At 41.5% G+C, this 144,179-nt stretch overlaps 2 protein-coding genes and 1 long non-coding RNA gene across 6 annotated transcripts in view; 2 read left to right on the plus strand and 1 right to left on the minus strand.

Annotated features, from left to right (window-relative positions):
• Positions 1-3,477, plus strand: part of LGALSL (galectin like) — a 7,407-nt gene extending 3,930 nt beyond the window's left edge. Inside the window, exon 5 of the mRNA XM_019436631.2 lies at positions 328-3,477. Within this exon, the coding sequence (XP_019292176.1) occupies positions 328-471 (144 nt within the window). The 3' untranslated portion in view covers positions 472-3,477. The remainder of the gene's footprint in view (positions 1-327) is intronic.
• A 44,814-nt stretch (positions 3,478-48,291) lies between these two features.
• LOC109259407 (uncharacterized) lies at positions 48,292-49,632 on the minus strand. Its single transcript, XR_008417869.1, has 2 exons — positions 49,274-49,632; positions 48,292-48,778 (listed from the first exon to the last, which is right to left on the minus strand). It is a non-coding gene; the product is annotated as an uncharacterized LOC109259407 (long non-coding RNA).
• A 155-nt stretch (positions 49,633-49,787) lies between these two features.
• Positions 49,788-116,616, plus strand: AFTPH (aftiphilin). 4 transcript variants are annotated; one of them, XM_019436747.2, is made up of 10 exons: positions 49,788-49,901; positions 76,248-78,205; positions 89,826-89,977; positions 92,313-92,439; positions 92,845-92,901; positions 96,612-96,734; positions 103,011-103,071; positions 104,601-104,684; positions 108,559-108,682; positions 115,468-116,616. In XM_019436747.2, the coding sequence occupies exons 2-10, from the start codon at positions 76,280-76,282 to the stop codon at positions 115,610-115,612; spliced, it is 2,799 nt and encodes a 932-aa protein (XP_019292292.2). In that variant the 5' UTR covers positions 49,788-49,901; positions 76,248-76,279; the 3' UTR covers positions 115,613-116,616. The 4 variants fall into 4 exon arrangements, 3 of the variants coding, with proteins under 3 accessions (XP_019292292.2, XP_019292454.2, XP_019292378.2); XM_019436833.2 differs by lacking the exon at positions 49,788-49,901 and adding an exon at positions 63,316-63,409; XM_019436909.2 differs by lacking the exon at positions 104,601-104,684.
• Positions 116,617-144,179: the final 27,563 nt, after the last annotated feature.

The following is a 144,179-nucleotide window of genomic DNA, read 5'->3' on the forward strand; positions in this document are numbered from 1 at the left end:
TTCGCAAAGTGTGTTCCTCATTCCAGCCATGCCCGCATCGTGTTGGAACTTGATGGAAATGCAGATTCTTAGATCTTACCCTCAACCTACTAAGTGGATAATTTGGGGGGTGGAGCCTAGCAATCTGTGTCGTAACAAGCCTTCTGTATGAGTCTAGTACACCCCGATGCTTGAGAACCACTGAAGATGGTGCCTTTCTCTAAAATTAAGTATTATTTATTTGTTTTCCCCAGCAGGGTTCAGTGAAATTGTGAATTGAGATAGATGATGATTTAAAAAAAAAAAAAAAAAAAAAGAAGAGATGGATGATGATTTTGTTTCTTCCAGGTGGAAATTCTTTGTGAGCACCCACGTTTCAGAGTGTTTGTGGATGGACACCAACTTTTTGATTTTTACCACCGCATTCAAACGTTATCTGCAATCGACACCATAAAGATAAACGGGGACCTCCAGATCACTAAGCTTGGCTGACACTGTTTAAACCACCTCCGTTTCAAATAGGATCAGGTGCCACGACTATCTGACTGTCGGTCTGGAAGAAGTGTCCTAGCAAGATCTGGAGACTTAAAAAGAAAACAAAAACAAAAAAGCAAGCTTCCCTGTCTCTTCTTTCTGTGCAGTTTAGACCCAAAATGGCAACTTCAGACTGTGGTTTGCCCTTAGGAAGCCGTCAGAACAAAGACACCGAGCCATTATTTCCAGAACCAAGTAATACATTTATGCTGGATTTTATTCAGACTAAACGGACATGGATTTATGATAATTTGTGATTTGGTAGCAAGTTATTCATCTTTTCAAAACAAGGTGATACTTAGAAACAAAAGTGCTAAAGACCTAAAACAACACCACCACCAACAAAGACGGTACACCGAAATCAACTCATTTCTGCACTGAAGTGGGATCGTGTAGCACAACCAACATTTTAGTCAGGGTATTTACATAGAATGTAGGTTGTTCGAGGTTTGGTTGGTTTTGTTTTTCTGGTTTCTTCTTTTTTTTTTTTTTTGTTTGTTTGTTTTTGCACAACATAATGTTAATTCAGATTTTGAAAGCTTTCTCGGAGTTATTTATTTATACTCAGTGTATGTATTAGGGAATGATTAATGTCTCAAAAACAAGTTATGAACTTTTGAATGTACAAATATCTTAGGTCCAAAGGGGAAAATTACTTATTACAATCATGAAAGAATTGTATCTTCCATACCCCTAAACTTAGGATCTCTTGATATAAATTGCTGTAAGTGCTTTTGGGAAAACTTGGCAACATTTCGATAAAACTGCTTTTCAAGTAATCGACGATTACATGAATTCTATTTACATGACTTTTTCTCCTTACTGTGAATTAGCACAGTATTGGCTTCCTTAAGACTAATTAACTACTTTTTCCTAGGTCTTTATAACAGCTCATTAAGTTGTTATTAAACTGATTGAAAACATATAACAGATGATTGCATAGACAATTTTTAAAATAACTGTTATATAAACTTTTAAAAGTATACTATGAAAATGATTCTGGAATGCAATGTAAAGCAGAAGCAAGTGGCCCCAAATAACTTACTTGGAAGTAATTTATATCAACTTAAGCTGTTAGCTCATTGTATTACTTTTATTATGTGACCCTCGCCAATGTCCCTAAGCAATGCCTTTGGAGCTTCAGAGGAGAGGATGCTTCCCGCTGTGTTGGCTGTGCTGAGACATTAGGATAAGAGGGGATCCGGATTAGGAAATGATCCAGTTAGTTTATCTGGAAGGTTAACTCCCAGAACTCCAGGTCTCTTGAGCCCAGCCAATAGTATGAATGCTTCCACTTAAGCTGGAAGAGTTTCCGTGCACTTGTGGAACTGATCCATCCGACAGCAGAGCGTCATCGGGAGGAGCCTGCAGTACTGTAAATGTCACCACGCGGCAAGGGATGGTCGGAGTCCTGGGCACTGGACGTCACAAAGTGCATTGGCCCTGGAGAGAAGGACCCCTGGCATTGCTTTGGTCAGGTAGTGGGGAGGACTGAGGGATGCTGGGGTGGGGGTGTATTTATATATAATTTAGGTTTTGTTTGTACAGCATACTGCATCATGTTATGACACGTCCTTGCCCTGCTTTGCTTTGGAGTATTTTTTACACAACATGCAGAGACACGGAAGTGGCCACGTCATTTTCACGTGTCGAGAATGTAGACAGTGTTTCAGTACCAAAGTCTTAAGAAAAAGCAACCTAAAATTGTGAATTTTTTATAGGTGATGTATTTGGGTTCTTCTCAACTTTGAAACTGTTTAGCACAGTTCCACTGTGTTATAGAAGAAGATACTTTATCCAACGAGACTGGCTGAGCATTGAAAAGCTTTATGTACCAGCTGACTTAATCAGCCATGTTCAGCCAAGAGGGCTGTTCTGTGGCTCCAGGTATTTTCAAGCCTGTGATTAACTTCTCGTGGCTTCTCAAGCCACTAGATTTTGAGGAGTGTTTGTACAGGCATTTAGAGGGCACCCTGAACTATATTTGTAGGGGTTTTGGTGGAAGACCCCCACGGGAGGTTTCCTTTGAGTGGCTGTCCATCCCCACGCACTGCATAATTCAGCAGAAACCAGAGGAGCTGGGTGTGTTGATTGGAAATGACACTGTTCTCTCTACCTATCGGCTAACTGCTTATCGGCCGAGCCCTTACGCAGCTTAGTGTGAAGATACACTGTTAACCCTTCCTTTCTCTGGGAGGCCAGTGGGAACCTCTTGGTTAAGCCTGTTGGAATTAATCTAAATGATGTGATGGTTTGATTCAGGTATAACGAAATTAGCAGGGGGGTTGTGTTAATCATTAGCTGGAAACTGGAAACAGTGTTCTTGCCTCTCATTGGCATGTGAGGTATAAGGTGGGAATTCAGGGTGGAAAGTGCAATTTAAAGCTTCACAGGAGAGCATTTGGGTATGTAAGGAGTTATTTCTGACCAGAGCCTAATTTTGCAATATGACCAAAACCAAGGAATATAAATAACAGTCAGGCTCTGGGGGAACGAAAGGCAGGCTTTAGACAATCTGTCCATTTCTGCATCAAAATTGAATTGAATGTGTATATCTACTTAAAAATTAATAGAAGTGACTTCTGCTTTTTGGGCTGTCCCAGAATTGTCTGAAAAATACTATTTTTTTAAAATTTGAAACCCCGTTTCAAATCTTGCCAACCTCAGTTCAAAACCCCTAAGAGATCACTCTTGGAATTGATGGTGACTTGTTAAAATGGCAAATCCTTTCATTTGTACTAAAAAAATATATATCCAAAAAGAGGGAGGGAGCCCTGTGGCCTTGAGAGAAACAGCCTTGGCATTTTCTGGCATTAATGTAGAAATAATGTTCTTATGATGACATATTTTCAAGGAAACACTTTCTTATTTACTGCGTGGTGTAAAATGTTGCTAAATGTGTTCTTACATTATTATGTCACTGCTAAAAGTTATTTGCACTATAATAAAGGAATTTTCTACAAAGCGGTTTCTGGTTTGTAACATGCTAAATTTGGCACCAGATATGATGTACTTAGTATAAACCAAACGGTATTAACAGTGTTCCCTCACTTTAATATATGCTCCAAGACCACTTGTTCACATGTTTCCCACTTTGATAAACTGATCAAGGGAAGGAAAGTGCCTCGGAGACCTAATGAGTTTATGTTGTGTGTACAATGGGTTTTCTTTTTAAGTATAATTTATATACAGTAAATTCACTTTGATGTACAATTCCACGGGTTCTAACGCATGCATAGATTCCTGTTAACCACCACCTCAACCGGGATACAGAATTGTTCCATCACCCCCCAAAATTCCCTTGTGCTATCCTTTTATAGTTAAATTTGCCCCTCACTCCTAACCCCTAATCAGGCAACCACTGTTCCCTGTCCCCTCTCTATAGTTTTGCCTTTTCCTGAGTGTCCTAGAAAGAAAATCATGCAGTACGTAATCTTTTGAGGTCGGTTTTTTCCCATTTGCGTAATGCATTTGAGATTCATGTGGTGTGTGTATCAATAGTTTTTATCGCTCAGTAGTGTTCTATTGTATAGATGTACCAATTTCTTTATCCATCTACCTGTTAAAGATGCAGTGGGTTCTTAATAAATCATTACATCTAATCTTAGCACAGTATATACACAAAAGCAAGACTGAATATCCATGTCTTCTCTTTCCTGTGGTTTGAATGATTAGGAAGGAAACTTGATTCCTTGGCTATTCTGCCTACAAATAAGACTATAGCTTATAGAAGTTTGCCGAGCTTCAGTTCAGGAGGTAAGCAGACATATTTACTCACATGCTGGTTCTAGGGTCCTACTTAATGCCTTAAATGTTTTTATTAATCCCTTTTTTCCATTTTTATTTTTCAAAGATGCAACGTTATGAGGCATGATTCTGTCACAGCTTTTGCAGTTAAGTATAGGCAGGGAGGCACCTATATGCGCACCTGTTAAGGTGGGGACAGTTTGCTGACACTATTGGACAGAGATGGGGGAACTTCCGTGCCCCACAGCCTTGCTAGAGAGATCCCTTTTGAAATATGACATTATACTTGCTTTGTGACAGCATTGTGGATTAGATGGTGTGGAAGACAGCTATAATTGGAGCCTCCAAGTGCCTCAAACACTGAAGGTCTTCACTCATGCAACAGGTATTTATTGAGCTGTGCCAGTTGCTGTTCTAGGCACTCAGACAATACATCAATGAGTAAGACTGACGAAGGTCTCTGGTGGGTTTAAACTTTAGTGTGCTTAAGAATCACCCAGAAAGCCCGCTTAAAGGCGCAAGCCCAGCCTCATTCCGGGAGATTGTTTCAAAAGATGTGGAGTTGGTCCCAAGAGTTTGTATTTTTGGGAAACATCCTGGATCCCAAATTAAGGAGCTCTACCTTGGTGAATTCCATACACATTCACCTAATCAAACTGTTGGATTCTATGGGGCTGTGATACTCTGATCTGTGCATATCTTCCTGTGAAAATTGCATTTCGACGCAGGGACATCCTTGCACTCCCCCAAAAAATCATGCAACTGTCATTACAGCTCTATAGCTGTGTGCCAACATCCCTGATTTAACCTCCTCCTCTCCTCATTCTATCCCTACCTCAAATATAAGACACTGAAGTAAAAGAAAGTGCCTTTCAACCAAGTTTTATAGAAATCTTCCTTATTTGGATTTACTTTGGACCTCAGGAGGACCTGACACCTGTTTTAAACAGTGGATGCTCTGAGAAAGACTGAGGTTCTGGGGGAAGCCTGCCTTCCTTATTGGTAACTATTTCAATCAGTTACTCATTGGAGAATTGTCAGGGTGGGACCCAATCGTTACTCTGAGACAAATAACACAGAGTGACGTATGACTTGTAAAGAGGTCAGAGGGCAAGTAGTAATGGCCCAAATGAGCTGTTCCTGGCATTTTGGAAATGAATTTAGAGTCTTCCTTTCACAAGAAAAGGCTGCAACACTGCGTGCATGCCTTGCTTACTAACCACTGTGTTAATTTCACAATAATTCTTCCCTAAAAAAAAAAAAAAAAAAAAAAAAGTCTCCTGCACAAGGCCAAGAACTGCCTTGCAAGACAAACACTAAATAATTAATTAAAATGGGTGTATACAGATGCCAAAACAATACTCAACCAAGACAGAAGGGGAAGAAATAGCCACTGACGCTTTCTCTTGCTTTGATACACCTTCCATCTCCCAGGGAAAGATGGTGACCAGGTGAACAAAGTCTTACAGAAGTAAGGAGACATCGTTCTTTGAAAGGGCAACAGACTGTCCCTAAATAATAGGCCCTGGGAAGCCCCAAGCCAGCCATGAGCCTTGGGGACGATATGAGGTTTGGGGGGCCTTCCAAGGTTTCATGAGTAAGAATGATAGCAAATGTTTGCTAATGACCCCAGCAACTCCCTCTCTGTCAGTCTTCTGTCATTAATTCTAAACCGAGAGATGAAAATAATCAAAGCTCACCTAAACAGCTGGTCTGGGAACAGGAGGGAGAAGCAGTGAGTCTGTGGTGAGAGGTGAGAATGGGGCACCCCTGCCTCAGGGATTCCTTGTGGAAGCTTAGGTAGGCACTTTATTTATTTACTTTTTTTGAAAGAGGGGGAAAAATGTTTTAATTGTTGAAATACATTAGTAAATTGAGTAATCTGCATTGCAGCACTAAGTGCTAGACGCAGTTACCATCACATTAAGAACTTTCCAAATATCACACTAACCATCAGTCACCAGTTCAAGTGGGCACTTTAAACTTCCTGCTTCACTTTGCCTCCTGTGAGAAACGGAAATCATGACACTGTATCATCATTGTATCATCATGTTTGGAGAGCCAGAGGTAATAGCAGTTGGGGCAAGAGTAAAACATTTGTCACGATTGATAAAGCCAGAGTGAAAATAATCATGATACCAACTCCTGTAGCAGTTCTCCACAAGGTTGTAAAACAGTAAGAAAAGCGCCAGTGTTTGAGGCTGTGTCTAATCCCTTGGAATACGCTTTTAATATTGTCTCATGGAAGTCTATTTTATTTAAAATCTAGCCAAAGTTAGCAGTGTGTTAGGCAATATTTAAAATGATGTTTGTAAAATACAATTAGAGATTTTTTATGCTGAATTATTACATTTGTTCCAATATGAGAAGCATGGGTTTCTCCTAATGCAGTAAAAATAATCTTTAGTTCAACATAAAATGATTTTTCATGTTACATTAAAAAGTGAATAAGGAAGACATGCACAAAAAAGATAAGGAACTACTGAAAACAGTTCTTTTAATGAGAATCTTCATGGAGTAGTGTGGTCTGTTACTCTAAGATGCTAATTCACCATTCATTTATCCTACATTTTAAAAAAATTTTTTTATGTTTATTTATTTTTGAGAGAGAGGGAGAGACAGAGTGTGAGCAGGGGAGGGGCAGAGAGAGAGGGAGACACAGAATCTGAAGCAGGCTCCAGGCTCTGAGCTGTCAGCACACAGCCCGATGCGGGGCTTGAACCCACAAACCATGAGATCATGACCTGAGCCGCAGTCAGGCACTCAACCGACTGAGCCACCCAGGTGCCCCATCCTACATTTTTTTTTAACTTTAGAGAGAGAGAGAGCACATGCACACAAGTGGGGAGGAGGGGCATAGGGGGAGAAAGAGAGAGAGAGAGAGAGAGAGAGAGAGAGAGAGAGAGAGAGAGAGAGAGAGAGAGAATCCCAAGCAGGCTCCATGCTCAGCTTGGAGCCCCATGACCCTGGAATCATGACCTGAGCTGAAATCAAGAGTTGGATGCTCAGCCAACTGAGCCACCCTGGCACCCTCATCCTACATTTTTTAAATCTTTAAATAAACAAAAAACCCACACATTATGGAGAAGTCCAGTGTCTTTATCTGAGGAGGTTGGAAAGAGACCTGTTCTCATAAGACTCTGATTAAAATCCAATATTGGGGTTACCTCACAGTTTGGGGTAGAAGGCAACTAACCTTCATTCTCTTTGCTTTTGTAAGCAGTGTAAATTCCTGACTTGGGATTCCCCCTGGCAATCCTCAGTAACTTTGAAATTACATAAATGCTTTTTAAAAATTCAGCTTGCTCAATTGAAAGGGCAAATACTTTTATACAGTTCACGCTCTTAAAGCATGTCTGTATAGTTATTCATGCCCATAGTTCTTCTCTCTCGTAATGGAATCACTCATAACTGGATGCTAATGTAGTGAAGCTGGAATTAAACGGAGCACTTTTATATGAAGGCTCCTTGTTGGACACCATGGGTTATAAAAAGAGATAAAGGACATATGTCATCTACCTGGAAGAGTTTATGATCTAACTGGAAAGACAGGTCATGGACATATAAAATACACATAAAGATACACGTCAACAAATAGAGCCAGTCTGAGTGGGCAGAACATTACATGCTCTAGGAGTTCCAGGGGACAGGGCTTGCTAGGGTGACCCAGGGGCAGCGTCTGGGTCCGGAAGACTTCAGCTGGGCTTCCAAGGGCCTGAATGCCCTTTGCACCTTCGTGCTACACCAACCCCCCCCCTCCCCCGTACATACCAACTTTGGGTTTGAGCTGAGGGGCCAGTGTTATGTCTCCAAAAGTTCAGTGATGTAGTTGAAATTCTGGCCTCCAGAAGCAAGTTCAAGGAGGAATTTGCTATTTTTAAATTACAAACCACATGGGTCTCTGGTAGAGAGAAGACCTTCCTTTCAGAAGCCTCCAGCAAAGAAAGGGCTACTTCATAGAATATCTATGGAGAAATCATATCATAGATGCATTTCAAGTACTCAACTTCAGCCCCACCATTTGGCACCAAAATACAAAACAAAGCAAAAAAAAAAAAAAAAAAACCACCTTGTATAGAAAGGAACCATTAAATACTCCGCCTGTCATCCCACTGGAAGAGCAAAGGGCCTGAGAGTGGGGATGTGACTCAGATGTGCCTTCTGTGATTGAGCTTCCTGGGCCTCACAGCTGAGCCCTCAAAGGTCCTCTAAGATCCCTGGGCCCACGTCTAAAGATACCATTGATCTTTCCTGTGCCTCGCTCCTAACCACCAACCAGATTCTCCTTCTGGTGCTCCACCAGAGGAACAAAGACCTTCTCCATCACTGAATGAAGAACTGCATTGTTGAATTTACTGAGAACTAGCCTCCAAAGTGACCCCTTCTTAAGGGATTTTTTCCAAGGGAAATTTTGTCCCTGAGCTTTCCATCCTGACTTTTGTACCTAACCACATGTGACAGATTTCCACCGTTTAGCCCAAGTAAACAGTTTTATTGTTTATACATGATAGCCAGCTTCTTGATAGCAGAATCCATTTTCTGAGCTCTGGTTCTAGATAGGGATGTCCAGTAAACTTTCTGGGGCATTGGAGAGATTCTGCAATCTGCATTGTCCAATACAGTAGCCACCATCTACACGTGGCTGTTCAGCACTTAGAATGTGGCTAGTGCCTACCATACTGGACAGCGCCCGTCTAGAACATCAGACTGTGCTGAGCTTATGCTCTGTCTAGACCCTCAGGGAATTTTGTAGGCGGCAGAACTTCCTGTTTGAACCTAAGCCGCACTTACCCACAAATTCAGGAAAGTCTAGGCACTTTCTGAAGGCATATTCATATGACAGACCAAGGTGCCTCTGGGGAAGAACACACTGCAGAGGAAGAGAGAGTCCACAAGGCAGTTTGTTCCAGGAAGGCAGGCAAGCTTCCAGAGAAAGTGATAACTTTGCAGTCACTTCTGTGTTGTCCCTCACGCCGTCCCAGGCCCAAGTCAGTGGAGCTATACTTGAATCCTAGAACAAGGGGCTGCAATAAACACCCCGCTTCCGTGTGAACCCCACCCCTCAGAGAGCTGAAGAGTGAGGTAGCAGCAGCACGGGCAACATGTAGTCGTGTACCCACCGACGTTTCCCATGCACCTCGTGCGTTCCAGGCATGGTGCTAGATGCTGGCAGCCGTGTGGGCAGCTGCCATGGCACCTGCCTGGGCCTGAGTCTTCAGCAGCCTCTGCACAGCTGTCAGCAGTACGACAGATGCCACCGAACAGCGTCAGGAGCATAGCTGTCCATCTCAGAATCGCAATGGTGGTCAGAAGCCTTTATTTATTTTTATGACTCACGCCATCGTGTTTACATGTTTGTCTAACCCATAAGTGGTTGGCCTCCTGTGAACAGTCTTGGGTTGACCTAAAGCCACGATTGGAGGAAGACCCAACACTTTTTCATATCCTCAAAAAGCCAACCTACTCCAGAAAGCGTTTGGGAACAAGAAATTTTATGGGTCATTTTGTGGGAAGACGAGTCTTTTATCACACACCACTCAAAAAAACAAGGGAATAAAAACCCTTAGTAGACATTTTTTTCTCCCCAAGTCCCTCTTTAACTTCTAGCCCTTTCCAACGCTCTCCGAGGCAGTTTCTGTATCTCCCCAATTGCCTGCCTTATGCAGAGAGCTATTTGGCCTGTACCAGCTCTCCAAAAGGGGCTTTTAAAAGGCAATTTTCTCCACAGGGGAGATTCAGGCCCCATGAAAACTGAGAATTCTCTATCATGCCATTTCCTAGTTTCTTTAACACTTTGCCTCATTTCCAAAACAACTCAAGGAAGCGAAGAGTGAGGACATCAAAACAGGTGGGGAGGAAAATGCCAGAACCTCCTGGTTCTTTCTGTCCTCAAGACTCAGGCTTAATGTCTCCTCTTCGACTTCCCTAATAATTGTAAAGAAGTTGCCTCTTGGGGCACTTGGGTGGCTCAGTTGGTTAAGCGACAGACTTCGGCTCAGGTCATGATCTCATGGTTCATGGGTTCGAGGCCCGCGTTGAGTTCTGTGCTGATAGCACAGAGCCTGGAGCCTGCTTTGGATTCTGTGTCTCCCTCCATCTGCCCCTCCCCCACTTGCACTCTGTCTCTTTCTCTCTCTCTCTCTCTCTCTCTCTCTCTCAAAAATAAACAAACATTAAAAAAAAAGTTAAAAATGGAACTACCCTATGATCCAATAATCACACTGCTGGGTATTTACCCACAAAATACAAAAACACTAGGGGCACCTGGGTGGCTCAGGCGGTTAAGTGTCTGACTTCAGCTCAGGTCATGATCTCAAAGTTTGTGAGTTCGAGCCCTGCGTTGGGCTCTGTGCTGATAGTTTGGAGCCTGGAGCCTGCTTCAGATTCTCTGTCTCCCTCTTTCTCTGCTCCCCCACTCACACTCTGTCTCTGTCTCAAAAATAAATAAGCATTAAAAAAATTTTTTTAATACAAAAACACTAATTCAAAGGGATACATGCATTCCTACGTTTACTGCAGCATTATTTACAATAAGTCAAACTATGGATGCAGCCTAAGTGTCCATCAACACACACACACGCATACACACACATAATGGAATCGTACTCAGCCATTAGAAAAAATGAAATCCTGCCCTTTGCAACAACATGGATGGAGCGAGAGAGTATAATGCTGAGTGAAATAAGCCAGTCAGAGAAAGACAAATACCATATGATTTCACTCCTGTGTAGAATTTAAGAAACAAAACAAATGAGCAAAGGAATGAGAGAAACAGAGAGAGAGACCAAGAAACAGACTGGTGGTTACCAGAGGTGAGCTGAGCGCGGCGATGGGTGAAATAGGTAAAGGGGATTAAGAGTACATTTATGATGAGCACTGAAAAATGTATAGAATTGTTGAGTCACTATGTTGTACATTTGACACTATTATAACACCGTATGTTAACTATACGGGAATTTTTTTTTTAATTTTTTTTTAACATTTATTTATTTTTGAGACAGAGAGAGACACAGCATGAACGGGGGAGGGGCAGAGAGAGAGGGAGACACAGAATTGGAAGCAAGCTCCAGGCTCCGAGCCATCAGCCCAGAGCCCGACGCGGGGCTCGAACTCGCGGACCGCGAGATCGTGACCTGAGCTGAAGTCGGACGCCTAACCGACTGAGCCACCCAGGCGCCCCTTTAAGTTAATAAAAAAAAAAAAAGAGGGGCACCTGGTGGCTCAGTCAGTTGAGTGCCCGACTCTTGGTTTTGACTCAAGTCATGATCTCACTGTTCGTGAGTTCAAGCCCCACATCAAGCTCTGCACTGACAGTGTGAAGCCTGCTTCAGATTCTCTGTCTCCCTCTCTCTCTGCCCCTCCCCTGCTCGTGCTCTCTAAATAAAAAAACAAACAAACTTTAAAAAAGAAATACTGTGCAAAGGAAAAGAGCATTAGGACAGACAGATTGGGGTTCAAATCTTGCTGCTTGCCAGCTCTGTGATCTCCCTGTATAAGTTTTGACAAATCTGAGCCTCAGTTTTTTCTTCTGTAATATGGGACTGCAAAAATCTTTGCAAGATTATTATAAGGATTAAGCAAAAGACTATCCCTGTGGCACTTAGAATAGTGCCTGGAATGTAACGAGAGCTCAACAAACAGTTTCTGTGAGAACTATGTCAGATGGGCGCCTGGGTGGCTCAATTGGTTAAGTGTCTGGCTTTGGCTCAGGTCATGATCTCACAGTCCATGAGTTCAAGCCCCACGTCCTGTGCTGACAACTCAGAGCCTGGACCCTGCTTCGGATTCTGTGTCTGCCTCTCTCTGCCCCTCCTCCACTCATTCTCTGTCTCTCTCAAAAATAAGCAACATTAAAAAAAAAAAAACAAAACAAAACTACACGAGAAATCAGACTCTCTCATCTGATACTTTATATTCTGGACCGACCTCAACTTAGCAATTCTGAGGCTACTGAGGCTACCTGAATAGCAGGGCTTGCTAGGTTCTCATATGGCAGAGGAGAGAAACAAGTCCAGAGAGCTTAAGTGACTTGTCCGTGGTGCGACTTTGCGCCTCACTGCTTTTTGGGATCCTGGGCAGGGCTTTCTGTGGAGACACAGTGAAAACCAGCTGAGGAAGGGTGATGAGTGACCTGAGATAGAATGGCTCCCTGGGGCCATTCTGGGGTGAGCTGGGGACCCGGTTGCTGTCTTGGTCGATTCTTCAGGGGAGGCTTATGTGCCTGACCCACCTCCCGGCGACAGTTTGAAGGGATTAATTAGCGTCTGGTAAAACAGCAGTGACAGGGCATCCTTATTCTGGTAAGCCACCCGAGTGCATCCAGCAGCTATAGCCAGATGGAAAACAACCACTTAGGCCTTAACGAGCTTGCTCGGCTGTAATTCTGGGGAGCCCTAAGAGCCTTACTAATTATCCCATCTTTTTGTTGTTGTTTGGGGTTTTTTGGCCTTGTTTTGTTTTTTTGTTATAGGTTTTTTTTTGTTTGTTTCTTGTTTAAAGTTTCCTCACTGGGAAGGTTCCTGCGTGGATTAGTTATCCACGCTTTCTGGGCAAATTTTTAGTCATTTGCAAATAATGTGAGGTCATGACACTGGGTTTGTATTTGCCTGGTCTCAAGCTCTCTTCAAGTCACCCAGATGGCTTCCATCTTCACCCCCAAAGGGCACATACTTCTTTTTTTAATCCATTCTAGAAAGCTGCCACAACTACCCAGGACTCTAGAGGAGAAAAGGATCATATTTTCTCGTTTCCACAAAAAGTAACTCCCTGGTTAAGCAATGAACAAAGCACCCAGCCCTTTTTAGGTCAGGAGGGTAGGATGTCATGCCCTGCACAGGCTTTTATGAAAAAAAAAACCAAAACACTCTGTCTGAGGCATCACCATGAAAGTGAACCGTGAAGTCAATCTGTGTTCACACTACAATACTTAAAAGGAACACCCTCCCCCACCCACAGCCTATGAGAGAGAAAACTCCTACTTATGCCCAAAGTTTGGTGCAAATGAAGTGTCTGGGCGCAATCCAGAGTACCACTTAGACAACCAAGTTCTGCATGGCTGATTGTTTGCAACGGGTGGTAGAAACCACAAAATCATGTTCCAGAATTCCACTCACCCACCTGATGCAGGCTGTGGTGTTCCCACCAGCAGAGTCACACTCCACAGATGAGGCCCCACCTCTAGAAGGCACCTGGGAAGAATTCAAAGAAAATATCTGGAAGCACAGATGTTGTCCTGCAGGACTGAGACTTGGAAGGCTAGGTCTAAAGTGAGAGAGGGGGACATCTGGGTGGCTCAGTTGGTTAAGCATCTGACTTCAGCTCAGATCACCATCTCATGGTTTGTGAGTTTGAGCCCCATGTCAGGCTCTCTGCTGTCAACGCAGAGCCCGGTTGGGATCCTCTGTCCCCATCTCTCTCTGCTCCTCCCCTGCTCATGCATTCTCTCTCTCTCTCTCTCAAAAATAAACATTAAATAAATAAAGTGAGAGAGGGAATTGACAGAAGGCATAGAACTCATTCTTGAGGTGATCCAATATTGCCAGTATCCAGATGAGAAAACGGAGGCTTAGGGAGATGAAGTCAACTGCTTAAAATTACAGTCTGGATGGCTCAGTCAGTTAAGCGTCCGACTTCGGCTCAGGTTAAATCTCATGGGTGTGGGTTCAAGCCCAATGTCGGGCTCTGTGCTCACAGTTCAGAGCCTGAAGCCTACTCTGGATTCTGCATCACCCCTCTCTCTCTGCCCCTCCCCTACTCGCACTCTGTCTTTCTCTCTGTCTCTCAAAAATGAATAAACGTTAAAAAAAAAAAATTCAAAGGCAGACGTGGAGATGAAACGCAGGTATCCTTCTGCCTAGGAGTCTTTGCAGGAGCAACGTCAGGAGCAGGAGGAGGCAGTGTGTAAAGCAGAGGTGAGACGGGAGACCCAGGGCTGCCGGAGAGGCACTGGAAGGCAAGGAGTTGTGTACTCCAAATACTTCACGTGCTTTCCAAGGATTATCCCGGCTTAGAGAGTAATGAAGGTGGCCCTCCAAGAAAATGAATTTTGCTTCAAGGGTAAGGAAAGCAGATACAGAAAGAGAGAAGGGCCTAGTCAGTTTAGTGAGATGCCCTACCAAAGAGAAGGGCTGAGATGAAGCACTGCCCGGTGAACTTGGGAAGCTGTATGAAAGTACAGTAGTCTCCTGGAGGCATTGTAGATGGTTCAGCTCTATAGAGATACTTCTAGCACAAAGTCTGTTGAAAGAGAACACAGATAAATTTATCATCTGTGGTACCTAAGAATGACATAGTTATCCAAAGACGGGTGCCAAGGGCCACCTTTGCCAGGCATGCCCACTGCCCACACTCCAAACAGGCACTGGTTTGTAGAGATGGCTCACTCTTGGGTCCTGGGATTCTCCACCTCGGGGAGGACTATTCACCCCTATGAAATGAGGGAGAGCAAGCGTTCCTGAGAGGATTTTCAACTGGGTCAGAAAATGGGGCAATGAATGCCAAGAGGACATAAGGTTGGTACAATAAGAAGGATGGCTAGACCTTAATAAGGGTATTGAAGCCCCACTCATACCCTGAAAGAGTCCTGAGTAGTCCATGTGCCTGAGGAGCAGTGCATGGCCCCCTGGTGGACAGGAGGCTGAATTGCAGTGCCCTCTGCACCTGCATGTGTCGCTGAGGCTGAGAACAGAGAGGGCACTGAATTCTGCAGTTCCACACACCTTCCACTGGGCTATCTGTGGTTCTGGGAGGTAGACGTTTATCCTCACAGCCAGACCCTCCAGGTTCTGGGCTTCTCTTTACTACCCACGCTCCCCAAAAGATGAGCTTTTCACTTCTCCTTCCAATAACTGACCCATAACTTCATGCAGGAACTGCAGGTGGCAGTGACCAAGTGTAAGGTGGGTCTTGAGGGAGAAGGTGTTAAGAATGGCCAGCTCTGTTGCTGGGTAACTTTCTCTCCCTCATGCTCCACCAGCCTCCCTATCTCCCTTCCCTTTAGGTAGTGTGCTGCAGTCATAAACAGTCCTGGAATTTTAGTGACTGAAAACAACAAAGGTTTATGTCTTGCCTGATGCTATGTATCTAACTCAGGTCCGTGGATGGCACTGGCATCCACATCACCCTCGCTCAAAGATCCAGGCTGACGGAGCCTCCAGTCACCCAGGCAGGAAGCACTTAATAAATGGGCCTCGTGTTTTCACTCTAGAGTCTGTTTCCCCACCCCCCCACCCCACCTCCCACCCCCACCGCCGGCCTCAGGATGGCTCTGTTGAAAATGATATAACCCGGGATGCACAGGATAAGAATATTCACCACAGGAGAGTGGAAAGGCCAAAACGTACAGGTTCAGGAAACTTATTCTCAATTTTAAAACTGCCAGTTATCAGCTGTGTGACCTAGAGCAATTCATATGTGCTATGAACGGTTTCTGTGGCCTTGATTTTGGTCACCGAGATGATTAAATTATCCACATGCGAATATGCTTTAAGATGTAGGTTTTACCATCGTGGATAATACATTTTGGTTCTCAAGTCACTGATGGTCCTCAGGCCATTGACAACGAGCCTCGTCATCTAGGGCTTTGGCGCAAGCAGGGCTCAGACCCATCTCCACTCCCAGATGTGAAGGAACCAGGAGCGGCCTTGTGTGGTCCTCAGACTCACACGGCACTTAGTAGATGTCACGTCCCGGCAGCCAGCCTTTCCTATGGCCCCTAGTCTCAAAAGGGCTCAGTTTCTGGTGAAAGCATTGTAAAAAGAAGTCTCTCTCCTCTTCTTTCAACACTTTATGAGCTTCAGAGTGTGTGAACACTGAGGCTCTTTTTTCTGCTCCTTTTTTGAACTGCAAAGAGCAGCTTATGGGCCAAGAGGCTGCTCCAGGTCAAATCCCCGCTGCTGATGGCAGCCCAGGTACATGCCTGCACACCACCTCCTAAAGACGCCCAAGCCAACTTTTCCTGTCAGGAGCCTCACCTGGACAAGAAGAACCAATAGGCTTTCTCAAAAAATTTTTTTTAATCTTTTTTATTTTTGAGAGAGGGAGAGCAAACGGGAGAGGAACAGACAGAGAGAGACACACAGAATCCGAAGCAGGCTTTAGGCTCTGAGCTGTCAGCACAGAGCCCCACACAGGGCTCGAAGTCACAAACCATGAGATCGTGACATGAGCCGAAGTCGGACGTTTGACCGACTGAGCCACCCAGGCGCACCTCCAACAGGCTTTCTAAAAACATTTGATAAAGCAAAAGAGAACATTTTGTAAAGATCAGACCTTTGAACATAGGCATTTTCAAACACACCCTGGAACAGACTTGTTGGCAGGCCATTTAGCAAAAAGCATCCAAGGTGCATCTGCCCTTTGAGCCAGAAATACCACATCTAGGAACTTACCCCAAGGAAACAGTCTAAGATATGCCTGAAGACTGAGATGCCAGGGGATTCGTTATAGCCTGTTTCATGTAGGGAAATATCTGAAAACAACCTAAAGAGTGTCTTCAGTAAATAAATGTGATCATAGGATGAAATCCTACACGGCCACTACAATGTCCCAAAATACCATAATGTGACAGGAAGAGAAACGAAAGGAAGGGAGGGAGGGAGGAAGAAGATAACACAGTATGTAGAATAAAATCCTATTTTTATAAAAATGCATGAAGGACACATTTCAAGAGGTAGTAGTGGGATTACGTGAGAATCTCATTTCTTCCTTATGCTGCTCAGTACTTCCCAGTTTTTCTGCAAGAAACAAGTTCGTTCAGTCTTTCAACAAATGTTTATTGAATAACTCAGTATCAAGGGCAGTGCTAAGTTGAAACTCACAGATAAGATCCCTGTCCGCCAGAATTTTTTGGTATAATGCTACTTGTGCAATTTAAAAAAAAATTATTATTATTGTTATCATTATCATTATTTTAGAGAGAGAGAGAGCCCAAGCAGGGAGAGAGGGAGAGAGAGAATCTTAAGCAGGCTCTACACTCAGCATGGAGCCCAACACAGGGCTTGATCCCACGATCCTGGGTACATGACCTGAGCCAAAATCAAGAGAAAATGCTCAACCAACAGCCACCCAGGTGCCCCTTAAATTATTTTTTAATCAGACTATTCAGAACTACAGTACTAATGGTAGAAATCATATTATTTAGTTATTTTTCAGGCTAGAGGCCAGGAAGTAAGTTATATCAAAGGCTGTCAAATAGTTCTAGTCTTCAAACCAGCTTAGGAGCGCTAAAAACCCATGGTTCTCCCGGCTCTTCCTTTCACACTCCACTCCTGCTTGCCATGGCAAGATCAGGCAAAATCTTTAGAAGGGTGGTAGGGAAAACCAGATCTGCTTTTAAGGAAGGCTATCCTTTTGCTAAATATCCAAAGACAGCTACTGATTTATGTGGGAAGCAGCCAGATACCTGTGGCAAGGAATAGAGCAGCTGCAGGGGAGCAAGGCTGGCTGTGGCAGAAGTCCTGCTCAAGGGTCTGGTTGGCTTTCAGAAATTCATTAACGTCTCCGTGCCACACTTTGTGGGGACAGTGGGCACAAGAACGTCTGCACCGCCTATGTCACTCCCTGCATGAAATGAGGGGGAAAACATTTATGGGGAGTCAGCTCAGCTCACACTGACCCTCTGAACAAACCGGTTTCTTGCAGAAAAACTGGGAAGTACTGAGCAGCATAAGAAATGAGATTCTCATGTAATCCCACTACTACCTCTTGAAATGTGTCCTTCATGCATTTTTATAAAAATAGGATTTTATTCTACATACCGTGTTATCTGGCCAGGATGGGCCTCAGCAGCATGTCTGTACCCTGTGGGCACCGCTAACTGGACCAGGAGTGGAAACCAGCCTCACGCAGTATCAATCAGACTTCCCTTCCTGGGATCTTAGAATGGGTACCAAGAACCCCAGGTTCAGTCTGGGCTGGTTTTTTGAGAGGGAGAAATAAAAACCTCAGCTTCTGAGTTTGGCCATCTTTGACAGAGGAAGCTGGGTTACAGAACAACACGCAGCTTGCTGAGAGGCAGAGTGGAGAGACGGTCCCGATGGATTTCCAGTTCCAGAACCCTGACCTGACCTGACCTGAGGCTGGCCTGAGGCCTATCTTCAAATCTGTGGAAATGCCCCTACAGTTTGATCATAAATTCCCCCAATTTTGATGAAACTAGCTTAAATGGTCTCTGTTTCTGGAAACTGATGGGTTCTAACCAATAACCTTGCTCACAAAGCTTCTGTGAGAATCAAATAGACTCATTTTATATGAAAGATTTGAAAACTCCTTTAGAGGGGCGCCTGGGTGGTTCAGTCAGTTAAGCATCATCAGACTTCAGCTCAGTTTGCAGGTTCACGAACCACCTTGGGCTCTATGCTGACAGCTCAGAGCCTGGAGCCTGCTTCAGATTCTGTGTCTCCTTCTCTCTCTGCCCCTCCCCCTGCTAACACTGTGTGTGTGTGTGTGTGTGTGTGTGTGTGTGTGTGTGTGTGTGTCTCTCTCAAAAATAAATAAACATAAGAAATTTTTTAAAAAACGAAAACTCCTTTAGAAAGGCATCCCCTGACTTTGCAAAGTTAAGGTGGGATCTCAGCCTCTGACTGGTTTTTTAATCTGAAAATTCAAACAATTATGCTGATTCCGACCCCACCCCCACCCCACATTCAAAAGTATATGTTGTATCCAATTCCTGGGCTTTCTGGGGGTCTGTGGCACAGAGTAACATGATCCTTAGATTCTGTATTGGTTACAATAAGTAACCTGGCTGCTGTAACAGACAAACCCCCCAGTTCTCAGCCAGCTTGCAAAATAAAAAGTTAATGGCTACTTCATGTCAAAGTCTGCTGGTGTTGGCAGGGAAGCTGTGCTCCACGCCGCCATCTGGGAACCCAAGTTCCATTAACTCCGGGCCTGCAATTTCTGGGGCCTCAGGGTCCTCTACCTGCTCCTGCTGTACCAGCCAGCAGGTAGAGGAAGAGCCAGTGAGAACACCAGAAACACCAGGCCAGAAAGGGGCATAACTTATCTCTGCCTATATTTTGCTATTCAGCGTTCGGTCCCACAGTCCCACCTGACTCTGAGGGAGGCCAGGAAAACACAAGCTAACACATGTCTGTACAAAAATGGGGCTCGGTGAATGCATATCTGTCCTTGACTCCATTTTCCAGCCCTATTTCCCCCACTTTTGTTTCTAGCTGTCTCTGGCCTGTCGTCATGTAACCATCATTGTTGGCAAACAATGAATGGCCTGTGGACCATATCCAATCCATGGCTGTTTTTGTAAATAAAGTGTTGTTGGAACACGGCCATACCTGTTTGTTTACTTACTGTCTCTGGCCACTTTCATGCTCTAATGGCAGAGTTGTATCGTTTTGACACAGAACCAGGTAGCTCACAAAGCCTAAATTATTTGCAACCTGGACCTTTACAGAAAAAATTTGACAACATGTGCATAAACGCATCGGCTTTCCAAATTCCAAGAGTGTGTTGATCTCTCTCAACTGCGCCGTTTCTTCTATTTCTTTCCCCTTGGGGATCAGCACGGTACACTGGGCAAACCACAGAATGGGACCACCTCTAGGGAAGAGCTCCAATGTGCTGGAGAAGGACTGGGATGCTTGTTCGCTTTCAGGGCTCATTGGGGTGTTGTGGTTGTCTTGTAACATGGGTGAAGTTTTTCGTGTTTTTTAGACTTAAGGAAATTCTTCCTGAATTTAATTCCTTTCTCGTATGCACCCTCCAAAAGAAGTTCTCCTGTCACCTGGAAGTTTTGTATATATTCTCAACTAATCGAACAAAAAGAAAACAATCTGAGTGCAATCAACTCAAGGACAAAAAATGGGTTACAGGAAGGGGCGCCTGGGTGGCTCAGTCGGTTGAGCATCTGACTTTGGCTCAGGTCATGGTCTCATGGCCCGTGAGTTGGAGCCCCGTACCCGGCTCTGTGCTGACAGCTCAGTGCCTGGAGCCTGCTTCAGATTCTGTGTCTCCCCCTCTCTCTCTGCCCCTCCCCAACTTGTGCTCTGTCTCTCTCTCAAAAATAAACATTTTTTAAAAATTAAAAAATAAAATAAAATGGGTTATAGGAAGGGCAAAAAGTGGGTAGAGATCACAGACTGCAACACCAATCTTCTAATCGTTCGAAAAAGACCAACTGTAGAATACGATGCATTGTGTAATTGCGCTGTCTTTGTAAACTCAGAGATTATATGTCACTGCAATCATTTTTAGTTAACAATGACTATATGTTGCTTCATTGTCCTTTATATATATATTTTATATAAATATATATAAAATATATATAAAATTTATTATATATATATAATATATATAAAATTTATATATATATATATATATAATGTTATTAAACTGTGCTGTATGATCAAGGCTTCCTGGATCCTTTATTAAATAAAGAGTTGGAGACTTCAAAAGAAGTTTCATCCTGCTCAAATGGATGGCCTCTTCTCGCCCGGGGTTCCTGTGATTCACAGCAGCACCATCCCACTCCCAGGGGCTCTGCCAAGCCCTTCTGCGGTGTTTCTAAGGACATAGGTTTGATTTCAAAAAGCACCGACACCTCCCTGCCTCTCCCAGCACTCAGAAAATAAGTTTCCAACCTCCTGGCTTGCTGGCTTTGGCCAGAGCCCAAGCCCCGTTCCCTTGTTTGCAGGAGTGCCGGAAGGGAGGCTGGGTCCTCTGGCGGAGGCACTGTCCTCTCATCCTCTGGAGTTGCTGGTGGGGAGGTGGTGTGGACCCTGCCCTCCCAAGCTGGGTGGGGTTAAGGCTGGAAGATTTAAAGATTTAATGGCCCCACCTGAAAGAGCTGCTATAGTCTGCAAAGTATCTAAGGACCTTTGGCTTTCTGCTTTCTAGGGCTTTTTCACTAATCTCCCCTTTTGTGGATCATCCAGGCCATCTCAATAGCCTGAAATCTGCCCCACCTCCTGCTGACATCTCCCCTTCCTTCGCCCCCTAGAGGGTCCTGCTAGAATGTAAGCTCCATGAACACAGGGCCCTTCATGGATGGATCCTAGAACAGCCCGGTACACATTAGGTGCTCAATAAATATTTGTTGAATGAATGGCTCTTAGATAGACATTTACTCATAGGACACTTGGGGTGACTCTGTGTCTACTTCCTAATGTTTCTTTAGATCTATGCTTTTTATTTTTTTAGACAAAAAAAGATTTTATTTAGGCCAACTTGATACACAGCAAAATGTGAGGTCTTTGGTGCACAATTTGGTGAGGTTTGAAAAATATATTCCCTATGCAACCAAAACTCCAATCGAGAATTGTAACATTTCCATCACCCCCGAAAAGAAATAATGCTCTTTATTAGCCAACAATTAGTCCTCACTTTACATATTCCCTGTTAGAGTTCTTATTTCACTCTACCCTTTATATAGGGACTCCTGTCTGCCTTTACCTACCAAAGTATAAGCTCAGTGAGGCTGGGGACACCATGACTTGTCGTGCCCTCTCCAGAGCCAAGCAAACAAATAAATGTGTTGAAGTGCACTCCTGGATAATCAGGAGATAAAACTCACATCAACAATGCACTGAGGTGCGTACGACCTATTTCTGGGTGCAATGCTGGGTGCAGAAGCACAGAGCGCAGATCCTGGCAGAGGAGGAGGAGAAGCTTCCTAAGGTGAAGAAAGAACAGAACAGGGTGCAAGAAGTGCCACCCAACGGGACACAGAAACCTCACAATTTTGCCTAAAGTTACATCTGCTATTCTTACAAGCAAAAGGATTCTCTTCCCAATCATTCAGTGAAAGATGAGCGTGGTTCATCTCCACACCAAAAGTTACACTGAAGGTTTGCGACTTAGTAGTGCTTTGCACCCGATACGTGATTTTTGAATAGAATTTATTGAATACCTGTCTTACTCTCATGATATAGCTGCACCTATATTGGCTGCCTGCCAATAACGAGGACCCTGCAGGAAATGGGCTAAGATCTGGAACGAGCCAATAATGGCATCACGGTGAAGAACACAAACACTGGAGCCAAGGTCATGGAATTCAAATTCCGGGACCACTACTAGGTTTGTAATTCTGTGCATGTTATTCAGCCTCTCTGTCCATCAGCGTCCTCATTTGTAGAGCAGGTGACAAGGAGAGCAAGCTTCTTGTGAGGATTAATGAGAACAACACACATAAAGAGCTTAGCACAGGCCTGGCATATACAGAGTGCTCAGGAAGGGTGCTCATTATTAACAATTCTCAGAGACCGTTCGAGCCTTCCAGAACAACCTCAGCTGCAGGAAGTAGGCAAAAAAGTAGCTAATCCATTCCAGGGCCAGCTACAGCATGGGGAGGATGTGAACTCAGCAGGTCAGAGTCCCAACAGAGAGGGAGCCTTGGAGAATCTGATAGGAGGGAGCAGAACAGCCCAAGGAGCAGGGAAACAAAGCTTGAATTCAGGGGCCGTAGGGATTGAGGACTAGGCACAGAGAAATCCTTAACAGGGAGGCTAGAAATTGAAAATGAGTGGCTTGTCCCAGGCAGAAATGGGAAGTCAGTTCAGCCTTCAAACCTCATATGTCCAATTCCTTCCTCCACTTTTTTAATTTGGCTACGAGTACACACCGGGTATGTGCTTAATATTGGCATGTGCACAAATACACCACACGTTCATCATGAAGAAACAGTTACAGCAATTAACACAGAATATTGAAAATACAAATGGAGGAAAAGGAATTCACGGCGCATTTCTGCGGTAGCAGCCTCTGCTGAACAGTGATTCCCGGCTCTATGAACTGGATATGCAACACAATTGCAAGTCTGTCAGTGAGAGCCACAGTCTGGAAACCCCAGCGGAGAGAGAGAGCTTCGCTGCATCTCTAGGTCAGAGCAATGCAAGGAGGTGGGAGGAGCTGGTTCCAAGTAATTTTTTCCTTTTCCCTGTCACTCTCCCAACATGACAATTATTAATTTTCCGTCTCTATAGTCCCTATTAGGAGCACCCCCTCCAGGGAAAAAGCAGTTGACTTTTCAAAAATGTAGTCCTTTAAAGGTTTAGACCTATGACTGTCCCCCTCTGTGGTGTTCTAAAAATGCTTCCCTTGGCAGTTCAGCCATGACTCATACAGCATAGAAAAGCATTTCAGAGGAATTATTTTTCTCTGCCTTTGAAACCAGGCTTATGGTCTAGTTGCTGTTGTGGGTTTCTCTTGCTCGGCTGCTGGGGCTTCCTGGTGCCGTCTCAGTGATGGAATCAGAGTTATGTCTGCAAACAGGACTGCTCCACTCTATCACCTGTCTCCATTTGGTGTGGAAGGAGAAGCCAAGGCTGAGGTTTCCCACTTCGTGGTGTGGAGACCTGGGACATCCTCTCCGGGCCCTGAAATTCCTGGTTCACCTTTCCTGCCAGGGTGGGCCTGTGTCCCCAGTAAACAAGGGCTGTCAGAGGCCCCTGTGGGAGCAGGTGGCACTGTGCCCTCCCTGGCATGCTCAGGATTTGATTTAACACAGAAACAATTTGACTTGGAGAGGGAAGATGGGATTCCCTCCCAGGGGAATGTGTTCACCTGGCAGCAAGGCTGATTAGAAATTTACCTGTTGGCACAGAAAGAAAAGGACAGATTCTGTGAAAGCTGTCCAATTAAACTGGTCAGCCCTCTCGGAGCGAAGGCCGGATGTTGGAGTCAGCCCCGAGCCCCATCAGCAGGAACAAGTGGACCTGTCACTGGATAAAAACAATTCCATACAGAGGCGCCTGGGTGGCTCAGTCGGTTAAGCGTCCGACTTCGGCTCAGGTCATGATCTCACTGTTCGTGAGTTCGAGCCCCGCATTGGGCTCTGTGCTGACAGTTCAGAGCCTGGAGCCTGCTTCAGCTTCTGTGCCTCCCTCTCTCTCTGCCCCTTCCCTGCTCATTCTCTGTCTCAAAAATAAATAAACATTAAAAAAAAAAATTCCATGCATGCCAGGAGGCAGCATGCTGCGTGGGGTGAACATGCGTTGCTCGTGTCCCAGCACTGCCGCTTACCCCCCTAAGTGATCTGGAGTAAGTCCTGTTGGGTCTCCAGTCTTCAATTCTCTCATCTGTAGAAGAGAACTAACAACAACAATAACAGGGTTTGGGGGGAATGACTAAATCAGATCAATCATGGAAAAGGCCTGAAGAGTGCTTGACACATAGTAGGCCCTCATTATTGCTAGTTTCTTAACATATTTATCTTCCCTGTTCCTCTCTCTTTCCTGCTGGCTCTTATAAAAGCGTGGAGAATGGGAAAATAAGAAGAGGCTTGAAGAAAAAAAGGATACTCCAGGCAGGGAGGAAGACAGAACTGGAAGGGAAAGTCTCAGAAGGAAAGCTTAGGGCATTCAGAAACTGGAACAATGATGGTATTTCGTAGGTTCATTTCCCTGCTCACATATTTATCACTCCTGGCAGATGATATCTTAGTTATCTTTGGGTTCCTGAAGCCTAGATCGATGCCAAACACACAGTAGGAGATCAACAAATCCAAACGGAGTGATAGACACAATGAGCCTCTCAAGAAGAGGGACAAACAGGCTGATTGGTTCATGGCCACACCTTCTGGGTTCACCGCCTCATTGGGCATGAAGGGTTTTTGTCAGGCGAAACTCTGATGCGTGTTTGTAAAAGTGCTTCTCAAATGAAACCACCAATTGCTCAAGTTAAAAGTCACAATTCCCTACAACTAAGAGGCCAGCCCATCAGTAACCAGTGTGGAGCCCAGTGTTAACGGGTGCGGTGCTCCTGGTTTGGAAGCGGACCAAAGAGACAGTGAGTAAACACGACGGTTGCCCGGATGCATAAACACAGAACCAGCGTCCCATCGCCTCATCCCTGAGACACTCCAGTCACAGCATCGGTGACACCCACAAGTGGTTACTTGTCAGCTCTTGTCAAGCGCAGCAACAAAGGCTAACTACCCCAAAATGCAGATATTAAGGACAAAAACACAGTAATAGTAGCTTTTATCAAAAAGCTAAATACTGTGTGTGTGTGTGTGTGTGTGTGTAGTATTTTTCTAAGGTGAGTATAAGACAAGGGTCTGTGTTAAAAAAGCAAACATTTGTCTATTTTTTTTTTTAGTTTATTTTGAGAGAGAGCATACATGTGCTCTTGTGCACATGGGGGAGGAGCAGGTAGAGAGAGCGACAGAGAATCCCAAGCAGGCTCTGCACTGACAGTGTGCAGATCCCGCTGGGCTCGATCCCACGAACCCATGAGATCACGCCCTGAGCTGAAATCAAGAGTCAGGCACTCAACTGACCGAGCCACCCAGGTGTCCCCATTTCCCTACTTGTGAGACCATATTCTTTTCTCCAACTAGAGGCTGGAGAGGGCTAGGAGGGAAATTTTGTTCGAAGTACCCACCCAACTGCATACAGAAAGGCCCTCTGGATGACAGTCTGCTTATGCTACATGGGTCTGACCAGGTGACACCTTATTTCTCACTAGTGCCAATCTTAGAAGTAGTACAAAGTGCTTTTGGAATCTAAGGAGAGTAGGGGAGGAAATGAGAAGCATGTCTGGCTGGGGTGCCATAAATAATGGAGTAAAAGATATTGATTACAATTTTTATTCCCCTTCATTAATGGGAACTTAACTTTAGGACACGGTAGGGCTTACAGGTTTGCAGTGGGTGGTCTCCTGTCCCACAACAGGAGTACAGTAAAAGTCTCTTACCCCCAATTCCTCTTCCCCATCTGTTTCTATTCATTCACTCATTCATTTGTTCATGCCCTGCCTGGTTCCTGAAAGCCATGCCACCTCATCCACTGTAGGCACTGGGGAGCGAACAATGGTCTTTAAACAAGGGCACTCCATCATCGAATATGGCTTTTAGATCATCTGGAATCCATGTCGAGAATGGAATTAGAGAAGACAAACGCTAGTAGCCATCCACATGAGTCCTTACTGGTGGCTGTGGAGGGGAGAGGATAGAGATTATTTAAGAGGTAGAATAATCAGGATTTCTTTGCTGGCTCAATGTGGATGGGTAGCAGAGAGAGAGAACTAGAGAGTTTCTTGTTTAGAGGACTTTGTGAATGACGACAGCACTAACGCAGCTTGACCACACAGGTGGAGGACCAGCTTTGGAGAAGGGGTGATGAAAAGCTCAAGGAACCGCTTTAGTGCAAAATGCCACAAAATGACGTCTCCCTTACTGGTATAGGAGACAGATAATGTTGTTAATGAGGGTCAGGCATTGTTCCAGTGGTCTGTTGTGGGTTGATCTCCAGCTGCCTCACTGGAGCTACTCTGTCCTACATCTGCAGGCTTGTCTTACATACTGATTGTGTCCCACGGAGTGATCACTATGGTCACCAGAGGAACTTTGAGGGAGTGTGGGAATGGAATGGTAGTACAAGCCTAGGGCTGCCCTCACAGACCCAGCCAGAAATCCTCTCCTACTGAGGGGGCCCCACGTGGTACCACAGGTAAGTGTTTGGAGACTGGACGGAAATCTGCCTGTAGTGCAAGAACGAGTACAGGAGGGTAGATAATGTGACTGTTGTGATTTTTCTCAAGCCCTCCCTTGAGTCTCCACCCAAATCTGACCTCCTAGCCTGAGGGATGGACAGGAGAGAGGAGTCTTTTCAAATTAGTCTAGTTTTCTCTCTTTTGCCCCAAACACCTTCTTTCCACCTCAGAACCTTGATTGCTCCTTCCATGTCCCCAGAATGCCTTCTGTTTCCACACTGGGCAAGTCTACTGGCCAGCAGCTTCCTGAGTGGGATTGTTATCTGTGCGAGCAGCCTACCTCTGGATTTGATAGGCTATTTGTTTGCAGTATGAACAGAATACTGTCGTTCAGCTTGGGAATTCTTTGTGGATTGCTTATTTATTCTCACCTGGTTTTAAATAAAGGTTTGAGGCATCTTGCAATATAATAGTTTTGTTGTTTTTTTTTTTTTTTTTTTTCCAAATAAGAACAGAAGGACTGGGGGGATACCTTGCATGGGGCTAAGAGCTTAGGGAGCAAATGTAGAGGCTCCCCCTGCTGGCTAGTTTTGCTCCTGCAGCCCTCTGCCTGAACGCGTTAGCCTTGGTGAAGTCCGGTGTCTCTCCTCACAGGGGAGAAGGAGTCGGCCAGCGACAGAAGACACTCTCGCTTTCACAAACAGCGGTTGGTGTCCCTGGTAGACGGACCATGTTTAAAACTCATCCCATCCCTTTCTGCCCTTCTCTTTCACTGGCTCTTGCACAAATATTCAGGGTCTTAATTTGTTCGTTTGTGGAACATTTATTAGGCCCTGACGCTGAGCCAGTGCTTTGTTAGCAGCCCTCTTTCTGTACTAAAACCCTAGCCAGCCCACGTTGAGAACACTCAGACTGAAGGGGGTCCCCAGCCAAGGGCATTTGTCTGGGACTTTTAGGAAATAGGAGTATTTTATCAACAGTTAACTTGGAGGTTATCCGGGTCCTTCCTGTAGGCTGAGGCAGAACCAGGCTGCCCCCTACAGGTGGGAGGGAAAGGCAAGCGTCCTCAAGGCTGAAACCCTGGGAGGATGGGGGAAGGGGGGGGGGGGGGTGCTGTGCCTCGCCCGGTTGATCTTCATCTCAGAGGGCTTCCTGCCCTGGGTGGCGGGGGGTCTAGAGCAGTGCTTCTCAACTTGTGACCCCCAGCCTAGCACCAGCAGCAGCATTTGGGACCTTGTTAGCAATGTAAATTCTGAGGCCCCACTCCAGTCTTACTGAAAGGCAACTCAGGGGGGCTGGGGCCAGCAGTCCGTCCAGGGGATTCTGATGAACTCTCAAATTCGAGGACCACTGGCATGGCCACCTCTAGGAGCCCTGCTTGGTAGCTTGGCTTCATGAGACTTGGCCCTGTCTGCCTCCAATCAGCCTCAGAACCACATTTCAGAGGTACCTACCACTATCCTTCCCTTAAGAAATAGGAACAGTGAGGTTGCAAGGACGTGTAGTTTGCCTGAGGCCATCGTGTACAGGGAATCTTCCCCCATGCCTCCCAAATTACAGGAGAGGAAAAGGGAGGCCAGTAAAAGTGACTATCCAGGGTTCCCCAGACCTAACTGCTCTGGTTTTCAGGGCTGCACACAGTACACAGCCTCTCACGGTGGCCTACCTCTCCCAGGCCTTGCTGGGTATCTGGGAGCCCTGGGCCCAAGCACAGGCTACGTGGGACCCCACCTTATCCACCTCTCCTCTCCTCTGGGGTGATGTTGCAGCCAGCTTTCTCCTCTCTGATCATACTGGTCCTGACTGCCGCTTGCTCCAAGACAAACACAAGGGCCCAGCTGTGAAAAAATCACACCAGGACTTGGTCTCGTTTTTATCAATCTCCAGCAGCTAAAACTACTTGTCGGTCATCATAGGAAGTCACTAGAAAGACAGTGTGGGGAAATAGGTTCTGCTTGCATAAATGGGTTAAAAAAAAAACTTCGGGCAGAAAGCCGCCGCCATGGGGCAAAAGCGCCCGAGGTTAAGTAGCGAGATATTGTAATAGGATCACAAGTAACTTGTTATATCACCTGCAGGAAATTACTTTCCATCTGATGCCAATATCACAAGCTCCACTTGCCCCTGCCCCCCCCCCGACACTTTGCTTACACACACAAGTTAATAATTACCGTCTGAGTGTTTTCTCCACGTTCACGTGTGTAAGATCTTGTTTTCTTCACGTTCACCACGTGGGTAATATCTTGTGAGCTCAATAAATACGCAGACGAGCGCCCTGTTCGCTTTCCTTGTCTCCTCCAGGATGTTAGTCTCTCTCGTATTTACTTCTGCTGTCTGCTCTCTTGCTGTCTAAGCGACACCTCCAGACTCCTAGTTTGCGGCAAGACAGGAAACGGCGTCTATATGGCATGGATGTCTTTTCAAATAAGTGCTAGGGTCTTTTTGGCAGGCTGGCATGAGGAGAATGCTTTGGCTCCCTCTCCCCAAAGATTAACAAGTGTTGATTTTCTAGAAGGGCAGTGGGGGGAGGAGAAAGAGAAAAGAATAGCATCTTTACTAGCATTAGTATCTTTGTTAGTATCATCAGAAGCATTAGATCATGGTTGTGCTTTTAAGACACAGCTCTTTCTCGGGGTGCCTAGATGGCTCAGTCGGTTGAGCGTCCAATTGTGGCTCAAGTCTCCATCTCCCGGTTTGCAAGTTTGAGCCCTGCATCGGGCTCTGTGCCAAAAGCACAGAGCCTGGAGCCTGCTTTCGATTCTGTCTCCCTCTCTTTCTGTTCTCCTGCTGGTGCTGTCTCTGTCTCTCAAAATAAGTCTTAAAAATTTTTTTGAAAGACTGCTTTCTCTCAAAGAGTGGAAAAAATCAGCCCCCTTTTCTAAGCACTGTCTGCATTGTGCTACACTCAGTCACAGCCGGCCTTTCTGTACCTCCACCTGTTACAGCCTTTGCAACAGGTCCCGTGTTCCTTTATGCAGAACACAGATAACGCTGCTGTCTCTTGCCCAGTGGGCAAGGCAGGGAGCAGAGGGGACTTTATACAAAAGGAAAACTATTTTTCACCGAGTGTGGAGGAGTCGTTTTCCTGGGAAAACAGGAGGCTCTAATCAAGTGTGCTGTAGCTTGAAGTCTCAGGGAAGCACTGGGGAAATCAGTAACAGGGACAGTCCTTTTTTCCCCACTTGCAGTCATCTTAGGAGGTGGGCTTTGCACAAAACCTTGTTCCATTCAGAGGCGTTTCAGCAGGTAGTGGTAGTCTGGTTGGACTTTGGGACTAGAATGAACAGAGGGAGAAGACCTTGCAGCTGGTGTGGGAGGGGGAACTCCAGGTATAAAAGCCTTGCTCATCTCGTTCTCTCCCCCCCCCCCCCCCACTCTCTCTCTCGCACACTTACCGCTGATTCGGTTTTGTTTTCTGGATAGCCCACCTCGTTCCAAGAAAATGGCCAATCCTTAGATTTAAACTCAAGAGCACTTCCTAAGTGGAAAGCTGATGTTTCCAGAAGAATGACTCATTCCCTGGCCTAAATGAAAGTTTAATCTCCTTGAGGATACTATATATTCTGGAAGTGGGCAGCGTTTGGGGAATGGATGGGAGGTTAGCTGGGGGGGGGGGGGGTGGTTAAGGATTGCGACCCACTCTCTCTGCTCTGTGTCCCAGGGATACAGCAGGGACGCTAGATCTAGGTCTGGGGAAATACCCAGTTCACACAGATAGCGTAGTGGTTAAAAGAAATCAGGTGGCCTGGGTTTGAACCCAAGTTTTGCCACTTGTAGGTTATGTGACCTGGGACCACTATTTTCCTTTGTGTCTGTCTTCTCACCTGTAAAAAGAAAAGTATTCCACAAGTATTTCTTGAACTATATGCTAGGTGCTGTTCCAGGGGTTTGAGCGACCAAAGTAAAAAAAAAAAAAAAAATCCTACTTTGCGGAGCTTATGTTCTAGTAGGGGAGGCAGACAGAAAACACCACTAGTATGTAAATCATACGTGTATGTTAGAAGAAGGTTCTATGGGAACAAAAGTACAAGGAAAAGGGAGGGGTAGCTGTGGGGTGAGGGAGGTGAGGCACAGGTGCAGGTAGTCACAATCAGCCTCATGGAAAGGTAATGGGGCAAAGACTGGGAGATAATGAGGGAGAACTGGGAGTATGGGAAAAGTATGTTCTAGACCGAAGAGTAGTTGCCTCCTATGAAATCATTTATGTAAATCCCTGGCACTTTAACATTCTATGAACATTATTTTCATGCCCAAATATGGTCTGGAACCTCCCAGACACAAAGGGTACCATGGTGGGCGGAGAAAATGAACATATTTGCAGTGTCCTGGGGGGGGGGGGACCCCTCCAAACGTTTTGTTCTGGCTAAGACTTCAGGACCTTCGTCCAACCCTGGGATGAGAGGAGGAATCCTTACTAATGACTAAAGCTGAATTCCCCACCAGCCCTGCCAAATGAGAACTCAGGGGGCAGACTCTATGATGACTGAAAGAAAACAAAGTAATAGCTTTATAACTGGAGTTGATAGATTCCTGCCCATCCTGGAGAAAAAAATGGAAGGAGGCAGGGAAGGGAAGAGTCAAAGTCCACGATAGAGTCCTAGGATGGAAGACCTAAAATCTCATTTTATTTGAAGTTTAGTAAATGAATAGGACTTTAAGGAGGCATGGGACAAAAGTAGGGGAGGCGAGAGTGGGTCCAAAAGAAGAAAATGCCAACAAGGATCATGTTGAAAGACCTATCTGGTGATTCCCAGAAGTGGTGTACAAGTGGCTCTGCCAGCAGGGTGGATAGATAGCCTGAGTCAGAGGGGCTGGTGTGACAGACGTGTGGCTCTGAGGAAGCAAATTCACCTCCGGTCAAAACTGCTTGGGCTCCATAGATTGAGGGCTTAATTGTGCTAGAATGCTGAAATCCTGGAAAAAGCTATAGTGCTTATCTAACGTAGGTAACCCGCTCCTTTTTTTTTTTTTTTTTTTTTTTTTTTTTTTAAATAAGTGAAGGAATGGAAACTCAAACACCAAACAACTTGCCCAAAGTCACATTCAACTTGTTAGGACTGTGATTCACAGTGACAGAAACCCAACTCAGACCAAACGAATAAGCAAAAGGGCACCGACTGGCTTCGCAAAACTGAAGACCAGGACTGGTCCACATCCCAGGTTCTAGACCAGTTTAGGAATAAACCCGAGATTTACAAGAGATGAGATGAAAAGTGGACTGTCACAGTATTCTGTGAAGACCAAGGCAGGCGTGGGGCTCCCCGGAACTTACAAGACTTTTCTCCAAACGCATTGTGGTCTATTTCCTGGAACCAAATTAACCACTACTCTGAAGGAAGCCGAGAACTGTTAGCAACTCGAAATGGCACATTTTTCCAGGACTGCTCAATGAGGCTCTAAAACTGAAGCTGCAAACTGGCCTTGAATCAAATCAAACGAGTGTGCTGGGTCTGACTCACACAGGTGGGGTGTTTGTTTTTAAATCATTTACTTAAATCTTGAGCACTGTTTCAGGCACTATTCCAGGCACTTGACTTACAAAACCTAACAAGACAATTTCTGCCCTCCTAGTTTGTCGTGGTAGGAAATGGGCAGGCCGATCAGGTTTAAGTTATTTAGAAGGTGATAAATAGCATTGGGGGAGGGGAAAAACAGGGAAAGGGGAGAGAGCACAGTTGGGGAGAGAGTGTTGCAGTTTTAAAGAGGGTGGTCAGGAAGGGCTTGGCTGAGAAGCAGAGAGAGGACCCTGTGTTGCAGGTGTCTAAGAGGAAGGGCATTCCAGGCAGAAGGGACCAGCAAGTGCCAAAACCTTGAGGCAGAGGCATTCCTATGATGTTTAGAAAATAGCAAGGATGTCTGGTTTTCGGTTTCAACTTCATTTTGTTTTGAATCCATGTGAGCTGCCAACATTAAAAAATGGGAGATTTCACATTAACACCCCAATTTCCAGCTTTTCTTGAAAAAAAAAAAAAAATCTTAAAACCCAACAATGCCAGCCCCAAATTATCTTGTGAAAGAACAAGCTAGATCTGAGCCTTGCTTTTCTCCTATAATGGGACAAGTGCCTCCAATCCAACATAGTTCTCCTCCCACTCATTGATAGCTACTTTCTTCATTTTAATTGCCTGCTAGTCAAGCTCCTGCAGGCATTTAGGCCTTGTAGTCAGCATATTAGACCAGGCTAAGCTATAGTCCTAAGTAAACCCTGACAGCTCAGTGGTTCAACTTAACAGATTTATTTCTTCACACAAAATCCAACAATGGTGGGGTAATTCTTGTAGGCTTCTGTCCTTCGTGCAGTGACTCCAGGATCCAGATTATTTCCATTTTATGGGTCCACCATTTCAACTTGGCTTCAGTCACCATGGACAGGAAAGAGTGTGGAAGGACTCACTTGCCCTTAAACACTTCACATTGGAAATACGCATCACCCCTCACTTTATTGGCTAGAACTAGTCGCATGGCCTTGCCTAACTGCGGGAAAGCTGGGAAGTATAGTCTTTAGAATCTAGGGAACGAGAAAGAACTGGATAGAAGTAAAAAGGATTGGTCTCTTCCCTACTCCTGTTTAGAAACTCTGCATATAGTCCCAGCCACAGCCACCTGGTTACATCTACATGTGAGGTCATTGAGAATTTTCCAGAGAGCTGAGTTAGCCAGATGGCTGATTTATCTAAGCAATCTTTGGCAAATTATACATGACACAGGTGAAATGCATGAGCTCTGGAATCACACAGCCTCTGTAAATTATGGCTCGATCATTTCTAACAGTGTGACTTTGGCCAAGTTTTTTAACCTCTCTAAACCTATTTCTCTTTAACTTGCAGGGTAGTAAGAGTACCTGCCAAATATGGTTAATGTGAAGATTAAAAGGTGCTACTCTTCAAAGCACCTTATATAGATGTTAAGTATCCAAGTCTTCAATAAATGCTACCTAGTATTGTGATTTTTAACTTTATATTCGAGACTGATAAGTTACAAAAGTAGTACAAAAAATTTCCAGTTTTTTCAAGTCCCAAATGTTATTATCACACTTCTCAGCCTCTACACGTGTGCGATTTCTTTCTGAACTGAGGGTAAATTACAAATAGGATACCCCTATACCTCTAAATATTTATTTTCTGAAAAGGCCATTTTCTTAAACGTAGTATAATTGCCAAAATCAAGAAATTGGCATTGAAACAATGTGATCTACAAACCTTATCCAGATTTTTCCAGGTGCCCTACTGATGTCCTCCTTCTGGTCCAGGGTTAGATTCTGAACCATATGTAGTGTTTCCTTGTCCTGTTTCTTTAATCCCTTTCAATTTGAAACTGTTCTTTCATGACCTTGATATATTTTAAAAATACGGGCTGCTGCTTTTGCACAATATTCCTCTGTTTGGGTTTGTCTGTTTCTTCATGATTAGATTGAGGTTATGCATTTTTGTCAGTAATATTCCAGAAACCATGTAGTAGCCTTTTCAGTGCTTCATGTTAAGCACATGATGCCTTTTTGTCCCATTAATGATGGTGTCCCCTCTGATCACTTGGATAAAACGGTATCTGCCAGGTTTTTCCTGCTGTATACTTACTAAATTTATCTTTTCAGTAAGCATTTTATTGGGAGATACTTTGAGATTGTATAAATATCCTGTTTCTCCTCCTCCTTTTTGCCCATTAATTTTAGCTTTTCTTGATGAATCTTGCTTAAAGCAATTATTACTGTGATGGTGGCCAAATGGTAACTTTCTAATGCCATCATTCCTACGTTTCCTCACTAGTTATTACATATCCATGCATCTTGAGCCTCTCAAAAGAATGGGCCCTCTGGTATGAGACTAGGAGAGCTGCCATTAAATTAAACCTCACGAACAGTGAAAGAATGCGGCAACAGCAATGGACTCGTGGAATGAGCACTATTGTTTCTATAGGAACTTATAATTTCCAACACGAATGAATGTGGCCACAGCCTTCCAAACTGGTGAATCAGGGCACGGGTGACCTGGTGCATGTTTGCCCATCTTTCAAATCATCCAAAATAAAACCACTTCCTAGGACCTAATATATTCTTGGTCACATCAAAGCAGGAGGGAGTTTCACCAGGCTTTCGGAGAGCATGGGAATGAGAGAGAAATCAAGGGTTGGACATATTGAGAGAAGAGGAATACATCTGAAGGAGAACCTTGTGGTGTGACTTTTACAGCTCCTGCAACAGATGAGCCAGTGAGAGAGAGACCAGAGAGGGAGGAATAACATGGTGTTATGGAAACCATGGCAAAAATCTGAAGAAAGACAAAGCAAGAAAGGATATCTTGCACTCCTGAGTATAGTCTTGATTTGGAGTAACTTGTGTGCTTTAGGTTAGAAAAACTTGGGTTGAACATTTTCAATATGCTGGACTCCATAAAGGGGAACCTCCCCCCCCCCCCCCCCCCGTGGACCCTGGGGTGTCTGTCCAACTCCTTTCCCTAAAAGAGAAGTCACACAGCCATTCCTCTGCCCAAGCAACGCTGTGCTCCAGTGCACAAGGATGTCCAGGGCCTGCAGTCCTGGCTCTGACAATAGAGCCCGGGGAGGCTACTCTGCCCCCTCCAGCTTGCTTCCACAAGAAAGGAACCAAGCCCAAGGTCCTGGCGTGTCTGACTCTGCTGTACCTCGTTAACGGCTGCTTGCGGAAAAAACTGCACTTCCCTTCTGGGATCTCCTTTACCTTCTTACTCTCCAGCCTCCACTGTCCCCTTTTCCTAAGCATAGCCCACGGTCAGGAGTATCAAGGATTACAGAAATCAGCAGCATGAGGTCATTGGATATGGTGTTTAAGCAGTGCATTGATGATTTGAGAGGCCAGTATTAATAAAGACTATGATAGTTACAGGGGTGCCTGAGTGGCTCAGTCGGTTAAGCATCCAACTTCGGCTCAGGTCATGATCTCACAGTTCGTCAGTTTGAGCCCCACGTCGGGCTCTGTGCTGACACCTCAGAGCCTGGAGCCTGCTTTGGATTCTGTCTCCTCCTCTCTGCCCTTCCCATGCTCATGCTCTGTCTTGCTCTGTCAATAATAAACGTTAAAAAAAAATTTTAAACTATGATAGTTCCAGATAAATGGACCATAGCCTACATTTTCCAGAAAGACAGGGAAGCATAGTTGTGGTACAGGTTTTTGCAGTCAAGACATCAGGGCATGCTTTCGAGAAGCTAGAGGAGAACAAGAACTTGAAGATACCAGAAAGGAGATAATGGGGATGGAAGTAGAGAATCACTAGTAAAAGAACCCCAGGAACTAATAGGATGTGGCTTCTCTAGAAATAGAATGAAGGGGAGAAAAGCAAAGGATGGATGATGATGCAGACAAAATTGAGGGAGTAGAGAGAAGAACTGAGGCCTTGACCTTCTCAGTGAATCAGGTGTAGAGGTCACCTGTGGGAATGGGGGAACATCCAAAGTTCTTTAAGAAGAGTGAAATGAATCTGGAACAGCTGCCTCAAAGACTTTAATAGGTTAGGAATAAAAAGGCTGCTCTGACAACAAAATGACTTCTGATTCTGAAAAATAAACATGCCTGGATAATGCATTGGGTACAGATTGATTTTCTCCAGAAAAGTCTTTACAGGTCTCTGCTGATTGTAGTGTTTGCTGGGTCATCTATCTGAATGTCTAAGTCTGATAGGAATCTTTGGCAGACTAATGGCTGGAATAACTATTAGCATGCACTTCTCAATACTTAGAGAAATGAAATTTTCCACTCACAGTAAGCTGTTAAAATCCTAATTATCCCCTCGGAGTCTGGCCCTCTTGATTTCAGAAACTAGCTCCTTTACAAAGGAAGGAAATCACACGCACACACAAGTACCCATTCATACACACCATGAATAAAATAAATCAATCTTCATTTCCTCATCCAGTAAGATACTCTGTCACTCCTTGACACATTGACTTTCTGGTAATCTCATCATTGATCATTCCAAACACAGTAAGCTTTCTACTCACTCCAGTTAACAGCAGCAGCTGGTTTTTGTTGGAAGATGCATTTATGTCAAATACGGAGAACATTTACTCCTCCTCTTACTGCCCCCCATACCACACAGTGGCCAATTATGAACGAAAGACCAGTTTCTTTCCTCCTGAGCTTTTGTGGAAACACTGAGAAAATCCTTTCCTGGGGAAATGAAGGCTGAAAGCCCTGGAAGGGAAGGAGACCGTTCTCCAGAGAGGGGTAGGAAAAGGTTGGTGGAGAAAAAGATGTAAGGGGCTAATGCCAGAAGCAAAGTACTAAGTGTTGTGACAGCACCTTCCTCCAAGCCCTAAAGGGGTTCTTTGTGGGTTCTAGCTGTGAGCAAAAGGCAGCTTGCCCCAAGTGGTGAGGAGAGTTGTCCTCATTTGGTCCTGAGAAGAAGAAAAAGCTGAGTGGTGCAGCCTCGGAAGCACCAGATCAAACAGAAGCCCCAAGAACAGCGTGGAGGTCTGAGGAGGTTTAGGAAGTAGAGCCATGCTTCAACCAAAAGGTGATCAACAGCTGGAAAGAGTAGGATTCTTCTGTGCAGTTATGCCTGCATAGAAAATTAAGAGTTAAAAAAAAGTAGCATTAAGACTCAAATATAGTCAACAAAATAGAAAACTGGCAGTATTTTGTTATTTGGGAGCTTGTGTTAGATTGCGGTTAGAGGTGTAGTTTAGCATATACAGATCATATATTACATATTGGTATAATAGTTACCTTGATCTTTGCAAAATATGCTTTATAAGAAATGACCATCTCCCCAAATAAGTGATGACTGAAAATGTTCTGTGGGCGGGGTGCAGGGGAGTAACTGTAAAGTCAAATGCTTTAGAAAAGTCAGGCTTGGGGCCAAGTTGTATTTACCTTTAGAAGTTATGCTAGAAAATGCTGCAACTGTGCATTATAAATCTACCAATAGTCAAGAAGAGAAGCAACCAACAGGGCTATGAGAATGGGGGACACCATGGGAACATAGTTATGGACAGGAAAAGTACAAATAATGTGAGGTTAGATGGATAGAATGGGGCTTCCCCTGGAGATAAAAGTAAACAAGTTGAAAAACCAGACAGTTGATATATTGTGTTCTTTCACACAGTTGGCTGTTCTTCCAGGTTGGCTATTCTTTAATTGTGCTGTGTTTATCTCCTAAGAACACTTGAGTGGTTGCAAAGCAAACTTCTGAGTTAAGATCTGAAGTCTCAACTCAAGTACAATCCATTAACAGCTTCCGATTGCTGTAACTCCTTGGTGCAGAATTTAAAACCCTCCACAAGTTGGTCTCAGCCTGCCTTCCCAAAATAAGGCATAGAAAAGACAGTTGTCAGAGCATTAGGTTGAGGAAAGATGAGTTAACACTGGGCTAACACCATGTTGGTAATTGATGGAATTCACTGGTCACCTAAAAAGGAATGGGATGCTGGGAAAAACATGACCTGGCTATCGGTCCAGGCATTGTCCCCTCTCCTCTGCTTACCCTTTCTACTTCCTCCACTCCACACCCCCATTTCCAAGGCATCCAGTTGCATTCTGGAGGTGACTTTGGACTTGCTGTAGTTACCGTCATACCCAAAACCAGTCTTGCAGCCCTTTGACATGCTCCAAACTTCTCTCCTTTCCTTCCACTTTATACCCCACTCCCCAGATTAAGAAATCATGACCTTATTTGTCACTGCAAAACATGGTAGAGAATTAGGTTTTTGTGGAATTTTAAATACATATTTGGCCACATCATGGAGTACTATGCAGCCATAAAAAATTGCTGTATGAACTAATGGGGAAATGTCCACAATGTTAAAAAAAAAAAAAAAAAAAAAATTCCCAAACTACATCCAGAGTAAGATGATTCCATCTTTGTAGAATAAATGAAACAAAACTAAATAGATGTCTTGAGATCCCAAGGGTATGACTGAGGAACAGCCAACAGGTGATCTGCTTGGCTAAGGCCCACAACTCTCGCCTTGCTGGGTTGGGTTGAATGTGCACACCCTGAGTACATCTAGTAGTGAAGGTGCTAGAAAACCAAAGCCAGTTCTGCAAGGAGGCTAGGAGGAGGCAGGTTTGGGAGAAGGATGGGCAGGAGAAAAGAGGGTGAGAGCACTCCCATAGAAGAACTACTTTGCAGATGTCCTGGCTGCTACTCTGTAAGTCCTGTGGGGTTGTGGTGTGATAGCTACTTTCCAGAGCCAATTGCTCAGATCCCAAAAATTTTTTAAAGCACATTATGGAAGCAACAAAACTCCTTGAGTTTTAGGTTTATAAGTTGTCAGAAGAACTTTTATTTTTAAACCACTGCAGAGGGAAGATAATGGAATTGGTATTTGCTGCCCCAAACACCAGAAATCACACTGTTCTTAAGGAAAAGTCAGAGAAAGGTGAGAAAGGAAAAGAAACACTTTGAATTTAATGGAATTTCATGTATATATCTCCATGTGACTAATACTAAGGTAATTTGTGACCCATCATTCCCTATAATTTACTACCTTCCATGACTGTATAAGCCTTTATCACAAGCCTTTCTGTCCATATAGATGTAATAGGTTTGTATTTGACATGGATAAGGCTCTGTGGAAAAACCATTTGACAGCAATGGTGATTTTATCCCTTTATAATCAACAGAGAAAGCTGTAGTTTGATGGATATCAGTGCACAAATCCATGCTAATTTGAGACCCTCCTCGTTACCCTAGTAACCAGCTAACAAAGGCTTTTTGTGTAGTTCATTAGGTCCTCATTTTAGCTTCCTCATCAGCCATGAACAGGGCATTTTCAACACAACATGGAATAAACAAAATATTTTAGATCCAAGTAACTTGTTTCCTAGATTCCATTGAATAAAACTGATTCTCCTAAGGGAAAATATACTTCTGGTTTTTTGTTTCAAATTAAATTTTAATGTTCATTTTAGAGACAGAGCACGAGTAGGGGAGGAGCAGAGAGGGAGGGAGAGAGAATCTGAAGCAGGCTCCAGGCTCCAAGCTGTCAGCACAGAGCCAGACTCGGGGCTGGAATTCAAGGATTGCGAGATCATGACCTGAGCTGAAGTCAGATGCTCAACTGACTGAGTCACCCAGATGTCCCTTGTTTCAAGCTTAAATACAGTCACGGGTGTTAACTAGACTTATTGTGATCATATCAAATCATTACACTGTATACCTGAAACTAATATGTGAATTGTGTGTCAATTATACCTCCATTAAAAGGAAATTCTTAGGGAAAATGCTTGGGATTTTGATTAGGATTATGTTGAATCTGTAGGTTAAATTGGAGGAAATTGCCACCTTAATGTCAAGTTTTCTACTACATGAACATTATATATTTCCATTCACTTAGGTCTTTGTTAAAGTTTCTCAGTGATTTATTATTGACAGAATAAGTGTCTTACAGATTTTTATCAAGTTTGATTCCCAAATATTTTGTTTTTGAATGCTATTGTAAGTGGTATTTTAAAGTTCATTTTTTCAATTGTTCATAGCATATACAAAGTTTATTTTTGTATACTAACCTTGTAATATGCAACGTCCTTAAGTTCACTTTTCAGTGTTAGTATTTTTTTTCCCACAGACTTCGAGTTTTCAGTGTAAGGATGCCTGGGTGGCTCGGTTGGTTAAGTATCCGACTTTGGCTCAGGTCATGATCTCATGGTTTGTAAGTTCGAGCCCCAGGTGGTCAAGCTCTGTGTTGATAGCTCTGATTCTGTGTCTCCCTTCTGCCCCTCCCCTGCTTGCAGTCTCTCATTCTGTGTCTCTTTCCTCAAAAATAGGTAAACATTAAAAAAAATTTAAAGTTTTCAATGTAAACAATCATGTCTTTAGTAAAGGGAGTCTTGAGAAATGCCCTACAGCTGGCAGCAGTGAGCTTCAACATTTTCCCAGGTTGGGTGTTACAAGATATGGATAATTTGGATTCTGTCAGCAGGAGCTGATCAGTGCTCCAGTATTCAGGATGGGCACGTTTCTGTAGAAGACTTAACAACACTCTGATGCATTCAAGACCTATGTGCTCATTCAGTAAACATTTGAGCATCATATGTGCATAATACTGATGGAAGGATAAAAGCACCATGGTAAGCTCATAAAAGCTCCCAAGGCTTGGGAAACACCAACACCATTTCCTTAGTGTATGTTACTTTACAGATTCTCTTTTATACCTGAGTACAATCCAAGATTCAACCCTGTTTCATCCCAGTCCAGGAAGTGCTTTGAAAACAAGGAGAAAGGTCTTGGGACACCTGGAACAGTGATGCATTTGAACCCATGCTCAGGAGTCCCCAGGAGTCCATCTTAAACTCCATACAGCTGATACAGTGGGAAGAGATCAGTACTATCTCCTAGTCAGTAGGGATACAACACTCATGGAATAACCACATCAGTGACAACTAACAGTTGCTGGTACTTTGTCCCAAGCCCTGTGTTCAGTACCTTATTTATAGCACCTTATTTAGACCTCCTATGGGTCCACGAGGCAGAAACTACTAATTTTTATTGAAGCATAAAACATACAGAAAAGTGCACAAAAGATGTAAAATCTTTGCATGTACCTGATACCAGGTTGCAAACTCCCGGGGGACAAGGAGTATCTTGCTCGTGTTTGTCTTCACAGCACCTGGGATAGAGGCTTAACACATTGTTACGAGGTTAAATCTAATAGCCAAAAGTGAATGTCCCTTGTCTTAATTGTTCTCAACTTCAGGTGCATGTCACTGTCACCTGTGGAACTTTCAAAGATACGGTTGCCCATGCCCCAAGCCTGGTGATCTTGATGCAGTGAGAAAATACTGATTCCATAGCTGGATTTGGGGCCATACAAATATTTTCATTAACCTTTAACCCTATGCTGTTCTCAAAGAGAAGTCATGAGAACTTTTGCCATGACTTCACTAAATGATATGGCTGAAAGCTTCATGATGTGTACCTGTCATTTCTTCTAAGATGATTTTTTTACACAACTCTTCAAATGCTTAAAGTACTCTAGGGAATATCACTGAAAGGATTCTTTTAACCTACACTTTCAACATTTTTACATCAAAAATGAATAAAAGGAATCATTGGAATAACGATGAAAATGTCTCTGGCAGTGCATTAAAGGGAAATAGTTACTAGGTTAAGAAGGAATCCATTAATATTATGGATATCGGTAGTATCCAAAGAATTTACAGTGGTATTTTATAAAAGCAATACTCTAAAATTTGCTCTATTTTTCTTGTCAGGAGAACCTTGTCAATGTTCTATTATGACAAGAATGTGAATGGTAAACACACACACACATACACACACACACACATACACACACACACACACACACACACACACACACACACAAACTTAGAAATAACTATGGATGTCCAGAGTTATAAACATACTAAATTTCAAACCATCAATTTCATTCGTTCAATTACTCATTCGTCCAACAAATGTTAGAAAAACACCATATTAGGCACTAGAGATAAAGTTTTTTTTCCTTTAGAGTTATGAGTTTAGTGGGGAGACCGTTTAGGAAATTGGAAGTTTCAGGGCACCTGGGGGTGGCTCAGTTAAGTGTCCGACTTCAGCTCAGGTCATGATCTCGAGGTCTGTGAGTTTGAGCCCCGCATCGGGCTCTGTGCTGACAGCTCAGAGCCTGGAGCCTGCTTTGGATTCTGGGTCTCCCTCTCTCTCTGCCCCTCCCCCACTCATGCTCTGTCTCTCAAAAATAGATGTTAAAATCTTTTTGAAAAGGAATTGGCAGTTAGCAAGGATGTGATAAGAGCAATACTTATAGATACACATGAGGCACTGCAGGGACTTAGCAGAAACAAATTTGAGGGGGCAGGGAGTACAGAGAAGATGTCAGTGAAGCTTTCCAGGAGGAGTAATTCTTATGGTTTGAATTTTAAGGAACAAATAGAAGCCAAACAGTTTAAGGCCGTATCAGAGTTCTCAGTCACCAGCAACAGAAATTGATATTGGCTGATAAAGTGAAAATTTATTAAAACGTTACATAGCTCACAGTCAGAAGCATCTCCCAAAATCCTGCCAGAGATCTGGTCCAGGGAGGATGCTGCTGGAACTGGTATTGTCAGTGCCACTGTCCCTGGACATTAAACAACAACCAGCCCCAACAGAGCTCAGTCTTGCTAGAACTGCTACCATCACCATCAGAAAAATTTCTCTGGTTCTTCTACTAATTACCTCCTCATTCAAAGTCTGGGGAGGGGCCTCTGTTCAGAAAAGCCTGGGTGGCATGTGTGGCACCTAGCAGCAAAGGAAGCGGAGAAAGTCTCCTCCTGTTTTTCATTGCCCACTCCAGAACTTAGTGGCTTAAAACATCAACGGCCGTTATTAGATCTGCAGATTGTGTGGAATGACTGGGATCAGCTGATCAGTTCTTGTGCTCTAAGCGCTACCTGCAGGGTCTAAAAATCATGGGAAGGCTGCTCCGCCTGGAATGTCCAAGATGGGTCACGTCCATGGCTGGCTGTTGGCTGAGAGCGCAGTCAGAGCAGGTCACTCCTACACGTAGGTTGGGCTTCCCTCAGCATGCTTCACTCAGGGAAGTTGTACATTTTACATGGGGTCTCTCTTCCCAGGAGGAGCACACCAAGCAGCAAAGTCAGAACCTTCAGATCTCTTAGTGCTCAGCCTGAAAAGTTACACACCCCCACTTCCACCCATGTTGTTGGTCAAATTAAGCCACAGGCTAGCACACACTGAAGACGAGAGAGAAACTCCATCTCAAAACTGCAGCATGGTAAGAATCTGCAGCTGTCTTTAACTCCCTACACTGACCCTCTCAGCCTTTATACTAGGCGGGAGGGGTTTGTCTCCCACTGAGACTCACAAGTTGGTGATTTTCCCATGCATGGGAGAGGGGTTCCAATACTGAGCTCTTAAAAAAACAAAACAAAACAAAAAAGCAATTATCCACTGTAAGAAGCAGGGAGAAGGACATTTCAAGCAGAAGAAAACAGTACTAGAAAGTCACAGAGGGCTTCAGCTACTACTGCCGCTTAAATAGTGCACTACTCTTGATAATATAATTCCCGCTGTTCTCTCTTGCTAACACTGCATTAGAACTCCTTGCTGAGCAGAGCCGTAATTCTACTGAATTTGTACATATTAGAGGATTTGAACTAATTACAATTGATTTGGAAGTTTCAGTCCTTGGTTTTTTTTCCCTTCCTTTCCACATCTTTAAAACCCTTCACAAGATCACTGTTTGTGCGATTTGCTCCAGAATCAGAAATGTGTATTTGACAATGATTGCCTAGGGAATGCAGTACCTTAGGAAAAATTAAAATCCAGACCTCCTCTTTTTGAGCGAGAGAGTGCACACATGCACGCAGGAGGGGCAGAGAGGTAGAATCCCAAGTAGGCTGGGAGCTGTCAGCACAGAGCCTGATGCAGGGCTCAAACTCAGGAACCCGAGAGATTATGACCTGAGCTGAAATCAAGAGTTGGACAGTTAATTGACTGAGCCACCCAGGCGCCCTGCATTTTTTAATAGTCTTTTGCTTCTCATCTGCTATTTTGAGTATTTCATAATAAGTTAAAAAAAAAAAACACACACACACACACTCACCACCTAGTTTCAACTTAATAATTTCTAGCATTTTGTCATACTTTATGTACATGAGTTTTTTCTGAACCATTTTTTTTTTTTTTTAAAAATTACACATCATTACATTTCGGGCATCTCCAGAGAGTAAGGATGTTCTCCTACATATCTGTAATTTCATCACTATATCTAAAAAAAAAAAAAAAAAAAAAAAAAAAAAGTTCCTCAAGAACATTTAATGCCAGGACACAGATTTTCTCAAGTATCCCAAAAAGGCTTTTATGAATGGTTTATTCAAATGGTTCTATTGAAAACCACAAATTGCATTTGGTTATTTCTCTTATGTCCCTTTTAACCTAGATTATCCCTTTTGAAGAGAAGTTATTTGTAGAATAATCCACATGAGGGATTGGTGCCATTGTTTCGTAGTAGCCCTGTTTAACTCGTTCCTCCAGTATTTCCTGTGAACTGGAAGGTAGTTTTAAAGGTTTAATAAGATTCAGATTAAATATATTTGGCAGGAATACTGTGTACTTCCATCTCCATACTTCTGTGATCCGTGAATTTCACACTGCATCACATCAGGGGGCTCACTGTGTCCAATTGCCTTTGTCTTTCGGTTTGGGGAGGGAGGAACAAAGATAATGTACACAGTTTGGGTGAGACAAAATAGCCTAAGGATTAAAAAAGGGCCAAAGGTGTGGAGAGAAGGGATAGCCAGCCCCCTGGGGATGCTGTCTACTTCTTAGCCCTCAGCTTTGGCTGACTTAATTACCTGAGAAGAGAGAGGCTCATCATGATGGCACTAATGAAGGCAGGCAAACATCCTGCATGGAGTCTGAGAACAAGTCCTCTACCTCACGGAAGAGTAAGGTCCTAAGCATAGCCCCTGTTCAAGTCTCTCTCGTCCTGTTCTGGGAGATGTCTGGCCTGATTTCCTCTTCACAAAAGCACCACAGCAACATTTACTTCATGGGGTCTACAGAGCTGTAAGAATTTAGGGTGCAGGGGCGCCTGGGTGGCTCTGTTGAGTGTCTGACTCTTGATTTAGGTTCAGGCCCCATCAGGCTCTGAGCTGACCGCTGCAAGCCTGTTTGGGATTCTCTTTCCCTCTCCGCCCCTCCCCCATGTATGCACATATGCATGCATGTATGCTCTCTCTCAAAATAAATGAATAAAACTTAAAACAAAAATGTAGGGTCTGGGGGCGCCTGGGTGGCTCAGTCGGTTAAGCGTCTGACTTCAGCTCAGGTCACGATCTCAGTCTGTGAGTTGGAGCCCCGCGTCGGGCTCTGGGCTGATGGTTCAGAGCCTGGAGCCTGCTTCCAATTCTGTGTCTCCCTCTCTCTCTGCCCCTCCCCCGTTCATGCTCTGTCTCTCTCGGTCTCAAAAATAAACGTTAAAAAAAAAATGTAGGGTCTGGCATACTTAATATAGACCCAGAAGCCAGGACACCTGACTTATTGTTCCTGTCAGCTCTAACATACCAGTAGAAGCCCAAAATGCCAGTAGGAAGTTCTCCAGAAAACCAGTGGGGCAGTGTGGCTCCTGGAGTGATTTTAAGTTTGGGGAAACAGTGGCAGACAACTGAGAGACCCTACAGAGGCTCTACAAGGACTGTGTGAGAATCAGGAGAGATAATATACTTAAAAATACTTCGGAAAGTTGTACAAATCTAAAATATTAGCATTAGTACAATACGTCAGGAACTCTCTAGGATGCTGTTCACAATTCATGGTTTTTTAAACAACTGGTTCTGGAAAAGCTGTTTTTAACCATGAAAAAATACAAAACATGTCAGAATTATGACCAATACCCATGTACCCTCTATTTAGAATTAATGTAAATGGATTGATCAAAACATCTAGTTGTACATCCTAAGTATAATTTCTATTTGTCATTTATCTCAAAGCTGGGAAAAGAAAAAATGTAAATGGCTTGTCACATTTGCTTCATATTTTCTTATATATAACACATTGCAATTACAGATAAGTCCACTTTAGTGTTTCCTGACCCATACTAGCCCCTAATGGAATTTTGCATATGTCATTCCAGTCCATATTTTTATACTTTAGGATATACATTTTTTATAATAAAGTATTGGTTTTTTTTTTTTTAATTTTTTTTTTTTTAACGTTTATTTATTTTTGAGACAGAGACAGAGCATGAACGGGGGAGGGGCAGAGAGAGAGGGAGACACAGAACCGGAAGCAGGCTCCAGGCTCTGAGCCATCAGCCCAGAGCCTGACGCGGGGCTCGAACTCACGGACCGCGAGATCGTGACCTGAGCCAAAGTCGGACGCTTAACCGACTGAGCCACCCAGGTGCCCCTAAAGTATTGGTTTTAAAAACTCACATTATAAAATTCATATTTTACCCATTCTTAAACTTCATTCACTTGTTTTTATAATCTAACCATATTGATACCTATAGCTCTAATTTAAGTGCTGAAAAGTAATATATGAATATATCACTATCCACTAAAAAGTATAACTTAGTCTTAAAGTGTTTAATGGATTATAAAATGAAATCCTAGGAAAATGTGTAGATGAAAAGAACCTTGGAAATCCATCTGGCACAAGGTGTCTTAAGCTGCAATTCATAGACCCTCTTCCATGAAGGAGCTCTAAGAAATCTGAAATTTGGGATGAGCATTTTCTGCAGAAAGCACCAAAGACTTGTCATAGCCTCAAAAAGACACACGTGCTACTTAAGAGTTAAGAACCTGTGGTCTAGTTTCACTCTCTCATTTGACAGATAAGACTGAAGTCCGGAGAGATTAAGTAATTTATATAAAATCATAATGATAATAGACCCTGTTCACAGACCCAGATCTATGTTATTGCTTTTCCAGAACATCACGTTGCTGGGGTTTTGTGTTTATTTCTTACACAATTATCAGCTAAGGTCCTTTCAACCACATTGCTGGGGTTTTGTGTTTGTTGATTTCTTATATAATTATACAGTTAAGGTCCTTTCAACTTTTAGTCCATAAAGTATAATTCAATCTTTTTTAATTATCATCCGTTGGTAAGGAGGGTAAAGTTGATACATTTCTGTATTAGTGGTGGCATTGTGAATTGGTATAGTCTTTTGGAAAACAATATAAGATGACAAAGGGCCAAAAGGCTATTAATCATTTTTATATTGAGGGGAAAAAATCCTAAAATTGGACAAAGCCACATGCACACAATGTTCATCAGAGTATTATTTGTAATAGTGGAAAATATCTACTAATAGGATAATGGACAATTCACTGTGTCCACTCCGTTGAATACTATGTAGATGATTAAAATTTAGTTTTTATAAAATGTGAAACGATAGAAGGAAATGCTTACAACATGATATTAAGTGGAAATGGGGATACAAAATTGATTTACATTATGATTACAACTTTGTAAAAAAAAAAAAAAAAACTGCACAGGAGGAAAAACTAGAAGACACACGATGGTCACTTGATGCAAAGTCTTAGGTAATTAATGGTCATAGTGTTTTTGTTTACTTTTTAAAAATTATCACTAGATTCAAATGCACTGAATTTTCTTCCAAATGCAATGCATTTTAATTGTTTCCTACAGATGCATCAACTTAAAAACATTCAGAATCAGACTGTCCTTTAGTACATTTTCACAGGCTTTGGAATACTGTCTTCAGAATCCTGTGTGAAACTACAAGTTGGTTGATTGCACTCACAAGTCAGCTGACCAAGTAGCTACTCAATTTCCATATTCAAAGTTGGACACTGATTTCTAAATTGTACTTAAGTGAACAGAACTGGCTTCTGCGTTTACCTGACAAAAATCATCACTTTGTAATCCTATGTTATGTATGGATCAGGGAGATATTTTTCCGAAGCAGGGTTTTCTTTTTAACGTTTTGATGTTTAAATTCATTTCAATTTAAACATTTTATTGGTGTAGGGTCTGCTTTAGGATTTTGTCATATGCTCTTATTCCAATATTCGTTTAGTAGAGCTATCAAACTAAAACGTGTTCATCTAAAATCAATTTACAATCTCTACACACACACACATTTTTCTTTCTTGGTCAATAAACATTTATAGTGACCTATACATATTTTTTTCAAGCTTGCACGCAAGCTACACCAGCAGGGGGCGAAATACAATAGGAATTTGACAAGCCATATAGATTTTTCTTTAGTGACTGAGCAATAACAAAAAAATCCAGTACCACCACAAAACAATTGGTACTCCAATTTAAAGTGATGCAGTCGCCGTATTTTTTACGGCAATTGAGCTGTAAAAAGACAAATGCGGGTCTATTTTAGCGCTTCAAGTTAATTTGTCTAGAATATTGCAGAGGCGGGATAAACCGTGATGAACTGCTTTTGTCCTTATCTTCCCGATTTGTATAATTTCTCCACTCAAGGGGGTGGACACTTCTCTCTGGCTGAGGGAGTGTTTTCCATCCTGTTTCTTTGCGTAGCTGCTGAGCTTTACTGTTTTTGGACTATTTTAAATTACTCAAATTACCGGTGCAGGTTTGGCAAAAGTGAGGAGAATGGGCACTCAGCAGGGCTCATGATTTGCAGGGTAGCTTCCCCGGGATCATCATCTAGAACGATAACAATAATCCTTGAAGCCACAGTGGTCGGTGTTCTAAGAGATATTTATGATAAGAGAGGAAAAGGTTATAAAAATGCAAATAATCAACTGCTCAACACTGATGATAGAAAAAGAATCCATTATGACCCCTGCTAGAGAAATGCATAAATTGATTTTATTTCTTTTGCTTCATTGGATATTCTCCCGCAGCAGGTATGAAAAATTACCACCGTCTCCATTTGTTAGCAAAATTCCCAATTTTTTTGTTATTGGTCTCAAAGCCGATTGATTTGTCAGTCTTCAGCGGGTGCTTTCCCTCTGTTTCCATCCTGTTAAGGTTGATTTTATATACAACAATCTCTTCTTTGTTATTAACTACCAGCTTCCTCTTGTCAGTTTAAATTAAAAAGAGGAAGGGACTTAGACTGAATGAAAAAGTCGTTTTCCGGAGCGAAAAGGGCAAGCTGATAAGGGCTCTCCTAATAGGCTTTCGGTAGAGAAGATAATGGTTCTGTATTGCACTTTTATTTAGAGAGCAAGAGACTTAACTCGGTCCTGACTGAACGTTATAGTTAACCGGCTGAGGAGCACCTGTCCCTCGGCGGGAGCGCTGTTTCCGAGGGAGGCGGAACGCAGGAGGACGTCTTTCCCCGCAACAGCTCGATGACTCGCAAGGAAGTAAAGGAAAAGGGCAGCTTGCCCTCACCCAAAATGGCGGCCGGCGCTTAGCGTGACCGCGCCTGCGCAGGGGTAAGCGTTCTGTGACACTAATTCCCCTGGAGTGTCCTCCCCCCCACCCCCCCCTTCCCCCTACCTCCCTGCACCCAACAGCGCCCGGCCCCGACCTAGCCACCTGCGCCCGGAAGTGACGTGTCGGCAGCAGCGGTTCCCCGCTGCATGATGGGAGAGTGTGTGGAGTGGGCGGGGGGTCTCGGCGGAGGAGGAGGTGGAGGCGGCGGCGGCGGCGGAAGAGGGCGGAGGGTAATGGGATGGGGGTCCCGCGACAGCGCTGAAACTCCGGGTGGGCGTCCATGGCGCTGCTTCGCTGACGGGGCTGTGAGCAGTCTGCCTTCCGCTCTCACTAGCTCCGTGTCGGACTAGCCGGTCCTTCCCCGGGGAGCCAGTTCCTCCCCGGGCCCCTGAGCCATGCCCATCGCGGCCGCCCCGAACGAGCCAGGTAAGCGCCACCGCTTCGCTTCTCCAGCCGTGCGGGGGGAACAGGGTGCGGGGACCTGGCCCAGCCCACCGGCCGGACCCTTGCCCGGGCCGGGAGCACCTGTCTGCCGCGGGGCCGGGAACTGCGGGTACGGGGACGGTGCCGGCTCTGCGGGCCTGCGGGCTCCGGACTTGGGCTTTGCCCTCTTCCGCGGCGGGTGCGGGGACGCCGGCGGCGGCGGCGGCGCCCAAAGCTCAAGGATCCCTCCCCGCCAACCCGGGCACCGGCCGGGGGAAGTGTGAGCTGTTCCCACCTCTCCGGCCGCTGCCGGGTCGCTCTGCGCCTCCGCTTCCACCTGCCCACAGCTCCGGCCGGCCGCTCCCTCTCTGGAGCTGTCGAGAAGTTTGGGGCTTTGCTGGGGCTTCCTCTTTTTCCCTCCCCCTTCCTCGTGACAGGTGTAAACACTGCCTGCTTCTCCCAGGCCCGAGGCCGGCTGCGACCGGAGTGTGGCTGCTTCCGAAGGTCTCTGAAGCAAGTGGATTTTGAATCCTCCAACTGGCAGAGGAAAGCCCCAAAGCCCATGAATCCTTTCCTGAAAGGATCTTTTTTGCTCCTTTCTTGCATTCCTCAAGAAATAATCTGCGTTTCCTCCCCAGATCGCGTTCGCAAAGTTAGACCATTATTCTTTAAACTCCCGATTTGGCAGGTGCAGTGTCTTGCTTGGGCAGAGGACAAGACTATAGGATGAACGGTAGTAGGGTCTTTTCTCCATTAGGAAGTTACTGAGAATGGCTAGATTTTTCTTACTGGTTAATGCGAGTTATAACTTTGTTTCTCACTGAATCTTCGGTTGAGGAAAGGACTCATACTTGTAAATATTTTAGTGGGGGTATGACAAGGGGGACAAATAAAAGCACTGGTTCCGTTTCAAAGTTCTCACTAGGAGAAAAGTAAAACTTTTGAACTTTAGTCTTTCCTCTTCACTAGCTTCCACGGAGTATTTCTCCCACTCCAAATTGGGTTTTTGATTTCGGGGTTTTTTTTTTTTTTCCTTTGGAGATAGGAGGGGGAGACGTTTCATCCTTAATGTTTACATTTAATTGTTACTCTCAGTGAACCTTTTAAACATTGAAATATATGCCAAACTAGGGGAAACAAATATGTCAACACTGTTCTGATGATATAATTTGCACAGTTTATCTACATTTTATATGCTTTGCCAGCTTAATGGTTGACTTTTGTAGTCATTTTTAACTTCGCAGAAGTATGTGTTTACGCCGAGTATTTGTGGTCTTGTAAATTTTGTGCATGAAGATGTTGCACATGGATTAAAAGATCTTGTATAAAACCTTTAGCCCAGTAAATGATACCTAGTAAATGCTCATTAGATCGAATTCCACTATATACTAATTAGATATATCTACACTTGATCAATTAATATATTTCACAACCTTTAGAAAGCTCTTGTAAGAAATTAACTAGAATTCACATAAGATGTGGGGCATTTTTTCTGTTTTCTGATTTTGACCTAGAGATTATTATAAAAATAACCCTATATCAAATGTGTCCATAACTGGATACAGTGTCCTTAATTGCATCGATAAATTTTGCAGAATCCAGCTGTCCTTATGAAAATTTTGTCATCTAGATAAATCCTATCATAAAGTATCATTTAAATTTTTAATTTATTTTACTTACAATTAAAAGTTCAGAAAGCAAGTGAAATTTGAGTACCAAATGTTTTATTTTTGTGTGAAATCTAAAGTGCTTCCATTAAGAGTCTAAATTCTTGGAATAGCATCTCATTGAGGAATTACCCCTTCTCTCCTGACCCTGTCCCCCAAAACTCATAAAAGGAGGCCATTAAGTAGGTGTTTTTAAACCGTCATAAATTACTTAGATGTTTATACTGTTAATGTTATCTACAATTAGTAAGTTAAAAAATAAGGACTTTTTTTCTTAGTGGTTAGGCTAGTGAACCTTTCCAGCCTGAGCTTCATAAGTATTTATAGTTTTTACACAATTCGTAAAAATATCTGGCATTACATGGGTGATAGATAGATAGATAGATATATATATATATATATATATCTATCAATTTGATAGTTTTTTTCACAGAGTGTGTGTATAATACAATCACAGGTCATTTTGCAACTTTATATAAATGCTAACTCTGATATACACTATTTGCTATGAGTGAGATACTTGTCTTAGTGATTTATATAGAATATATTAACTCATTTGATCCTCCTAACAACCCTACAAACTCAGGTGGTATTATCTCCATTTTTCAGAGAAGAAACAGGCACAAATGTTAAGCAGCTTACCTAAGGTCAGACAGCTGGTAACAGAGCCAGGATATGATAGTTTTACTTATCATACTCCTGTAGTTTTAATACAGTTTTTAAAATATGTAAAAGTATACAATATATTTTTTGGGAATCATGAGATATATGACAAAAGTATAAAAACATTCATCGGAATGATAAATACCAAATGAGAATTAGTTACCTCTGCAGAACAGAAGAGGGATAAAGGATCTAGGAAGGGCCTGTGGTTTTTCAACCGTAGCTTTACTGTCTTTTAAATAAATCTGAAGCAGATTTGGTAAAAGATTTAACACAGCTAGGTAGTGGGTACTTGATCATTCATTATATTTTTTTCTAAACTTTGTATGCTTGAAATCATAATAAAAGGTCAGGTTTTTCATTTTAAAAGTATCACTCTTTCAGCATTGTATATTTAAAACGAAGGTAGGGAATTAGGTTGAATGTTATTTTGTTTTGACTTCCTTTTAAAATATAAGGAAGTTCTAACTTGAAAATATTTAAGTCAAGAAATTGCTCCCCTCCTGAGTTTCTTCTGCAGTAACCTCCCTTGCCTGGGCTCTCCTCTTTTTCCTGCCAACCAGCTGCACAGCCCTGTATCACACTCCTAGTTTTATTGCTGACCTTACCCTGGGGTGGGGGCTCATAGGTCTGGATTAGACCCCTTCCCTAGGAAAAGGAAAAAGTCAGAAACTATACACTGGGGAGGAAGCAGAGGTGGGGAGCCACTGCTCATTAGTTCGGGAGAAATGAAAAAAGGAACATAGGTTTATACTCTTTCTTCTTCAACCACCACCATCCTTATTTCAAATAATACTTCAATAAACCTTGCAGAGATAAATTGCTAATAAATTGAAGTTCAGCTGTATGCTCAAAACTTATAAGCACTGTTTTGGTGAATAGTTCTCAGGGGAAAATAAACTGGTAAACTAGAATACAGTGTAGGTTCTATTTATGTAAATACTTAAAATATGCCATAAACCATTTCAACTAAATACCTAACACCATGATATTCTCTTCATTTCATTCTTATGGCAACATGTGAAGCCCTGTTCTAGGTGCTAAGGATACTAAAATCAACTAAGAAAAACAACCCTCATTGAACTTCACGTGTGTGTGTGTGTGTGTGTGTGTGTATACACGTTTGTGTAGATGTAGGGGGATTAAAAAAAAAATGGCAGATAAGTATCCTAGAGAAAAACGTCCATTTGGAGGGATACGGGAGTTCAGACTTTTTGACTTAGAGCTAGGAGGGAGAGGTTGTTGGAGCTTGCTGTTTTATATAGGATAGGGTCAGAGAAAGCTTAAGACCTGAAGGAGGTGAGGAGAATAAGGGGAAGAGTGGTAGAAGCAGAAGTATGCCTGGAATATTCAAAGAATTGCAAGGGGAATAGTAGTATATGTGATCAGAGAGCTAGAGGGTGAGAGAGCAGTGTTGCAGGGCTTTGTAGAAATTCTAATGACTTTGGCTTTTTACTGTGTGAGATGGGAAGCCACTGCAGGACTTATGAGTAGAGATGTGACATAATCTATGTTTTAAAAGGATCTGGCTGGGGTTGGGGGGGGAGGATCTGGCTGGCTGCTGTACAGAAAATAGACTATAGGAGTTCAGGAGTGGAAGCAGGAAGATTCCATTAGGAGGTGGCTACAGTGATACAGTCAGTCTCTGGAATTGGAACCTGTAGTAATTTCACCATTGCTAAATTCAAAAATACTTCTAGAGATACTCCCTTCTGAAAATTCAAGGCCCTCCACAGCCTACTTTTCCAGCATACTGCCTACTTCCTTCATATATCCTACATTCTAACCAAACTCTATTATGTGACTTCCTGTTCTTTGATACTTGCCCCATACTTTATTTTTAGTGCCCACTGTTACTTGGATCGGATCAGTTAAAACCCTTTCATTTCAAATTCTGTCTCCATGAAGCTTTTTCTTGTTTTCACCATTCTTTCTTCCTCTTCCCAATCAGGTAAGATCTTTTCTTAGATTCCTTATAACTACATTTTACTTTGCTGTTTATATTCTGGCTTGCATTTTGTTTCTTATGTTCCCCCTAATTAACTGTAATTTTCTTTAAGATTGCGACTCCTTTTACTCACTTCTACCCCTTATAGAATCTAGCACAGTTTTGTATGTCGTAAATGCTCAGTAAGTAGTGGGTATGTATCTATTTAATTTTTTAAAGTAGTCTTTTGTTACAGGGGCATTGTAGAAAATTGGCAAGCCAAAAAAAAGAAAACCACTCCTACTACTCAGAAATCCCCACTGTTAACAATTTAATGCATATCTTTCCACCTATTTTTTACATATATAAACATGCACTTTATACCAAAACAGAGTCTTATTGCACAGACTACTTTGTAGGTTGTTTTGCATTAATTAAACTTCCCTTACCATTTCAGAAAATTTTCATCTAAGCCACTATACGAGGCTATATTCAAATTCTTCTCCAGGTGGCTCAATGTCCCTTTACAGCTGATTTGCCCAAATCAGCATCCACTCCATATTATGTTTTTCTGGTTATTAAAGTTATGAAAGGAAAATGTTTGTTATAGAATATTGTAGAATATTTGGAAACTGTAGAAAAGTGTAAAGAAAACTGGTATGCCCCTCGATGGCAGGGACCCATCTGTTATTAATGCCTGGCACAGAGCAGCACTCAGTAAACATGTTAAAAGGAATAATATGTATTAAAATATTAGTCATCACACGACAAAGAGATAACTAAACATTTTGGATTACATTCAGTTTCTCCCCCCCGCCGCCCCCGTGAGTTCGAGTGTCCTACACACATGTATGTATGAATCCTATTGTATCTTGGTGAACAGGTTTGTAATCTTGGACTTTGTTTTGGGTTATTTCCATAGGATTGAGTCCTAGAAGTGTAGTTACTAAATCAAAGGGAAACCAATGGCTTTTCAAGAGGTTGTAATAAAATCAGTCCTTCAAGCAGTGGCTGAGAGTACCTGTCTTCCTTTAATCTCCTCAAATGATCAGTAAATATGCAGTTTTTAAAGTGTTTACCTAGATTTTTATTTTGGATTTAGGCTTTTCAGCAGTATGGAATATTTGCATAATTTAAACATTTTTTGAAGGGTTTAAATGGGAGATGTGTCCTTGTTTGATATGAGATTAAAATTGCTTGATAATGTGCTCTTCTTAAAATAACTGATTCTGTTAGCTATTTAAGTGAAAGAAATACAATATTCTGGAACTATGTTCAGTATAGTAACCACTGGCCACATGTGGCACTTTTAATAAAACTAGTCCAAAGTAGATGTACTCTAAGTGTAAAAAAAAAAACAAAAACAAAAAAAAAACCCCAGATCTCAAAACTAATGTTAAGATACATAGTTTAGACTGATTACATGTTAAAATAATATTTTGGGCACTTTGGGTTAAGCAAAGTATATTATAATTAATTTCATATGCTTTTTTTAATAGGCTACTGGAAAAATAATTATGTGGCTCATACTATATTTTAGTTGGACAGTGCTGCTCAGGAGCATGACACTGACTTATTTTTATCTATGGAAAAGAACTATAAGATTAACTTCACTATTCTGGAAAGCAGCAAATGGGTTTTTAAAAATCATACATTTCAGGTTGTCAGTGTTTTTCATGGGGTACAGTTTGCACAGTCATCTTTAAAATTGTAAGTGTTTTATTACAAACTGTACTGCAGTTCTTATGCTCTGAAAGAAATACATGTAGGAGGACTTGGGGAAAGGTGTTAGATGAGGGATCAATGCCTCAGGTAAATTTTCTAAGAATTGAAGGATGTGTGGGAATGTTTTAGGCAATGGTACCACAGGTGCAAAGGCCCTGTGGCATAAAAGAATGTTATCTGCCTTTCGAAAACTGAAAGAAAGCCTGGTGTGGAGCATTAGAAATGATAGGGGAAGGAAGGAGAAGGTGGTGACTGGAAAGATGGGAATGGCTTATATAGACTTTATTAAAGATTCTTTTTTTTTTTTTTTAATCTTTATCACAGGGTGCTTGGGTGGCTCAGAAGGTTAAAAAACTAACTCTTGATTTTGCCCAGGTCAAGATACAGTTTATGAGTTCGAGCCTTGTTTCAAACTCCATGCTGGGGGTGCAGAGCCTGCTTGGGATTCTCTCCCCCACCCTCCCCCTACTCAGGCTCTCATGTGCATGCTTGTGCTCTTTCCCAAAATAAATATACTTTTTTAAGTTTATTTATTTATTTGAGAGACCTAAGCAGTCTCCAAGCTGCCAGCGCAGCCCAATGTGGGGCTTGAACCCATGAAACTGTGAGATCATAACCTGAGCTGAAACCGAGAGTCTGATACTTAACCTACTGAGCCACCCAGGCACTCCAAAATAAATAATATATACTTTTAAAAAATCCTTATCACAAGTAGGAGATCCATGTGATCAGATTGACTTTTAAAGAGATTTCTTGGGTTGGGCATGATTGAATACTGGTCAGGGAGAGACCATTTAAATGGTGATGGCAGCTTTTAGACCAGAACCAGAAGGGTGTCTGGGGAGCTGAAAGGAGGTACAGATAGATATTCTAGAATTGAGGCATTTATGAGATAAAAGTCCTTCTTTAGAAGGTAGAGGAGGGTGAGGAGCTTTGTCAAGGGTGGCTCTTAACGTTTCCTACTTAGGGGATGGCCCCTCCACCCACTTAGTTACTAAGTTACAGAGCCCTGGAAGAGGACCAGGTTTGAGAAAGAAAAGCTTGAGTTCTCTTGTTAAGCTTAGTTTGAGTTGAGGAATTCAAGAGGAGAGAACTTGTAGAGAGTTGGCCTGGCTGGTCTGGAGCTCAAGTTTGAGGGCTGGGCTGTAGGAATAAAGTAGGAGTCCTAGGATATGGAAATTAAAGCCTTAGGTGGATGAGATTGCTTGAGGAGGAGTTGAATAAGAAAAGAGCCTAGATGAAACCTGAAAGGACTTATACTACTAATTTGAATGTTTCATACTTACGAGAAAATTTCAGTTTGTTTTGAGGCCTACTTGTAAAAGTGAAAGTAAGGAGTAAATTGTATTAAATAAGTTAAATATTTGTTTGACATGTGTGTAATCGAGCACATAATCTAACAATGCTTATTTGATTACTTTGAAACATACCTTTTCCTGTAGCAGAAAACAAATTGGGCTTCCCTGACTATTGAACAGCCTGAAAACAATTATGAATAAATACTGGTATTTTTGTTACCTTAATAGATCTAAGGAAAAATTATGTACTTCTCTCCATAAATACTGAAAAGGCATTTGGAAACTCCTTTTTAAAAAATTTTTTAACAAAGCAACTTAAGAATTGGATAATTCTGTAATATGACAAAATGTATGTAACCTCAAACCAAAGATCAGTATCTTAATTTAGGGGGAATACTAATGCCTGCTCTCACCACTACTATTGGATTTGGTATTAGGGGTATTAAGCAAGCACAGTCAATAAGGAAAAACAGAGACCTAAGAATTGGAAAGGAAATGGTCGGTCAGATGCTCCAGTTTGCCTATGATATGATTTACAAGTAGCAAGAGCTTCCAATTTCCTAAATAGAAAATAGGATAGAAGTGGAGACCCCATTTTACATGAGAAGCAAAAACATGAGAAGTAAATACCTGACAAGTTTAACAACATGTGAAAATCCTATGTTGCTAACATTGAATTTTTATGTTAAATTTAACAATTGCATGTTTAGGTAATAGAGGACATCATTCCCAATTCACATCTTATTCTTTCAATACTAACTTCAAGTGATACTTTTTTTTTTAATGTTTGTTTTTGAGAGAACACAAGTGGGAGGGGGACAGAGGATCTGAAGCAGGCTCTGCGCTGACAGGCTGACAGCACAGTGAGCCCATTGTGGGACTCAAACTCCTGAACCTTGAGGTAGGTTATGACCTGAGCTGAAGTCAGTCGCTCATAGGACTGAGCCACCCAGGTGCCCCTAAATGATACTTTTCAAAGCAAGACTTCTAGGAATAAGATCTTTAATATTTGCATATATCTTAATGAGATCAGTTGTTTAAAGAGGCAAAATGAAGAATTGTTTGGATGCAGAAATGTTGACCTCAAGAATTTGTAGGTAAAACAAACACTTCTGCTACAGTGACACTCAGAATCTGAAGCGTTCATTTCTTAAGGCCTTTGTTTTTAGTAGCCATTTATAGAGTAATAAACCTACATTAAGTTAACTTTTTATGCCAAATATTTTTAATGGCATATTTATTTCTTAAAAATCATACCAAGAGTTTCAAGTATCAAATTCAAATCTTTTATCAGGAGCCCAAATGAATGAATATTCAATACTTTTTACCTGTGGTTATCATTTCTTTCATATTTCAGACTCCTTCCTCTATATCCTAATGAGCCAGCAGGTGCTAGGTTTCTGTCTCCTTAGGGTTCAGAAGTTTACTTGAAACAAGTGGCAAGTGTTACACCTAAATAAAAGGTACAGATTTTAATCAGATTGCCAGTGACCTTGGTTTCTGGAAGTAGAGAAAAGGTTATTGTTGCTGTTTACATTTTAATTTCTTAACATTCAACTGAAACTGATTATTCAGACAGGATTTTATTTTTTCCAAGAATTCTGTAACATTTATGTTATATGTTAATATCTGTTTCAAGGATTATTGCAGTAACTTAAATTTGATCCTTTAAGGAAATTTTCCAAGTGCCATTTTTAAGTATTGAAAATTTTATGTTGAGAACGTTTTTTTGTTTAACTCTTTTTTAAATCTTGAGGGTGACATTTCTTTGTGATACTCTCAGGTAAATGTGTATGGCAGAACTTTAAGAAATGTTTGTACACTCAAACCATTGTAAGTTAGGGAAGGCTTTTTATAAGAAAAAGTACAAATTTCATTGCTTTACCTGTATCAGTTCAGTGAAGTTTGCAGACGTTTATATCACCCCAAAAGTTATAAAGTCTGGCAGCATTCTTATCCTTTGGTATTTAATTCACTGGTTCTCAACCTTTGCTAACAACCAGCAGCATTTTTGAAACTTTTAAAAATACAGGTCTTTAGATCCACCTGTTCTATTAAAAAAAGGAAAACTTAACACAAAGCTAAGATTGAGAAACATTTGTTAATAGGCTGCTAGAGGAGAAAAATATGGGGAAAAATTTTTGATTTACTTTGAATGTAATAAAAGAGATAGATATAAAGAGGGATTAATTGATTCAGAAAGGCAGCCTAACCTAATGAAAACACTGGCTTTAATGTTAGAGTCCTACTTTCCGTACTTTGAAACCTTGAGCAGATTATTTGACCTCTCTGAGCCTGTTTTCTCCTGTGTAAAATGGATGGTTGAGGTTAAATTAGTGTATGAATAGCACCTCTCATAGTACCTATGACATCATAACTTGATAAGTATTGATGATCTCGCTTCACAGGAAACTTCATGCCTGAATGGGTTTTGAAGGTGTAGTAAATGAGTTCTCTAAGCAAGTAAGAATAGGAAATTAGAAGAAATGACTTGTGACATAGTGCCAGTGGAGGAACCAGGGGGGTAGTTTTGTCTAGATGGAGTAAAGAGATAGTATCTTAGCCATGGATAAGATAGGAATATCAAGTGGACTGTAGTAATCTTGGCCAAAAATAATGAGACCCTGAAATGAGACCCTATAGGTCACGGGATGTTAAATATATCGAAGATTTAATTTGTGGGAGGGGGAATGGCAAAGTAGGGGGCATTCAGGGCTATCACTCAGATTTCAGGACTTAGAATTCAGAACGTTGTATAGGAACAAGTAGTTTCTGTTCTTTAAGTACAGGTTGATTTCAGTTTGGAATTGGAGAATATGAGATATCTTTGGGACAGTCAAATAAAGATATTCAGAAAGGCATTTGGGTACATAGATCCAGAGGTTGCGCAGCCCATAGATAGGGGTTTCAGCATTATGAACATATATTAAAAAAAAAAAAAAAATTGGATGAGATCTCTCTCTGGGATAAGGAAATATGGGAAACACTGAAATTTAAGAGGCAAGCAGAAGGCAGATCTGTTGGAGGAGAAAGGATATCATAGGCAAGAGGGAAATCCAGAGAAAATGCCTTTCAGAAACTTTTTTCACTTAAAAATGTGTTTTAGACACCTTTTCCTATTAGTAATGTAGCCTTATCTTTTTTTTTTTTATGGCTATACTTTTTATTTACCCTATTCCTCATTGATAAATATTTAAGTTACTTTCAGTTGCTTTTTAAAACAATGCAGGAATTAACATTTGTATGGAATGATCTTTGTGTACTTACATGAATGCTTCTGTAGGATACATTCTCGTGGATGAAATTATTTAGTCCAAAAAATGTGCATTAAAATTTGTGGTGTATTGTAGAGTTGCCTGGAGTATAAACCAACATGTACTCTGACCAATAGTATCTTTAATTTTATCCTTAAAGTGGCTTGCTTCCTAGATTGAGGGTATTATGAATTTGAAAAATAGTATTTTTTTATTTAATGCAAAATTCTGCGAATAGGAAAGGAACACTTTCATTTTATCAAATTATGTGGTTCATTCAAATGTAAAATGGGTTATTTCTATCAAACTCATCAGAGGAGAATTGATGTCTTAAATATGCAGAATAGAAATACTGCAGAAGTTTTAAGTCACCTTAAATTATATTGCTTACATGCTCCAACGATAAAAAAAACTTCAGATTTCAAATTTTTTTTTGTTACTTGACATCGTTCATAATGTCTGTATGGAAGGACTTAGCTTTTCCTAACCCCAGTGGTACTAATAGTATTTAGGGGAAATTGTTGGTTTTGGTCATTCTCTCTAAACTCTTCAGTGTCCGTTTTGGGTGTTTTGGGGTTTTTTTGTTTTTACTTAAAGTTATGACCTATTTCTGGTTTATAAATTTAGGTTTGTAAAATCAAGTTAGGGAATCATGACCAGCTTTTACGATAAAATGGAATAGAACTAAAAATATCAAGAGTACCCAGAGAGTAAGGGGAAGGTACTGTTTGGTGAAGTTTGTTTTTGGTTTTTTTTCCCTTAATGTGTATGTGTTGGGTCATCATGCAAAATGTATTGCTTTTGTGGGTTATGTGAGGGAAAGTTTAAAATTCTGCTTTATAGGACAGGCTTATTCTCAAATCATTTCTAACCAAAATAATAATTTTTTTTTTTTTAATTTTTACCCTTTAGCCTTTCTACCTTTAATGAGAAAGTAAAACTTTAAACCAAGAAACAACGCCATTAAAAGGTCAACTACCTAGAATTTGTTTGCTATGGGAATTCCTCCCATAGTTTCCATGAAGGTTATCAGTACAGGTAGACCTACTTGTGGCATTACCTGTGTATATTACACACATGTACACTCTTGAGCACTGTTTTGGAACGTGTTTATATTTGGTTTTTCACATATGTACCTTCTGTTTTATAATAATTCCCCCCAAGGATGTCATTATGTTATCTGTGGATGATATGACTATTTTTAAGCCTGGTTCATTGTCTGGTTTCCTTCTGTTGCCTCACACATTTCTAGGTTATCTTCTCAATTGATAGGTGGTCAGAGGAAAATTTAAAGGAACAAATAGCGCTTAGCAAAGACAATTTGTAAGGTAAATGTGCTGTTACATAGGTCATATTTTAAGGCCAAATTTGTGAGTTATAGATTATCTAGGATGCTGTCTGCATCCTTTCTCATTAGCTCAGATAATTGAATTCTAACTGCATTTGGTTGCAGCTTTAGACCTTTTACTAGGTGCTTTTTCTCTCTAAAAGGTGAGTTCTCATGGTAGGCATTTATAACATAGTAACACTGTCAGGAAGGGCAGCTGCCAAGAGCCTGCCGAGATCTACATATTTTAGTTACAGACTAGGGGTCTTTCGTTTTGGAAATCCACAAAGTAGGTTTCCATGGGGCTCTTTTGTTTTCAGAATACCATGGGATCTTGGTTTAATTCATCAGTCTTGACCGGAATTTAAAGCTTTATAGCAAGAAATTTCTTTCAAAACATGTCAGCTATTCATGTCAGCTGATTGCAAATCTGCGGGAAATTTTACATGAAGTACTAAAGAAAGTTGCTAGGAGTGGAGAACAAGAGCAGGGGAAGTTAGTTGGGCCATCCAGAGTCATGTCACACTCTGGAGATCCTGGCTGATGCCTCCACTTACGGTGAGAAACTCTTCAAATCAAAGCAGATAGTGATACTAGCTGGTCTGTTAAAAACCGTGAACAAATTTTTGTACTTGAGCTGTTTTGTTTCGCTTAGCTTGTATAAGTGCTCCCCCTTTCAACTTTTTTTTCAGACAGGTTCACAGAGGATTGGATTTGTTTTCTTTTGCATGTGCTACATTTCAGGCCCGCCTTTCTCAGATCACGCTTACTTACCTTGACTGAACTTAGATGTTTCCTAACTGACTTGGTGGAACATCACAGCTAGGGTTATAGAAACCTAGTGGGAGGTGGAGGGGCAAACAGTTCGAGAGTGGTCAGGGGAATACATGCCCCAGCAAGAACAATAACCATGTATTCAGTTCCTCCCATGCGGCAGGCCCTGAGGATGCAGTGGTCAACAACGGAGGCCTGTGCCTGCACAACATTTCCAGTCTTTTGAGCTCAAGTAAAGTACCTCTTGCAAGAGCAGTTTCAGTGGAGTGGTAGGATGGAAGCCAGATTGTGCTGGCTTGAGGAGTGAGTGGGAGGTTAGGAAGTAGAGATAGCAAATAGATATGGCCCTTTGAAGAAGTTTGGTGAGGAGGAGGAAAGCTAGGAGGATACTGAAGGGAAGAGTTTTGTTTTGCTCTGATTTGAGGGTTGGAAGACTCTTGAACACTTACAGGCTGATGAGAAAGCATCAGTAGTAGTGGAGAAATTCAAAGGGTCCCCTGAGCGAGCAATTCAGAAAGAGAACAGAAGGTCCAGGGGTTATCTGTAGACACTATTGTAAGTGTAAGCAAGATTTTAGTGAAAGGAAATGAAACTGAAGTAGTTCCTGCTTTTAGATTCTGTTTTCATTGTAAAGTTTCTGAGATATTAGGGTGGCAAATTAGAGTGGCTCATTTATTCTGCAACTGTGTAATAAGAGCAAAGAGTACTAGGGAAAAAACTGTTTCCAAGGGCTAATGCATCTATCCTCATTGCTGCTTCTGTTTTGTTGTCTTTGTTACCAACAGTTATCCATATCATTTATTCTGTTTCAAGTTGAAGTACCTTTTTGGGAATAACAGTAATCTCTCAAATATGGCCAGTTGATATGAGTTAAAGGTAAAACAATTTCAAATGTTTTTATCTGTCTTGTTTAATTTTTACTATACAGCTATATAAACACAAGTGCCTTATGGGTTTACATAGAAATTTAAAACACAGTGAAGGGAAAGCTCTTAGGAACTTTTGAAAACTACCTTCTGTAAAATATTACTGCTATTGAGCAACATTCATTGAAGAATGAATGCATCGCTGCTCATGTTGTCATTTACATCGTGTATATTTGTACTCTTGTGAATCATCCTTACTGACGTCAAAATCAGGAAGACAGAAAATTTGGTTATCACTTTTGGCAGTCTGGCCTTTTGAGGGTGATCAACCTACTTATAAAGATATTTTGCTGCTTGTTTCATTCTTTACCACATTTTTACCACTTAATTTGTGTACATTAAGATTAAAAGAAGACATTCACCTCTTGGTGTTTTCGTTGGTAATTAGTTTGTAAGCATCTTATTTTCTCCTTCCAAATTATTGTAGAAGTTTCAGAAACCTTTTTCTGAACAACTCAGAAAACTTTAAGGGATGATTCCTGTAATTCTAATATTTGCTGTCAGTTGTTTCTGCAGTAAGACATTTTTCAAGTATTTTATTAGCTTGTGACTGATTCACCACTTACAAGTGACACTACTGTGAGGGATTATTTAACTTCTAAGCTTTTATTTATTCATCTGTAAAATGAAGATAGTAATTCCTACCTCATTGCATAGTATAAGGACTAAATGAGATAATTCATGAATACTTTTCACATAGTATCAACACATAGTGTTGAATAAATATTAACTTGACATTGGTGTAAGCAGAAGATGAAAGCACATGGAATATACTATTCAACAAGTGTTTTAAATAATACTGCGTGTTGTGTAGTTGATAACATTGACCTGTTGATACAGTTGATGTCTCTGATGTCTTGGGTTTGTTTTTTTTTTTAATTTGAGAGAGAACACCTGGGAGGGGCAGAGAGGGAGGGGGAGAGACAATCCTAAGTAGCCTCTGCACTATCAGCGTGGAGCCTGATGTGGGACTCTAACCCACAAACCGTGGGATCATGACTTGAGCCAAAATCAAGAATTGGATGCCCAACCGACTGAGCCACCCAGGTGCCCCTTGGGTTTTTGTTTTTAAATCAGCAAGTTTGAAGGAATTATAAGATCTTAACAATGTTCAGCTTTGGAATTATGGAAGTTTGATTAAATAGCCTTGAAGTTTGCAGCCTGTGTTAAAAAGGGAGTCCTAGAAACATAAAACTTTTCTCAGTTTTTTTACTAAAAAGCATCTATTTTTAGGGACTGTCCTTGTTTTGTTAGCTGCCATTGAGCAATATAATATGCTGAGGACAAGCCACTCAAAAAGAAAATGAAAATTATCAATTTTGTAGATCTTAAATTTTAGAAGCTTGAAAACTTTTGTGACATCATACATGGTCCAGTCATCTTTAGATGTATCAAAAACCAGAAAGTTAACTAAAATCCCTATCTTCATATGGCTCAGAGGAAGGGCTCTTTCTTTGGTTTCTTTATGATACTATGACTCTTAAGCAGAAATGTAGGCTGGACAGATTCATTGACACTACATTTTGATAGTATCTTAAAACTCCAGCAAGGATATTACAGTGAAGATTTGAATAATTTGAACTACTGCAATAGCAGGCAACATTTGTAATGCAAATCAATGTTGTTGCTTATATAATCATTTTTCTAAAGAAAATACACCGTTTTTTCCCCATCACTCACCCAAATGATTTAACAAGTGACTCATTAAAAATCTCAGACATTATGGTAAAAAGGTAGCAGTTTTTTGTGTGTGTGATCCATTAACTAAACCTTGCTAGTGTAGTTTGTACTATGTAAAGTCCGTAGCACAACTTCAGATACAGTGTTTGTCTTTTCTTACCACCATCCTTCCGGCTTGTGTTCTCCTTCACCCTCACCCCTGTTCCAGTCCCTATAACAATAAGTTTGGAGTGAAAGGTCCTCAGTAAAGCTGAGGATTGTATAATCTAGATGCGCTTATCTGGCCTTGAAAGTTGATACACGCATTGATGCAGTTTGGTGCCCTATAAAACGTGGGAGTCTCTCTCTCCGGTGAGTTTTTAGCTTGTCTGGAAAGTTATCTCAGTGTTTGAATCTGGGAAATTCCTGAAAGACCTCTTAGACCTCACCACTACCACCCAATGTGAGCCCAAGGACCCGTAGGATGGTGTTAATACATTGGGTGGATGATGGAGGATAGAGGAGTGGTCAAGGATTAACTCTTTCTTAGAGGAACATGTAGAATCCTTTCCATTCCAACTAGGCACCTTCTTAGAAGCCTTTATTCTTGTGGTCTTTCTCTAAATGGATAGTATCTACAGCTAGTTTATTTCAAATTAACTGGGTTGTATTGTGCTGTTGCTCATCAAAACATCTTTTTTCCCCCCAAGTTTTTACTTAAATACTAGTTAGCTAATACGTATGATTGGTTTCAGGTGTCGAATTTAGTGATTCATCACTTACGCATAACACCAAGTGCTCATCACAACAAGCGCCTTCCCTAATACCCATCACCCGGGGTACCTGGGTGGTTTAGTCAGTTAAGCATCAGACTCTTGATTTGGGCTCAGGTCATGATCTCACGGTTCATGAGTTCAAGCCCCACTTTGGGCTCTGTGCTGACAGTGCAGAGCCTGCTTGGGATTTTCTCTCTCCCTCTGTCCCTCCCTCACGCACTCTCTCTCTCGCTCAATAAACTTAAAAAAATACTCCTCACCCATTTAGCCCATCCCCCCCCCCACCTCCTTCCATCAGCCTTCAGTTTGTTCTCTGTAGCTAAGAGTCTCTTATGGTTTGCTTCCCTCTCTTTTTTCCCCCTCCTTTCCCCTGTGTTCATCTGGTTTTTAAATTCCACATATGAGTGAAATCATATGGTATTTGACTTTCTCTGACTTATAAAACCTCCATCTTTTAATCAAGTCTGTTGAGTTGGTTGGGTCCCTTTAGAGTCTATGTTCTCAGTCCTTCAACCTTGGATATTGTTTTATATTTTCCAGGGATGGGTTATAGAAATTGGCAATAAAGTCAGTGTCATGGATCTTTAGTGTGGTTAGTAAATTTTTCTTCCATGATTTACTCTCTCAGTGACCTAAACTATATGCAGAGTCATGTGAATGTTTGTGCCGACTAAGCAAACATTGACTTAGATTTTTGTTAAGGGTAGATTATGATTTGAACCACAGACTCAGTGAAGTTAAAATGTGATGATAGTTGATAACTGGCTGAGGCACAGCATGTGCCACATACTGAAGGTCTGTTATCTGTAATCCTCAAAACAGCATTGAAAGGGAGGAGCTGCTAGCCCCTTTTTCTGGATAGGAAACCGAAGCTCAGGGCAAACTCACATAATTCGTAAGTGAGGAAGCTGGAATCTGAACCTAGGATCTCATTCCAAGTCCAAGATATTTCTCCTGTACCATACTACCTCTTGAGACATACATATATTACCTTAAATCCCAGAGACAGGCAAAGTATAAGTAAGCAAAACTTTTTTTTTAATGGAATGATATGTTTATTATGGTCACATACATTCACTTGTAATGGAGTCCCTTAATTGAAGTATGTTGATTTTCTGAGAAGCATTTTTTTTGTTTTTGATGCATATAGAGAGAGAGTACACAAGTCTTAAGTGTACAACGGGATGAACTTTTACAAATACATATACGTGTGTAGTATTTTGATCAAGAGATAATAGCAATTTTAGCATTCACCAGGCTCTTTTATGTTCTCTTCCAGTCAATACTATACCTGCTGTAGTAACTCCTATTCTGAATTATCACCGTACATTAGTTTTGCCTGTTTTGAACTGCCCAGAAGTTGAATCACATAATATATATTTTGTGTGTGTGTATCTGGTTTCTTTCACACGTCTGTGATAGTCATCCATGTTGCATGTAGTAAGTAATTCATTTCATTGCCATGTACCCCACTGTATGTATATACCATGGTTTGTTTTAAGCATCTGTTATTTGGGTTATTTTCAGTTAAGAATAAAGTTGTCCTGAGCAGTCTTGTACATGTCTTTCAGTGCATGTATGTACTCACCTTTGTGGAGTATATACCAGGTACGGTTTTAGTAAATACTGCCAAACAGTTCTCCAAATGGGTATACCAACTTACATTCCAGCCATTGAAGTATGAGAATACCACTTGTTTCATGCTGTTGCCATCAGTAGCTGTGGTTAATGTTATTTTGTTTTAATTTTAGCTGTTCTAGTGGGTGTATAATAGTGTTGATACCATGGTTTTAATGTGCATTTCTCTGATGACTTTTCACATGCTTATTGGCCATTTGGATATCCTCTTTTGTGATTTACCTGTTCATATATTTCGGCCATTTTTCTGTTGGGTTGTCTCCCATTGATTTGTAGGAATTCCTTATATATTTTGGATATGAGTTCTTTGACAGTTACATGTAACCACAAATATCTTCTGGGCAATGGCTTGCCTTTCCACTCTCTTAATGCTGTTCTTTAGGTGGACATAGGTTTTAAACCTTCATGAAGTCCAATGTATCATTTTCTCTTTTATGATTACTGCTTTCTATGTCTTATTTAAAACACCTTGCCTTCCCTCAGGTCATGAAAATAATCTCTTAAGTCACCTTCTTAGAAGGTTGATTGTTTTTTACCCTTCACATTTAGGTCTACAATCTGTCTGGAGCTGATTTTTGTGTGAGATATTAGGTAGAATCAAAGATTGATTCCCCTTGTGTGGATATTCACTTGATCTAAGCACCACTTGTAAAACAAGGCTGTCCTTTCCCCACCCCACTGCAGTGCTGTCTTTATTATTACATGATGATGTAGCTTTAAACTGAGTCTTGGTATCTGGTGGTTGAAGTCTTCCAACTTTGTTCCTCTTGGGAAACTTTTTTTAATTGCCTGATAATCTTAGGGGCGCCTGGGTGGCTCAGTCGGTTAAGCGGCCGACTTCGGCTCAGGTCATGATCTTGCGGTCTGTGAGTTCAAGCCCCATGTCGGGCTCTGTGCTGACCTCTCAGAGCCTGGAGCCTGTTTCAGATTCTGTGTCTCCCTCTCTCTGACCCTCCCCCGTTCGTGCTCTGTCTCTGTCTTAAAAATAAATAAATGTTAAAAAAAAAAAAAAATTTTTAATCTTAGGTGATAGTTAGCCCTATTCATCCTTTGAGTCCTCTGCCTTCCCAGGCCCACCTTTCCACTTGACCCCACAGCTTTCCACTTAGAGACTCCCCATCTCTTCTTTTCCATGACCATTTCAGATATGAGGCTAGAACTCCTTGAGCAGGTGCAGCTTCTTTTCTTGTGAGAGATTAATATTGAATCACTCTCACCTATTGTACGCCTTGCTACCCTGGCTGCTCATCTGGCTCAGGACTCAGTATTCCACTGCTGATTGCTACTAAACTTCTGGATTGTTCCCCTGACTCCTCTCATTGGACCTTTTATATTAGAATTCCCAAAGCTAAGATCCTTTGATTTTCGTCGTGTGTAGCCCTGAAGGTCTTTTTTTGGCTCGCATTTATGTTTACTATTTTTCACTTATGTTGTCTCCTAGTCTCTGTATAAGGATGTGATTTCCCATAGATCTCTACAAAGTGCAGAGGTCTGCCCGAATTCTCTGCCTCATGCTCTAACTTTAGGATCCCCCATTTACCCAGACGTGAAAGCTCCATGTCTACTTTTTGTGTATACTATGGCTTGAATCTTTCCTCGATACCCCCATTACTTGTTTATTTCACTGTAAGAGGTCTTGAAATAAGCAGGCATAAAAATGGGGAGTTGAACACATCCTTCTACACATACACACACGTGTGAATATGCTTGTTTGGATTATAAAGAAATTAGACAAGTGTTTTGAAATCCTTGTGGTGTGGAGTAAGGAGTAAGTTGTCTATTAAGAAGGATGAAGAAACATTTATTAAGGTTGCTGTGTGCCAGGCACGGTATTTAAGTAGCTCATCTAGGGGCGCCTGGGTGGCTCAGTTGGCTAAGCGTCCGACTTCGGCTCAGGTCACGATCTCGCGGTCCGTGAGTTCGAGCCCCGCGTCGGGCTCTGTGCTGACAGCCTGGAGCCCGTTTCGGATTCTGTGTCTCCCTGTCTCTGACCCTCCCCCGCTCATGCTCTGTCTCTCTCTGTCTCAAAAATAAACATTAAAAAAAAAAATTAAAAAAATAAAGTAGCTCATCTATCTCTTTTTCTTTTTCCTGTTAGGAATAGCTAAAATCCGTATTTTCTGTGTAAAAGAAAAGGGGGGGCGCCTGGGTGGCTCAGGCGGTTAAGTGTCCGACTCTTGATTTCATCTCAGGTCATGTTCCCATGGTTGTGGGATAGAGTCCCTGCATCAGACTCTGTGCTGATAGCATGGAGCCTGCTTGAGATTCTCTCTGTCCCTCCTTCTGCTTGCATGTGTGTGCGCGCGTGCTCTCTCAAAATAGACACACTTTTTAATTAAGTCAAACTTCATATGCTAATTCATCATACAAATAATACTTCAATTAACAACAAATAATACTTCAACTAACAAATTTTACTGAGTTGGCCTGGACATGGAAGAATTTTTTTGGAAAATTTCACTCCTCCTCCACACTGGCTGGTTGGCGTTCTTGATTGAAACTTGAGAGTGGCATTCTTTTAGATTTTTGAAGGATGAGGTGGGCCAGAACCAAGACCTACTGAAGGGGAATATGCAGCCCAAGTTCTTCCCATCAGTAGGTGACACGGTTTTGAGAAATATGGAAATATTCATAGTGTGGGAGACTGACAGCCTGTTGCATGTAGGAGAGAGTACTTTTATGACAGGAAGAAAAACTATTTTCTATGTTGGTTTGTTTGGTTACAAACTCTTATTCAGATCTTGGTATTTCCTTAACACCTGAGTTTGAAATGGGCCTAAACCAATCAAATGTTTCATTTTTCAAACAATGAAAAGTTTTAGGAAGAGCAGTAGGTTAACTGTGAACAGATTCTACTAATAAGAAACATCACAGGTGGTTCTTTAAAAAAAAAAAAAAAAAAATACTGTGGGAAGGTGAAGTGGTACAGCACTCCGAAAAAGAGTTTGGCAGCCTTTTTCAAAACTAAACATGCACTTACCGTAAAACCTAGTAATCACACTCTTGGGCATTTATCCCAGAGAATAAGAACTTCTATTCACAACAAAACCTGTACATAAAAGTTGTTAACATCTTTATTATGTATACTACTTAAAGATGCTGTTATATATATTACTAATGTATTATGTGTACTGTTTACAATAAAATATAGGAAATAACTCATCGCATTCAGTTGTTGAGTGGTTGAACAAAGTGGTATATCTGTACCATAGAATACTACCTAGCAAAAACTGACCTATTGATACACGCAGTAACCAGGACAGACCTTAAGGGCATTATACTTAGTGGAAAAAGTCAACTTCAAAAGGTTATGTAGTGTATAATTTCATTTACGTAACACTTTTGAAATGACAAAACCATGGAGACAGAAAGCAGATCAGTGGTTGCCAGGGATGGGGGTGGGGGGGAGAGGGAGTAGTTCTGTATCTTGATAGTTGTGATAGTTACACAGATCTATACATGGGATAAAATTGAACAGAATTACACACAAACACAAGTGGATGCAAGTTTTTGGTTTCTTTAATGGTCAAGACTGAATAACGTCCGTAGTCTAATTAATAGTAATGGACCAACAGGGTCAGTTTTCAGTTTTCTCCTATACTGGAGCTATGTAAGATTCACCATTGGGGGGGCTAGGTGAAGAGTGTGCAAGTGTCTACTGTGTTTGCAACTTTGTTAGTCTATTTCAAAATTAAAAATTAAAGTAAGATGTACAGCTGTGTTCATAGCAGCATTATTCAGTGGCCAGAAGGTGGAAGCAACCCACGTGTCTACCAACAGATGATAGTAGATGCATACAGTGGAATAATATTCAGCCTTTAAAAGGATGAACTTCTGACACTGGCCCTACAACAGGTACCTTGAGGACTTGATGCTAAGTGCAATAAGCCAGTCACAAAAGGACAAATAGTGTGCAATTTCACTTACATGAGATACCTAGACTGACCAAATTCGTGGAGACAAAATAGAATGGTGGTCGCAGGAGCTGGGAGGAGGGAGAATGGGAAGCTATTGTTTAATGAGTACAGGAAACATTTTAATATTTTGGAAGATAGAGTTGTAAAGATGAGTGGTGGTGATGGTTGCACAACAATGTGAATGTACTTAATGTCACTGAAATATACACTTAAAAATTGTTAAAATAGTCCATTTAAAAAATTTAATAGTAAATTTTATGTATTGTCACAATTTTTTAAATGCTATGTAAGCAACACGTTTATTATACAGTGTACATATTTAAATGCAAACATAAATCTTGAATTCTTTTAACTTTTTTCATTTTCATCTTGAGGTGATTGGTGATCACAATCATATAAAAAGTTGGAAGTGCAGTACAAATAAGTCTTTATCTGGAATAATTTGGGACTGTTGCCAACCTGATGTACCATCTCTCCCAAGTATTTTAGTGTGCGTTTCCTACAACCAAGGACATTCTCTTACATAAGCACAATACCACTCTCAAAACCAAGAAATAAGCATCAATACATTTCTGCTATCTAGTCCTTGGACACTATTCAAGTTTCACAGTGGTCCCAATAATGACCTGTATAGAAAGGGAAGCTAGTTAAAAATCAAGTGTTAAATTTACTTGTCTCTTTAGTTGTCTTCAACCTGGAACAGTTCTTAAGTTTTTCCTTAAGTTTCATGATAGTGATACTTTTGAAGATTACAGACCAGCTGTTTTGCAGCCTGTCTCTCAGTTTGAATTTGTCTGACGTTATCTCATGAATCGGTTCAGGTTGTATATTCTGGGCAGGAATATTCCAGAAGTGATCCTGTGTTCTTATTGTGTCTTGTCAGGTGATGTGGGATTTTGATATTCCCGTTGCTAATGATGTTCACTTTGATCATTTGATGAAGTGTCAGCTCCGCTGTAAAGTTACACTGCTTTCTCTTATAATTGAGTATGTTGTGGGGAGCTATTTTGAAACTGCAGTATCTTAACATGTTTATATTTGAGGACTGATAGTTGGTTATTCAGTGGATTATAATCTGTTACTGTCGTTATTTTGATGCTTATCACTGATTTTACCAGTAAGAATCACTTCAGGCTGCCTTTTGTGTCCTTTTGACATGCTGCCACCATTGTGAATGCTTTTATTTTTATTTTTAATTTTTTTTTTCTTAACATTTATTTTTGAGACAGAGACAGAGCATGAACGGGGGAGGGTCAGAGAGAGAGGGAGACACAGAATCTTAAACAGGCTCCAGGCTCTGAGCGGTCAGCACAGAGCCCGACGCAGGGCTTGAACTCACGGACCGCGAGATCATGACCTGAGCCGAAGTCGGCCGCTTAAATGACTGAGCCACCCAGGCGCCCCAAGTGAATGCTTTTAAATTAAAAAAAAAAAAAAAAAAAAAGGAATCATGATACGAATGGCTACATAGTATGTTATTGGAAGCACAAAGCATAATTTGCTTAAATAATCCCTTTTGGAGCATTTTGTTTTATTTTTAAGGAAAAGAAAGTTTGTGTGGTATAGCCATATTGCCTTCTATAAGCCTTCTAACAATTTGCACACCCACCTGCAGTATGTGTGTGCAAATGTCCTTTTCTCCACACACTCATTAACAATCAGAGTATTTTTGAATAATAGGAACTTCATAATCACAGAGAAACTGTTAGAGGTCAAATAAGCCTGTATACTTAAGCATTGAAATGGGTTATCGGGATTCTAGACAAAGGAGAAAATTAAGGGCTTATATGTATCTTTTACTGTTTTTTTTCCTTTTCTCATTTAAAGAGCAAAAAAGAAGGTATCTCGGGAAGTAAAGCCATCATTTCCTTCTTTATGATGCTGATTTTGTGAGGAAGACAGTTTAAAATAGATCTGTTACAATGGAGTCTTTTACTTTTATGATTTGCTCACTTTCTTTCAAATAAGTCTCAGTGACCATTGACCTCAAAGATCATTTTCAAAATTCTGAAACCATTCTCTGCTAACCAGCTGTATGACCTTTGAGAAAGTTGCTCATCAGTAGGCCTCATTTTCCTCATATCTAATTAAATTAAGTGGTTTGTATGGTACCTTCTCCCTAAAGTTGGAAGATTTTATGAAACTTTATTTTGAGAATTAGAAGGAAGTGGTTGTTCTGTTTTTTGAGCTTACGAAGTTTTGTGGTAAAGTATTCACGTATCTAACTTGGCAACCGTGAGTGGCAGAAAATACCAATTCATTGGGCTTCAGTTTAGTTCACTGAAAGTATCAATTTATAGGCTCGTTTTGTTCTAGGACTTTTGTTGTTAATTTTCCCTTTGCTTTTAATGTAAATCTGTCTTATGGCATTTTTGACGATTTAGCATAGAGGAACAGGGTAACTCAGACATAGATTCCATTTAAGAGTTAAATATATAGAGAGGGGCACCTAGCTGGTTCAGTCCAAAAAGCATGTGACTCTTGATCTCGAATCCATGAGTTTGAGCCCCATGTTGGGTGTAGAGATTAAATAAATAAATATTTAAAAGAGAAGTTAGGTGAAGAAGATATAAACTAATAGATATGGGAAAGATTATTCAATAAATGGGATTAGGATAATTGCTTGGCTATTTAGAAAACAAAAATTAGACCTTTGCTTTAGATCATATACCAAAATTCTAGATGTATTAAAAACTAAATGCAAAGAAAACCGTGTAAAATTAGAAAAAAAAATATTAAATCTCAAGCTTATATGAAACCAAATTAATGAAAATTACTAATGAACAGTTGATTTGGTCCCATAAAAATTAACTTTGGAAAACAGTTTTACAGTTTCTTGTAAACTTAATGTGACCAAGCATTTGCACTCCTGGGAATTCATATTAGAGAAATAAAAACTTGTCAGACAACAGTCTGTACACAAATATTCATAGCAGCTTTATTTGTAATTGTAAAATACAAGAAACAACCAACGGGTCCTAAATTGAATGAACTGGCAAATAATCTGTGGTGCAGCTATATAACGGAATACAACTTGGCAATAAAAAAGAATGAGTTCTTGACATGCAACAACATGGATGGATTTCAAGGGCATTAAGCTGAGTGGGGGGAAAAAAAACACCTCCAAAGAATTACATATTGTGTAATTCCATTTACATAATAAGTACTTATGAAGTAGCAAAATTATGGGGAACAGATCAGTGGTTGACAGGAGTTAGGGTTTAGGGGAGGGTGTATTGAGAGGTAACACGAATGAGGTTTTTGGTTTTGTTTTTTTTTTTTAAGTTTATTTTGAGAATTAGAGCATGGAGGAGGGGCAGAGAGATTGGGGGCGGGGGGGGGGGGAATCCCAAGCAGGCTCTGCACTGTCAGCTCTGAGCCCCATATGGGGCTTAAACCCACAAACCTCGAGATAGGACCTGAGCTAAAATCAAGAGTCAGATGGTTAGCTGACTGAGCCACCCAGGCACCTCAAGGGAGTTTCTTTATATTGATGAATATTACAGAACTATTTTTGCAACAGTTCTTATCCTAATTGTAGTGTTGGTTACTTGAATCTAATCTGCATATGTGATAAAATTTCATAGAATTACACACACACAGAAAAATGGTCAAATCTAAAGTGTGTAACTGAGTTAATAGTGTACTGATGTCAGTTTTCTGGTTTGAACAGGTACTACAGTTATTTACCGCATTATCAGTGTGGGAAACTGGTTGGAGTATACATGAGAGCTCTGTACTGTTTTTGCAACTTAAATGACTTCAGTAGTGAAAAGTTATAAAACAAAATGAAAATGCAGTACATCCAGACAATGGAATATTATTCAGTGCTGAAAAGAAATGAGCCATCAACCATGAAAAGACCTGGAGGAAGCTTAGATGCATGTTATTAAATGAAAGAAGCTAATCATACAGTATGTACAGGCTACATATTGTGTGACACGTATGTCTACGTACTGTATGATTCCCACTCTGTGACATCCCAAAAAAGGCAAAACTGTGGAGACAGTAAAAAGATCAGTGGTTGCCAGGCACAGGGGAGAGAGGGATGTATAATGGAACTGAGGGTTTTTGGAGCATTGAAATTACTCTGTGATACTGTAATTAATGCATTTGTCCTAACACATAGAATGTACAACACAGAGCAAACCCTAATATAAATTTGGACTTTGGGTAATAACGATGTATGTCAATGTAGGTTCATCAGTTGTAACAAATATACTCCTCTGCTGGAGGATGTCTGTAATAAATGAGGCTGTGGATGAATGGGGGTGGGGAAGATCTAGGAATTCACTTACCATCTCAATGAACCTAAAATTGCTCTAAAAATAAAGTCTGTTAAAATTTAACTTGGGTAAGAAATAAACGTTGAACTGAATAGCAATTATTAAAGAAAATTTTCATGTCTTATTTATAAAGAACTCACAAATCCATAAGGGCAGGCCCTGAATCTCCAGTGGACTAGAAAGCAAAGCAAGCTTAAGAGAATAAGCAAGTGCTCCGAGAGAATTTTGTAGATATACTTTTGTGTTTATTCAAAATTTCCTGGAATCCCCAAATTCAGTAATGTAACACCAATGTTCTTAGAAACCTACACTAGAAAAGAGAAAATTTTTTTGCCGTTATAGCTGTGTAAAGTCATCTTACCTAAGAGAAAAAGAATTTAAAAGGTCCAAAACAAAGCACTGTAAATTTTCACTGGTTTGAAATAGCTTTGAGAGAGTTTTGAAAGACGTTGTATACGTAATCTGTCCCCTCCAAGAAAAAAAAAAAAAACCCTGTTGTTTTGTTTTTTCAGGTGTAAATTAATTATTTGAAAGCAATTGAACAATGGAGCCAGACATCATTCGAATGTATTCTTCATCCCCACCACCACTAGACAATGGAGCCGAGGATGATGATGATGATGAATTTGGGGAATTTGGTGGGTTTTCAGAAGTTAGCCCTTCTGGTGTAGGATTTGTTGACTTTGATACACCAGATTATACTCGTCCCAAGGAAGAGTTTGTACCTTCAAACCATTTTATGCCAATTCATGATTTCTCAGAAAATGTAGATAGCCTTACTAGCTTTAAATCCATTAAGAATGGTAATGATAAAGACATCACTGCTGAACTTTCTTCTCCTGTGAAAGGACAGTCTGACGTTTTACTTTCTACCACCAGCAAAGAAATAATTTCATCTAAAACTTTAGATACTTCCATTGATGGCATAGAAAGTCCAGGAGATTTAAATACTATAGTGAAGCAGAGACAGAATGTTGGAACACCTGAAAGTTTCTCTCCAGGAGATTTTAGAACTGATATGAATGTTGTTCATCAAAACAAGCAGTTAGAGAGCTGCAATGGTGAAAAGCCTCCTTGTCTGGAGATTCTAACAAACGGGTTTGCAGTATTGGAAACTGTAAATCCTCAGGGAACAGATGATCTGGACACTGAAGCCGATTCAAAAGGACGAAAGCCTCTTAGCACTCATAGTACTGACTATAACTTAGACTGTGCACCTAGTCCTGCTGAGGAATTTGCAGATTTTGCTACATTTTCCAAAAAGGAAAGGATACAACTAGAAGATACAGGATGTGCAGTTTTAAATGATAGAGAAGCATTAACCATTCAGGAAAATAATAAAATTAATAGAGTCAGTGAACTGAGTTCTGTAAAAGCACTGTCTTTGGGTAGAAGCTTTGACGATAAAGGAGACATTGATGGAGAGGATCAGGTTTGTGTTTCAGAAATAAGCATAATGAGTACCAGAGGTTTCAGTACTGAAAAACAAGGCCTTCCAACATTGCAACAGGATGAATTTTTAAAATCAGTTCAATCAAAGCCTTGGAGTTTGGCAGACTCAGCTGATAATTCAGAAGCCAGTATGAGAGAATGTAAAACTGAGGAAAAACTTGATTTGTTTACTTCTAAGTGTGCTGACCTATGCATGGATTCTATTAAAACTTCTGATGCTGATGATGAAGTTGGTTCTTCCAAAGAAGAAAGTAAAAAGTTTACCGATTCCCAAAGCCCCAGCATTGATCCTACAGAAGAAAATGTTCTGGATGATTCTTTAAGTGTAAAAAATGGTGACAGTAGTAATGACTTTGTGACTTGCAATGATACTAACGAGGATGATTTTGGTGACTTCGGCACAGCCAGTGGCACAACTCCACCTTTTGTTACTGGTACCCAAGATTCAATGAGCGATATCACTTTCGAAGAGTCCTCAGAGCACTTTCCACATTTTAGTGAACCAGGTGATGACTTTGGAGAATTTGGGGATACAAATGCTGTTTGTTGCCAAGATGAAATTCTATTTACTGAGTCCGACCTAAAACAGACTTCTGATAGTTTATCAGAGGAATGTAAGTTGGTGGGAAAGTCTTCTGGGACAGGCACTGATACTGTTTCAAAACTGGAAATTGAGCAAGAAGGTGAATTTGGAGATTTTGATTCTGTGCCAAATATTCGAGAGGACCGCAGTGCTTTTCAAGACTCTGATGATTTTGCGGACTTCAGTTCAGCTGGGCCTAGCCAAGTTGTAGATTGGAATGCCTTTGAGGATGGACAGAAAGATAGTTGCTCTTGGGCTACTTTTGGAGACCAGCAGGCTGCTGAATCTCACCATCGAAAGGAAGCCTGGCAGTCACATAGGACAGATGAAAAGATTGATACTCCAGGAACCCCCAAAATGCACAATGTCCCTTTAGCAACTTCCAAAGGAGCAGTTGCTGGTGGCCATTTACAGGAAACAGCCACTTCAGTTCAGGTATTTACTGGTTTTCTCTATTTTGTATAATATACTAATTGCCGTGGAGGCAATTCAGCTTTTCAAAAAGTATTTTTAAATTGGGTACCTGTTGAAGGAGTCTCTTATGATACATAATGCTTGCTTGATTTGTGGATTACATTTTTCACAACGCTTTGGTAAACTTTAAATGGACAGTCCTACAATAAGTAATGTTTGGTGAGGTTTTTCTTTATTTCAATGAGTTTAATATTTACAGAAACTCAGCAGCTTGGTTTTTTGATTAACATAAATATCACTTACGTAAAAATTCATTAATTAGCTAACTAGTCCAGTGAATCCTTCAGTTTCTACCTTTACAGTGATTTTAGAAGAAAGTTAAACTCAGATTTAGTAGATGTTTTTTTAACTTTCAGAAAATAATGTCTCTTAATTTTGTCCATCAAAGACCTAGGAAATTGAAGTACAGTTTTGAGTGTGGCAGAGAGCAAGCAGAATTTGAAACCTCAACCTGAGCTGAAGGCTATAGGGAACTGAAGGATAGAAAAAGAATTTGAGCAAAGCAGATTTGGACTTCATAATTTGACAGCCACTAAAGACCTGGGATGAGGGTACGAGAAGACTAGAACTGTATTTAGTTGTTTATAATTTCTTGCAAATGTACATTTACGTTTACACTTATTGGGGAATAAGTGTGTCAGGGAGAATATTTTTACCCGCCAGGGCCTGTACTTTATCCTTTTCTGTTCCAGACTCCTTCAGAGAAGATTCACTGAGATTTATCTTGACCTAAAGTAGCCCCTAGAGACGCAGCTTAATATCCAGGTTATTCCCCGGTCCTGAGTTGTACCCTGTGCTAAACCTAACCTTTCCTCAATCCCGGAGGTATCGGAAAGAAAACTCCCCAGAAAATCACTGCTTTATATTGACAACTGTTTCAGGGAACACTTGTCCTACCAGCTTCTTTTAGAGATACTGAGAATAAAATTCCCCAAACTCTTCCAGTTATCTTTTGCCAAGCAAACCATTTTCAATTGGAAATATTTCCAAAGTCTGAGTGTCAGTTGAAATGGTTATACATCATTGCTTTGATACGTGAAAATACTGTTATGGTATTACCAGGTGGTGTGCATAGCTAATTACTTTTCATTTGACTTTGAGTGTCTGAATAGCTTAATTTGCTAATTTGGTTTGTATATGGTTTGGCTAATGTATATTTTTCCTGTTGATTAATTTATTATGGAAGTAGAAGCTTGCAAGGAGTGAACTAATTATATAATGCAAAGCCAAGACTGTTGATTTTGACCTAATCCTTTCCCTGTTGAGTTTCATCTTACTGTAAGGTGACACTGGTATTGAATGATCTTTAATTTATAGCCTTAGAACTTTTAACATCATCAGATAATGAATTTTAAAGTATGACCAGTTCAAAAAGGACCTTTTTGTTACACAAGTTGATTGAAGTTATTTGTAATTTGACAACTGGACATAAGAGGTAGTAAAGTATATGAGCTTTATATAATCTTACAGATCTGAGTTTGAATCTTGACTCGGCCTCATATAAGCTTTATGATTTTGGACAAGTTACTTCTGAGTTCAGTTGTTTATAAAAAGATCATACCTACTTCATTGGACTTCTGTGAAGATAAAATGACAATAAATTTTAAAGTGAGTGAAAAAATCCACTGAAAAATAAGAATTCTATAGTATGATTCTATTTTGTGAAAATAGAGCAAAAACCATGTGGATGTGGCAAGATACATTAAGACTTCCTGAGATTTGTTTGGCTTGGTCCTCAGACTTTTATTTTTGCTGAATGGGTTTGGAAAATGAGCAGAACTTGGAGATGGATTTTGGAAAGAAGAAATTGTTGAAAGGGGCTAAAAGATAAGTTTTAGAAGGAAGTTGAGGTAAGGAAATGGGTAAGGCATGCTGAGTAAGTGACTGAGTTGGAAATGATTTTTATTCTTATCCTGCTGTTGTGATCCAGGCTTGTGGCCCGCAGTTTCTTCCTTTTGCAGAATCTGCTGGGAAAAGTACATTAAGCCCCCTAGGAGAGGATTAGATTTACTGATATTTTTCTTAAAATGTTTCTCCTACTTGTTAAGTGTTGGGGACAGCACAGAAATCTTCACATATTAATGACAGTGAACATTAGGGTTTTAGTGGTTAAACTTAAAATGATTTATTCCTGTTCAGTCTTAACATGGATGCAACAATTCTGCCTTAAACAGAGTGCCTTCAAGTGGTTTTGTCCAAATTCTGCTTTGACAGAATGTTGTGAGTCTTTTAGGATTCATAGCTCGGTTAATTCAATTAAAGAAACATGGGGAACAATTCTTGGTTTTGAGAAATGAGACGAATGGTGTAGTTGTCATTTCAGATTTCTTCTTTTCACTGTGACATTGTCTAGGTCTCTATTTTTTAATACTTTCCTTTTTTTGGGCTACCAAAAGGATATCTTCATATTCTGATAAAATATATCTTCCTTGAGTCAAGAGACCATCAGTTGTTACAGCTTTATTGTAATAATTTGCTACTTAGGGAAAAGTCAACCAAGAAGAAATCTTTCAAACTTATAAAATGTTCTTAGTCAAACTAATTCTCAAATGTGGATCTGGTCGCCTCAGAGGATTGAAGCCTTGATGTAAAGTCATGCATGACTATTTACTGAGAATTATTCTTCCCTTTCAGTGACTATTTTTTTCTGAGAACCCAGAGCTCAGTATGTTTCATTTTCTTGTTAACATTCTTACACATCGTAGAGGAAAACAAGTAGTGGTATCTCTGTTGTACAAATTGGAAAGAGGTCCAAACTATTATTTGCTTTCTGGGCTAAAATTCAAAACAAAACAAAATGATGATTAAAAAAAAAAAAAAAAAAGTCCTCCTTACTTTCAAAGCAGTCCTTTTTTTCCAAAAGACCATCTCATATATTGTTCTAACAGTTTTTTTTTTAACCTGTTAATGTTCCAGAAAGGAAAGTTGATTGAAATAGCCAAGATTACTTTCTCTTAGATGTATGGTAAAGGAGGTAATATTATAAGTACAACATTTAACTCTGAGGTTTTGGTAAAATTTTTAAAATATTGCTGTGGATGTTATTTGAGAATTTAGGTAATTGATAATTTCTATATTAAGTAGCTATAGAAAAGGAAATTATGAGTAATTGTTTCTTATTAGCCATCTACTTGATTATGCTACTGGGAAAATGTTACTAGATGATTTCTTCTGAGAGGCTTAAAAATTAAGTGTCACAAAAAGAAGGAAGAGAATTATGAATACTTTTAAAGTAAAATAAGCCAAATTGTTGTTGGGGTGCCTGGGTGGCACAGTTGGTTGAGCACCCGACTCTTGATTTTGGCTCAGGTAATGATCCTAGTAGGGTCATGGGATCGAGCTCCACATCAGGTTCCATGCTGAGTGTGGAGCCTGCTTGGGATTCTCTCCCTCTCTCTCTGTCCCTGTCCCCGTCCCTGTCCCCTGCTTACTTGCTTGCTCTTTAAAAAAAAAAAAAAAAAAAAAAAACCTGCTAAATAATAAATAAACCGTTTGTTTGCTGGGAAGTCAGCATTCTCAAACTGACTCTAATTCTACATTTTCACCTTTGTTTATTTAATCATCTGCCTAAGATTTGTGCAGGTTTTCCTTTCTGTAGATGAACACCTGAACTTATTACTGAAAACAGAAGTAAGCAACCAAATAAATTAAGTGGTCAAAAGGTACAAACTTCCAGTTACAAAATAAGTCCTGGGGATGTAATGTACAGCAGGGTGACTATAGTTAATAATACTGTATTGTATATTTGAAAATCTCTAAGAAAATTGTAACAGTTCTCACAAGAAAAGAAAAATTTGTAACTGTATGGGATGGCTATTAACTAGACTTATTGTGGTGATCATTTTGCAATATATACATTTCGTATCATGTCATACACCTGAAACTAATATTTCTTGTGTTATTTTTCCCTCAGAAAAATTGACATTCTGGTGTTTAATTCCAAAATAGGTGGAAATACTTGGTTAGATTTATGCACAAATTGTGCAGAAAGGCCAAACCATCTTTTTAGAGCATGGTGAATATTACAGTTGTTCACTCTTCTTATATAGCTTGAAATTGGGAATTGATAAAGTGTACAAGTGTCGATTGTACTTGATATCTTACTTAATATTTAATAATGGCAAGGCATAAGGTGACCTCTTAAATGGAAGATTAAATTACCCAGTGGATTTTATATTTCTTCCAAACTTCCACTTCAGGGGCGCCTGGGTGGCTCAGTCAGTTGAGCGTCCAACTTCGGCTCAGGTCATGATCTCACAGCTCGTGAGTTCAAGCCCCGCGTCAGGCTGTCCGCAGACAGCTCAGAGCCTGAAGCCTGCTTCAGATTCTGTGCCTCCCTCTCTCTGCCCCAACCCACTTGCATTCTATCTCTCTCTCAAAAACCAACATTAAAAAAAAAAAAATTTAAACTTCAACTTCAGAGCAAGATCTAATGCTTATCAACGTTAAAACTGTTAATATTAATCAACTTTTGTTCCTAAGGAAGAAAACTAACTAGAAATATGTTGAAGGAACTTTAGGAATTAACCTTAAATACAAGATGCTTTTAAGAAGGTCTGCATGTGAATGGCATAAGACCCAGAGTCTAGGATCCTAGGTGCTGGTCTTACCCTTTGGAAAACTGAATATTTTCAATATACTTCTTATACTCCAGTAGAGTTGTTTATAAAATAGGGGTGTATTTGGGGTTCTCCAGAAAAACAGAACCAGGAGGATGGATGGCTGGATGGACAGACAGATGGATGGGCTTGGGGGAGGGAGAGAGAAAGAGACTAATAAGGGATTGGCTCTTGTGTTTATGGAGGCAGAGAAGTACCAACTACAGTCCTCAAGCTGTCTTCATTTGATTGCATGAGGCCCATTCATATTAGAGAAGACAATCTGCCTTACCCAGGTTACCAATTCAGATGTTAATCTCATCCAGAAACACCTGCACACACATACCCAGAACAGTGTTTGACCAGTTGTCTGGGCACATGGCCCAGTCAAGTTGACACATAACATTAATAAGAGGGAGTGCCATTTGTCCCTGTGTAGCATTCAGGATTTAGGGGAGATTTATAACATATTTGTGACTGGGACCTACCAGTTGGTAAACTCTGCATTTAATAATGTGACTTGTTTGCATCAGTGAATAAAATGCAACGGCTACTTATATACCTTTACCCTAAACATGGAGATACGACAGACCTGAGAATGAGTATAAGTGAATTCATACATAATGCTTTGCCCCCATTGATGAATTAAACCATTGGATAGCTGAACATTTGTGCTTTCCCAGAAATCATACCTGGTTTGAAAAAGTAATAATTGTTACTATAGAGACATTCAAGGTAATAAAGGACCCTGATAGGAAAACAAATATATGAAAAGGAGAAAATTGGGAAAGATAAAAGCCAGTGTACCTTTTGAGAGCAATATAGCCAGGGCCACATATGACTTTTATATGACTTACCCATAAAAGATATTTAAAATTCTATTTTATAACTTGGTATAAAGATGAATATATTAATATTAGCTATTAAAACATTTTCATGAATCCCTAAAGTTATTGTGGGCCTTAGGCCTTGGCCCTGGGTACATACAGTGAGTGCTTAAAAGCAATGCTCTGGGGTTATACTGCCAGATTCAGATCTAGGTTTCAACACTAATTTGTATTAGTCACTTTCTTGAACCTTAGATTTAGAGAACAATAATAGTACTTATTTAAAATGCCTTACTCTGAAAGTAAAATAAAATTGTACATGTCAATGTGTTTACCACGTTGTCTTGCACATAAGTGTTCAATAAATATTGTTACTGAAAAATCTCAGAAATGAACTTCTTGGAAAATGGTCTGTAAAGGTGCAAGAGATAGTGATGCCAACTGCATTTTTTGGTGAATGGCAGAAAGTATTGGAGGCAAATGAGAATTTGTGTGAGAGTATCTCTAGTTCTGGCTGCTGCTTGGGGGCTAGTTTCTGTTCTCAGAATAGTTTTGACAGATTAGGAACTCTTCTGAGCACCATGCTCTTCTCCTTTGTCTTAGTGCTGGACATGAATAGAGAAAATAAAATGGACTCTGGCACCTGCCTTGAATAGCATTTGACTTTCAACCCTACGTTTATCAGAGCCCCCAGTTCTTAAAACGTGTAATGGCCAGACGTGAGGCTGTTCACCAGGCTGAGAGTTTGCTACATGTGTGAATTGAGAGGCATGCGTATTCAGCTAACCACCAGTTTTCTAATTCCACATTCAAGAGAGAACTGATGACTGTTTTTCCTCTTTGGCTTTGAAGTTAAAAGCATTTAAAAGGCAATAATTGAGGGTCGCTTGTGTGGCTCAGTCTGTTAAGTGTCCATCTCTTGATTTCGGCTCAGGTCATGATCTCACAGTCGTGATGTGGAGCCTGACGTGGGGCTTGAACTTAAGTGTGGAGCTTGCTTGGGATTCTCTCTCCCTTTTTCTGTCGGCTCCTCCCCCACTCGCTCGATCACTCAAATAAAAATTGGGAAAAAAAAGGTGTTTATTTTTAAGAGAGAGAGACATAGCTTGAGCGGGAGAGGGGGAGAAAGGGAGACAGAATCTGAAGCAGGCTCCAGGCTCTGAGCTGTCAGCACAGAGCCCAACATGGGGCTCGAACTCATGAACCAGGAGATGGTGACTTAAGCCAAAGTTGGACGCTTAATTGACTGAGCCACCCAGGTGCCCCAATGAACATTTTTTAATCCCAACTTCTTAAAAAGATAAAAGTCAGGTAATTGATGTGAATGTTATTTTATTTAGTTTGCTATACAGCTACTATTGTAACCTCAGCTAACTAGTATGCTAAATGTGTGGGCACTTGTTACCTTCTCATTAATTTACAGTGCATCACTCTTTAGCAAAAATTTATAATTTGCTTTGTTAAAAACTATGAATTATATAGATGAAATAATTGCTTTAAGTGTGGTCATCACCTCAGCAGTTAACAGTTGAATCTCTTACCTAATGGCTACAAAAGTTTGAAAGACCACAAAAAGTGGGTAAAAGCATGATTTGGTGAAAAGAGACTTTGGAGTCAGACTTGGGATCAAATCCTTGCTGTGTACCATACCAACATGAGACTGTGGTTAATTAATCTCCATGAGCTTTAGTTTCATCTATAATGTGGAAACCGTAATACTTACCTTTCAGGATTTGTTTTTTGTTTTTTTAAAGATTAGTAAAGTAACATGTAAGTATTAAACATAGTACCTAGAACATAAAGGCATTTGGTTATTTATACTTGTTACAATTATATAAATATATCCAATGTATGTACAAAAATGGTTTAGATGGCTTATAATATCTACTTTCATAAGTAGAACAAACATGCCCCCTGCAGTCTTAAATAAGGGTGAAGTGCTTTTTTTTTTTTTATTTTTAAGTGCACACTGACTTAGCTAACATTTTTATATCCACTATATGCACGAACCTAAGTACTGGAGATTCGAAATGAGACATAGTCCCCCCCCTCAAAGCTCCTATAATTTTTAGAAATTGAACTTCGAACTGCTTTGATGGCAACATAGTCTAGTGTTTAAGAGCACAGACTCTGAAACTGTACCTCCTAGATTAGGATTCAGCATGTAATATTCATCTGACTGTGGGCAAATTAACCTCTTAGTGCTCCGTTTTTCTCATCTAGACAATGGGGATAAGATTACTGTTACTTCCCTCTGATGGTTCATCTGTTCTTCTGTGAGCTAATATTCATAAAGCATTTAGAATAACGCCTGGCATGTGATGAGCACTGCATCAGCATTAAATGAAAAAACACACTGTATCAAGGTTTTGCTGTTTGTGACGGTTTCAGAGGACATCTTTTGATCTTTCACTTTCTTGAACTAGGCTGTACTGATATTGTTTGCTTTCCATATGCTGCCTTATCTGCTGAGGGAAACTAGAGCATAGCCAGTCTGACTTTACCACTAATTCCAAATATAATATTTTAGAATTTTACATCTAACACAAGTCCACATGTACTGTAATGTGTTAATAAACATTACTGTTACATTCACATCTTTTTTTGAGTCAGTCTGCTCCAAGGAGTTCAAAACTGTGTAGTATCCCCATTTAATCAAAACTAGGAGTAGCTTGCCTCTTATGGCTGGATACAATCTATATAGAAACAAGAATTCTTATTAGGTAGAGTAATATAAAGTTATTTTTTACTCTTACACAGTAGAATAAATCCAAGTTAAATAATATTTCACTTTAGTGACCCTAGTGTTGATTTGATATTAATTTTATTACTGATTTGGTTTAAGGCTATTGTATGTATTAAACTATCCATGGCTAATAGTATTGAGGAAAAAATTTATATAGATATTACAACAGTTAAAATTAATAATTAAAACAAAAACTTTTACCAATATCACAGTTTTCATATATAACTTTTATCTTGTGCTCATATGTCTCAAATATCTCAAACAATTTTTTTTTTTTTAATTTACTGTGTGATTACAGTCTTTTAGAAAATCTGTTTCTTGAAAGAAACCTTTCTGTTTGGTCACAAGAGAGACTGTTGTGGTGGGTTGTTTAATTTCTCTTTCGAGCATTATGTTAGCTATGTTCTTAAACCTGTTCTACTTACCAAGTTCCTTGGACTATGTTCCATTACATTTTGAATTTGTAACTTTATTGTGCTTCTTGGGAAGTAAAACACTCCCCCAACGTGTGATTTGCACACTTTGCATTTTATAGCGTGATCAAGATTTGAGTCACAAATGCCAAAATGTCAAGCAAAATGTTTACCAATTTCCAAAGTCTAAAATCCACAAGGAGTAGCAGTAACACGTTCTATTTATAAAAGTGGTTCTTAATGATAGACGTTTTTAAATTGGTACTTATTTTCCAATTAAGTTGGAGGATCTTGGAGAAGGTGCAAAAATTTGTATTTTCTTGTTATAATGTAGAAATTGATAGTCTGAGACAAATATTTTCTTAGTGATTTAGAATGCCAAGTAGTGGTAGAGCAACATCGCTAGTGAGCTTTGAATCTAGTTTTGATATTTACTTTATTCCTTGGTAGGCACTCTGTTTCTGGATATCATCTGTACAATAACAATAGTAGTAAGAAAAAGTTACCACTTCTTGACCACACACTGGGTACCAAGTATTTAATCCTGTAACTTGTCACCCACCCTGTGAGGTTGCCCCTGATATCTCCAGTTTATAAATCCAGAAGCGGAGTCTCAGCCCCTTGCGTCCACAGTCCTCCACTAAAGTATTATAGTTACATCAGCCATTTACTTACTGGAATTGACTAGTAGCAAATGAAATTTGGCATTTATTACTGTGAACAAAATATTAGTATGGAACTCTTTCTAGAGGATTCCCTCCTGACTAGTCTCATAGTTGGAAATAGTCTAATAGTTGGAAATCGATGTACTTTTAAAGCAAAATGTCAGAGGAAATTCAATTTTCGTCAAAATCTTTAATTCTGTTAGCTGCTTTCTTGTTAAATTGTTAGAGTTCCTCCTTGTGGTGGGTGATGCTTTTCAATTAGTGGGTTCTGATTATTTGAATCTTTGTTATTTACTGCCATACCACAGGTATCTGCAAACTATGGCCTGTTCTATCTGGCCGCCTGTTCTGGTAAATAAAGTTTCATTGGAACACACCACACTTACTTGTTTATGGCTGGTGCAAAGCTGAAACTATTTACTATCTGGCCCTGTATAGAAAAAAATTCTGACCCTTGCTCTACTTCATTCAACAAAATATTTGAAGCAATCGAATGTAATATCTAACCTTAAAGACAAATGGAACTGTCTTTTAAATTTCCCATGTAATTTATACTCTGTATGAGAGGGGGAAGATGTAAAAACTTGAATGTAATGTTCACATACATTCCACTCATTTTAAGAATTTGCTCACTGTTGTACCTAAGACTTGGTAGTTAGATGTAATATTGCCCAAATGACTGAATGTATTTTGGGGTCATTGCTTCTTTTGACAAATATTTTTTCTTTCCCATGAAAAGGATAACAAAGAGGATACGAGAGAGATTCAATTTTAATTTACAGAGAAGTAAAATATGGTCATATGTGAGTTTTTGTTTACCTTGTCTGCCCAGAAGGAGCCTGTGCTCATCATGTTTCCAATTAGATGGTTATCTGATCCCTTTAAAAGTAATGTCTGTCCATTCCCTCTGTTGAAGCAAGTAAGTGCCAGTCCCCTTGACACACTCAAGTTTCACGAGCCTTGGGATCTTGAGTCTACTCTTTACTGTAGGTTTCATAATTGATACTGAGAACCTTTTCCCATATCACACACATGAATATAATGAAGGTGTTAGAATAACTTTTGTAGAGATAGCAGAAGAGTACCCTGAGACTAATTATGCATTGTTAAGTTTTTGCTCTGATACTGCTTCCAAAAGAGATTTTTGGATTGGAAAATCTGTTTGGAAGATATTTTCCATTTGTTTTTCATTTTCCTGTTTGCTGACTGTGCTAAACAACAGAAATCAAGCGTTAACTTGTCTTTGTTACTTGGCAGGAAATACCACCATGATGTGGCACTTTCTTGTATACTCGATAGCATTTCAGTAGTACACTCCCGACAGTCTTTAACAGTTTGTATTCCTATTTGATGTTTAAGCGGTAAATTGAGTTAAGTTGAAAATATTTTACATGTGTCTGAGTTACACTTAGGATAGTGGGGATAAATGTTAGTTACTGTGGGCTGCACATGTAGAATAACCTAGTAGTACCCCTAAAAAGTGTAAGTTAATATAAATTCAGCAAATTTTAATTAAAGAAAATACTTCAAAATGCCAGTGTTCTCAGTAAAAATACTCTAGGGAATATCCATTCTTGGAAGAAAGGCAGTGTTCTATTCAAAAATACACCTGTATACACCATAGAAGAGTAAAGAAGTGGGATTTTTAAAAGATAACACAGATCATCAAAATGAAAAATGAGCTATTGCTTTTTTAGTAAAAATAAGACATTCTTTCCTACTTTGTTCTTTTAGCAGAGGTATTTCTAAAAGTGTTTTAAAATTCAAATGTTTTTATGTTCAAGAGAAAAGTTCTCTTCAACTATGATAGCATAATACTTTTCACAAACCTTCAATTTAATTGTTCCTAAATCTAGAGTACATGGGTGGTAGTAGGGAACATCCCGTGATAGAATATGAATGCCGCCTGCTTTTATGAATGTTGCTGTTTGGTTTTGGTTTTGCTTTGGGTAGATAATTCACACTTTGCGATTGCTTTCTCATTATACAATTGAGTAGTTAATTTCTTCTTTGTGAATTTTTTAATAGGCTAATAAATAAGATAATGTTTGCAAAGTACCAGCTATGTTGCTTGGCATATAACTACATTTACTTGTCGCCACTGTATCACCATGAGTATTTAAAGTGATCATTTAGAGCATCTGTTCTGCAAGTAGTTATGCTCCTTTGACTTAGTGCTTCCTGTACCTGACTGATAGTGAACCTCCCTCTCCTGTAGTAGTGGACAGGGTGTGGGGTCAGAGGTGTGTGTGTGTATGTGTGTTGATGATGATAAAACTAAGATCATTAAAATTAGAGAAATTAAACTTTTGGGGGGGTTGTTTTGATGCAGACAGCTTTACTAAACCGCCTGGAGCGAATTTTCGAAGCATGTTTTCCTTCAATATTTATCCCTGATACTGAAGAAGAAGTTACTTCCCTGAAGCACTTGCTGGAAACAAGCACCTTCCCAATAAAAACAAGAGAGGCCTTAGCTGAAAGTGGGTAAGTAGTAGACAGTTTTTAGATAGCATGTATGTTCCTTAGTTTTAACCTTATAAATTAGAACAACAGTTACCTTAAAACATCAGGGTTCTAAAATGTTCTTGTAACATTGTGTTGAAGTTTAAAAAATCATATTGTGCTGAAACAAAACAAAAAAACCTCCCTATTCCATTTTTGAACGCTTTTTCAAATATTTCTAAATCCTTACTCTCCTCAGTCGATTTTATGTATTATCTTTTGACTTCTGAGTATGATAAGTGTGAATTTAGACTTTACATGTGCTCTTCTCCTCCCTTCATCTTCCCTGTATGACTTACATCATAGTTTTTTGTTAAGTTGATATTTGGTATTTTCATTATTTTAATCATGTGAATAGTGTTCACTGCTAAGCCACTGTTTCCATTATAGTAAGCTTCTTCTTGGACTTAATAGTTGTCTCTCTTTTTCATTTACTCAGTCTTTTCCTACCCTCCAGGTTATGATCAAACCTGTCAGGCTAGCCATTCCATTTTTTTTTTTTTTTCCCCTGAGCCTTCCACCATTCTATCCCAATTTGGGATGGATTCAATCTAGCCTTCTTAAACATGGTATCTTGGGATTGCCATTCACTTAGAGCCCATATTGGTGGGGCACATCCTCTGATAGCCTCCTGAGAAATAAAGGTACATGGGTAGTAAAATTTTTATTCTACCCTTATGTTAAATTTATAATTTAGGATTTTTTTGTTGTGGGTATTCTGAAATTTCACAATGAAGTATCTTGATATGAGTCTTTATTAATTGGACTGAACACTAGGTATATGACCTTTCAATCTGGAGGCTTCTGTCCTTCAGTATTGGGCAGTTCTCTTGAATTGACAATTACCAATATAATACCAATACAGTTACTTTCCCTCCATTGTTTTCTTTCTGGAACTCCTATTAATTATTAGATGTTAGAGGAGCTAGATTGATTATCTAATTTTAATTTCAAAGTTATTATACTGGACTTTTGCATCTCATTACTCCACCTCTGAACATATTCTCTCCCTCTACAAGTCCCTCCTTCATCCCTCTTTGTGACCTCAAAGTTTGTGGTGCAAAGTTTTAGTTATCTCTTAATTTTTTTTTAAATATGGAGATTATGATTTGCTTCTTGGTTTTTTGGGGGTGATTTCTGAGAACGGGACAAAAAGGTTTATGCTTTACCATCTTAAAACTGTTTAGATGTGTTATTTAAAAATACGCTAGTTGTACAGATAGTTCATACTCTTAGACCCAGAAATCTCTCCAAGAGATTCATTTTGGGAAATAACACAACTCTACAACAAAATACACTGTAAAATACAGGAAGATAATTTGCCTTACTAACAATAGGAGATGAACAGTGAAAATAACTTATTTAAACTATAAGGTTGTGGTCAAATAATGATGCATGTGTCTAACAGAATGTTACATGACCATTGGAAAAGGTATACATGTAGATGAGGAAATGCTTAAAATCTGAAAAAAGAATACAAAATTATGTATTTGCTGTAATTGCAGTTATGTGTTTGTGGATCAAGACTCAAAGAGAAAGCATATTAAATAGCTATAGTAATATGGTGGAATGCTGAATGATTTCTTTCCTCCTCTTAAATATTAAATATTTTTGTTTTAAGGGGTGCCCGGTTGGCTCAGTCAGTTAAGCGTCTGACTTCCGCTCATGATGTCATAGTTTGTGAGTTTGAGCCCCATGTCAGGCACTGTGCTGACAGCTCACAGCCTGGAGCCGGCTTTAGATTCTCTGTCTCCCTCTCCCTCAGCCCCCTCTCCTGCTCGTGCTCTGTCTCTCAAAAATAAATAAACGTTAAAAAAAAAAAAAAAAAGTTTGGTGCTCCTGGGTGGCTCAGTCAGTTAAGCATCAGACTTCAGCTCAAGTCATGATCTCACAGTTTGTGAGTTAAAGCCCCATGTCGGGCTCTGTGCTGACAGCTCAGAGCCTGGAGCTGGCTTCGGATTCTGTGTCTCCCTTTCTCTCTGCTCCTCCCCCACTTGTGCTCTCTGTCTTTCAAAAATAAATAAATGTTAAAAAAAAAAACATAAAATTAAAAAAAATTTTTTACAATTGAAAAAACATACAGGCTAAATTTTGGTTGATTACTGACATATTGTTTCAAATGAGTTTAGCTTAGCTACTAGCTACTTTAATGACTATAAGTGGTGGCCGTTGATTTTATTCAGAAAATAGCTGTATACTCATGTTAAACACAAGATTAACTGGAATGTATAATATTTCACAGTCACATTAAAACTAGGATTCATGGTGAAAGCTATTGAGTAACCCATTGTTGATGGCTTCATCATGACCTTTGCAGGGAACTGCTGGATGTGTGGACCGAGCTACAGGACATCCACGATGCACATGGCTTGAGATATCAGTGGGGTGGCTCCCATAGCAACAAGAAGCTTTTGTGCTCCTTGGGAATAGACACCCGAAACATTGTGAGTTTTGTTAGTACCTTGGAAAATCCGTTAGTGGACCTATGGGTGTTTTTAAATTCTGTTACACTTTTGTTCAAGCTGTGATAAGCTAGTTCCTCAGAAAAATAAATGTTAGTTGGCTTAAATGCTCATGTATTTTGAATATGCCAGCTCTTAAACATAAATGCATCTAAATTTTTCTCCAGTCAATATTTCTTACTTTTAGAAAAGGTTGTTTGTAATGTTTTTCATTAACTATAAAATAAAGGAATTGTAGTAACAGATCCAAAATACAAGCCCATATGGGCAACTTAACAATTTCTTCTATTTATATTTCACAATGTATGCAATAACATGTTAACTGTTTCGGTGTATGACATCTCATTCTCTGAATATACATTCTTTTTCTCTAACACACATGTGTAGCTCTTCACGGGTAACAAGAAGCAGCCTGTTATAGTGCCCATGTATGCAGCAGGATTGGTAAGTACAAAATGTCCCTGTACCTATTTATCATTGCTGCATTCATTCTATAAAATTATCTTACGTGGCATGATGTGGAAAGTATATTTTAAGGGGTGTTTAGTGTGGGAACATTAAGGGAATAAGTATTAATATCCTTTTTCATCTCATCCCTTCAAGTCTTGATCTAAGGACATCTTGCTGTATTAATTAAAGACACTGTTTTGTTTTAGATTGAAGATTATCTTTATCCTAGTAATATAGTGCTCATAACTCTTTGTAAAATGTACCTTTAGAGGTCTTGCTTTTTCTTCTTTCCTTTTTGTTTTTCTTCCTAAATTTGCTTTTAAAAAGTGGAAGCTGAAGTATTTGAAGGCGTAGATAGCATTTGTTGTAACCCAGTTGTGATCAGTTTTAAATCATGCACTATTGAAGCTATGGATGGATGTGTCTAAAACCTTGGGAATACCAAATGATAGTAATTGAAAATGGGCCAGGACCCATAATCGGTCCTCGGTTTTTCCATTAATTTTTTTAAATATGTTGAATTTTGTTTTTTCAGATATGCCAGGTAGTCCAGGATAACTGAGGAATTTACTTTCTGTACCTTCTCAAGACTCAGTCACACTTTGAAGTTTGATGTGTTTGTGTTTTTTGGTGTGTCTTTGAGTTATTGGTGAATTAAATTCTTTCACCAATAACTTTTGAAAACAAGGAAAAATGTTTAAGAAAGAAAAATATAGCTTGGTATGGAATTTATACAACTTTATGTGCATGCAAAAATGAATTTGCTGTGAAATTTGACCTTTTTTAATCTACAAAACTTTTCCATGAATAAGGCCTAATTATTGATTTGAATTGGAATGTTTTACTTCGTTTTGTTTTTGTAGTTTTGTGGAATTAGACAAAAACCTGTGCTTGAATCTTTTTATCAGTTTCTCTCCTTTACAAATGTAACTTGCCTTGTATTTTCAAAACACCTTGATTATCCCTATACTGTTTGCTGTTGTGGGTAAATACAATCCAGGACATACTCTAGCCTTTGGTTATTTGCATTTCTTTTTTCCTCAAGGAGTAGCATTCTAGAGGTGGTTGGTGTTACTGTCACATACTGAGGTAGAAACTATGAATTTAATTTGTAGGAGTTTTCATTCAGCACGTTGGGGGCGGTAACCTACTTAATCCTTATGTGTAGGCTCAGGCATGAGCCAGTTCTTTAAATTTTGTGAGGAATTAGGGATATTCTTGCTTTATTTTTCTGCCTTAATTACAATCTTTATTAGCAATAATGCTACCATTTTTATAAGCTTTTAATACCAAAGCTGACTTAGTGAATACATCTCTCCTCCTCCATCTTTATGATGCCTTAGGTTTAGAAACATTCTTTTTCATATCTGGTTTCAGATTTTAATTATACCTGAATTTTTCCCCTGGTGCTTTACACAGATAAGGTGTTCAGTATCTTTTGGTCTCATTGGAAGCAATAGTACCTTAAGTGGTCAGTTAAGTCACTCGTTCTCAGACCTTAATATGCATCAGAATTGGGGCACCTGGGTGGGTGGCTCTGTCGGTTGAGCATCCAACTTCAGGGTGGGTATAATCTCACAGTTTGTGAGTTTGAGCCGTGCATCGGGCTCGCTGCTGTCAGTGCAGAGCCTGAGCCCACTTTGGATCCTCAGCCCAAGGATGTGTTTGTGTTTTTGGATTCCTTCAGATCCTCTGCCCCCCTCTCTTTCTGCCCCTCCCCTGCTCTCACTCTCTCAAAAATAAAACATTAAAAAAATACTTTATAAAAAACATGCATCAGAATTGCTTGGAAGATGTGTTAAAACAATGCTGGGCACCACTGAGTTTCTTATTCAGTAGGGGTGGGGTTATGTATCTGACGAGTTCCCAGGTGATGCAAAAACTACTGATTGGGGACCACTTTGAGGACCACTGATTTAAGTGATAGTTGACATTAGAAAAGTTGGCTAAGGTTGGTAATTGTTTGCTGAATGCATGGTCTCTTTACATAAGGGCACACTAGAAAGTGTGCAGAATGTATATGCTGATGAGTCAGACCACGAATTTATTTTCATTCAAGCTTTGGAGGAAAGCCTTTTATAAAATATCATCGTTAAGAATGGAATTTGTGTGGGGCACTTGGGTGGTTAGCGTCTGACTCTTAATTTCGGCTCAGGTCATGAATTCATGGTTCTCAGGATTGAGCCCTTGGTGGGGCTCTGCTCTGACAGCATGGAACCTGCTTGGGATATTCTCTCTCATATTCATTCATTCTCTCTCTCTCTCTCTCTCTCTCTCTCTCTCTCTCTCTCTCTCACTCACACACACACACACACACACACAAAATAAACTTAAAAAAAAAAAAAAAGATTGCATCTATAAATTGCTTTAGCATGTACCCTATCTTTTTTTAAGTTTATTTTGAGAAAGCGTGAGAGAGAACGAGCAGGAGAGTGTCAGAGAAGAGAGGTGGGGAGAGAGAATCCCAAGCAGGCTCTGCACTGTCAGCTCAGAGCGCAGCACAGGGCTCAAACTCAGGAACCGTGAGATCATGATCTGAGCCAAAACCAAGAGTCAGACACTTAACCAGCTAAGCCACCCAGGTGCCCCAGCATATACCCTGTTACACGAAAAGAGGAGAGATTGTCCTGAAAACTTGTTTTTAGAAATTTACAGATTCTTATAAAAAAAGAGGGGGGGTTGGATTTTACAGATTCTAGCCTTACAAAGCTGTCTTAGCAGTTTTGATATTTTTCCCCCAGTAAAGGGGGACTTTTGTGTGGTCTGGTTGATAAATATTAAGAGTTTATCAAGTGTTATTTTAAAATGTGTTAAAACTTTTTGGCAGGCCATTAACCTGGATGATTACCCATTATTAGTAGTGTTTGGTAGAGTATTGATGCAAACTGCTGATTTTTTTTTTTCCTTCTTTATTTCTACCTCCATCCTCAGTGCCTTCGTTTCTTACTCAAAAAGTGTGTTAGATTTTTAACACACGTAGTGGAACATGTAAGATGTTTTCCCCTCTGAGATGGCTGTTTCTCTACTATGCCAATTCAAGGAACTAAGTATGAAAGCTCCCATCCTCTAGTGGTGATAGGCTCAAATACTAAACATACATTGAAGCATGTAGACCCCATCACATTAGATGATGTGTTTTAGGTGTGCAAAATGGTTCGATTCTAATCTAGCTGCATTTCAGGGACGAGAGAAGCAGAGAACTTCTATGCTGCTCCATCATCTTGGCCCTTCCAAGAGTGCCACTCTCTAGATGGTGTGTTTTAGAATTCTCACTTCTCGAAGCACCACCATGGTGTAATGGGTACAAAGGATGTCCTTTTCTGTTTCAGTGTCTGAAACGTCACAAAAGTGTTGGATTCTTAGGGCCTGCATACTATATACTGTTGTGCTTGCCTCTTCCCCACCCCTGGCATTCCAAATTGCTTATGCTTTTGTATAACAGTGATAACTAGGCACTTTAAAACAAATCTGATTTAAAATACAAGGTCTTGGTTCAAAAGTTTGGATTCCAAAGGTACTATTGTAAAACATTTTCCACTACAGTGCTATAAAATTTTCTCTAAACAAAATTTAACAGTAGTTTCTTTTTGTCTTTAGCACTTTCCAAATGACTTGGGTTTTTACTTTGTGCTACATTGATTTTTCTCATGAAGTTTGAGTTGATTCCTCCCCCTCCCCATTAATGGCTAATATGCCTTTTTCAGGGTATGTTAGAACCCACCAAGGAACCATTGAAACCACTATCTGCTGCAGAAAAAATCGCTTCCATTGGTCAGACAAACACCATGTCACCAGAAATGAACACATGTACATCTGACCAATTTCAGGTAAAAATATCTGTGTATTGATACATTTATGCATGTATACACACATACGTCCAGAGTGTTTCCCTTAAGTATAAATTTTAGTTTAAAATATGTAAAAATTTTTACTTCATGATGGACATGATTTTGAGTACTTATTAACATCCCTTGGAATACAATTAACAAACTATCTTTAATTTTTAAAAAAGGCACACTTGAGCACTAGCTGGTTATGTGTAAGTCCTTTAAACCTATCTAGGCCCTAGTTTCTTTACCTATAAAATGAAGACTTTGTGAAGCAGGCATCTCTAAAAACCCCTTACAGCTTGAACATTGTATGATCATAATTACTGACATACCAGTCTGGTAAGTGCTGATTTTCAAAAAAATTGGGAAATGCTACATTGACACCGACTCTTCAAATCTGCTATTGTGTGTTTTTCCTGAAACCTGCAAATTTTATTAAGTAATAAAATTAAGTGTTTATTGCATCAAAAACTGTTGTTTTGAGAGTTTGAATAAAAGTTATTTAAGTTGAAAATAATGTGGCCTTTTACAAAACATTCCAGATTCAGAAGAAAAGAAAGCAGTCTTTCTTATCCTTTACCTCCTTGGCATCATTAAGCACAAATTTTTTTCAGTCTAATATAGTTAATATCAGAGCCTTCCCCCTCACTTTTTTATCTGTGGAAAAATTTGCTTACTCCTCCCACATCGTTAGAAACTGAGTGCTGGTTAAACATTTTTTTTTTTTTAGAAGATTAATATTTTTAAGTGAACATTACCATTTCTAAAACATTCTTGCCATGTTTTTTTTTGTTTTGTTTTGTTTTGTTTACCTTAAATATCATCTTTTACCTTAAATAACATCTTTGTGTTATATCTAACACAAAAGTGTATTTGGACAGCTTTTCCCAAAGTGTGTGTTTCGTTGAACACTAACCCCCAGAGAGGCTCTACTAAAGAAGGGTTCCAGGGGGAAGTAAGTTTGGAAAATTTTTCATACATACCCAATAACCACCCTTGAAGATTCTCAACACACATATTAAGGTCTCTGGAGTATCCTGCAGTAAATAACCCTATTTAATTTTAATTATTTCTTAAATTTACTTGGCCACAGGGACCAAGGGAAAAGGAGTCATAACACCCATTGAACTAGAATTTTGAAGAATATACTGTAGAAAACAGTAACATAAAGCAAAGTCCTACCCTTTCAGCTGTGTTTCAAGGAACATCTGATATTATGGCTGTGTACCACTGTGGTTTATACTTAGCATAGCTTAAACATCCCTTTGAAGCCACTTCATTACTAGCACTGAAATAGTGGGCAAGGAGGCCTGAAACATAAAATGCCTGGCCTTATTGATGGTTGGCAACAGGCAAAGTGGTTTGGGCAAATTTGTCTCCGTAGGTAGAATCTGTCCTTAGTTCTCTTCCTTTAATTGTCCTTACGTTGTTCTCTGGCTCTTAGCTTCCTTCTCAGGCCTGCCCAAAATTACTTCTCCCATAGCACATTCCCACTTCTGCCTTAAGGCAACATTTTTATTCCTACAGTGTGAGGTATTAGGAAACTAACTTGAACTACCTGGTTCAGACTACGTGGCACATTTACTGAAAATGAAGCCATTCTTACTTGAGGCCACTTGTTGCTCGTTTTGCCTGCTGCCTCCTCCTCCTCCTCCTCTTCTCCATCCAGCCACTTCTCTGTGTTGCACCCCATAAACTATTGCTTATTTTATCAGAGTTAGCTGTCACTTGTCATTTTTGCGCCTAGTTGGTTTAGTTGATCTTACATATTATATTCTAGTCACCCCTCATACTTACCATCTTTCTTGTAGAATTCAATTATAAATGACTATAAGTCTTAGATGACTTAATAAAAAACATGTATGTTAATTTAATGGAACTTTTAATGGAAACTAAAGTGTATTAATTTAATGGAGGTTAATCAGGGCTCCATGATAGGTGTTTAGCTGCTGCTGTGTCTATACATATGCATACACCCATATATATATTTATAATCCAAGGACTGCTGTCCCCCTTTCTAGTCAAGTATAGAAGTTCTCAGCAGCATTTAAGCACATCTAACTTCTTTGCTAGAAGATGGAACTTGGTCTCTTGCTAATTATGTAAAAAAAAAAAACAAAACAAAAAACTCTTTTTAATCACATGCTTTTACTCTGTTTAGTGCATACATCTCTTTATTTAAAAAATACACATAAATATTAAGTACCTTTTTTGGGGTTTGTGATCCTCATTAGCTTAAGTTTTTAGGCTTTTTGGGAGCCAATGAAAATATCATCTCCCAATCGAAGTTGTTCAAATTTCTTTTTTTTTTTTTTTTTTATGCTTATTTTTGAGAGAGATGGAAACACAATCTGAAGCAGGCTGTAAGGCTCTGAGCTGTCAGCACAGAGCCCAGTGTGGGGCTCAAACCCACGAACCACGAGATCATGACCTGAGCTGAAGTCAGATGCTTAACCGACTGAGCCATCCAGTTGCCCCTCAAATTTGTTTCTGAATCAAGCCTGAATTAAGCCTCTGTAGGCCTTCATTCTACATGAAGCATGTCAGCATACAGACACTCAAACTGAAGACTTCATACACGTATCAGAAGGCACCTCAGCACACCTTCTGCACTAAATTATATGATCTTTGCTTGGCTCCGTACTCCTGAATATTTTAAATATTTTAGAAACATCTAAAGTACATTGTAAGATTCTCTTTATATAAAACAATATTTCTTACCAATATTCTCTGGCAGGCAGTGTGTGTATTATTTTTACTTTACATTTTGGCCATGCTGTAATACTGTTACATCTTTCCACTAGTCATGATATTTGGAGGAAACAGCCATAGCCTTTAGTACTAGAAGTTCAACAAAATGTGTCAGGAAAGATCTGTTTAATACCTTTTTTTTTTTTTTTTTTTTTTTTTTTTTTTTGGTCAACTATACACCATACCTTCCTTTTATGTTTTTTTATTGGCATCACTAACAGTGACTTCCAAACTTACCAACATTGTATAATTCTCATTACAACTGCCTGCTTTCTGATCTGGCTCAATCTGGGTACCCATTGGATTTTTATTGTTTCTTCCAAATTAGTTTATACCATTGTATCTCTTGTTTAGGAGGTTAATGACTTATTTAACAACTGTTCCTGGTGTTTTTTTCTAGGATACTTTTACCTGAAAAAAACAGCTTGTGGGCAAAAGGCAATAATGATACTTTTGTTGTTTTGGTTTTTTTTTAAATCTTTATTCAGTGAATGTCAAGGTCACATCATTCATGGTGCCATTACTAATTCCCCTATTACTTAGCAAGATCAGTACATTAACCACACTTTATCCACTGCTAATTCGAGTCAGCTCTCTGGCTAGCAGTTATCTAGCTAGTCACTACTAGAAAATTTCCTCTTAGGCTTCTGGATGTGGCTATTTCATTTATGAATTAGAATTTTATTTTTTTAATTTTTTTTAAGTTTATTTTTTAAGAGAGAGTACAAACAGGGGAGGGGCGAGAGAGAAGGAAAGAGAATCCCAAGCAGGCTGTGCACTGTCAGCACAGAGCCCAATATGGGGCTTGAACTCATGAACTGCGAGATCAAGAGTCAGACACTTAACCGACTGAGCCATCCAGGTGCACTGTGAATCAGAATTTTAAAGTTAGAAGAAAGAAAAAAAAAATTGTGTAGCACTGTGCTCTTTTTACATTAAGAGAATATATTTGGAAAGGCTAAATGATGTACCCAAAATCATACATCAGTGGTACAGCTGGGACTAGAACCCAAGTCTCTGGTTTCTAGTTCCCATTGGGTTTTTTTTTTTTTTGGGGGGGGGGGGGGTGGCGGGGGGGTTGCTCTTTTTTTCTTAATCAGTATTCTTTGTCTTTATTAACAAATGACATCCATCTACATAGAAAATCCCAATGAATTTATAAAAACCTAGTAATACCAATAAGTGAATTTAGCAAAATTTCAGGCTGTAAGATCAATATATAGAAATGAACTATATTTCTATATATACTAAAAACAAGTGATTAGGAACAGAAATAAAAAAAACATCTATTACCAAAGCAACAAAACCATGAAATAAGGATAAATCTAAAGGTACTTAATTTTTTTTGTTTAATTTGAAGTTTTTACTTAAGTTCCATTTAGTTAACATATAATGTTTTTGCTCTTTTTATTATTACCTTTCTTAGTGTTTAGTGTCTACAGTAATCATACCTCATTGCTTAAGTTTGTTTTAAAATGCTTCATTCAATGCTTTCTCTTTAAGAAGTCTTCCTTGGCAATGCCATTAGTTAGCTTATAATTGCCAACGTGTCCTGTTTTACTTCTGTCTTATTTCCACTAAATGTTGAGCCATGTTTTAGCACCTCATTGTTATAATATTGGCTGTGTCTTCAAAATGACCTATATCTGGATGAGAATCTAAAATGCCTAGCAAATCATTGAACTATTTCTAAGCATCCGGTTACTTGACATCATTTAGATAAAACATGTTGATGAAAGAGCTTTGCTCCATTTAACCAGAAATTTTGTTATTGCATAAACTTGAGTATTGTCCATCCAGTCACTATTCAATAGGACTAAAGGTTTCAATGATCTCTAAGTAAAATAATAGTTGAATCTGTTGGAATACTTACAGCTTTTTGATGGTTTCTGAGATCAGCTAAAGATCTTTTCTAAATGTTTCACTCTTGCGGGTAGGTTATAAACTAGATTTTCACCAGCATTATTAATTTTATTTGAAAGAATTAAAGATTCACAAGAAGTTGCAAAGATAGTATAGAGGAGATGCTTTGTACCCTTCACCAGTTTCTCCCCCTAATTACATCTTACTAATTATAGTATAATATCAAAACCAGGAATGACTTGATTTCAATGTGTGTGTATAGTTCTATGCCATTTTATCACATGGATAGATACGTGTAACCACCACTGCAATCAAGATACAGAACTCTTCTGTCACCATAAAGAATTCTTTAATAGCCCTCCCCACCCCCAACTATCCCTAACCCCTGGCAACTACTAATATTAGCATTTTGCTTTGTTTATACCTCCCTCCTAAATCTCCAGACCTGCTTTAGGGAAGACTAAATGCTTATAGTAACATGCTTATCATTGGTATCCCAATTATCAAGACAATTGTATTATAATATCATGGAATTAAACTTTCAAAAATAACCAATTCATGCTCCTTTCCTACAGGGAACAAGTCTTTACACAGAAAAAAAAAAAAAATGAGTATAAAGTTGTAATAATATCTACCTTACAATAAAGCATAGTGGTAAGCACTACCAAAAAAAGAGACAGCAACATGTTGGTATCAAGAGTCTTCTAGAACACAGGTTATTTCAGTAACTGTTGTCAATACCACCCCAAAAATAAAAGAAGAAAGAAAACTAAGAATCCCAATTTTTTCTTGTTAAGACTATTCTTAAAGCAATGATCATTTTTAAAATATTTTGTACCACCTTCCATCTCACATGTACTATTTGCTCAATTTATGTGTTTGACAATTAACAAAATCTTAAAACCTAGAATATGCAAACGAGCTCTGAGTATACTTTTAAGTACATTATTTTTAAAATTCTGATACTGATTATAAGTGATTTCTAAGTTTGAGAAGTTGATTTAATTTTTTTTATTTTAAACGTAGTTCCTATTTACTGGCCCATAATTTTCTTTGTAGTTTGGGCAATTGTAAAGAACCAGAGCTCTTGGACTCTAAACTTTCTCATTTTATATATAAAGAGACCAGTTAAATTAAACCACACGTGATCATACAACTAGTTAATTAGCAGTTACTCGGTCTTGGATAATGCAAATCTCCTCCTTTTCAGTATGGTACCTTCTCTATTGCATTAGACCATCTACTGAGAAATTTTAAGTGGCCAGTCATTTAATATTAAGTAGATCACTCCAGTGAAAAAAGTCAGTGATTTTTTTTAATATTTGTATTATAATCTAGCCAGTAGTTTTCAACTGTAACTTGAGAATAGATTGAAATCTTGACATAGAATCAGTCCATAAGTATGTTTGAAAATATAAAAGTAATTCCATTTCTCAGTTTTTCTTAATATCAATAAGCTCTACTGTTTGTCAGTTTTTCAATTTGTTTGTGTTCATATTTTTAGATAATCTTCCGAAACTGTAAATTATCCCAGTTTTGTCTTTAGGTTCTTCATTGCCTAATGATCTTGCTATAATAGTTTTTTGTTTTGTTTTAAGGATTCTTTACGTTGCTACAGCCTGTACTGATTAATTTTGATTTTTTGGTTTTCAACTCTAGGAGTCTCTACCACCCGTCCAGTTTGACTGGAGTAGCAGTGGCCTTACTAACCCTTTAGATGGTACGTCTCTCCGTAGAGCCTCTAGCACCAGAGCTAGAGTTAAGAAAGCTACAAAGTTCAGACAAACTTCTCTCTGCTGATTTCCTTTTTTGTTTGAACATAACTTCTTATTCTTATCTTTGGAAATTCAGGCTTTCTTTCTGAATAGTAATTGCTCAAAAAACAAAAAAACAAAAAAACAGCTGTTACTGTTATTAACAGTATTAATGTCCAAATTCAGGTAGCAGTAGCTAGGTAAAATTTTGATTTCTTTATCTTACGTAAAAAGCTTCTTTATTTTTTACAATATCTAAGTAGTTTAAATGATATTTTAGGTAGGACCAGTTCACTTGAAATCTGTTTCTGTAGTTTTAATTTGTGGAATTTTCTTGGATGCAAAGTCTTGTGGCTAGAGGCTGCTTAAAAAAAGCACAAAGCACAATTACATAACCAAAAACAATGTGCAAATAGATCCATATTTATTGACTCAAAGTAGTTTTCAGATTTAATAATATTTTATAGAGCACTTATTATGCAAATGGAAAATGAATGATTTTCATGATCTTTTTCTAAAATTTATCTCAACGTACTAGTAGGTAGTTGTAGAAATAATTGGTTTCTCTCATGGCTTTAAGAGAAAATCCTAAAAAAGGAATAACTTATTCTAGTAATGTGGGTCTTTCAAATGCTACTTTTCCAGTGTGTTGACACCACAAATTTTAATTGGATCTTAAGATACAATTACCCTTATTCCTTACACTTCATAAGTTATTTGAGCCATTGTCTAATACACTTGTCACTCTATCAGCTTTACCTTGGGCTGGGGGTCCTAGGACATGGAAAGCATCCAATTGAATACAGTGCTGAAGGAAAGCCTGGATGCACCTTTTGCTATTGTCTGGTGTCTTATTCAGTCAAATCATCATGCTTTTTATTAACAAACAACTTCTTTAAAAATGTATACTATTTCTGATTACTGTTTCAGAGTTAAAGGGGAACAGTACAGCTTGAGGTTGCACATCAGGGTAGGGCAGTTATGACATTCCTTCTTAATTTTAATTTAGACCAAGTTAATGTATTGGTGTGTGTCCTGAAACTGACAACTTTGTCACTTTTTAAAAATCATTAATTAGAAACCAACATTACTAACATGGAAGATTGATTTGGGCATGTACAGTGACTTAATGTTGGGTTGAGATTAAAGTATTGTTTCCCTTTAACGGGTACACTTTCCCCTTGGTCTTTCTGGTATGGCTTCGAGTTTTGATTGAAAGAACTGAACTCCTAACTAAAACCTTACTAAGTGTTAAATTATTTACTTTGTACATGAGAAAATGTACATTGGATTAAACTGTTACTTTAGAAATGTCCTTAGTAATGAAAAACTAATACTGTACACATTGTTTTAATGTTGATTTTAAAATATGTAATGACTACTAATTATAACCTGCATGTTCAAGTGTGTGTCTTACCCCTTTTTACACATAACCCCTCCTCCCTTGGCTTACCTTCTGTGTGGCTGCCCACCAACACGGTCACTGAATTTCAAGCTAGTGGAGGTTCCACTCTTCTGAACCTTGATTTCTTTGGGCCCGTGGATGACAGTAGCTCTAGCAGCAGCACCACAATCCCAGGTCAGCAGAGTGTTCAAACCACAATTCTAGTTTAATTACTAAAAAGCATGACCACACCACGTGACTTTCCTATAAACAAGGAAACGAGTAGATTGTATTCTCTCTAATATCTTTCTGATACTTTTCTTTTATCTGTCTATTGTTATTTCCTAGTATCTGATTATAACAACTGACTTCTGTGAAATGTGTCTTAAAGAAAGCTTTCTAAGTGTAATATTCAGAGCTGAAAGTAATTTCTAGGAGTAAAATGGCCCTAATGTCCTTAGTTAAAAGCGGGGTTTGTGGGGTTTTTTTTTTCCTGTAAATGGAAAATGTGATATTTTATATGCTTATTTTTACAAGCATATTCTATAAAGCCATTTGAGAAAATACAGGTTTAGAGATATAAGAATATTTTAGTATACAAAGATGACTTTACGTTGTAGTGCCTGTGATAATAGAACCTTTACAAGTTCTAGCATTCAGTTAGTTGTTTATTACTGCTAAGTGTATAATTAGATTCCAAAATGTTAGTCTAGCACTTAGTTATATATAGGTCCCACATAGAACTATTCTGTAGTTTTCATGTAGCTCTTACATAGAAAGTATTCTGTTAGTTTTCCATGAAGAAAAAAATGTTACAGAAGCTAATAGTAGAAAATAACTGCTATGAGATATTAAAAGCTAGAAATTAAAACTTACTGGAGTGCCTGTTAAATTAATGTTCAGCCCTGCGAAGTTCAGTTTATTGACCAAAGGACTAATGTACTTTGTCATTTTCTAACTGAATAAAAGATTAAAATATAATGGCATTTTTATGTTTACATTTTATTCAATATAATTTTAATGAGTCCCTGTCATCCCACCTTGTGATCTGGTAATCATGCCCATTGATCACCAGACAGCTGTTGGGGTGCTATATAGATGCTGATGCCCAGAATGCATAGCGAGGATCCCTCTCCATCCCCACTAGCAGTCAGTTACACAGCCAGCCTGTGTCCTGAGAATTTGCTGGTTTTGTTCTATTCCACTTGAATATACCACCCTCTTCCAGCAGTTTAGGAACCATGGTGGGAAATGGGGGAGACCATACAAGTCAGATAAGGGTGAGCCTGGAAGCCAGAACATCCTTCTCCAAAATCTGGTTATGGAAAACTGATCCTACTGTAAGGAAGTTCTAAGGCCATTTGGTAGAATGACTGGATTTCTCAAACCTAAGCCCCTGGTTATCATTTTCGTTATTTCTGAGATTTTGTAAGCATATGAAAAACCAATCTGTGTCTGGTTTTGACTTCCAAATGATATTTTACTGTTTACTCAAGTTACTTCTAAATACATTTGAGCTATCAAATGACCTGGGTGAGCCTAATTAGCTGTTTTTAATACTTAATTGGGGGAAGAAAAGACAACCAAAAACTTGTGTATCAGTTTCCTCATTACTGTGTTCCTAAGAATGAAATACCAAGCTCCCATTTTTAATTTGCTCTCAGATTTGTTTTGTCATGAACCATACTGTAATTTACATGAGGTCGCTATTTTTGGACACCTAAAACCTGGTTTAAACTTAATTCTTCGTTACATTTCAAACTCAGTTGAAAACCATTCATAACACAAATAATCTCACCATATAAAGAAGTACAGAAATCACCTGATAACCAGGCTCAGTATACACAACTTTGAGAAGAGCAAGTGGTTTCAGAAGCTTAGAGCTGTAATAGAAGTGAAATTAGCATGCTCAAATGCAGTCCTCATTACTTTGGAACCTTTTAAATAATTTTGTTCCATATTTTCATTAGTATGCTCTAGCTGCTGTGTAAACTTGATTACTATAAATTTGCTTTGGCTTCTTTTTATTGCTATTGGGTTTTGTTAAAACTTACCATCAAGCTACAGGTATCAGCACCTTTCTCAGTATTCCATTTCACCACTTGCTTGCACTTTTTCTGACTTGTTTCTGGGAAAGTCATTTTGTCTTACTTAGCTTGCGATTATTTAATTATTTTGTGTGTGAGAATTAGGAGGTTGGCATAGAACTTGGTTGGCTAGCTTTATAGTTATTTATACTATGCCTCATTAAGGTTCTGTAAAGTAAAAAAAGAAGAAAACAAAAAGAAAAAACAAGCAAACTCTTCCATTAAAAAAATTACTCCAATTTTTAGTGTAGAATAGTTATCTTGTTTTTGAAAAATACATAGTCCTGGTACTTTTCCTTTTTTTTTTTGTGATGGTCATTGTTTTGGGCTGGGGCGGTGGGTGTTGTCTGTCTGTCTCTCTCTCTCTCTCTCTCTCTTTTATTTCCCACTTTATTCTTTGACAGCCAAATGGCCAGTATTTTATAAACCCAACCAAATTTTTACTACCACTTTCCTGTTGCCAGTCGAAATGCAGTTGTTTACTCTGCATTATATATTAGACATCAGCTTAAATTTTGTGGTTACTTGGAATCCAACCTTTCACAGTGGAGGAAGGAGGTACTTTGGGTTCATTTGGTCCCTTACAGGCATCTACAATTATTTAGATTTTAATTGAAACCTACATACTTCTAGAAATACTAATAAAAGGCCTTGTTAAGTATATTTTGAAACTGTACCTTAATGAAATATTAAGAACTTGGGAGAGTCAACAAACATTTTCTATAGCCTTCCTCCCTTGTTGGACATAACTGTGGAAGCTGCTTTTGCTTGTTTGATTTCTGTAAACATCTGAGATCTGTTTTTACATCTGCTAGTCATCTGCAAAGGTGGTTAATAGAAGGCAGTTCCTGATTTTCTTTTCTTACCCTTAAAATATCTTAAAAGGAGGAAACTTATAACATCAGTATTTATGTAACTTTATCTGCTGATCTTCAGAACTTTTTAGGAATAATAAGTAAAAATTGATGAAACTGTAAGATATTCTTCCTTACAATCTGCTTTTCTCTTATTCTGAAACTACTAAACTTTTTATCTCCAGTAACTTGCTGGTACCAAAGAGAGTATAGGATTAATAGGTTTTTTATTTGAGTCTTTATTATCCAACATTTAGCCTGAATCAAAAATATCTAATTGTTCTTTTCAGTGTTTTTATAGTCATTGTTATTTAATATAAATCTATATTCAAGGGAAATATAAAAATATATGTGCATATTTTAGTGAAGTCAGATGGAGAATTTTTATAGACTTTTATAATCTCTCTGACCTCATCTTTATTTTAAATTATTTAAACAAGATCAGATATGAGACCATAGAAATATAATTAACCCTTGAGACAGTTTTCATTTTGTCTAAAAGTTGTGCTTTTATTATATTTTTCTGGGAATATTAACCCTCCTTCTTACCTGAAGAAAAAACAATGTGGTATATAATTTATCATTAGTAATAATTTGATGCTTTGAGTAATGCTTCATGTCCTCATGGTCAGAATATATTTAACTGAGTCATTTACCATGTTTGAGACTTCCTGTTAGCTTCCAAATCTTTTGGTGAGGAGTAAAGTAATGGAGAAAAGATGGTTGGAGAGGGAGAGGGAAGTTCCAAAATGAGGTTAATCAGTACATTTGAACATTGAAATGTCATGTAACAAACGTGAACTCTATGAAACATGGATAACTTTTATCGCTAACTAATCTAAAATTGAGGGAGTTTTCCATAGCAGATAGAAATTTTAGAAATAATTGCGTGATAGCCACTACCTAAATGTTAGATTAAGGCTAAAGTACTTTCCTACTTCATAAAAACTCTGAAACATGGAATCTCTAATGTAAAAAATAAATTCAATACTACAGTAGTCTAAAGATGTGCTATGCTTGGAAAAGACTCAGATGTTTACAGAATAATTGCCTTTTGCATCTTGGACTGTAGCTAATTGAGTAACCTATTGCAGCTTGCCATCACTGACTATCATTTTATACTATAAGGTGTGGATCCAGAGTTGTATGAGTTAACAACTTCTAAGCTGGAAATCTCCACCTCAAGCCTCAAAGTGACTGATGCATTTGCAAGACTCATGTCCACAGTAGAGAAGACAAGCACATCTACCAGGTAAACAGCTAGGGTTCATTACACCCTATTTTGAATTCTGTGTTTAACAAAACTGCCTAAATGGGAAAGCGAATAAGTTGACAGTATTTCAATATTAAATGTGTATTAAAATTCGTGTTGTATTTATAAAAATCAATAGATGCCTAATTCCAGAAAACAGTTATCAAGCTATGTTTAATATGAACTTTATTAGAGCAGGGCTATTTCATAAGAGCCTGGAAAGGGCTGACAGATATGTTTTTCTCTTTTTTATTCCACCCTCCAAACTTCAGAGAGGAGAATTCTAATTAAGTATTGAGACCATAAGCCATTGTAGAAATAGTCCCTCTTTCTCTTCATAACCATTGAGATGATCGTCTGTGGGAACCCACTTTCACACTCCCAGAGTCATTTAGGTTCATCTTTTGAGTCCTGGCTTAAGATGGAGTAGGGGATGCTACTATTTTATTTTCTTCATTTTTCCTGATATGCAGCACCTCTGATTTGGGATGTGAAGGCTTGCTTTGCCAGGCTTTCTGGGAGGCCAGGGGCGTGGCCTTTAGAAAAGCAGTTCTCTCTCAGTGTCGGAACCAGATAGAAGGATTGTCGCTTGGGCCTTGTGTTTAGGATTCAGGAAACCTTTAGGTTTACACAATTTAGCGCTGGAATAATAAGCCATTGCTTCGACATGTGAGCCGTAAGAATAGGCCAGTTCCTAATAAGAAGTAGTCATTGCGAACCAGGAAATCACTACTGCAAGAGCAAATTCTGGTTGATAGGCATACTGACTCTGCTGTCCCAAATCCATTCTTCATCAGCATCTTCAAGTGGAAATCTTCTGTTAGCTGCCCACTTTGGCAGAAGTATTATAACCCTTAGTCCTAAATAAAAACGTTCCTCTTGTCAGGTTCAGATTTATCTTTTGAATCAGTTCTTCTATAGAAAAGCATCCATTTAAAAAGCCTTTTTGGGGGGTTCTTGGGTGGCTCAGTCTGTTAAGCATCTGACTCTTGATTTCAGCTCAGGTCATGATCTCAAGGTCATGAGATTCAGCCTTGCATCAGGCTCCCCACCCAGCATGGAGATTCTCTCTGTCTGTCTCCTTCTCTCTACTGCTTACTCTAAAAAAAAAAAAAAAAAAAAAAAAAAAAAAAAAAAAATATATATATATATATATATATATATATATACACACACACACACACACACACACACATCTATATATAGGTATATATATATACACATATGGGTGCGTGTGTATATATATATATCTCCTTTTTTTCTTGCGAATAATAAATGCTTACCTGTCTTAAAACTTTGGCTTGAGTTTATCACATTGCCTTTCAAACTGTATTTTGTGCTTAAATATCCATTCATTCAAATAGATATTTTTTATTACTGATATTTATAATTATATAAGAGCATTATTTTAATTGTGGATACCCTTAGCTTTTCCCTAAAATAAACTTACAGCATGCACGCACGTTTCCTTTCATCCACAGATTTTCTCTATTCTCATTGTTCCTATTTCTTTGTAGTAATGCCTCCTGACACTGTTAAAGCCTCCTGTTAAGTGAACCTACTTGTAAATGAAGCCTCTCTGGATTCTTTTTGCTTGCTTTCTAATTTTTTCTTTTCTCAAAGCATATTTACAAGTCAAAATTCTTCTCATACAAATCTCGTCCATTATTTCTTCTATATATGTTAGCCAAATGCTACCTTTGACTTAAAAAAAAAAAAAATACTGATGCTTTTATTGTTTGGGCTTTCCCCTGCTTATTTTTAGGACAGTCTTTTCTAAGGACAGTCCTACTGTTTCCTTACCTTTTTTTCTCTGCAATCTCAATGAACTATAGTAGAGTCCCAGTGATCAGAATTCTGTCTTTGTGCCATTAGGAGGAGCTCTAAACCACATTTTTAACTTGCTTGCTCTTCTTTTTAACTCATCCTTGAAACATCCCTTGTACACCAGGGAACTTTTTTAACTCTTATTACTTTTAAGAAGTTATTTTCATTATTTCCCTTATTCTGTACCATTATGGAATGAACTAAAACTATCATGTGTATCCTAAGGTTAGTGTTGTAACATTGAGAGCATTGAATTGCTCTCTAGTATCTATCCAGCTTCATGTTTAATACACAACAAATTGAGGGGTGCCTGGGTGGCTCAGTCAGTTAAGCATCCAATTTTGGCTCAGGTCATGATTTTGTGGTTCATAGGTTCGAGTCCCGTCCCCCCTCCACCCCGTCTGTACTGACAGCTCAGAGCCTGGAGCCTGCTTCAGATTCTATGTCTCCCTCTCTCTCTGCCCCTTCCCCGCTTGCTGTCCGTCTCTCAAAAATAAATAAACATTAAAAAAAAAATTTCAGCAAATTGAGAAGAAAAGGAGTTGCCAGCTTTGTATTCCTCAACTTTGAGGATTTAGTTATTTGAAAATGGTAAGAAATGCAAATATTGACAAGTCTTACAATTAGAAGGTAATCCTGTAAGATGTCCTCATGAATGATTCCCATTCGTACAGGGAAAAGAAAAGGGGATGGCAGGTATCATTTCAGAAAATTTCGGAGTCTTTGTTGTTTTACGTTTTTTCTTTTTGTTTTTGAATAAAATAAACTACAGGAAGTAAAGCTCAGCAAAACCTTCTTGGCTATTGACAGTACACAGAAGATAGAGTGACTATAAGGCACGAGAGGGTTAAGAAACTGTGGTACATGTAGAGGAATTTGATGTGTAACAAACAGCATTCTCTTTTTTAAGTGGTTTTGCATATGTAAGAAAAAAGTGACTTTTCACTTTTTAAAGAAATACGAGTTCTTAGTTTTAAAACAGTTCCATCTTCTTGCTCACCTTTTCTAATATAGAGAAAAATTTCTCCCTTATCTGAATCAGTGGGTGGCCACCTAGCTAGTAGCCACAGACCTCTAACTCAGGTTTATAGAAGCCAAACTAGTTGCCAAAAGGGGTACATACATCTTTTTTCTTTTTAATCTTTTAATTGAGATAGCCACATACCATAAAATCCATTGGTTTTTAGTGTGTTCACAGCATGGCACAACCGTTGCCACTGTCTAATTCCAGAACATATTTTTCACCCCAGAGAGAAACTCCATACTCATTAGCAGTTACTCCCTATCTGCCACTTTTCCCAGCCCCTGACATCCACTAATCTGCCTTCTGTCTCCAGGAATTTGCCTCTTCTGATTCTTTCGTATAAATGGACTCCTAGAGTATGTGACATTTTGTATCTGGTTGCTTTCATTGAACATGTTTTCAAGTTCAGCCATGCTGTTGTGTGTATCAGTACTTTTCATTCCTTTTTATAGCTGCATAATATTCCTTTGTGTGATTACACCACATTTTCTTTATCCATTAATCAATTGATAGATACTTGGGCTGTTTCACTTTTCAACTATTCTGAGTAATGCTGCTGTGAGCATTCGTGTCCAAGTTCTAGTGTGGACAGATGTTTTCAATTTTCTTGGGAGTGGAACTGCCGAGTCATATGTTTAACTTTTTGAGGAACTGCCTAACTATTTTCCGTAGTAGTGGCACCATCTTACATTCCTTCCGGTAATATATAAGAATTCTAGTTTCGCTGCATTCTCACTGACTTTGTGATGATAGCCATCCCAGAAACCATTGCCTACTTCAAGGTCAGAAAGATTTATACCTAGGGTTTTTTCTGAGTTTCGTACCTTCAACTCTTAACATTTGGGCCTTTGATTCATTTTGATTTAATATTTGAATGTGGTGTGAGATAGGAGTCCAGCTTCATTCTTTTACATGTGGATAGCCCATACTGATGAGAAGACTGTTTTTCACCCTATTGATGGTCTTGGCACCCTTGTTGAGTTTGTTTCTAGACTCTCAGTTGCATTCCACTGACAAAAGGGTAAATCTTAGCTAAAGAATATAAATCAAAATTAGGTCACTGCTTTTGGACTTGAAAAAAGTTCGTGATACAACTTTTATTTTCAAATTCTCAAGCATTTTCTTCCTATATGCTAAAAAATAAAACTAGATCACATCAGTGCACATTGAGTACAGATGAATACACAGACTATGAACTCTGTAAACTTTGTTCAATTTCCTGTTGCCTCCGAGGAGTGCCTCTGAAGTAAGGCTATTGGTAAAAAGCCTGGAGTCATCTTTACCAACCATTTCTTGGGTGGAAGCTTCTACTTTGCTTTCCTTTCCCACTCCCCAACTGCGCTCCACGAAGGAGAAAGTCCATTTAGGTATAATTTTGTCTGTTCCTGTTTTTGACAACCATTTATCGTTACAGAAGCAGTAAGGTAAGGTAGATTATATAGAAAGTTAGAAAATGCATACAAAAAGTTAAAACTTAGTTTCACGTTCTTACCACTCAGGTCGTCGGTATAACTCCTTCTTTCAGATAGTGTATTCTTTCAGATAATTTTCTATGGAAACATATACGTATGTGTGGTGTTTTAACCAAAAGTGAGGTTTTCTAGTCCATACTGAATTGAACCTACCCTTGCAGTCTCTGATCTCCATCTGTCCACTTCATATTTTTATTCCATATGATACCATGGCTATATTCAGATATCCCCTCAATTGAATATTGGTTTTAACAAAGCAGAGAATGATTATACCTGGCCATTATGGCTCCCAAATCTCCTTTAATATGGTTTATCTACCACCATCCCTTTTGTTTGTTTTCAGTTTTAACACTAGCTTATTAAAAAGATCAGTCTAGGTGTCCTGTAGAATGTCTCAACTTCTGCATTTTATCTGTTGGCTTCCTTCAAGTAGTATTTAATATTTTTCTCTATTCCCCTTATTTCCTGTAAGCTTTAGAAATGATATCCACAAATTACTGTATTATACTATATGAACTCAGGTAAAGCGTTTTGACTGGTAAACGGCACAGGTGTTGAACCACATCAGAAGATGCGTAATATCTAGTTGACTCCATCATTAGTGATGCTAAGATTGAGGGTTGGTGAGAGGCTGGCCTTTTCCATTATGCACTTCCAGTCTTTCACTTTGAGACTAAAAATGAACTATCCTGGGGGTGGGGTGCACCTGGGTGCTCAGTTGAGCATCCAACTCTTGATTTCAGTTCAGATCATGATCTCGCAGTTGTGGGATCGAGCCCCATGTCAGGCTCTGCACTGGGTGTAGAGCCTGTTTGGGATTCTCTCTCTCCCTCTCTCTGCCACTCCCACTCATACACACACACTCAAAATAAATTAACATTTAAAAAAGATGAACTATCTGGTTTTTCTTCACCAGATATCCACCTAAGAATTTTGCTGTCGTTTAAATGCAATTAAAAATGTAGATTTTGGGGCACCTGGGTGGTTCAGTCAGTTAAGCATCAGATTTTGGCTCATGTCATGATCTCACCATCGGTGAGTTCAAGCCCCACATTGGGCTCTCTGCTGACAGCTCAGAGCCTGGAACCCAGTTTGTGCTGTGTCTCCCTCCCTCTCAGCACCTCTCCCGCTCATACTCTTTCTCTCCTTCAAAAATAGACATTTTTTAAAAGTGTAGATTTTAATCAGAAAATACTAGATTGCTATTCCATTCTTCTGAGAAACCCTAGAACTGAGTATTGGTTGATCTGATGGTTTCAGTGTGCTTGAAGCTCGACCCCCTATTGAAGAACTTTGGTCCTAAAATTCTGATGTTTGATTTTTCAGTCATTCTATTAAGTCTTTTAATTTCAGCCTGATTTCAAAAGTGATTAACAGAAAAGTCTAGGTATGAAATAAAGGCCTGTATCTTTCTTGTCTTGCTTCATCTCCTGACTTCTGTTCCCCGTCCCAAAGAACATATTTAGGTGGAAGAAATAACTTGTCACACCTAATATAGTACCAACTATCCTTTACCATAAAAGAAAATTGGGCTTTTTAGAGTCAACAATTTAAAAATGAACTTTGGCCTAAAATTAATATCTCTATGACTACAACTATTCTTTCAATGTATTTAATGTCCTGGAAAAAATAAAGGTTGGCTTAGAATCACGTGCTCAATTTGAGCCACGTTTGAGGCTCACTTGCGTTTCTGCACCTCACCAGCTGGGAGGCCCCGAGTCAAAAAGAGTTCTTCCTGTGTTAGGCACTAACCCTCTCACCTCTAGTAGCAGGGGTCAGTGTAATAAAATGTCCTCCATCTACAGTACCCATAGGATTTGGAGATTCCCCCTCTCCCCAAGTATGTCCTGCCATTCTCCGCGTCTGTGGAGTATGTCCATTGTCCATGTCCACAACTGGCTCCCGTGCTGCTTTGGGACCTGCTCTGTCTGTCCCGGTGGGGCTGAAACTGGGTGTTTTTGAGGTGAAGGCTTTCTCTCCTGGAATTCCCCATGGGGGATTAAGAAAGCCTGAGGTTAAAATGACTTACAAGGTCTTGTGCCAGACATACTTTGTTTTATGTTGAAGTAATTTTGGTAGTTTCGCAGGGGGTCAGGGGGAAATCCAGTTGGGTGAAGTTTTATTAGGGCTCTGGCATTATATTTCAGCTTAGTAACATCTTAAAAGGGTGCCTGGGCAGTAGATGCTTCCAGCCTTAAGCAAATCTGTGGGCCGTGCGTAGGTCCGTGTGAATATCTACAGGGACGTGCCTGGCTGCAATGGGCATACATAAGAAGGGCGTCCGTCTTTGTGAGCAACTCGGCAGCTGGCGGAGGAAGCACACAGCACAAAGCTGTTAGGAAGTTCGGGACCTGATAGAGGAAGTCCCCACAGATCGCTGTCTGCCTTGGGAGTGGATTTTCTCCCATTTGACCTACAGCAAAGTCGCATCAACACACTTCTCTGTTTTCATTTGTCAATAGGAAACCGAAAAGAGAAGAGCACCTAAGTGAAGAAGCCATCAAGGTGATCGCTAGCCTTCCTGACTTAACGTTCATGCATGCCAAGGTGTTGATGTTCCCAGCCACGTTAACACCTTCCACAAGGTCCCAAGAGAAAGCAGACTGATAACCGATGTGAATTGGACACTTTCAATTGCTTTTCCTTTCCTCCAGCCCTTCCCTACTATCAAAAGCATACCTGCTCTAATTAAAAAAAAAAAAAAAAAAAAAATTCAGCTGATTTGTTGGTAAGCCGCACTAGAAAGGTATACATAGTAATGTATATTTATTTACATACTGAAGTCCTAAATTTATATTAGAAAAAATGTAAATAATCGGGGGTGAACATTTTTGAAGATTTATTCTTTTTGTGTTGCTGGGGTGTATACATTTATGTCTTTGTGAAATACACTGGTGGTGTCCTTCTTACAAAACTTTTGAAATAAAAAAAAATTAAAAACTCAAATCTCCACTGTCTGTGAAATCCCCTTCAGTCTTTTCAGATTGCATTGAATGTTCTATTAATTTTTCATATCATATGTTGAATTACTTTTGCTATCATAAATAAGCTCCAAAGTGTCCATTTAATTTTTTTTTTTTCTTTCCAATTTTACGTGTGGTGGGTTTGTTTCAGATCTGGCTTTTGTTAACATTTTTGCGCTTTTTTTTTTTTTTTTTTTTTAATCTTTTCAATCTGGCATATTGCTATTTGACCTTTTGCGAGGTACTTAATTGACTGCTGTTTTGTTGTAGGGTATGGATCATTGTCAGAACTTGATTGGAGGGGTTTAAAGAGATTGTGTCTGTTTTAAATCAGTTTGGTTGGAGAAGGACCAAATTATATGAATGTCTTACAATGAAATTTACTTGTTTTAATGATTTTGTTTTATCGTACCACTATTTTTTGAGGATTTTGCACAGTGTAAAATGACATAATCATAGATTGCTATGGTTTAGGCTGTATATACAGTAAAAACTATGGGTTTTAAATGTTTGGGGAAATTCCTATGGAAAAAAGAAAGACATGTAGAGGAACCTCTAACAAGGTGAATGTGCATGCCCAGGTCTTTTGAGATTTCAGTGTGTAAATTTCCTTTTAGCTTACACAAAAATAAAATAATTTAAAAGAAATTTAGCATTGTGTTTTTGTACTTTGGTATCTGAGGGAAAATGTAATGAGTTTGGATATGAAATTTTATTCCATGTTAATGTATTTCAATCCAGAGGAAATCATTTGGTAGGGCTTCCGCTTTTTGAAACCAGAAGGAATTAGAATCTGGCCCACAGGAACTGGGTCAGTACTAAGCTGAGCTGTTTTTATGTAGAACATGAGATCATAAAAGAAATTCCCATGATTCACTATAATATATCTTCAACAGAATTGGCAAGGTTAAATAAGGATTTATAGGGAATTTTTTTCTTTTCTAGGAAATACATGCTTGATGATGATGTGAGCAGAAAATTCCTAAAACGTTATTTTTAAATACTGTTATTAGATATTGCTCCCACAGAGTCACATGACCTATTTCATTAGAAACAGGCAGGCAGCCCGACCCCAATTGTACCTCGTGTGCTGTGGGAATGTTCTGTGGGACCCTGTGCCCCTCCCTCGATGACAGACTCGGGTGCTGCCAGTTTATCACAAAGGCCGTCGGAACCGTCGGTGAGTATGACGGAAGTGTGGCCTGGGGTAGCCGTGCCTATCCAGTCCATCTCCCACCATGCATCCAACCTTGGGGTTTCTTTGTGTTTTGTTTTTGTTTTGTCTGTCTTTTCGAAGAAGCCTTTGTTTCAGAATAGGCACAAGTCTTTTGCCCGGTGGCCCTTCTGAATGGAAGGGTAACAATATTCCTCAGCAGAACTTCGTATGTGTCAGTGATTGAAGCCTAAAAGCCCTAAAGGGCCGCTTCTACAGCACATTGCAACTACCCTGTACTGGCAACCTTCACCAACGTTAAGTTCACGGCCCATTTATTAGCTGCGCTACTGTGAGAGTCAATTGACTTGTCTTAGCCTTCATTTAAAAATGGGAATGATAGGGGCGCCTGGGTGCCTCAGTCGGTCCAGTGTTCAAGTTCAGCTCAGGTCATGATCTCACGGTTTGTGGGTTCGAGCCCTGTGTCGGGCTTTGGCTGACAGCCTAGAGCCTGCTTGGGATTCTCTGTCTCCCTCTCTTTCTGCCCTTCTCCTCATGCTCTCTCTCAAAAATGAAAAAAATTTTTTAAAAATGTATTTTTTTAATAGGAATTATACTACCTTCCTGTGGGGTTGTTGTATTAAATAGTAAGCAAAATGTGTCACATGAGGATAGAATCAGTAAGTGAATGTAGAGTTAGCAAAACCTGTGATGGCTGGAGTCCCCATAGATTCAAGAAGCAATCACAGGAGAAAGGATCATGGAAAATAACAAGTTATTGCATAATTTAGAAAAAGTCAAGGGGCAGGGGCCCCTGGGTGGCTCAGTCGGTTGGGCATCTGACTTCAGCTCAGGTCATGATCTCGCAGTTAGGTTCGTGAGTTCGAGCCCTGCATTGGGCTCTGTGCTGACAGCTCAGAGCCTGGAGCTTGCTTCGGATTCTGTGTCTTCTCTCTCTGCCCCTCCTCGGCTCATCGTCTGTCTCTCCCAAAAATAAATATTAAAAAAAAAAAGAGTCAAGGGTTGCCTGGGTGGCTCAGTCAGTTAGGCATCCTTTCTCAGCTCAGGTCATGATCTCAGTTTGTGAGTTCAAGCCCTGTTTCGGGCTGTCTGCTGTCAGCGTGAAGCCCGCTTTGGATCTTCTATCCCCCCCCCCCCCCCCCCCCCCGTCTCTGTCCCTCCCCTGCTTGTGCACAGCACGCTCTTTCTCTCTCTCAAAAATAAACATTTAAAATAAAACAGAAATAGAAACGGTCAAGTGAACCTTCCTCATGAAAGTGACTCTGCTTTAATGACACACAGAATGGATATTTCATCTTAGAACCACTTGTTGGGAAAACTGAAAGTGACTCTGCTTTAATGACACACAGAATGGATATTTCATCTTAGAACCACTTGTTGGTAAACCAGTTTTCCCTTTTGTTTGTTCCATTGGCCTTCGATGCTTTAATCACAACAGGCACATCCGTACTGGATTATCATAGGTTAAAGTCTCGCCTTGACCAGAAGTACTTGCACCAAACCAGGACTTAAGTTGTGCCAGAAGGCAGTAGCGGTGGCCGGTGTGGAAAGAGCCCAAAGCGTCTCTACAGGTCTCAGCTAAGGGAGGGCTCGTTGGCTGCAAACGGCAGCTGACCATCGGTCTTTCTCAAAGTTAAGCAGGAGAACCCTGCAGAGTTGAGGAGAAGAAACCAAGGAGGCAGACCCCCTAAAAGCCAAATCACACAGAGTGGAGACTGATTTAACCATCAGCTTTGCGTTCTCAACACCTTAAAGCCAGCTCAACTCCTCCCCTAGCATCTCGTTTCACTTGATGGCCAAATGCAAGTAGCCATACATAAGCTCCCATTTAATCCGAGCCAGAGTGGGAAGTATAGGAGGAATGTCCCTAAACTGAGTCATGTCACTACTATTTTTGTGAGTCATTCTTTTATATAGAAACTTGTTCTTCCCTCCACATGATTATCGTGTTCTTTATTTAGATCTTGTCATCTTTTCCTTCCCTCATGTTTCTTGAATCAGGATTAGGCTTGGCTGTGAGTAGCAAAAACCCAAAATACTGCATTTCATGTAATAAGATTCATACTTCTGTCACATCTGAACTTATCTGAAATTGGAACGTGTCCTACTGTTGGAAGGGGTGTCCATTTCATTGGCAGTGGTTTCTTTTCATGATCTACAAAATAATGCCGTCTTAAAATCAATGACAAGAGTTGATGAAAAATGGTAATGGTGGCTTAAACAATAGAAGTTTCTTTCTCTTGCCTGTAAAACACAAGGAAAGCTGTCGGGGGCTGGTGAAGAGACTTCATGAGATCATCAGAGACTTAAGCTCTCAACTGTGTTGTTGTTTCACCATTTCCGACACCATTCCAATGGTGTCTACCTTATGGTCCAAGGTGACTATTGATGGTACGGGCACTATGCCTACGTTCCAGCCATCGATAAAGGAAGAGTGAAGAAGGGCATCCTCCCTCTCGTTAAGAACCCTTTCCATGATGTACACAAGATAGTTCTAATTACAGTACTATCTTTAGGGCAGAACCTAGTTGCGCCATATCGAGCTACAAAAGAGAGTGGGAAATACCTTTATTTTGGGCAGCCATCTAAATGGGGTTCTGGAAGTAAGAAGGAGAGAACAGATACTGTGGGACAACTGGAAGTCTGGGCCTTATTTTTCACTTCCCATTTCATTGAGCTAAAGTACTACCTAGAGAAACGAATCCTAGGGTATTGTCTCGGGCTGCAGCAATGTGTCGGACTGGATCTGTTTTTCTAAGAGGCAAAGAAATCTACAGAGGGCAGCACAGGTGTACTGGGACCTTGGGAGGAACAAATGCTAAGACAAATCATGGATGGCAGTAGGGAGCCGCCTGCAGAGGTAGAAGGGATTAGGCCAGGAGTTGTGTGTTCTAAATACAGTTCTCCACTAATCAGCTGTAGGATCTTGGATAAATCCCTTTTCTAAGACTCAGGTACTTCTTGCATAAAATGAGGGATTGGAGTCTACAGACTTGAAAAGTAAGGTAGGAAGAAACCGTAGAGAATGATAGAATTTTAGGGCTGGAAGATCAGCCAGTCCAGCCCCTGTAAACCACTCCCAGGAGCCCCGCAGCGCCCCAGGAGGGCTAGCCTCTGTGGTGACAGGGATGTCCATTAGTAGCTCATCGGACCTATGTACTGAGGGCAGGGGGGAGGTGTTGCAGAAGATTTCACAAGTTGAAAAAGCCAAGGATGATTCAATTCTCTGAGCTGAGGAAGTGCTAAGTCCACACAAGGAAACTGACTTGCACAACATTATCCATCTATAACTAGAGGCAGGACCGGAATGAAGCCAGTTTTCCTAACTCTGGGCCTTTTCATTATACCCTCCTGCAGCTCCCCTCTGAAGGGGTGGCCAGTCCGGCCTTTGCCGGAAGATGTGCAAGGACCTCAAGTGAGCTCAGTCTCACAAGACAGCCCTCGAACACGCTTGCTTTGACGGCCAGCACTGACTGTTAAGACTTCTACTGAGCGAAAACCTAAGTCCCCATAGCCTCCCCTGGTTGTGCTCCTGACTGTAAGTCAGAGTCAGCCTGACCTCCAGGGCGTTATGTTTCAGTATCCACTGTTTCAGTCTAACCTTTTGGCCTGGGCCACCGCTGAGGAGAGTATTGCAAATCTTCACATAATATGTGTGAATGTGGCACAGCACCTGGATCCCAGGAATGCTCTTCTTTCTCACTAGCCGGCCAGCACCCCTTCCTCCGGGAGCTCTTCTGGATGCCCCCAGGCCCCTCCTCCCCAGACACTGCCGCTCTCCAGCCTTGCAGAGTGTTTGGCAAGCCTCTCTGATAATACTACCACACTCGTAATAAAGCTAGTTTACATTGATTAAGAGCATTCCTGAATGCCAGACATGGGGCTTCGCACACATTCCCTCCCTGAATCCTCCCGGTAACCCTGAGAAGTACCTGAACTATAGTCTGCTCCAATTTACTGGTGAGGAAACCAAGACTTGGAACATGATGTGGCTTCCCCAAGGTCACTCAGCCAGGAAGCAGAAGAGTCTAGAACCCAAGTCTATCTGATCCCCGAGTCTGAATGCTCACCCGAAGAGTATCAGCCTCTTGGCATGATGAGGGTTGTTACAGCACCTGTCGCCTTGCTTTATGACGACAGATTTGCTCCTCTTTCTCCCTCAGGCTGCAAGCATCTTGAGGGCAGGGACAGGGTCTGGCCCAGATTTGTCCCCCTGTTCCCTGTCACAGCGCCTGACACATAGGCAAACTGTCACCTTGTTTGCTTCCTAAACCAGTTTATGCATAAGCCTCCCAGTGAAATGGATAGGGATCCTTCCAGAATCTGTGTTTTGCCTTTGCCTGCAAATACTGTGAACCCCACCTCTAGCCCCATCTGACTTTTTCCAAAACAAACCCTATTCTATTGATCACTGACTCAATCCTCCAGGCTCTGAAACAACCCCCAAACATCAACACCAACCCCACAGGGCTTCCATTTTGCCAAAAGCTATTTGTTTTGGTTTGTTTTTGCCTCACTCCCTGCCTTGGGCAAGCAGCAAGTAGGGGCTGGACATACGGGGAACTCGGCCACTCCTGGGGCACAACTCTGTAGCCTACACCACCAGCAGCTCCTGGCTGAAAAGTACATGGCTCTATAGGAGACTCGCAAGCCTAGAATCACCCTGACCGTTTCCCAGAGGGTGCCCTGTGCAGATGGTTATGGGGAATCAGTAAAATGCCTCTCGGTCCCTGAGCAAGGCTCGACGTGGCTCAGAGGCACTCAGATGACCAGACTGTTGGATCCTCAGATAAAGCTGGATATCCGGAAAGGTGGTGTCACCCTGACAGTCATTACACTCCAGTGACAAGGCGAGGATGCCTGAAGGCATGCTCCAGGTTGAAACCTGCCCAGCCTCCATCAGCTTTCCACACCCCCTTTACCCCACCCCTTTTCTTCTTTCCAGTTATCCGAGGCAGGACTTCCGTGCCAGAGCTGGCGGCCGTTCGGGCATGGTGGGGAGACTGGCTCCTGACTCTGTGGTTCTGGGCCCAGGCTCCCATCTGGCCCCAGGACCCCACATCCAGCAAGACCGCTGCCAGATCAAGCTATCCCAGGGGCTCTCCCGTCATTATAGATTCAAGCCTCCACTGAATGCAGACATTTTCCCAAAATCAGTATTTTTACTCTGTGGGAGGAGAGAAGTGTGGCCCAAAGACTGTGTAACTCCTCCCTTCATGCTCTGGTCCAGGGAAGCATCATCTTGATGGGGTTACCATTTGTTTCACTTTATTTTTGCTGAGTTGCCTCGGGAGTCTGAACTCTGATCTGGGTGGGAGTCACTAATTCATTGGCTCCAGAGAACGACCCAGACCAGTGTTCCACCTCTCGTCAGAATAAACTGCTCTCCCTTGGCTCAGAGAAGAGGCCAGAACTCTTTGGGCAGCGACCTCTTACTTGTGGCGGGCCCTCCAGCGCTCAGACCCCCTGCCCTGTGTAATCACCTTTCTCTGCTGCCCGGGTCCAGACTCGGCTCTGTAGCAGCAGCTACAACCCAGAAAACAGGGACGAGCTTCCCTGCAGCTACTATCTTGTAACTCCCTCTTAATTTACAATCTGTTTGCTGTTTCAGATGTTTGGAAAGAGAAGTCCTTAGTCAGCAGCTCTGGAAAGCTTCATGTTCAGTGAAATCTGGACTCTTCTTTCCCACCCCAGATTTTTTTTGGTTTTGTGGCTGGAACCTAACATCTGTGAGGCAGGCAGGACCTCATGGGCCCTGTGTCACCGAACACCTATTGAAAGGATGCATTCAGGGGTGGAAAATCTGGGCAGAGCCCACTGGTGACAACCGGTATTTATCTAATATCAGCTGCAGCCAACCAGGAGATGGATGGGCCATGGGTCCCGGGAGAGGAGCAAAGGTGAAAACCGGTGGTCGGTCCCAGCTCAGATGCTAGTGGGGACCCGCCAGGAATGCCTTTCCCTAATGACTGACAAGAAAGCCCAAGGCGCTTGTAAACAGGGTTGTTTTCCCAGCTGAAGGGGAGCGGCAGCATCTGGTGGCACAAATCTTCACGGGCAGACTTCTGGGGAGAGGGTCCTCCCTGGCACTTCCGTAAAAGGTGACACTTGTCGGTCTGCCTGACTTTTTGACTTTTCATTGCCCTGTGGTGTGCTACTTACTGCAGGGCTGTGAAAGAAGGGGCACAAGCTATTGTTTTAGCTAATTGCTTCAATACGGAGCTCAGTAGGGGACGAAGAATGTAACTAGAGTCCCTGGGGCCCTGGTGGCTCACGGTTTTCCTAGGAAGCTTCTTCAGGCATTCAGCAGCCCCACGACAAAGGAATCCTGAGTCAGTCTTCCAGGGCCACGTCTTCCATGGCCCTCCTGGGAGAGAAGCAGGAACGAGGCAACCAGAGTTTGAATCCTGGAACTGCCTAACTGTGAGACCATGAACCAGTCTGCAAAATGGGGATAGGAATTAGCGTGAAAAAGACCCAAACAGGCTTCTGAGTAGAATTAAAGACATAACTCATGTTAGACACTTAGCGTGACACTCGGAAATAATAAGTGCTCGATAAATGTTCGGTACTATGATTATTGTTGTTGTTGTTATTTAGGATAACAGCATCAAGTTCTACTGGGTGCCCACAGTGTGCCTTGCCTGACTTGGGAGTCTTTTGAGACACAGGCTGTTAGGACGCAGCCCCTGATTCGATGAAATAATTAGGGCCCGGCAGGCCAGCTGTTCATGACCTGGTGATTATGAGCAGCGTACTCTGCACCTGAAGGGTGAGGCTCCAGAAATAACTGAGCGCCCCGCCCGGGCCGCCAGGAGATGCTGGAGGGGCTCCGGGAGCGGGGAGGGGGGCAGGCAGATGGCAGTGACGTCTGCAATCATCCAGAGAGACCTCACAGGGCATTTCCATAAAACGTGACCCTTGACAGTCTGCTCATGTTGTTAATTGTCTCGTGGTGAGCGTCAAGTGTAGGTGGGGTGTCGGTGTTAAGGGGCGAGTACTCAGTCCCACAGAGACCATCCACTCATTCACCTCCGATTAAGCAACTGAACGCCAGGTGCTGTGCACATTCCCTTCCGGGACACAGAAAGTGCACCCATTGGGGTCTGTCAAGTATTTAGGGCCCAGCCAACTCCAGGAAGGTGGACCATGTCCCTTGGGGCATCTCATTCCCTTCCCTTGAGCCATTCTAGACCTTAGGTAGCTTAGATTTTATTTACTTATTTACTTGGGTGAATAATTTCAGAATAAATTATGGATATCATCACATGTCCCTGCCACACACATCAACATCATATCAAAATACAGAGATATTCTCATCTGACCTTAATACTATTATCACACTTAAGAAAATGAACAATAATATACAAATACCATTTGAAAACCAGTCCATTTGAATTCCCCAGAGTGTCCCTAAAATGTCTTTTATAGCTTGGCTGCTCAAACCAAGGTCTGCTCAAGGAGTATGCATCCCATTTGACTATATGTTCCTTTTAATCTAGACCAGTCCTCCCATCCTTTTATTTTTTATTACAGTGTGGTTGTTTTCTTTAAGAGGCCAGGCCAGTTGTGTTACAGAATGCCCCACATTCTGGACGTACCTGACTGTTTCCTGCCGGTGTCATGTGACTTGTTTCTCTATCCCCTCTGTTTCCTCTAACAGGGTCTTAGTCCCTTCAGGCTGCTTAAACAAAAATACTTCTCACAGTCCCGGAGGCTGGGAAGTCCAAGGTCAGGACACCAGCCTGGCTAGGTTCTGGTGAGAGCCTGTGTCCTGATTCATAGACAGCTCTCTTTCACAGCATCCTTACATGGCAGAAGGGGCGGAGGGGCTGTCTGGGGTGCCTGATAGGGGCACGAATCCCATCCCAAAGGTTTAATCACCTCCCAAAGGCCCCACCTCCAAATACCATTGCACTGGGGGTAAGGATTTCAACATACGAATTCCGAGAGGGCACAAATCACACACATTCAGTCTACAGCAAACAGGATAGCCTTTCTTAAGGTCAACATCTTGAAATATCACCAACTCCATCCAGCTTTCAGCAAAAGTCTTGGGCTCTGCAAAATGTAGGTACAACAGGGAGGGGTAAGGCTGAGGAAGAAACAGCCCTTGGGGTGCTCTCAGCATGGAGGAGAGGTCCAAGCACGCAGCCAGGAAGGACCTATACAGCCCTGGGAAAGGTTCCAGCAGAGGGCTGGGGACATCCCAGCCTTGCCATCCAGAAACCCCCAGCTGTGGGAACTGACCCTGTGGGTCCTCAGTCATGCGGGGCTGTCCCAACCCAACCTGGTGGATGGCCTTCCTTCCTCCCTCCCTGGGACCCCTCTCCCAGGCCTCTGCATGGCTCTGTCCCTCGTCCCCTAGGCCTCTGCTCAAAGAAGCCTTTCCTAAGCACTAGCTAGAATAGCACCATGCCACCCTGTCTAGCCCCTGCCTGCTGTGTCTTTCTTCTCAGTACACATTACCATCCAACATGTGTCTGTTGTTTATTTTGTGTTATCTGTCTTTCCTGCCAAAACTGTAAACTTCATTAGGACAGGGACCTTTGTTGCTGTGTTCACTGCTGTATCTCTAGTGCCTAGAACAGCTTCTCATGTGTAAGGAAGGCACCTAATAAATCTTGGATGAATGAATGAATGAATGAATGAATGAATGGGCCCCACAGCATAGAGCCCAATTCCAAGCCCATAATTAACCTTAAAGGGAACAGACACTGTTTGAGGTCATCATCTTCCCAGAAACATGTACTAAAATTCGGAAACTACACTTAACGTTAAGTAGATAAAGAATCACACGAGTCGTGAACAATAAAATCCCCCCCTCCAAGCTGTCTGATCTCCCCAGCCCCGTGCCTCTCTTCCCTGCTGCCGGAGTTTGGGCAACTGAATGAATCGCTCAACTTGGGGTGAGCCCAGGGCCTCTTGGTCATAAATACCATTTAGTCCCACTCAGCGAATAAGAGCCCTGTGAATTACGGCGTTTGGCTTGGAGGATGATTCCTTCTGTCTGATTTTTTTTTTTTACGTTGAGTCTGCTTCTTCTGTTTCTTTTCTTCCCCCCTCCCCCTGCCCACCCCCACTTCCCCCCCACACCCCGTTTTCAACCCTCAAACTCTGAACAGGTGCTGTTTTTAACTCCTAGCCAAGGGTCGTGGCTTGATGTAGGTAGGCTCTGAGCGAGGGGCCCTGGGGAGAGGTAACCGGGGGACTGGAGCCAGGGTGGAAGCCAAGGTGCCGGGCACTGATGAGTGGAGGAGAAACAGCTTTTGTTTTGTTGGAGTAAGACCAACAAACAAGACGTGGAGGGTGTATCATCTAAAGAGGGGCTTCTCACCCTCACCCTCGGGGGGTCTAGGAGTCCCCTGAAATTCTGTGCAACATATTGTGAATATTTGCTTCTTGAGCACCTGTCTGGGGATCCATGACTTTCATCGGTTTCCCAGCAGAGTTGGTGATACCGCCCCCCCACCCCCCACCATAAAGGGGAAAAATGGGTAAGAAAAACACAGAGACCGGCATCTGGCAGCTTTTTGGATAGTGAATCAACAAAGCTGTGTCAAACTCCCGCCACATGCAGCGCTAGCTAACTGCGGAGATAAGGCCCGATGAGAGGAGGCAGGTTGGGGTGTTTGGGTTTGTTTTCAAGTTATTTCATGGGGGTTTCCTATCCACACAGCTCAATGCTCAGCTCTGTAGGAACAAAGCTGGCACGTAGTAAGTGCCAGGCACAGCTCAAAGCGCTCTCTCGTTTATTCTCCCAACAGTCCTAGGAAATAGGTGCCATTCTTCTCATCTCCCCTCACAGATAATAAAACTGAGACCCAGAAAGCTTAAGTTAACTTGCCCCAAGCCCCCAGCAGACAGACTGGATTTAAAGCTGGAGTTTAGGGGCGCCTGGGTGGCGCAGTCGGTTAAGCGTCCGACTTCAGCCAGGTCACGATCTCGCGGTCCGTGAGTTCGAGCCCCGCGTCAGGCTCTGGGCTGATGGCTCGGAGCCTGGAGCCTGTTTCCGATTCTGTGTCTCCCTCTCTCTCTGCCCCTCCCCCGTTCATGCTCTGTCTCTCTCTGTCCCAAAAATAAATAAAAAACGTTGAAAAAAAAAAAAAAAAAAGCTGGAGTTTAAAGTCCAGGCGCCATTGTACCTCTCGAGCTCTGTAATCTCATTTGAGCCTCACACCCACCCCCTGAAGTATCTATGGTGATTATCTCCATTCCACAGGTAATAACACTGAGGTTGGGCAACAGGCCCCACGTCACCAGGGGCTTTACAGACCTCCTGCTGTGAGGGCTGAGAGCCAAAACAAAAGTCAGAGGAATCCAGAGAGGTGAGAGGTCACTCTGGGCAGGGGTGACCAGGGGAATAGCTGAGCACAGAGCAATGGGACACTGGAAGGCCATCGAACTCAGAGGTGTGTGCCTCAAGGACAGCTCCTGGGGGCTGACAAGCAGGGATCCTAGTCCAGAGTCCCCAGCCTGGAAGAGATGGCTCGCAGAGGTGGGGCCCAGACTCAAGGTTAACAAGCCCCCTCGCTCCCTCTTCTGCATCAAAGTCATGGGGTCTTTCTCCCAAGGAGTGCCTTCTCTGGGTAGAGAGAGATTCGCGAGGCAGCCTCCCCAGCCTGTCCCCTCTCAGCCCTCCTCAGCCCCCAACCCAAGGGCCTGCCGTCCCACTTTCACCCACAAGGCACCTATTGGCACTTCTTCCAAAGAGGCCCGGGTGAAGCGGTCTGGGCCTCAGCAGACCTTCCTCCAATGCTCTGTGTGGTTTGCTAAGGATTCCCTTGCTCTAGATGTTTGGAGAAGAGCTGCTGTGGTACTTCAAGTCCCTGATCTTGGGACCGCCGGCAGAGTCCCGCTGCACCGAGCCCCGTCACGCCCCTGCCCTTCCTGCTGGCTAGCATTCAACCTTTACGGTGAATCCGTGAGGCAGATGCACGTGTCAAATGGCACACGTATTTATATATTCTATAGGTGCGCTGATCTTTAAGCCACTCGCGGGGCATTTGTGCCACTTGCAACCGGACCATCTTCTGTACTTCTCTGAGCCATCTGGGCATCCTGTGGGAGCCTCCCTTCTTGCAGAGGGGGACAGGCGTGGGCTGGGGAGGACCTGAAGGCCTCCGGGTTAATGTGTTGGAAGCTGCCGCCAAGCTCATAAATTAAGAACTAGTGTCTTTAAACTCATTCAGTAAATCTATAGGAAAAACGGATTTAAGTTGAAGATAAGGTCATTTCCACACGATCTTGGGAGCACGTGTAAAGCCTCAAAGCTTACTAGACACTGTGTTCAGGGGCTCCCATCCGGGTGGCAGCTGCGGCCCTGGATGGGGCGACCGGACAGCAGGGCATGTGATGCAGGGCCGGGGCCAAGCCGGCCTCCAGCCTCGGTGGGAGGCGCAGCCAGGAGCTGTCTCCTGTCCAGCTGGATTTTCCAGTCAAGTCTGCACGTTCCTTCCTGTTCCTTCCCTCATCCTCTAGCAAACACGTGACCCTAAATCAGGCCCTCAGATAGTGAGGGGATTCCCACAGGGACCTTCCCTTTTCGAGGCCAGGATGCCTCTCTCCCAACTCATCCTCCTTCCTCCTCCAGGGCGTACATAGCTCCCTGCCTATCTTAGTCCCACTCACACCGTCAAAATGGACAATCCCAGCCCTCCAGAGCTGGAAGGGACCTCAGAAACCATGCCTCTCCAATCCGGTTGCTTTACACAAGGAGAAACTGAGGCCAGAGAGGTGAAGTGAGGTGCTGAAGGCCACATGGCCGCGAGATGGGTTCCAGGTCGCTAGACCGGTGGTCTGGGGGCGGGAGTGCCCTTGAAGCCTCCTGTCTCCTCCCGTGGGCAAGGAGGCGATCCCTGTGCCCTCGCCACAGGCAGCTGGGGAAGAGGGAGGGCTCAAGAGGCCCGGGCCCGGTGGGCCGGGAGGCAGAGCAGAGAAGCCTGAGTTGCCGCCCTCGCCCCCCACCCACCCCCCCACCCCCACCCCCACCCCCACCCCCACCCCCGCCTCCTGCTACCCTGCGCGAGCCCCTGTGGGCTCTGGCTCTCCCCCAGTGGCGGCGCCCGAGTACTGGTCAGCGGGCCGGCCGTCCCGGAGCCGCCCGCCCGCCTGCCGCGGCCGCTCCCCCTCCGAGGGCCCCGGGTCCCTGGCGCCGCTGCCCCTCCGCCCGCTCGCGCGCTCCCGCTCGCCCGCGGCCTGAGCCCGTCCCGCCGCCCGGAGGCGCCCCTGCCCTCCCCCGGGACTTGTTAGACCCGCAGACTCTCGGGCCAGCCCAGACCCTCGGCATCAGAGCCTCAGCACCCCGCAAGCTCCGAGACCCGCAGGCCCTCCGAGACCGCCGCGTCCGCGGAAGTTTGAGGGCAGCGGCTCTGGGGCGCCCGGCTCTGTCCCGCAGGCCACCGGGCCCCGGGAGGACTCCCATCCCGTCTTTGTTCGCTCAGTTAGCGGCCGCTCCGCGCAGCCATTCACGTCTGCTGCTGAGTGCCTGGGGACACAGGGAGAAGTGTTCCTACAGGCGGCCCTGGCGTTCTTTAATGAAAACTGTCTTTCCTGGATGATGACCAGGAGTGACTTGGAAACTGACACACATTTTCTCAAAGAACTGATCCACTTAGCATCTCTTTAGATTAACCCCAAATTGTTAACAGCAGAGCTGGAAAAGCACTCTGACTGTCTTGTCCGTGGCCTCTGAGGAGCTCACAGCGCCTGGGGTGGCTCCCGTGCCCAGCCTCCTGCTAAAGAACTGTGGGCCACTGCTTTATGGAGGTCATTTACAGGCAGAATGAAAATTCATCCAAGCAGGGTTTGGGGATACATTCCAAGATTCTGATCTAAAAGCTCCCTCGGGTCGCCTGGGTGGCTCAGCTGGTTGAGCATCCGACTTCGGCTCAGGTCATGATCTCAGGGTTCGTGGGTTCTAGCCCTGTTAACCTAGTGACAAAGAAGGATAGCCTAGTACTCATGGTTTAGTAGTCATGGTCTCCAGCCAGAGACATTTTACAAGCATCTGAGCCACACTGCCCTTAACCCAAGGAATAATTCTGTTGATGGAGTCCAAGTCAGAGAGCGGGAGATTTGGGCATAGGTTGGCCAGGTCCCTCCAGTCTCATGTACCAGGTGACCCTCCCACTTGCTTCTGAGCAGGTGGGTTAGGAATGAGAGGGGGCCCTAGAGAGTTGGGGCCTCTGGCTGGTCAATGGGCACACCTGAGTAGGTGAGACAAGAGAGGGTTTGAGAGAGCAGGGGTTTGTTCAGAGCCAGCTGTGATATGTCAAGAGCCTTGCAAATATCTCTTCTCTTTGTCCCAACAATTCCATTTCAGATATTTCTCTTATGGGAATAATCAGAGAAACTGTAAATGAACCACAACACTATGGGAGTGTTTTAGACGGGAAGGGGACCTGTCACATGAGAGAACAAACTACAGCCATCAAAAATCTCATTTTCAAAGAATTTCCAATGATCTGGGATTTGCTCATGATATAAGGTTGAAAAGCAGCATAAAAATAATATTGTAGGGGCACCTGGCTGTCTTAGTCAGTGGAGCTTTTGACTCTAGGATCTCAGGGTTGTGGGTTTGAGCCCCATGTTGGGTATAGAGATTACTTGGGAATAAAATCTTTCTTAAAAATGGTCTTGGAGGCGCCTGGATGGCTCAGTCGGCTAAGTGTCCTTCAGCTCAGGTCATGATCTCATGGTTCATGGGTTCAAGCCCCGTGTCAGGCTCTGTGCTGACAGCTCAGAACCTGGAGCCTGCTTTGGAGTCTGTGTCTCCCTCTTTCTCTGTTCCTCCCCGCTCATGCTCTGTCTCTGTCTCTCAAAAATAAATTAAAATGTTCAAAAAAATGGTCTTGTATGTTGTTCCACTTTGTGCAAAATACATATTTGTCTAAATTACATATATATGTTATATATATACATGTGATTAGAAGGAAATTCACCAAAATATTTGCAAAGATTTTCTCTGGGTGGTGGATTCACAGGTGATACTTGTTTTCTATTTCACTTTTTTTGTTTTCCTTTTTTTTCTAGAATGAGCACTTTTTACTCTAGAATTAGAAAAATAACTTAAGAACCTACAACGTTCTAAGCATTGCCAGACTTGAAGATGAATAAGATAACAAAAGCGTATTTTCTGCCCTGGGGGAACTCATGGTCCAAGGAGATAAGAGAAAATACCAATTCAAGGCAGAGTAGGCTAAATCCTAAAGAGATGAGCAGGGTGCAGGGGGCGTGGGGGAGTGGGGGGGTGGAGAACACCTACTGGAGTTTAAGCTCCTTGGGGCCAGGCACACAGGAGAAGGTCAGTGTATATAATACAGAGCACAGAGCATGGTGGCGTGAGAATTCAGCTCTGTTCCCTATTGCCCTGTAATTTTAGGCAAGCTATGCAGAACTAGTCTAACTTTCCTCCCCTGTCAAATGGGATGACAAAAGATTCCTGTGAATAGTTACCCAGATAATGCAGATGAAGCATGGTCCCAGGCACAAAATAAACTCAACAAAAATTAGTATTTACTGTAAATACTTTAGTCAGGCCTGGGTGGGAAGGCGCCGGGGCTTTGGGGAGTGTGGGGTTCTCAGGGAGAGGGGAGAAGATGAGGCAGGGGGCTCAATGCAGGTGGAGGGATACAGCTTCTGGTGTAGGCGGGGATCGGTGCTGCCTCCTTTGCCTCGCAACAAAGGCATAAGTGGGGGACACGGGGATAAGAAAGAGGGTGGGAATTCAAGCTGGACTCGAAGCCTTCAGGTTTGACTGGTGAAGGTAGAGAAAGGATGTGGAGGGACGTACACGGAGCACCCCTGGCATTTACTCGGGATCCACAGTGGAAAGCACATACTGCTTTTTTGGTCCTCTTGGCAACTCTACTTCCATTTTACAGATGAAGAAACTGAGGTTCAGGGTAACGTACCAGCACAAGGTGGAGTAGGATTCATGCATGGCTTCCACCTTCCTCTGGGGCAGTAACACCTAGAAGACCCAAGTTTGCTGTCCACTGCAAGGCTTCAACCACACGACCTGGATTGGCACCCCGCCAGCCTGGGGGTTTCCAGGGAACTTCCTGAGTGAATCACCAGAAAGACCCTTTCATCCCATCCTATGCACCAGGTGGGACCTGTACAGCCTGCACCAGGGTGGAGCAGTGGGCGTGGGGCAGATCCTTCGGGTTTTAACAGAATTCTAGTAAGTTTGCTCTGACAATGTCATAAACCCCTTGAAAGGATGAGAGGCAGTGGAGGTGGCCCTCGAACCCCCCGGGAGACCCCCTCCCATATTCAAGGCAGACCTGTGAGCCAGGGGGATAGTTCCCTCCTAGAGGACCCGATTCCTTGGACCTACAGTCTTTTCTCATGCTGGCAACTGAAAGGGGAGCAAATGCCTCAGAGAAGACTTTAATTCAACCTCGAAGCCCCAGAGAGGGCGAGATTGCTGTGCGCCTGAAGGTGGATGCAACAGAGAAGCAAACATGTTGCACAGAAACTTAATTTCATCCCCCTCCACTCAGAGCTCAGGCTGTCTTCAGGGAAAGCCTTATGGCCTGAGTGAGCATTTTTAATTTCTTCCAATCCGCCTGGCACAGAGCCTGACCACAGCATCTGCCTCACCCTTTTTCCTGAAGCCCTGGCCTCCTTGATGGGATTTATAGAATTTAGGAGGGCGTGCTGTGTTGCTTCCCAGTTCTGCTGCCCATTTTTCACAAGAGAAAACTGGTGTCAAAGAAAGGAGAATAGATTCTGCAATAAAAGCATTCGGAGCCAGACAGGGAGAAATGTAATTTATAACGAGGGTTCTCAGCCATAGCTGCAAATTAGAAGCACGAGGGCACTTTAAAAAATACTGATGGCCGGGCTTCACCAAATATTTACTCTGGGATGAGGCTTTGTCTCTCCCTCCCTTCCTCCCTTCCTCCCTTCCTCTCTTTCTTTCTTTCTTTCTTTCTTTCTTTCTTTCTTTCTTTCTTTCTTTCTTTCTTTCTTTAAAAAGTCTTCAAGGTGATTCTAATATGCCAGGGTTGAGAACTATTCACTTAAATAAGACAACTATGTTAAAAAGATTATGCAATAGAAAAATGGATGCAGGATGTGAATGGGTAATTCAGAGAAGAAATAAAAATGGCTAATAGGCACATGAAAAACTGTTGACCTCAATTAATAATTAAAGAAACGCTAAATAAAACAATAATGAGATAGCATTTCATGTATCAAATTGTCAACCTTTTTTTTTTTAAATGAAAGAATATTCGTAGGAATGGCAACAGGGTATTGCGAGTGTGTTTGGGGGGGGGGGGTGGGAGGACCCCCAAACATTGTTTTATGAGAATAAATGGCTATAGTCTTGCCTGAGGGCTCTTGGGCACACCTTTTGCCCCATCAATTTCACTTTGAGATTCTAGATAAGGATGTACTGAGATTTTAACTAGAGTTGTTAATCATAGCAAGAACAAAAAATGGGAAATTCCTAAATATTTAACATTAGGAAATTAGTTCAATGAATTATGGTGTAGTCATAGAGCCGAAATGCCACACGGCCAATGAATATGATATAGTAGATGAATAAATATGTCCCTGCTTGGGAAAATGTTCAGATAAATTATTGAGTGGAAAAAAAATTCCAAATAATAATGGTAACAGTTTGCTTTGTTAGAAAAATAAAGAGTTTGACAATGTGTATGTGTGTGTATGTGTCTGCACTTAGAAAGGAACTTATAAAAATATACATAAGGTTTTAGAAGTCATCACCTCTTACAAAAGTGACATTTTTATTTTTGCTGTTCTGTATTTTCTAGCTCTGCCCTACAAAGGACATACTTGTTTTCGTCTAAAGGAAAAAAGTATTTTTAATTTAAAAATTTACTTTCCAGAGCAAAATTTGCTACTCCGTTTTCTTCTGCGGGGGGGGGGGGGGGGGGGGGTCGACATCTTGAAGAAATGAACTCTCCAGATAACCCCCTGACCACTCATGTCCCTCTCTGCATCTCATCTTTGACCAAGAAGCCAAAAGAGAGGCTCCAATTGGATTTTCCCCCCTCCTTCCAGGCCTTTCCCACATTGTTGAACTCTGAAACTCTGAAATGGCTGAGGGAGGTGGAATTGGGGAAGAGAGGTTCCAGAGGTCTGAGGAATCCCCATCAGGGTGGAGGAGAACCCAGGGACTGAAGTCCTGGATGTACCGCTATTTAGCTATGTGACCTTGGGTCAAGCCCTTAACCTCTCTGAGTCTCAGTGTGCACTCACTCGGCTATAAAATGGGAATAATAGTCCTGACCACATACCTGGCACAAAGCACTCAATAAATGGCACTTCAGATCATTTCTGATTTGGGAAGCCCGACCTTTCCCTGCCCAAGCAGCTGCACAGGGAGCCTCTGACGGTCCTGACACTCACAGAGGCCCTTCTGACCATCTCCGGAAGGAAACTGGAGACAGAAGCCAAAGCCCTGACCCACAGACTCCAGAAGGGCCTTGTAGACTCTGTGCCGGACCTAGGAGGCCACCCATGGTAAGGGCTCTAAACCACAGTCCCTTCTAAACCACATGCCCAGTGCCTTCTTTCTACAAATGCCCCCAGAGCCCGGTGCCTCGTCTTGACCATTCCTCCGCAGTAGCTCCGTTCATCACCGCCTACTCAGGGACGCCTCAGGACCACCCAAGGCCTGCAAACTTATCTTGCCACTGTTCGCCGCACCCCACCCTTGCAATGTGGAACTAAGGGATTACTCCCACGTTCACCTCTGCTCACCCATCCTCTCGATCCCCACGACCATATCCATGCTGCCAAGCCCCTCACTAGCAACCCAGAAGAAAGCTCCCACCAAGGTGGCCCAGCTCTTCAGTACAGAGTGACATGTCCGCTGGCCCAGAGTTCCCAGTGAGTGCAGCGGCGGGGACCTTCACCCAGGCTCGCGGAGTTTCCCCAATGACAGCACAGATCCCCTCTGGCAAAACTGGGAAGAGTGGTTCTCTGGTCTTCTAGAAGGCTCCATCTGGGAGCTAGAGAAGCTGTGCCTGCTCCCTGACCCAGAGGAGGCCATTGTCCCTGGAGGCAGCAACCGGCCTACCTATTCTGCAACCCCTCCAGAGCAGGGCTGCCTGCGACCAGGTCCTCAGAAACGGTGTTGGGGAGAGAGAGCCTTTACAGCAACACAGTGAGCACCTGTGAGGCCCTCTTCCCTGAAGACCAGGAAGGGTTGGGGGAACAATCGAGATTTTTTAGTATAAAGGACCTACCTGGTGGGCCAGCCTGATTTCACCTGTGCTGAATGAGTGAGGGGATGAATAAATGAATGATTTGAGTTTATTTCCAGAGTTAATTAAGATAGAAGAAAACATTCATGTAAAGAAGATGTCACACACACACACACACACACACACACACACACACACACAGGAATATTATTCAGCCCTAAAAAAACATGCCATCTTGCCACTTACAGCAATATGGATGGACCCGAAGAGTATTATGTTAAGTGAAATAACTCAGACTGAGAAAGACAAATACCATATGTGGAATCTAAAAAAAAAATACAAATTAATAAACAAACAAAAAGCAGAATCAGACCTATAAATACAGAGAACAAACTGACAGTTGCCAGAGGGGTGAGGGGGAGGGGTGGGGATGAGCAAAACTGGGGAAGGGGAGTGGGAGATATAGGCTTCCAGTTATGAAATAAACAAGTCATGGGAGCAAAAGATACAACATAGGGAATACAGTCAATGGTATTGTAATAGCCTCGTGTGGTGACAGATGGCAGCTACACTTGTGGGGAGCACAGCATAAGGTATAGAGAAGCTGAATCACTATGTTGTACACCTGAAACCAATGTAGCACCGTCAAATAATAATGCTTGGGTTTTTTTTAATGTTTATTTTTGAGAGAGAGAGAGAGAGAGAGCACTAGTGGGGAAGGGGCAGAGAGAGAGAGAGGGAGACACAGAATCCGAAGCAGGCTCCGGGCTGTCAGCACAGAGCCCGACGCGGGGCTCGAACTCACAAACTGTGAAATCATGACCTGAGCTGACGTTGCACGCTTAATAGACTGAGCCACCCAGGTGCCCCCAAACACTTGGGTTTGGGGGGTTGTTTTTTTTTCTTTTTTTTTTTTCTTTTGAGAGCAAGAAAGAGAGGGTGAGCAGGGGAGGGGCAGAGAGAGGAGCAGAGAGACAAGGAGAGAGAGAATCCCAAGCAGACTCCATGCTGTCAGTGCAGAGCCCAACTGAGGGCTCGATCTCACGAATCATGAGCTCATGACCTGAGCCAAAACCAACAGTCAGATGCTTAACCGACCGAGCCACCCAGGCACCCCAAAAATGTTTTTAAAAATATGTTAAGTGTGCACAACCATTAGAAAATAGTCAAGTAAACCCAGAGGCTTAGTTGAGCACACAAGTGTCAGTCGGGAGTCACATTTTGCATCTGCTGCTCAGCAGCTAAACCAGAACTTGGCCTGCAGAGCAATAGTTCAGTCAGCTACCGAATGGATGAATGAATGATTTTAGCAGACATCTCACAGAAGGTCAGGAAAAGGGGAGGAAGCTCTAAGTGTGTCTCCACACCACATAGAGTTAAAACCACTTGGGGCGCCTGGGTGGCTCAGTCGGTTAAGCTTCCGACTTCAGCTCAGGTCACGATCTCCCGGTCTGTGAGTTCGAGCCCCGCTGCGTCAGGCTCTGGGCTGACGGCTCGGAGCCTGGAGCCTGCTTCCGGTTCTGTGTCTCCCTCTCTCTCTGCCCCTCCCCCGTTCATGCTCTGTCTCTCTCTCTGTCTCAAAAATAAATAAACGTTAAAAAAAAAAATTAAAAAAAAAACAAAACCACTTATACTTGGTTGGGATCTGAAAACTTGGTGAACATTTGGAGTCAAGCACCCACAGATGGGAAGCTCATTTCAAAAAGTGAAATGAACAAAGCAAGGAGGGGCAGGGGCAGATCAGGGGGTTTCCATTCACACTCCAGGCTGCTCTTCCAGCAAAGTAGTAACTAGACCAGAGCTTTGGCGAAGTAAAAGAATCACATACCAGCCGCCCGCCTGTAGGTCTTCCCCCTCAGAATTGCCTGACACACCCCCCCTCCCCCCCTCCCCCACATACACTCAGACCCTGTCCTGGGCTATTCTGAGTGTTTGATGTTTGAGCCAGAGTTAGGGTTTGTGTGGACTGGATTCCCTAGAGGTTGAGCTTCTGGCTGGGACCAGGTGCCCGAGAACTTCTAGGGAGAATCCAACCCAGACCACTAGGCAACCTATTGCCACAGGGCCTCTGGCCTTATTGCTGTGTTGTTGACTCCCTAGGGTGGCTTTGAGACTCTCCCTGATCTAGACCCACCCCCACCCCTCCCGGGGCTCCAGCCTTCTGCCTGGTCCCTATCTCCAGTCTCCCAACCCTTGGACTCCCCTAGGCGATGGGCTGCCCCATTCTGAAAGGGGCAGTGCCCAGGCCCTGTCAAGCTGGAGCCTCAGCCCCAGGCAGCATCTGGAGTGCAAGGCAGACCCACGAAGCTGGTGTTTTTCTCTTGGGGAGTGGCCCCTTTTTGTGACTCAGACCCTGGGAATTTGGGAGCCTTGCTAGACTCTCGCTGAAGCTGGGCTCCCGGGAGCCCCCACCAGGCTCAGAGTGAATGCACTTGGGTTTCTTGGCTCCCCTGGCCCCTCCCATTCCCCTCAGTGGGTTCCTTTTGTTGTCACTAAATCCCCTCCAATCTCCCTTTCCAAAAGCCGGCAGATCCAAGTGGAATTCAACACCCAAACACTCACACAAAAGCTAGGATTAATAGCTGGCTTTGTCTGGGCACAGATGTGCAGCAGCTTGGAAGGGGGGGGGGGGGGCGTTTTTCCTGCCACTTGAGTCAGCCCGGCTCCACACTGGGGGAGGGAGGGGCTGCTGCGTGGCCTCTCTGGGGAGCGGGGGAGACCATGCCCCACCTCTCTGGGCTGGGGTGTTCTTGGGGGTCTGGCCCCACCAAGGAGGAGACAAAGGTCCCCCCTCAATGGGAGGCCCCTCAGTCTCTCCTCCTTCCCCTTCCAGCAAGTCACACTTGGAGGCAGCAGGCTGGTGTTCAGTCTCTGGACTGGGTCCCTATTCTTCTGGAGCCTGAGCTCTGAAACAGGGCCCAGCAAGCCTCAAAGAAACCCTGTGAGCTGAGCAAGATAACAGGTCACTGATGGAAGACCTGCACTGTCAGGCAGACAGGAAGGGCTCTCGGAAGAGGTGGGGCTTAACTCTTAGCTCCAAAAGACAGGCAAGGTCTGGTTAGGTACCAGGGGAGGAAGGACTCCAGGAAGAATCCACGGGGCAGGAGAGAGCAGGGTCCGGCAATAGGAACCACCAAAAGTTATAGATCTGGAGGAACACTGGCCAGGGATGGGGGGGGGGGGTCGGGGGGGGGGTAGGTGGGTGGAGGAGGGTGGTGGTGTAAGGAAAGCCCTTCTGTTGTGGAGTAGAGGATAGGCTGGTAGAGGTGGTGGCCAAGGAAACAAATGGGTGTTGCTGGGACAGAGTTGGTTCTTACCTGGTGCTCTCTGCCTCCAATAGAATTTCTTTTCTGAACAAGCCATGCTATTGTTCAACCACATGATTTTGAATTTGGTCCTCAACACTTATGGGGAAAATATCATGTTTCCCTATTGTTCTATGTCAGATAAATCAGGGTCTGTTCCCAACAAGAAAACTGGTTGGAAATATGACGTTAGTCAAGTTTTTGGAGTGGGGGAGGCTTCCCCTTCCCTAGAATGGTATAAATATCTGGGGTCCCCAGCCCATCTGGTCTCTGAAGAATTTACTGGCCAGGAGAAGTTCCCTACTGTTAGGAGGTTTATATACTACAGGAAATAAATGGGTAATAAACAAGGAAGCAAATAAATGAATGAGATGACCTCACATGGTGATAAATGTTATGAAGAAAATAAAACAGAGTGATGTGTCTGGCTGGCTGGAGGTGGGGTTGGGTGGTCAGGGATGGCCATTCTCTGAGGATGCAGCATTTGAGCTGAGTCTTGAAGGATGAGAAACAGTAGGATATATTAGGTAGAACCCCATGTAATCACACATATTTACTTTTTTGTGGTCTACAAAAATACTAATTTCATAGGGTTCAACAGAATACAAAGCTAGAGGGGAAAAGAACAGCAAATGCAAAGGTCCTGAGGCAGACCCAAGCCTAGAGTGGTGGTCCAACTTCAGAAAGTCTAATGGAGTGGTAGGGCACTAAGCAAGGTCAAAACACAGGAAAAATGAGGTTGGACAGGGGGACTGGTCAGGGAAGGAGTTGGGAGTTTAAGTTCAGTGGGAAGTTATTGGAAGGCCAGGATGTAGCTTGTTTCTTGCTTGGAATGTTGAGATGTTGAATGTTTTAGAATTTGAAATCAAAAACAACAGTGGGGCACCTGGGTGGCTCAGTTGGTTAAGTGTCTAACTCTTGGTTTTGGTTCAGGTCATGATCTCATGGTTTTGTGAGTTCGAGCCCCACATCGGGCTCTGTGCTGACAGTGCAGAACCTGCTTGGGATTCTGTCTCCCTCTCTCTCTGCCCCCACCCCCAACATGTGCTGTCTCTGTCTCTCTCAAAATAAGTAAACTTAAAAAAATAAATAAAAACATATCACTATTTATATTAACACTTTTTATACTTAGGTATAAACCTAACAAAATATATGTGCAAAATAGATATAGATAAGGAAGGAATAAAAAATGCTGATGAAAGAAATCAAAGAAGGTTGAAATAAATGGAGAGGTATTCCATGTTCATGGAGAGGAAGACTCAAAATTGTTCAGATGCCTATTCTTCCGAGCTTAACCCATAGATTCAACACAATCCCAATCAGGGTCTGGTTAGGTACCCTGACACATGTACCCTACTCTAAAGTGTATATGGAAAGGCCAAAGACCCAGAACAGCTAACACAATATTGAAGGAGAAAAACAAAGTTTAAGTTCTGACCACCTGGCTTCATGACTTAAAGCTATACTGATCAAGACAGCATAGTATAGGAAGAAGAATAAATACAGATGAATGGAAGAGAACAGAGTACCTGGAAACAGACCCACACAAATACAGTAACTAATCTTTGATAAAAGAGCAAAGACAATTCAATGGAGAAATGATAGCCCTCTCGACAAAAGGTGCTGGGACAACTGAGCATTCACAGCACACCAAATGAATCTAAACACAGACTTTGTACTCGTCACAAAGATTAACTCAAAACAAATCTCATAGGCTTAAATGTAAAATGAAAAACTACTTAAAACATCTACAAGATAACATTGGAGAATATCTAGGTGACCTTGGATTTGGTAATTACTTTTTAGATAAAACACCAAAAGTATGATGATCCATGAAAGTAAAAATTAGGGACACCTGGGTGGCTCAGTTGGTTCAGCATCCGACTTCGGCTCAGGTCATGATCTCATGGCTTGTGGGTTCAAACCCTGTGTCAGGCTCTGTGCTGACAGCTCAGAGCCTGGGGCCTGTTTCCAATTCTGTGTCTCCCTCCCTCTCTGCCCCTCCCCTGCTCGCGCTCTGCCTCTCTCAGTCTCTCAAAAATAAATAAACATTAAAAATAAATAAGTAAAAAAGAAATTAATAAGTTGGTCTTCAGTGAAATTTAGCATTTCTGCTCTACAAAAGACACTACCAAGAGAATGAAAGGAAGCCACAGACTGAGAGAAAATCTTAGCAAAACACAAAAGTGATCAAAGAACTGGTATCCCAAATACACAAAGAACTTTTTAACGATAAGAAAAGAGCCAAACCAATTAAAAATGGGCAAAAGGTCTGAACAGACGTGAACTACATCAAAGAAGATATACAGATGACAGATAAGCATATGAAAAGATCATCAACATCATATGTCATTAGGGAATTGCAAATTAAAACGACAGTGAGGTAACACTACACACCTATTAGAATGGCTAAAGTCCAAAGCGTTGACAACACCAAACGCTGATGGGGACGTGGAACAACAGGGACTCTTGTTCATTGTTGGCACTGCAGCCACTTTGAAAGACAAGTTCGACAGTTTCTTACAAGGAATACTCTTACCATATGATCCAGCAATCATGCGCATAGCTATTTATCCAAAGGAATCGAAATCATATGCCCACACAAAAGCCTGCACACAAATGTTTATAGCAGCTTTATTCACAACTGCCAAAACTTGGAAGCAACCATTCATAGGTGAATGGATAAACAAATTGTGGTACATTCAGACAGTAGAATCTTATTCAACAATAAAAAGAATTGAGCTATCAAGCCATGAAAGGACACGGAGGAAGCTTAAATGTGTATTGCTGAGTGAAAGAGTCCAGTCTGAGAAGGCTACATATTCTAACATTCCAATTATATGACATTCTGGAAGAGGCAAAACTCTGGAGACAGAAAAAAGATTAGGGGTAGCCTGGGGCCCAGGGGGAGAGGGGAGGGATGAACGGGGGATTTTGAGGTAGAGAAACTATTCTGTATGATACCGTGATTGTGGACACATGACATTATGCACGTGTCAAAATCTATAGAATGTACAAGAGGAGAAGTGAGCCCTAATGTAAACTGTGGACTTTAGGTAGTAATAATGCATCGGATCCTGGCTCATCAACTGTAACAAATGTAACACTCTAATACAAAATGTTATAATGGAGGAAACTTTAGGGGGGCAGGGAGAAGGGATATGTGGGAACTCTGTATTTTTTCACTTTTTTTCTATAAACCTAAAAATGCTGTAAAAAGTCTATTCATAAAAAAAAAAAATCTTCAAAAGTAATTTCAAAAAGATTTCTGCTACCCACTCCTCTCTCCTTCAGGGCAGGGCTGGGCAAGCCCTCTCTCTCCCTTAGCAGCAGCCACCGGCAGATGCTGTCCCCTCCCCAGCCAATGCCCTGGGAGGGTTGGGGAGGGAATGGCTAAATGCACAGAACTTTCTCAGTTGGGAAAGGGAAATATCTCTCACCTGGCAGCAAGAGGAGCACATACACTATTTCTCCCAATCAGTTATCTGGCCTAGGATGATGTCCCTTGAGCACAGCGATTCCCTCCAGGCTGGAGCCAGTGTGACCCCACCACCCCATCCCTCACCAATGCATGCTGGGGGGTGGGGGGAGACTGTACACAAGCCTGGGACCAATGTGCATTCCCCCTCCTACCCCCCTTCCCCTTGCCCAAGAGCACAAGGGAGTGGAGGGGGTGCAGGGGAGGCCTCTTCTCCTCTCAGCAGGTTGCCCCCAGCTTTGCCCTTGAGGGAGGATAGGGTGAGGAAGTCAGGTCACTGGCCCAGGGGAGAGAAAGTGGATCCCTAAAGGGCAAGCAGAAGGCTGCCCTGAAATGGGAAGTAGTTGGCAATGACAGAGCCTACCTTACTGGGCTGTAGTGGGGTTAAAAGAGATACTTCATGAAAAACATTTAGCCCAGGGCAGGCACAGGAAGAGACCGGGAAGTATTCATTGACCACAACCGTTGGGTTACTCAACCCCATGCCGGTCGTCCTGCCGGGGAACAAGGCTGCTGATGGCACAAGGACGGGTGCCATCTGTTTTGCTCAGTCCTGGAGCCACGGCGCCTAACGGGATCTAGTCCATCCATTCCATCAGCAGCAGGTAGTTACTGAGTGTCACTTCCCTCTGCCAGGCACCGGTGATGCAGCCACAGCAACACAATGCCAGCCCCCGTGGGCTGTACAGTTCGGTGAGGGAGACACCGTCATCACATAAACACGGGAAGGTATGCCATTAGGAAGCAGAGCGTGCTGGAAGGATAAGAAGGCGGGTGGGACTAGGTCAGAGTGAGTGGGGAGAGGGGAGACGTGGGGTCAGGGAAGTAGTGGGGGGCCACAAAGGCCATGAGGAGAACTTTGGATTCCATTCTGGGAAAGCCAGTGGAACACTTGGAGCCCGGGAGTGACATAATCCAACACTTGGCTACTTGATGTGTGGTCCGTGGGCCAGAGTCTCCGGGAAGCCTGTTGGCAATGCAGGTGCTCAGCCCCATCCCAGACCTGCCGAGTGAGGATCTGCATTTCCACAGGATCCCCAGGTGATTCACGTGTATGTTTTGGGGAGCACAGCAATGATTCATATGTCTGAAGGATCATTCTGCTGTTCTGTTGAAGACAGACGATGCAGACAAGGCTGGGAGCGGGGAGACAAGCTGGGAGGCTGTGTGATAATCCTGGTGAAAGGTGACGGAGCCAGTAGGGCCCGCCTCTATCTGGAAGGCAGAGTTTACAGGGTCTGCTCATGGTGGGGGTGTGGGGGGGAAAGGGGGAAGGTCAGGAAGGACCCCAGGGATTTTGGCCTCATCGGTTAGGTGAGTGGTGGTGCCATCTGCCGTCCTGGGGATGGGGGGGGGGGGGCGGGGGGTGAGCCAACAAAGGCTAATTGAATGAAAGAACAAATGAGACGCCACGAGGGCTCCCTGACATGGTCTGCCCCCGTCGGTCTTCCTGCTGCTACCGGCCATCACATAAGCTCCCGGGTTGTTTCCAGCTGAAAAGGGGTCTGTCCCCCGGTTGTTATGACCCACAGGGATCAGTCTCACTGGGTGGGAGCTCTTCTCCCACTGACCACCCCCCCCCCGCCCCAAGACCCCAGTTACCAGCTGTGCCACCTCGGACAACTTGCCTAACTTTTCTGGGCCCCGGTTTCCCTAAATGGATCCGTGAAAGGGTGGCCAGAGAGAGGCCCACGCCAGTGTCCAGCAGAATGAAATTGCTTTAAAGAAGGTTGTCTCGCCTTCCTTATCTCCCTAAGGGCACAGGCCCTCAGCCCGACCCATCAGGCCTCCCTTGGGGTCCCGCGAAGCCTCGGCCCACACTGTACAGTCTGTTTGCAGACCACTTAGAACAGAATGACCCAGGAGTCTTCCAATGTCCATTCCCCGCCGGCACTGCTGGCTCCTGTCTCCCTCAGGCAGACGCCTCGCCTCTGTGCAGAGTCCACCTCGCCCGGCACTGACTCCCCACCAGCTCAGCCAGCCTTCCCCCTGCTTAGAATCTCCCTCCCTGCCTGCAGGCCGGCTGTGCCCAGCCCAGTCAGAGCTGTGTCAGGCCAACCTGGAAA

This window comes from Panthera pardus, unplaced genomic scaffold (assembly GCF_024362965.1).
Source record: "Panthera pardus isolate Hobbes unplaced genomic scaffold, ASM2436296v1 HiC_scaffold_25, whole genome shotgun sequence".
Classification (NCBI taxonomy): domain Eukaryota; kingdom Metazoa; phylum Chordata; class Mammalia; order Carnivora; family Felidae; genus Panthera; species Panthera pardus.

What these genes read in the sequence shown, in the direction of transcription:
- AFTPH (XM_019436747.2), top strand. Translation starts at nt 76,280, where the DNA reads ATGGAGCCAGACATCATTCGAATGTATTCTTCATCCCCACCACCACTA. An exon ending in GTACATCTGACCAATTTCAG is followed by an intron (nt 96,735 to 103,010) that starts GTAAAAATATCT and finishes TTTCAACTCTAG; the next exon opens with GAGTCTCTACCACCCGTCCA. An exon ending in CAGCAGCACCACAATCCCAG is followed by an intron (nt 104,685 to 108,558) that starts GTCAGCAGAGTG and finishes TTATACTATAAG; the next exon opens with GTGTGGATCCAGAGTTGTAT.